This window comes from Caretta caretta, chromosome 7, assembly GCF_965140235.1.
Source record: "Caretta caretta isolate rCarCar2 chromosome 7, rCarCar1.hap1, whole genome shotgun sequence".
Lineage (NCBI taxonomy): Eukaryota > Metazoa > Chordata > Testudines > Cheloniidae > Caretta > Caretta caretta.
The window spans coordinates 122,660,345-122,785,947 of NC_134212.1; the positions used below are offsets into that span (position 1 = coordinate 122,660,345).

General features: G+C 43.9%; 1 protein-coding gene across 3 annotated transcripts; it reads right to left on the reverse strand.

Moving 5' to 3' along the window:
* Nucleotides 1–247: 247 nt before the first annotated feature.
* SUFU (SUFU negative regulator of hedgehog signaling) lies at nt 248–121,595 on the reverse strand. Of its 3 annotated transcripts, none has more exons than XM_048858169.2 (12): nt 121,264–121,595; nt 116,403–116,537; nt 92,560–92,696; nt 64,097–64,239; nt 59,920–60,005; nt 57,601–57,673; nt 50,921–51,074; nt 49,181–49,292; nt 25,989–26,123; nt 23,635–23,773; nt 11,869–11,937; nt 248–8,057 (listed from the first exon to the last, which is right to left on the reverse strand). In XM_048858169.2, exons 1-12 carry the CDS (start codon nt 121,419–121,421, stop codon nt 7,968–7,970), a joined length of 1,431 nt encoding a protein of 476 aa, XP_048714126.1. In that variant the 5' UTR covers nt 121,422–121,595; the 3' UTR covers nt 248–7,967. The 3 variants fall into 3 exon arrangements, with proteins under 3 accessions (XP_048714126.1, XP_048714125.1, XP_048714128.1); XM_048858168.2 differs by having other exon boundaries at nt 50,921–51,077; XM_048858171.2 differs by lacking the exon at nt 121,264–121,595 and adding an exon at nt 117,775–117,859 and having other exon boundaries at nt 50,921–51,077.
* Between the last annotated feature and the right edge of the window lie 4,008 nt (nt 121,596–125,603).

Here is a 125,603-nt window from a genome sequence, read left to right on the forward strand (position 1 = left end):
ACGTACCTGAGGACAGAAATTGGCCCTGAAGTACTTACGTTCTCTATTCCTTTCTAACTTATGGTCTGCCCTAACAGTTTAGAACAGAAGTTACCCCCATAGACAAGACCTATAGTCTAGCTAATTCTAAGACTAAGGAGAGACTGGTTGATAATCAAGGATCTAAGTGCAGCTCTGATAATGAACACGAATCAATCCATCCCATTATCTTTCTTTTGCAACCACCCAGAGAAAAGGACACAACCAATTATGCAAATATGTTTAATGCACTTAGAATACACGGGGGGAGAAACGTTTAGTGAGTCACAAAAATTTTACAAAAAAGTCACGTGCGGGTGGATTGCACCGGCACACCAATAACAAAGTAAGAATTTACATTAGGAACTAATATAAAATATTTAAAAACCTCTGCTAGTTTAGCTTTCCATTTTTAATTTTTTTTTTTTTTGGTTAAAAAAAAAAAAAGTCCAACTACGAAGTACTGACACAGACTGTAGGAACACAGGCTCCTTGCAGACCGATTCAGTAGTGTCCCTAGAATTCTAATAAGAAAAATACACACACACACGCACGCAAAAAAGAAACAGATGAACTACAAAAATGTTCACCTCAGCTGATGGCTGCAAAAAGCAACCACAGTGGTCAGGGTTCTGTCCGTTTTATGTAACCCACAGATAAATGCTCATTTTCTCCTAGGTTATCCAGCTCAACGGCCTCCCAACAGTTAGTGTCGTCAACAACAACAGCAACAAAAGCTCTATCCCTTTACAAAAATATTTATAGGTAAGGAAAAGGACTTGGTACCCAACCTGGGCCCTATCGATATAAAAGAGTCTTGAAAAAGCAAGTAAATCCCTTCGGTGTGAATATGGCTAATCATTCCTTTAAACATCTCCTTCTCTGCTTCTGAGTACAGCTAAATCCAAGCCCACTGGGACTTTAAGGGAGGGCAGGAGCAGGATTTGAATGTATTTGGGCCAGTTAAGAATCCTGCATTTGGAATGGCAGGTTCCTAAGCACAGGAAACAGTCCAATACCATTGAGCTGTAAATGGCTGCTTCAAGGAAAGGCAAAAGGACAAAATTAAAAGGGCAGAATCCTCAGAGTCTGTGATCAGTCGCTGCTTGAAGGACACAGTCGTTTAAACTCAATTCCCCTTTCTTCTGTCCCCAATGGGCTTCACATTCTCTAAGGCAGGTGGTATCTTGAAATTCTGTGTGTTATTGCAGAGGAAACTGGCGAAGGCATCTTGGGCCTAATCTGGACCTACTGGTATCAGGAGACTATTATACCGTGGAATATCCCCTGGATTCTAACCACTCCACTGTCAAGAAACAACCAACAGCTACAACTGTTTATGTAGGACCTAAATTCAGGGCAATGTTTTGCCCCCTCCATTGGCTCCGCAGCAGAAGAGTATTTACAGAGCTGTGCTTACAACACTGTAGTTGGGCCTTGGGGAAGGGAACAAAAACCATTTTGCTTTAACAGCCTCCCTAGCAGAGAATGGAGACATGCAGAAAAGGAAAAATTAGTGTTTGCAAAATAGAACAATCAGCGACAAAGGAAATTTTACTCCTGCTTTTAAGAGGGTGTTGAGAAAAAATATTTTTAAGTCATTTCAAAAATAAAAAAGCACTTGACAGTGTCCTTTTAACATTTACCACACAGTGAGTTCTATATTTGTGTAACACTGTTATCAGGGACCTAAAATTTCAACCGTGAATAATGAGGCACACAAGATTATTTAACACTTTTACCACCTCCCATTATCTCATGGAGGGAAGGAAATAGGCACCTTTATGGCAGACTTGAAATGACATTTCTAAGCTAATACGCCACTTTTTATGATTTTATGGTCTGTGAGCAATTTTAGAAGAAATAGAATGGTACTAGAAATGAATAAGTGGTGACGTGTATTACACGACAAGTTAATTGCCTGAGAGATACAGGTCAATAGGGGGCTCAGTTTAAAACACACCGCCAGCCACAGGCTTATTCTCGGTTTGAAATTTTGGACTGGCACTGAACGGAAGCTTTACAAAAGAAGGAAAGAGCGGGCACACATCATTATGCTATGGAAGTGTCACAAAAACAAGCAGCTGCTACAGATCTCGCTGGAAATTGCCATCGTATCGGAGACCTAAATTAGGCTTAAAATGTTAGGACGTGTTCAAAAATGTTAGATAGATAGATTCCTGTTGAAACATTTGCTCCCCATTCATCCCCCACTTCCCTTGCTTTTATTAAGCAGGGAGAAGATCTTTGCTGCTTAACAATTAATCTGCTCCTGTCGTTTAACTGAAACCAGAAATAAGGTGCATTTTATGTATAAATGAGGGTGATTAGCCATTGGAAAATCTACCAAGGGAACTAGTGGATTCTCCATCTAATGCCATCCGTCTAAAAGACGCTTTCGACAAATTCAGGTCATTGGGCTCAGTGCCTGGGTGAAGTTCTGTGGCCTGGGTTATAGGTGAAGTCAGAGTAGATTTATCTAATAGTCTGTACTGGTTTTAAAAGTCTATTAATCTATTTCCAGCCCCCTGAAGTTACAGCCCCCACCGCAGTTGTGAGAGCAATCCTTGCTAGTAGCTAGTTACAAGGCAACAAAATGGGGGTTATGACTTTGGATGTGAACATGTGAGGCAGGAATAAACAGCAGGTGCAATAAACAGCAGGTGCAAGATGAGCTGTTAAGCAACAAAGATTCCTTTTCCACACAGGCCTTTCGTAGTAATAAAAAGGCCAGAGAAATGTAAGAGAAGACCTCACTTCTGCCCACCACCAGAGAACAATGCGAGCAGCAGCCATGTTTCTAAATGGAGTCTGAAAGAGTTTTCCTTGGGAGGAGCTGCTGACTAGCTTGATGTGGTAAATGCACAGCACATGAGTAATGATAACGAAGCTCATTCAATTAAAGAGCCTGCAGAGTCACACAAGGGGATCGAAAGAGAAGCAGCAGCAACTTCTGTAAACTGTTAATGATTAAAACAGAATAAGAAGCAGCCACGTCATAATTTCACCTTCCATTTCCTAACAAGACAGCCATTTGCGGGCAGTGTCGGGGAAAACAAATAGGACCATTTGCTCTGTATATTAAGTGACACTATTTAGATTTAAAAAATTCTTAATTTGCTTTTTGCTTTTTATGCCAAGTGGTTACGCCTTGCGTTGATAATCAACACAGACCGAGGGCCAGTCTCCATGCGAGTGGATCCGTATGCCTCGCTAATGTCATTAGGACTGAGCATTGGAATGAGGATTTGCTCACATGGATCCCTTTGCGGAATTGGGTCCTAAGTCAGATTCACTTTTGTTTTAGTTAATTTCACTTCCAGGTTTGATTGCAACAGCCCAATTTGCAACACTTGGGTCACTGACACTGCAGGTCAATGTTTTATCTAACAAACCATGCATCAATTCATTATTAAGTTTAAATTCCATCCTCTAAGTATTTCTACTGGTCTCAAGTTTTGTAAACAAATGTTTATTTCCTCAAAGACAATCTTGTGCCCTGTGACCATTCAAGAGCTACAGATTATTTAAAACGTAGGGCTTTAGCATGCCATCTCAAATCATTCTTGGCAAATCTGTGTACAATAAAACCAACCTACCACTGTCCTCAAAGCCATTACACATAGCAGATATTCTATGTCTAAGCCACAGAAAATATTACAACAGGTCACGCCAATTGCAACACTTAAGGGCTCTCTCCGGTCTGCTGAGAGCCTAGTTTCTTTAATACTGTAACTGTATTTTTTTTTTAAACCAAGTGTGTGAGGGGAAGTATGTTTACAGCTCTTGGGATTTCCCTTGTTTGAAGGTAGCTGTCCCCATGCTAGACTTTCAAGGCATCAGAGGTCTGCCATAAAGGAAGTATTCCTATCTATCTGCATTGGGGCAGGGGGAAGAGAAACCTCTACACACTTATTTTAAAATGCAATTTACATCCAGATCACTGCTTCCAGCCAACACAAATTGCATGGCTTGGTTTTTGTATAATCCCTGTTCAAATCTCCACCAGCCTGAACAAATCTAAAAGCAGCCATTCTCAGCAAGACTGGCCTGGAAAACCACCTTGGAATTAACACTTATGTCTTTCCCTTTCCGAGCCATTTACTCATTTAAAAAAAATATATTCAAAAGTTCTCTTTTTTCCCATGTCACTCCTCCCCCTGTTCAAGACAAAAACAACTAGAAAAATATCAAAACGCAAGATCTAGTTTAGCTGCCAATTGATTAGTCTTTGGCATGACTGCAAACTTCAACAACACCCGGGGAAAAGTGTTATGGGTGACGAGGTCTCTAAATATTGATTAATGTGCAACTTTCTTGTTCTAAAAGAATGGAGACAGGAGTGCAACATTAGAGTCAAAAAGTTTCCTTTCAACAGTGAATCCCTTTCAGAGAGGGTGGCAGTAGGCCGTAGATTGCTATTTTAGCAGTGATTTGTTTATTTTATTTTTTTTAAATTTGCTAAACTAATTAGGAAGACCCGACTTCCTTCCCTTGGAACAAAATGTAATCTGGCAGCCAGCGAGGCTTTAAGAATAGGGTTTGTGAGAAAGTGTCTTACAAATAAAAGGTACCTATCTTGCCAACTGGTCATAACTCAGATACTGATGACTATATAAAAAACGTGACATATGAACAAAAAGACATGGATATAGCTGGGATTTCCAAAGCACTCAGGTCATGTCTACATGACAAAATCATGTCAACCTAATTTATTTCGGCATACAGCCACCGGAGCTATTAAATCGCTTGCGCGTGCTCACTTCGCTCCTTGTGTTGGCAGCATGCATCCTCCCCAGGAGTGCTTGTATAGATTGTGTTGTCAGTGTGGGGCATTGTGGGACAGCTCCTGAACGCCAACAACGGTTGAGATAAGCGACACAGCGTCTACGCTGACATTGCATTGACCTAATTACTTTACCTGTGACTCTATCCCACTTGGGGAGGTGACGTTACTAAATCGGTGTGGACAGGCTCTTACATCGTCAGGAGCCAAACTGAAGTGAAGACACTTCCACAGCTAGGTCGGCACAAGGCAGCTTATATCGACCTAGCCGTGTAGCATAGGCCAAGCCTCAAGTGTGGTCTCTTCACATCTCCCTCTGAAGCCAACGAACATCCAACCCACAGCGTCGAAGAGGAGTGAATGCAGAATGGAAGAACAAATCTGAGAGAGGAGATTTGGAGAAAAATCCTGCAGAGAGAAGTTATTTTACCTACAGTCCGGCACTTGCTCATGTGTCTCGTGGAAAGGTTTCAAAGAGTCTCAGTTTGAGTTAGAGCAGAGGGACAGAACTCAGAGATGGCCTCCTGGTCTCTGCCCTTTTGTGACTTCTGTGGGAACAGCAGAAATTGCTGACAGGGACAAATCACCCTAGGAAAGTCCTGTTCTTTCAACTTCTCTTAATGAGACTTCGCAGCTGGAGACAAGGAAGAGGAGCCAGCACCATGGCAATCAGCCAGTTCTCCAAACACCACTGGCAAGTATTTGCCACTCTACAGCGGTCCATGGGCTGCTGTTTGAAATCTGTGGTTTAGGGCAAAGTTTTCATTGCCCACTTTCCCCCTTTTCTGATTGACATGATGCCACTATTCCCTCACAGTGAGGTGGGAAGGAGAGTCATTCTGTGCCTGGGTTGGTAGATTTGCATGCCAATTTTCAGTCTCTCTTTAGTCCACTAGCCCCTGGAAATGCATCTACAACTCCCACCAACGTTAATGAACAGAACAGACCGGCACTGCGTACACATTTCATACTAAATGGGACGCTGAAAGCCAGCCAAAGATTCTCCTGGATAAATGCAGTCTGCCACTACACAAAAGTCACTCCGGCTGGCCCTGAGATTGGAAACTCTGCTCTTTAAAATTATGATTTCAAGTTGATCCTTTGAGTTCAGACAAAATTACAGACTCATTTACATCTAAATTGCTTTCATAGCTTCATTAAAAGGAAGCTGTTAAGCAACGTAGGACCTGGATTTGGCTTGCCTTAAATAATAATAAAAATAATGGTACTCATACCTCTCTCTGAGAATCTTGGTCCACTTCACAGATGCTAATGGACTAGGCATCCCAAACCCCCTGGGAATATTATCCCCATTTGTAGAGGAGGAAGTGAAGTGATTTGCCTACACTCACACAGGATATCCAGAGCAGAGCCAGATCTCTCAGCTCCTAGATACATGCCTCAACCACAGGACTATACATCCAACATCAACCAGCTCCAAAATATATTTTAAAAATCTTGACAAAAATCCCACTTTGTTGGGAAGAAATTAAGACAACAAACAGCTTCTATGAGGTTAGGGCCAGTTTTAGCCATGGCTGTTTGAACAAAGGCAGTCAGTTGTTAAAAGTTCTTGTCCCAGCCATGTTAAGACCACTGTATTGTGTACAACCAGAGATGAAGAAACAGCCATGTTAGCTTGTGAGTGGAAAAGGGTGGGGAGAGAAATTTGCACCCACATAATTAGAAGTGACAGAGTCACATTGGAATACAGTCTTAGAAAGCACTGGAGAATCTGCTTTAGAGAACAATCCAGGATTGGCAGGGGAAGGACTCAAGCATGGGGTTGCCTGCAGCCCATCGGTAATGCATCCACCAATGGCCTGCTCTTCAGTACGAGGCAGGAACCTGCAGAGACAAAAGCTCTCAGCACGCATGCTTCATCTTGGTCTAAGGGAGGCCGCTGGGACCAAGAGGGAGCTGCATGTCGGAAGCAGAGCCTGAAGCTGAGACTACAATACTACCTATGGGACCCGGTTACAGCCTGCTCGTCCCCCAATCCTCAAAGCAAGGTTCAAGGCCTTAGCACATGGTTACGGTCCCAAGTGCACCGAGAAAATGCTGCAGGTTGATGAACACAGAGTCTGGTAAGATGGAACTGTGCTAAGGACAACTGTGTAGTAAGCAGGTCCCCAGCAGGGTTTGTTTTGTAGTGCAGATAAGGCTTTCTTCCAGGACTCGGCTGGTGGCTACTCTCTGTTGATGGGAAGGGTGGATGCGATCTCCCTATTAAACGATTTAGAGCAGCCCTCTGGTTCCTAGAGTGTGGCCCCTCTGAACACACAGGTCCTTTCCCACTTCTAGGATTTGAAGGGATTCTGTACAATAGCAAGGAAAAAGTACTTGACCGTATCCCTTGACAGATAAACATTCTGTAAACAGGAGATCTCCTCCTCTGCTCCGGTAGTCTCCCTTCCTCCTGCTTGTGCAAAAGCAGAGGTCACAACCTTCTCCAGGGCTCATGCATACATTCATACGCTAGGACAGGATGTGCAAGAAGAAAGTTGCCTCTGTTTGCAGCGATACCAGAGCTAATCAGACAGAGCTCAACGCTCAGACCTTTCCTAATTCGAGTGGCAGGGAGGGGGTTTTGTTTTGTTTTTTTGACTAAACTTGAGAGTTCATCTTTAAATGAAGCCTACGAGCTTCTGGCCTCGTTAACACCATTCCATTTCTGAAAAGACAAAACAGCCCCTGGAGGAACAGTTCTGCAGTCGGTAAACGTCTGGCTAATAAAAAGGATTCCAGAGTCACGGAGAGAACATTTAATCCATGTGCTTGCATCTGGCAGAGTGCGTATGTAAATATAGGCGTACAAGGTATCGACACCCTGGGTGAAGACTGCAGGGATATTTGTAGCCAGCTAGAACAGGGAAAGAATTCTTAGCACTACTTTTCATAGTTAAATATTTCTCACTTGCACTCAAACATACGCAGGCTGTTCCCAGAGAGTTCAGCCCAGGAAAGGATGGGGAAGAAAGGGCTCAGCACTGTCCCGTTCTGTCTGGGTTGGTGTTGTGTAACTCCTCTTCTGTTTGCAGTGGTTGTGCAGCAATCTCCTTTATTTGAAGGCACAGTTCTTACTGCATTAGTTATCCGGTGAGTCACTAAGCAACGTACAGTCTCTTGGCTCTCCCCGATGTCAGGGGGGTGTAATTCAGCTCTAATGCAGAGGGTTGTCGAACACAGCGTCTGGTAAGATGGAGACTTTCAGTTTCTTTTCAGGCCAGCTGTACTCTTTTGGAAGTTTAAACTACGAGGCAATAAAGGGAGTCAGTTAATGTATTTCCCTGCAGCCTAACCCACATTAACCCAAAGCTATTCTGAAAGCAGGCAGCCCTCCATTTAAGAGCTAAGGTTTTTTTTTATTATTATTATTTTAAAGCAAAGGGCCACTAAGAAAACGCTCCCCCCTCCCCCATCAGTATATTTTGGACAGCAGTGGACATTAGATAATGCAATTTGTGTCTCTGCTGCCAAAGTAAAGTTACGAGATTCCAGCCCAAGTGTTGTTCATTTCATTCGGTGAATTCTGCCAGGGTTACTGTTCCCACCACCATTTTCCCTCCCCTCCCACATCTTAGTGAAAGTCTGCAACTTGCAAGAGCATCTCCCTTTCCCCTTCACTGTGTTTTCTCAAACTGCCCTGAGGCCCCACGAGCCCCCTTTGTTTGCTTTAAAGCAAGAATCAGACAGCGGCTTTAAGATTCTCTGCGTCATGTGATATACGTGAGGCTATATGGTTCTGTATGTAGCAGGCAGAAAGTGGCACAATGATTCACATGGGTAGCAGCTAGTCATGCTGTCCTGGTGGAGGAGAGCCAGTGTTTCTGAATACCGTCCTTGGGACACTTATTTTATGGCCAAAAAAACCCTCTGGAACAAACCCTTTAACTTTGCAGTGCATGTACCATGGCTTATGTCCACACACACAGCTGCCCTGACTATTAAGTAAGTGTTGGTTGCAATATCCAGCATAGGAACTTGAGCTCAAGTTGGATTTTACACGCCACTGCTTCCAATGGCTACTTCTTCATGTGGAGGGGAAGACACAAATATTACAGCTGCTCTGGTTCATCCAGTCCTAGCTCCACCCCACCACACAGACCCTCCTGTTGGAAAGTAACCCCAAAACCTCCTGCTCCCAGAACCAGCGTTGGGCACTCTTGGACAGCTGTCTGAGGAGTCCTTACAATGCACTGGTCTGACCACTGCTTTAACATGCATGTGCCAGAATTGCTCTGTCAAAAACAGTTTTGCTATGGGATGCACTGAACTGTTGCAAGAAGAAACAAGATGACTGGCCATCTCAGAGAGTCAGTGTTCCTGCATCAGTTTGTTTGAGCAGGAAGCAAATGGAAGGGTGTCTGCACTAAGGGTAAGCCCAGGCAGAGTAGCTGTAAAGCCATGCTGTGGGGAAGCGGGGTTTTGAGCAATCGTGGAGTTACAGGATAAGTGTCTCAGAGGAGGAAAAAGATCCATTTCATTTTTGCTTCCCGCTGCTGATTTCACAGAGGACAGTCCGAGTGGAAAAAGAATGTCAAGAACAGACAGGGGGGGGGGGGGGGGAGTGAAGGGGGGGAAGGAGGAGAGATGCCTCATGTTTTAGGGCTTCTCCAGATTACACATTTGCTCCATTCATAAACATGCAATGAACTGATCTTGAAAGCCGTTTCAGGGAATAGGATTGTCCCAGTCACTCCCAGCCTGTGCAGACAAAGCACGGGAAACTTCTGGAAAATGAATTGCTTTGTTTTTAAAATTTTGCTGCATCCACAGCCTAGCACCAGCTGATGGAAGGATTTTCCTTGATATTTGAACAGGGGCCTCTGCCTGGGGTCCCACCTTGACTAGGGAGGATTGTTTAAACCAGAGATGTTAAATTCAGAACTAGTACAATGGGTTCCTTTCCCATGCAAGTTCTTGGGCCACACTCTGTGATGAAACATGTGCCCATGTAAACTATGGCTATGTCTACACTGCAGCCAGGGGTGTGACCGGCAGCTCACACAGACTTACCCACAGTAGCTGTACTCCAGCTAGCTCGCTAAAACTAGAAGCAAGGACGCCGTGGAGTGGGCTTCAGCAATTGCCTGTCTATGAAAACACGAGCTGCCATTCACCCCCCACCACAGCGTAGACTTGCCTATGTTTGGTACAAGTGTGTTGGAGAGTGGGCATAAGTAGTAAAGGACCCCCAAATTTACCTTTCACCGTTCCAGTAATTGCATTTTTGGGGCTACATCTGCCCCCTCAGTTCCTAAGCTGACATTCAATTTTACTCCTCTAGTGAATAAAAACTGGTGCAAGTTACACGACTTTTCCAACTGTTTTATAAACCTCTGTATAACCTGCACCCTTGTTTTCGGTCACTATCTGATTTGGCCTACAGGCCCCCCTTCCATCTCTAGTGTCTCATGCACATAACAGATAACCATTCTAACATTAATGAAGAGACACAAAGACAGAATGAGTTTTTGAGGTGTTCAGCCAGACCTGTGTGGTGTTGCAGTTGGTATTCATTTCACCTTCCACTGCTGGCTCATTACACCATGAAGGAGGGGTTCTTTTCCTAGAACCCAAAATTGAATTTTTATTCTACTTAGCTGGATACCAGCAACCACCAAAGGAGACTCTCGGGAATGTACAAAGTTGACCCAAAACTCTTTACAAACTAGGATCCTGTAACTTATGAAGTCCTGCAGGATTTTGGGTGATGAAAGATCATAACCATCTAAAGAATCCCCCACCCCTTCTCTTTTAAACTGGGAAGGTTCCAAAATGGTCACGTCAGAGAAGAATATGATCAGAGAACATTTTGAAATGAGTAATGTCAAAGCAAGGTGGAAACCAGTCTTTTATCCTTTGTCTGGCACTACATAATCACCCTACGTACAGCATTTGCTTCCCAATAAAGCTAAGGAACACTAGTCCTGGAAAAAGGGACTCCAAAACGAGCACCTCTGTGCTAGCCAGTCACTGGCACAAATGATCTTTGGCTTAGGTTGAAATGGGTAAGAGCTGGCCTGATATTCACAACATTGCTAGCAAGGTGCTTGATCCACTGCTGCGCTCATTCACAGGGCATATGTAACTGGCATTACGTCAGCTCAGGGTTGAACAATTAGAGCACTGAGGTTTTCCTGGGAGGTGAAGCAGGGAGGGACAGTGGGACAGGAGGGAGGGCTACTTTACAAGCCTAGGAAAGTTTCTTTAGAATCTGCAGGGAGCTATAAAAATGGGATTAAAAATATTACATGTCATTGCTGCCACTGCTCTTTGAAGTGAGGCAGGATATTTATGTGGAGTGCAGGGGAGAGCTGGTGTTAAAATGCTCCTGGCGACTGGGTCACACGATGGGGAAAGTCCGTCACCGTGATGCGTCCCCTGCTGCTGTGGCTCAGCACTGCCAGGCTGGCCCTGTGTGTCTGTGTACCACACATGAGCTTAACAGAGGTTGGGAGGAAAGGGAACTAACTCGGGTATTAAATAGCCCCTCCCTCCCCACCCAAAAGAGGTTCTGAAGTAAAGTGGCAGCAAATTTGCTGGGTGTTCCACATTGCTCTGCAGGTCCCAGCACGAAGTGTGGCTAGCACCGTGGCTGCACAGAGAACGTACAAAGGGGTCATTCAGCCATGCTGCTGTGGGGGGCACAAGCTGCACCCCAGTGCACTGGCGAGGGCTGCTGCACAGCTCTGCTCCGCTGGGGCTTTGGCTGGGGGATGGCAGCACTCAAATTGCTGTCGGGACCCCTGCCAGTGGAGGCTGCCTGGGGAAGCGTGCTGAATCAGTGCATTTCGCAGCAGCACTAACCATGGCCTCTTCGCTAGCCAACACCCCCGACTTTTGGGGCTGTGTTGGATGAGCTGCAGCTCCCCGACTGCCTCTGCAGTCCCTTCGCTTCCAGGTGGCCTGGTTTATGCCAGCAGGCTCAAAGGGTGGCTGAGCCCTGAAGCTGTGGGAAGGGCTGGAAGCTGCCAAACTCAAAAACTAACAAAACAAGCAAACTGTGCTGCTTTTCTCTCAGCCAGTAGATGCCAGATATGGGAGCAACGCAGCCTTACTTCCTCTGGAGAAGTCAGATCTTCTAAGTCTTCCAGCATTCTTTCTACGAACTCTTCAGTCAACAGGATCTGCAAGGGGGAGACACTAGTTTACTCTTTTACACTCCAAGCTTTATGTAATTGCCAAGCAACAGACTCCTTTCTTCTGCACAGAGGGGAGACTGTACATACTTTTCTTTGGCGACACAAAGGTTTGAGGCCTCTAGCTCCTGGCTTTACTCCCCCCCCACAACCCCAACCACTGCAAAAAATGCTAAGATTACAAGGCAATCTTTTGCTACCATCAATTATCTTCCTACGTCTAAAATTAGAGGCTCAGCTTCAGAGAGGAAGGGGGAGGGAGGCAGGGGAGAGCAAAAAGGGGCCAAGCAAACAATTGCAAAGGAAAGCAGTGGGAAACAGAGACACTTTCATCTGGCACATTGAAGTTAAGTCTCTAGTGTAATTGGGCTACAGCTAGTGCAAGGGGACAGGGCGGGACAGCCTGGAACCTGCACAGAGTCTGCATTTTGGGCACCTCGAGGTCTCTGATCTGGAGACCTGGCTTGTTAAATGGTGTATGATTTAGAAAAACCACAGATTCAGCAGGAGAGGCATTCAGAGAGGTGCCCAAGCCAGGAGCAGGAGGTTCTGGGATATGCAGCATGGCTCTCAGACTCGGCTCCGAAAACCAGTCACTGGTCCTTCCCAAATGTGCAACTCCCCCCACTCCCAGTCAGAATGATTCCCCCTCCCCCCAGCCTTGCTAGTCGGTGGGAGAGTTTAGGGGTGGGATAGAAGGGGGAAGGCTCAGGCTTTTTCCAGGGTAGGACTAGCAAACGTGAAGTTCCTTGGACAATAACTTCTGACTATACCCCCCTCAAAAAAAAAGAGGGCCAGACCCCCAGCGGGTGTAAGTCAGCATAGCTCCACTGAAGTCAGATATGCCCACTGACATCAGCTGTATTAAGGGCAGAACCAGTCCTTCGCAGGATCCTCCCTCGCCCTTCTCTTAAAAAGACACAAGCCATATCAGAAGGTGCCTGCACACACAGCTTCTCGTCAGCGTAGTTTTTAGAGGGCCAGAGATAAATGCAAGCCCTGCTGAGGAGGGGTGGCATGCTGGAGACAAGCAGAGAAAGAGTCAAGGACAAGGAAACCACCACCACACATGGGTCCGGTGAGGGGCGCTGGGCGTGGTGTTGCGGGGTTTGGGTAGACAGCAGGCTATTAACTTGGCAAATTGCAGCTCACAGCTCTGTTCTTTCTCTGCTTCTCCTTGTGTTCTTTTTTTCTCCCTTCACTCCACCCTTTCCTTTTACAGTCCATCCCCAGCACCTCTCCATCCTACAGTGGCTGGCATTCCCACTTCTTTGCTCTGCCTGCATTGCATTCTCCCTCCTCCTCACTCATCCTCTCCAAATCCACTCATGGGTCCCCCACTTCCTCCCCTCTGGCCCCTCAGCTCTGCATTCCCATTCTGAGAGCTCAGGCAACTCTCCCCAGCTCCCAGTGCTGAAAGGGAGCGAGGCCAACCCCCAGTTCCACCCCTTTTCTGCTCCCCTCCAGCTCCAAACTGGAGCTTATCTGAGTGCTGGCTTTTTGACAGCCTCCCTTGCAGCACAGAGCTCGCTGTGGGAAGCACAGAACGGCACTGATGCTGCGGATTCCCTAGTAAGTTCTGATCTATTCACTAGGAACCCATGGCCCACAATCTGAGAACCCCTGAATCGGCTAGATGGACAGAAAAGGCACTGGCCACTCCAGCTACTATCATACCTGGCAGTGGCACTGTACACAAAGGAAGACCCTGTCTCTGCCCCCAAAGAGCTTTCAGTCTAACTTAGAGTTTAGACTCAGCACCCAGTTTGTGGTGTGGCACGGAGCCACCCCTGAAGCCCAAGAGGAACTGCCAGTGGAGACAGTGGCATCACATCACAGACCCACACGCTCCATAAGGCTTTTTGGCTCCAATCAGATGATTCCGGGTTTATTATCGTGTAGGTTGGGCCTTAGACTGTCATCTCTTTGGCTGCACACTAAATCCAAACATCTATGAGCACTACAGCAGGCTGGTTTATACTACAGTGGGCAAGTTCTTTGGCAGAGATGGTAGCCCTGGTGCACACTGAACTGGAAATACCTGTTGGTCAATGAAAGGTTTGAAGCACCTAAAGGGTTGCTTACTCACAAATAAAACCAAAGCCATCCATGCTCAGAAACAGAACAGTCACCTGCATGGGTAACTCAGAAGATGGTGCAGCTGGCAAGGGTTGTCTAGGGCGGGCTCTGGGACCCTGTATGTAGGAGATCAGCTTCTGTGGAGGTGTAGCCTGGCAGTGAGTGACAGGGCAGTGCGTGGAGAGTGGAGGACTGAGGATATGGAAGACGTAGCAAACTACACAGCAGCAAATAAGAGGAAGGAACCAGCACCCAAAGCAATCAGATGAGTGGGCAAGGAGGAAATACATATTCAGCAGTAAAATAGATGAGCAAAAACAAGCCAAAGGGTGGGGGGGGGAGGAGCCCAGGGTGTCAGAGGAGAGAGGGGAAGGAGAAATACATGCACAAATGAACCAATCTCATTGCAGGCCAGAGAAGAACAAGGCAGGGAATGAAAAAATTCAATGGGGGTGAGCAGGGAAGGACGTGTACAGAATAAAGGGCAGAAGGTGCAGCCCCTAGGGTAAACCACCACGGTTTGGATCCTGGAACAAACGTATGTGGAGTATCTAGACTAGCATTTGCAATTATGTTCGTTAACTTCAGTTAGCCAGCAATCAACTAACTCCAGTTGAAACAAGAGCACAAAGCCTCTTAGCCAGCACAGTTCTGGTCTTGGGTGAACAGGGCCTCCTTTCCTCTGAAAGGAGCTTTGGAAGCCAGGAGCAGCCAAATGTATAGTGTGTTCTTGTGTCTCAGGAATGCCTGTAAGCCATCTTTTAAAAAATGGTTTGCTAGACCAGGCAGCTGGGGAAAATCTTCACCATCATAGTCTCTGGAGGGTGCTGGGGATAGGTACCATTAACATAGCATTTGGGCATGTCTAACTGCTGAAAAGATTTAGAGGCTAAAAACATAGCTACACTGGACACACGCTGAAACCAGGTTCCTCCCGTAGAATTAGCCCAACCAAAATGTAATAAAGGCATCAAAGCAGGAATGCACAGACCACGCAGATCCTATCCTTGTGATCAGCAAGTAGATCTTCATACAGAAGAGAGCTCCTTTTATTCTGGTACTTACAAAGAGCCTGAAAATAAATAAAAATCAATACCAACTGCTCTCACACACACACTCTCTCTCTCTCTCTCACACACACACACACACACTCCCCCCCGTCCCAGGTTTTTAGTCCTCTTAGCATGCCCAGGCCTGCAGAGTACACCACCACATTAACACACACACACGTTAGATGTGCATGATATTAAAGGTGACATTCCAGCAAATAAACAGGACAGACCATCGTAGCTCTAGGCATCTAATTTAATTTCCTTTGGGATGTAAACCTTAGAAGCTCACACTGAACAAATAGGCCCTGTTCTTTGTGTATTCAGACCTGAACCCAGAGTCTTCCTTTGAGAACGTTACCAGATCTTATCAACAGGATACTGCAGGGAGATCATAAACGATGGAGCAGCTTATTCGCTCTCTGAAGAATAACACAGACACTCTGTTGTGATGCAACTATGGGAAAGTCTGTGCAATCTGGAGGCCAAATTAAATGGTTTTCTGCATATTCAAAGCTGGATGTGCCTCTCCTCAGAGCAGACCTTTCCTACTGTGAAATCTTTTGGCCATGACTGGCAAAGAAAACAAGTTCGTGTTCCCCCTGATGTCAGAGAAGCCCCATAGATACATAACATAGTATTTTCACAGTTCAGCAACTGCGCACAAACATTCCACCCTACGGACCTGCTGCCACCAGCTTCACACCCTGGAGTGTCATTCTGCCTTTGTAATGGCTATTTGCAATATTCACAAGCAACAGCTGAAGAGTCCAGCCAGTGTTTCCAAAACATTTCCTTCAACACCACACAAGCATGGACATGCCAGGAGCTTTCTGGGTCAGATCCTGAGTTCCCGCCCACAACTCACAGCTATGAGGATCAGGCTCCAATTTATACATGTGCTGTGATTCTGCAAATCCCTTGCTACATTGTCACACATATTGCTTGCAAAAACATAGAAGAGAAAGTCCACAATTTTATCAATAAACTAGGGGTGTCAAAAGTGCAACTGAAGGTCCAAAGTTTGGCAACCCCTACTGAAACTTGTGTGCGACCAGCCATGTTAAAAATGCTATGTTATGTAATGATTAAAATCTCTATGGTTATGTAATACACTGGCTTTGTGTGCGATGTCTCCCTCTAGAGGTTAGCCCCAGCAACGATAACATTCTGCGGCTTACTAAACTAATGGAATTACTCCCATAGCTCAGGTGGGGGGGGGAGGGATTGTACTTTTTATACTGAATGTCCAAGGTTCGATCCCCATGGATGACTGAGGCACGTGTAGCCTGATTTTTTGTACTTAGCCAGCAATGGTAGGGCATGAAATGTATATCGCGTGTGTCACTTAGTGCCCAAGATCAAGGTTCAGTCTATTAACCACATCTGACAAGTTGCAGATCAACCTACATACTATGATGACTGGCACCCAAAAAACATTTAAGACAAAATCATAGCCATAGATTAAAGTCTACAGGTGCAACTGCATGACTAATGCACCATCTCTCACTTCTGGGGTTCAAATCCATTGCAAGGGCTTGAACTTCTTAACTTGAAACAGGTTGGCTCTGACCCCAGGCTACAGTAGTACATTTCACACAGCTGTTTATAGTCTGCCACAGTTGGTAAATCTCTGATCAGGAAAGAGCCCCCCAAATTCAGCTGGCAAGCAGACCACAGCACCTTTCATCTTCAGAATGCCTGGCTTGTAAAATGTTGTAATATACCCCAAAGTAAGTTATATAACAAGCCCCTAAGAAATCCTCCATCCATAAAGCTGCTGCCTCTAGACTGGATGAGCCAGCAGCTCCTAAGTTTGTGGCCTACTTCCTTTCATCAACAACATGGCTAATTTCCTGCAACTCTTGGGAGCAGACAGCACTGAAAGTGTTCCTGCTGAATTCCTGCCATTAATACTGTACAGCAGAAGAAGGAATTCCTTTAATTCAAAATGCAACTAATCAAACTCCTTGTAAATAGTGCTGTGTGCCATGAGCAGACCCCCCTGCTCTCTCATCTCCCCTCCCCCTTTCATTGTGCTGTCTCTCATTTAGATTGCAAGCAGTTCAGGACAGAAGCCTTGTCTACTTATTTTCTATAATGCAAGAGCACTATATGAAAAAGGACACAAGTTCTAAACAGACACCCTGCTGTATGATTTCATAATAGTTTCCATCAGAGTGTCACACACATAACTACTGTGAACACACAAGGGGGTTTTCTCTGGGGGGTGGAATCTCATTGCTATACGCCAAGGAAACTAATGGACCTTCCCTGTAAAGGAAAAGATATTTACACGTGCCCCAGGCACCATACTGCTGCATTCACGGATCTTACAATTCTGCTGGAAGAAGTATATGAGGATTTGAAATGCTATCTACCAGGAGGGTCTCTATGAGCACTAAGGAGCTGCCAGGACTCCCCAACTCTGTTTCATCAGCTTTAAAACTCCACCTAGACTTGCCCTGGGGAAGAGTACTCTTTGGAGCCTGTCAACATTGTTCTATCTATCTTCTGGATAGGACCACTGCTGTGTGACTATGTACAGCTTGGCTCAGTGATGACAAGGGTCTGAAGGGAGACAAGAGAACAGTCCATGCATTTTAAGGGGGCAAGTGTTAAGGAGGGAAAGGACTTCTCTAGGGTGCTACCAGTGGCTGGGAGAAAAGCTAGGGAGCAAAGAGCTGAAATTAATGTATAATTTAGACTGATTAGCAGCAAAAGCTTCCTGACAGTAAGGTGCATTAAGCTGAGGGATGGTCAATTTCTCTAGGAAGAGGTAGAAACATTTGAGTCATCCAAAATGAGACTGGATGAAGCATTAGAAAACATACCGCAGGAACAATCCTCCATTGGCCTCTGGGGGAGGATCTAGATGACCCAATAGGTTCTTCTATCTTTAATGTATGATCTTAATAGGGTCTCATTAAACAACGGGAGGTGATAATACAATGTGCTTCATGGTTTGCTTGTACAATTTTATCACGTCTATAGTACTAGCATGATGGATGCCCGAGACACAGTACTATACATATGTTATATTACAGATACAGCTGGTAGCTGTGCCTAGAGTTAAGGTTTCCTAATACTTATAAAAGGTCCTGTTTTCACCTGTTTATAACTTTGCCACTCTAACCATTCAGACTGAAATTTCCCATGTCGGTATCTGTGCCTCACTGGAAAGGTTCTAGCAAGAATGATGCAGTCATTTCAGAGAACAAGTTTAGGAAAAATACTTTTTGACAATGTTAAAAAATTCTTACCCTCGTTATGTTGAGAAGCCCTAGTGACTCATGCTTTGGAGGAAGGACTAGAAATTTAGCAGGTGGTCCCGCTGGGGTCAAGGATGTGCCTTTGCTGACCCCGTGAAGATCTACCCAAATTTGGTGGAGTTATAAGCCTCTGAAAATTGCCATTTGTATGTTTCAAAGAAGCTTATTAGATGCTAGTGACAAAATTCCCTGAAGATTCCATCTTCATTGAGCATGCTCCAGCCCCACAGAGCATGCTCCAGCCCAAGGATACAGGGGCTGAGCAGTACTTTTCTTGCAATTATACCTTCTTGCTGCAGGGGCCATGGTGGCACCAGAGTTGCCCACACAATATTAATTCGGACCTCTTTTGTGTACACATTATGATACAGTCTTCAATTACAGTGGAACCTCAGAGTTATGAGCTTACCGGTCAACCGTAAACTTTATTTGGAACCAGAAATATGCAATCAGGCAGGAGCGCACACACACATACACGCAAATACAGTACAGTACTGTGTTTAATGTAAACTAACAACAAAATAAAGGGAAAGTCTAAAGAAAGATGTGACAAGGAAAGGAAACTGTTTCTGTGCTTGTTCCATTTAAATTAAGATGATTAAAAGCAGCATTTTTCTTCTGCACAGTAAAGTTTCAAAGCTGTATTAAATAAATGCAGCATTCACTACACAGCCCTACTTCATTCCCAGAGCCTGGTCCACACAGTGCAGTGAGTGAGACGGGTCCAGTGGAGAAAACTGGATCATGTAATTAGAGATTGTATCATAATTCACATGCATAAGGGAGTCAAATTATGGTTGTACAGGCAGTCTTACTTGAGGCATTTCCTAACTTCGGAGTGCTTGACTGTGCAACCTAATGGACATTTTTACCATAATGTTTTTCTTAAATGTACTACATAGATTGACTTGTATGTTTAACAGATACTGCAGCAAATGCTGATGGGTAACATTTACATTGTGCATGATCAAAGGCTCCCTTCCTAGAACAATGACCGCCCAGAACAGCAGGGGCAGAAATCATCACCATCACTCACCATCTCTCTAGAGAGAGTAAGTGCTCCAAATAAGCAAGATAGGGGTCAGGAGCAGCGTGCCTTGTGTTAGGCAGGTAGGGAGTGCCACATTAAAGCTGAAATGTTTTGCATAAGCAAGTCCTGACTCCCAGTGTTTGAGAGCTAAGGATAGTAATTCCCAACGGCTGATGCAGGCATGTTGACAAGCTTTGACACAAGCTACCCTAGGATAACATTATGTTATATATTAAAGGTTCGGGCAAACTTTATTGGGACAGATTAATTTCAACAGCAAATTTCCACATATACTCTCTAAACGTATTCAAGTAAAAGGGGGGGGGGGGAGCATACGTCACTCTCACTCACCTTGAGCAGGTTTAAAGATAGACAAGCGAGATTTCCAATGAGAGGTTCAGCACATCCAGATGATTTGTCCCAAGAACCGTTAATACATATTAATACCATCCCAAATTAATTGTGCTGAAGCTGTTGGGAATACCAGCCTTAACTCTCTAACCCTGAGAGTCAGGATGGGCACCTCTTCCTTACCTTTTTTTTTTTGCTCACCTGGAGCATTGACTCTCCCCATAGGGGGAAGAGAGGTTTTGCTCAGCATTATGGTCAGGCTGCTGTTGCTGTTGCCTTGGGGCAGCCAGTGTTCTTGGGAAGGGCTGGAAAGCCTTGTGCAAGTCTTTGGTCATGTGCAATGTTAGCTAACACATAGACAAAATGTACAGTGTTAACAAGTAGGACTTCAGGAATACGTCTGTACCTTTATGAATCAAAGTAATTTTTGTATTCAATAATACGAGAGAGTGGAAAAAGCTAAGAAATAACCCAGCCTGACATGATAGACCTTTACTAGAATTTAGCTTTTATAAATAATTAAAAGTTACTTGCAGGAAAAATATGCCCAGTACTTGGGAAAGGTTCCATTTTGACGGCTTCGGGAGAATGAAATAACCTAATCATCCCCAGAGCGTGGACAGCAGCAGGGCAAGCTTCCCCATGTACTCTTCCACTAATACGCCTTAAACCTGAGCTGGAAGGACTACTTATAGGAATGGGGTGTTCTGTCTACATGGTCTATAGTCAGTCCTTGACCCGTCTTCCCAAAATGATACCAAACAGCGTCAGCTGTGGTGGGGTTTTGGTGGTATGAACACCTGTCTATTAGGACTCATATCCAGGGCTTCTCAGACCCTCATAAACTGTTCCTTCCCCAAGGTATGGAAAAAGTCTACATCAGGAGAGGCTTGCCATTTCCCTTCCTCTATGCAACCCCCCGGTTTATACTCCTTCACAACAAGCAGTCACACCACAGTGATCTGCTTTCAGCCACGGACCGACTCCCTCTGGAGCCCATCAGTGCCTTTGTGTGGCTGAGGTCTTGGCAGAGTGATGCGAGGATTCCTCTCCAGGCTTTACTTTGATAGCACCAGTGCTCTCAGGCCCTGCGACTCCAAAAGCTAAGAGGAGAAACCAGACCTGAGAATTGCCACTATGTCTCTTGTGTACAACAACTTCTCTCGCCCCTCAGGCTGAAGCCAATGGACTTGTCTTTAGGACCTCACATCTTCACTCCCAATCCCTCAGCTGCTGCTCATTCAGAAAGTGATCCCCTCTTCCTTACATTAAGTCAAGTGTCTCAGGCTCCCCACCAGCTCTACACAATGTTGGCATGCCTGTCAGTGTTCCCCGCTGGGCCCTGCCTATCTGCAGTCTGACCTCCTTACCTCTGCTGGCACTAACCTAAGGGACAGGGCAGTGGCCAGCAGCAAGGGGAGCAGGTCAAAGCACAAGTGAAGATCAAAGAAGTTCCCCACTGTAGGAAGCAAGGTGGGGACTTGCTCCTGCAAGGAGCCCCACCCTACCTCCCACCAACCAGAAACCTTCCTTCCTTCCCAGCAACCCCATGTGACCCCAGTAAATCTTCAGATCCAGTAACAGACCTTTGGGAATTAGCTCGTTCCATAAGGGTTAACATTAGTTATATGCTTGAATGATGGCATAATTATTGCCGTTCTCCACCCTTTAGAGGCTGAAAGTCATTCGTACATTCTATACATGAATACATTTCAGGACGTGGTGTAAACTCAAACAAATACTGTTATGTTTGGAGTTAACACAGTCACAAGATCTTGTGTCATGTGTTGGTGAGCACAAGCACCGAACAGTGAATGACCCAAACCGAACATTCCCTGTTAATCATTGTAAGACTGCTGCCCTACCCAATCAGCTCCTTTAGGAGTTACAGATTTGCATGTATGGTTTTCTGCAGATTTGTGAACATATACATTGCGATGCCTCGAATACTAGCCATAGCCAGCCTAATTTTGATACTGGAACAGTAGGATCCTAAATAGTGTTCAACCAGAAGTGCACCTTGAGGGACAGTGTACAATAAACAGAGAGAGTGAGCGCACCAGGCATCTAATTCTTTAGAAATGGAGCTTTCCTCCCAAAGCTATTTTATTTTTGCTTGGCCATAAACAAGACTAGGAAATGGCTATGACATCCCACCACTGGTGGTCTTAAGATAACCAGGGTTGACCCTTGTTAATATGTGGATGGGGAAACTCCAAGGGAAATCCCGGGTGCTGGTGCAGGAAGTTGTGTGGGGATTTGAGGTGGTGAGGGTGCTATAGGATGATGTGCTGCAGTTAGTGCCCTATTTTGGGGACAATGTAAGACCGAGTTCCTGAACACGTCTGATCATAGAATCATAGAATATCAGGGTTGGAAGGGACCTCAGGAGGTTATCAAGTCCAACCCCCTGCTCAATGCAGGACCAATCCCCAACGGAATCATCCCAGCCAGGGCTTTGTCAAGCCTGACCTTAAAAACTTCTAAGGAAGGAGATTCCACCACCTCCCCAGGTAATCCATTCCAGTGTTTTACCACCCTCCTAGTGAAAAAGATTTTCCTAATATCAAACTTAAACCTCCCCCACTGTAACTTGAGACCATTACTCCTTGTTCTGTCATCTGCTACCACTGAGAACAGTCTAGAGCCACCCTCTTTGGAACCCCCTTTCAGGTAGTTGAAAGCAGCTATCAAATCCCCCCTCGTTCTTCTCTTCCGCAGACTAAACAATCCCAGTTCCCTCAGCCACTCCCCATAACTTATGTGTTCCAGTCCCCTAATCATTTTTGTTGCCCTCCGCTGGACTCTTTCCAATTTTTCCACATCCTTCTTGTAGTGTGGGGCCCAAAACGGGACACCGTACTCCAGATGAGGCCTCACCAATGTCAAATAGAGGGGAACGATCACGTCCCTCCATCTGCTGGCAATGCCCCTACTTATACATCCCAAAATGCCATTGGCCTTCTTGGCAACAAGGGCACACTGCTGACTCATATCCAGCTTCTCGTCCACTGTCACCCCTACGTCCTTTTCTGCCGAACTGCTGCCGAGCCATTCGGTCCCTAGTCTGTAGTGGTGCTTGGGATTCTTCCGTCCTAAGTGCAGGACTCTGCACTTGTCCTTGTTGAACCTCATCAGATTTCTTTTGGCCCAATCGTCTAATTTGTCTAGGGCCCTCTGTATCCTATCCCTACCCTCTAGCGTATCTACCTCTCCTCCCAGTTTAGTGTCATCTGCAAACTTGCTAAGGGTGCAATCCACATGATCCTCCAGATCATTTATGAAGATATTGAACAAAACCAGCCCGAGAACCGACCCTTGGGGCACTCCACTTGATACCGGCTGCCAACTAGACATGGAGCCATTGATCACTACCCGCTGAGCCTGACAATCTAGCCAACTTTCTATCCACCTTATAGTCGTTAAAGAGCCCATAACTTTTCCAAAAGATTAAACTGTTAACCCTGATGGCCCTGGCTAACTACTAGTTTAGGTAACTCCATTCTGCCTCCCTGAATTCCCCTATTATCTTTTACCCCTAAGGTATTTGCACTGTAGTGGCAGGAGGAAGTAACCAAAATATGTAGAATTTGTAAAGTGATCTGGGGCTCAGAGATGAAAATTGCTGTATGCATTTAAGATATTAGAAATTGCCAACCAATGTTTTAGATTTCAAATTCCATTCACCTAACTAGGAATAGTTCTACATTTTTAATCATTTCTGGAGCTACTGAGAGTATCATATAATAATCAGGTGTTTATCGTCAGAGAAGCTGCAGCAGTTTGCATAGCTTTGTTGTAAGATTTGTAGGCCAGAGAAACCTGCACACAGGGATTGTTTTTGAAGGAACTGAAAAGGAAGGAGGTAAAAAGAGGAAGAAGGAGGAGGAGAAAAGGCTCTTACTTGTAACCAAGGCCCATGTGCTGCATAAGGATGCTCCTCTGTAGCAAAGGCTCCTTCTACTCCTGTCGATACAAACGTGATTGCTGTATCCCCTGTAATACTTTTATATGTAAAGTGCCGTCCATGTAACAGCCTGCCCCTGGAGAATAGAATACACATACATAAATGGAGAGGTCATAAGCAGGTCAGTACAGACCCATCACAAGATATACACTGGAGTATCTGTGATCACTCTGAGGAATACATCACACCCCAGTAACCACAAATTCTCAGTAAATGTACGAATGACTTTCACAGCCTTGTCCCTTAAGTGCGGGTCACAAGTCTCTTCTGGAACTCTGGAAGAGCACATGTGCCCTCACACCCTCAGTCCCAAGGCTCCACTTCAGCATTACAATTCTTCTAGCCAAGGAAGACTGAATGGGACTTTACTAGCATCCCATTTGCACCAGTCACCCCCACTGATGCATAAGGCACAGAACTCCCAACTCCATCAGCTCAGAGAACACCAGCAGGACTGAGTACAGAATTCACATCTCTTCTGTGGTGGCGCAAAGCAGTCCCACTAGGATAATGAGCTGGTCCTAACTTCTACAAATTAATAGCTCATGTTATATATTAATCTATTACCTAGTAATTTATTAAATTTAGTCTGTGCCAGTGGACTCTTTTTAAATAAAACATTTAGGAGAAGAGAAACATATTTGTTCATCTATAATAAATAATACTTTATTGTGATGGTGCTTTCCATGTAGGAATCTCAAGTCGCACCAAAGGCATTTTTCAGAGTAACAGCCGTGTTAGTCTGTATTCACAAAAAGAAAAGGAGTACTTGTGGCACCTTAGAGACTAACCAATTTATTTGAGCATGAGCTTTCGTGAGCTACAGCTCACTTCATCGGATGCATGCCATGGAAACTGCAGAAGACATTATATACAGTATATGTATATAATGTCTTCTGCAGTTTCCATGGCATGCATCCGATGAAGTGAGCTGTAGCTCACGAAAGCTCATGCTCAAATAAATTGGTTAGTCTCTAAGGTGCCACAAGTACTCCTTTTCTTTTTATCAAAGGCATTGAAGTTCACAGCCTCAGTGAGATGTGAATATGTTATCCCCATTTTACAGCTGGAGCTAATTAAGGCACAGAGAAGTTAAGTGACTTCCCATGTGAGCTGGTGTAAACAACTATGGATAGAATTCATATCCTATTCCCAGCCTTGTGCATTAGCCCCATGTCTATCTTTTCTGGACATCCAGGAAAAATAATCTGAATTAACTAAAGGTGTGAATTTGAAGTGGATTAGTTAAATCCTATTAAATCCCTATGTGAATGCTATTAATTAGAATTAAAGTGGCCTTAATTCTGAATGAGGGTGTTCACACAGGTGTTTAATGTGGTTTAACTAATCCTCTGCAAATTCACACTTTTTGTCATTTGGATTAACCTTCCTGGATGTACCCATGTAGACAAGCCCTTAATTTATGATGCTGCACAATTCAAATCATAAATATCTAGTGATCTCAGCCTGACCAGTACATCTGAGAGAAAAAAGTTTAGAGGCAAGTTACTGCATCCTTTACTGCATTTTTAATTTTAAAGTAGTCAACAAAAATTATAATTGTAAACTCAGTAAGAATTAGTGGCCTTCAGTTTACTCTAAAACTCAAAGACCAGAACTTTCTTACAATTTCTGACAAAAGCATTTAAACAAAAAAATCACTAGCTGAATTTTCTGGAGATTTAGACAGGTCATTAACTGACAAAGCCCTGATCCCCTTCTTAGGTGCAACTTCTCAAGATACAACCTTTACAGTATATGTGCAGTGCAACATGTGCACTTAGGTGTACAAGTGACAGAATTTGCATACACAAAACTGTGTGCATAACTGATATCAAATGTTTGCATAGAACTGCACAAGTTAAAGTTGATGTCTTAAGGGACTTCTGTGACAGGATTGTAGGAGCCATCCCTTGGTTTGATAAGATACTTTAGCAGCATCAGTCTGATCAAAAAAACTCTGCCGATCAACCCCCCAACATAAAACATGGGAAACAAAAAGAGTAAAACAATTTCGGCATGATGAACTTATGTGCACAGTAGAAAGACAAGGTGGATGAAGTAATACTTTCATTGGACCAACTTCTGTTAGGTGAAAGAGACAAGCTTTTGAACTACACAGAGCTCTTCCTCAGGTCTGTGGATGGTGTCATCTGTTTCTTATGTTTTTGGCAAAGTGTCTCAGCTATGGTCTTTTTAAATTTGTACAGGATCATCTGTATGAAGAAACAAGGCCATAAGGCAGAATTGTAGCCATTAAAGCAGAGCTCAAAGAAACCAGCTCCTCTCACCTTAGACAAAGTGGAATCAGTGCGCCAGACTCCTGGTTGAATTTCAGGTGCACGCTCTCAAGCTGCCTTGTGCGGATTAGTTCATGAGGAATGATAGCTGCTGAGCTCTCACTCTCTAAACTATCCTTACGGCTTCTAAGAGAAAAAACAGAGTGTACCTATTTAGAACCTGAGACTCACATTCCAACGATTGTCAGCCTTGTGAAAAGACAGCAGAAAAATTCAATGATTATTTAGAGCAGTTCCATGAAAGCTGTCTAACGCAAGGACACAACAGCCTGCCAGAAGGACATAGCTAATTTGCAAGCCACCCATGTCTCCATTTTACAACTGTGGCCCACAGACTACAGATCCTAGCATGCAATGCTTCATCTTGATCCAGTGACCTTAAAAGTTCTGGAAATAAAGTTTAATAAAGAATGGGAGTAAAATTATACCGTGAAGCCAGAAGCATGACAAAATGTTCTGTAAGGTACAATGCTGAATGGGCAGAGGCAAGGCCTCATAGAACAAATGGGGTGTGGGTGACCTGTTAGGTCCCACAGGCCTTGCCTCTGCCCATGCAGCATTGTACCTTACAGAACATTTTGTCATGCTTCTGGCTTCACGGTATAATTTTACTCCCATTCTTTATTAAACTTTATTTCCAGAACTTTTAAGGTCACTGGATCAAGATGAAGCATTGCATGCTAGGATCTTATTCTTTAAGAAACGGGGCTGTCTGGAAAGCTCTGTGCTGTCCTGACTCACTGCTATAGAAGCTTAGCGTTAGAGAGCTATAGTAAAGAGACATAATCTGAATCAACCCCACCCTTTTCCATCATCAGACCAACCAAAGGCTTTAGATGTTGCATAACCAGTTCTTAAACACTCTAACTTCTGCTAGCATTAAGTACAATATTCAAAGTACAAAAGCCAGACACAATTCACAGACTATTTGTAGACCGTTTTCCCTTTGAAGCAGAGCTGCTTTAAAACAATGCAGTCTTTATATTATATTTTACAAGGGCAGTACATTACACATGGTAATGTTGTTTAACTTAGAGGGTACATTCTGCAATTATGAACTTCACAAGACAGAATCTTCGATATAATCAGCTAGATATCTCAAAATACCAGATCATGAACTAAAATACTTTATATGTTCAAAGAGTAGCATTATAATTCCTTTTGTGTTTGTAGAGAACACAGGAAAAGATGGTGCCTGACCCAACGATCTTACATGCAATAAGAAAACCCCTCTCCCAAAAACACATCAAACAAAAAGCACTGATTGATCAGAAGGACTGGGATCAAGGACAGAAAGGGGTGGAGACAGCGAAGAAGCCAACTGGCTGGAAAGGGAAGGACATATAGAGTGCTATCAACTTACATGATGTCAGAAGAGACAGGGTTTACATTTCTCTTATCTGGTTTAAACCAGGACACAATCCTGGTTTAACAGAGGCAACACATTGCTAGGGTCTCATCTACACTACAGAATCATTGGGTTTGGTTGGGGAGAAGAGAGGAGAGGAGAGAGGAAGGAGACTGGCTGACAACACTCCAAGCACTTGTCCCCTCACAGTTAAAACATGCTTGCAATTCGATCCTGCAGGGCAGACCAAACAAAATGTTACCATGTCACAGTGCAGTTCAGGAACATAATTAAAATATGGCTTGACCCTTTCTATGCTGTAAGATGGAGCCATGTCTCAGATGCAGAATGTGAGAATCATGATGTAACAGCTTGTCCACCAAGGATGTTGATTTGGGTCTGTCTTCACTGTAGAGTTAACTCGGGCTCTTACTCCTCTCACCATCCACATCTACAACTCTCTCACCTGAGTTTGATGATACTTTAAATCTGGGCTAGCTGGCTCATCTAGGGCTATAGGCTAAAACCTAAGGGAGGCTTTCAGGAGGGCTGGTAACCTACTCCCACTATGCAGTGAGGAAACAGGCTAAACAACTTGAGTGCTAACAGTCTTCCAATGCCTTTCCAAAATTCCAACCTGCCCACCGCCCTCTTGTGCCAGAAGAGCAGACATGTTCTCCCAGTTTATTGGGAAAGAAGCAGAGCAGCACAAAAGACCATGGTATGTGTCCCCTGCAGCCCTAGTGACACACATGGGCGAGTGCAGCACTGGTGAGGACACAGTAAGTGGGCTTTGCACTGTGACTACTCCTATCCGGGCTAGGCTAACCCAGGTGCTGATCACCTGAATGCCAGTCATCAGATTAACTCTGCAGCGAAGACACATCCCTTTGTAGTCTAGCTGGCATCTAAACCTGAGAGTTTAAACTGGTTCATTTTTTACAGCTCCATGTAGGTGGGGCCTTAAAACAGTGGAATGGGCCAGACACTGAAGAAAACATTTTACAGTTTGATTACCCAAGAAGTGTATGGTTAATTAATGATCAATTGACCTTAACCTAAGGTTTACCTGAACTTCCTTATCAGATCTTATACACACATTACCCTGTGGGAAAGTTAGGCTTTGTCTACATTGCCAATTGAATGACAAGTTTTGTCGTTCACAGGTGCTTAAAAAAGCCCCCCCAAAGACAAAGGTTTTGCCGAGGCAAGTGGCAGCGTAAACAGCTCGTTGTGCCACAACGCACACCCTGCTCTGGGGAGGTCAAAGTATTTTCTCCGCAAAAGTGCCGACAAACAGCGTTTACACTGCCCAACTTCTAGCGACACAACTGTGCAGTGTAGACAAAGCCTGAGCCTGTCATCTAGAGCAGAGGTGGGCAAACTACGGCCTGCGGGCCACACCTTCCCGGCCCTTGAGCTCCCCTCCCCTGCTATTCCCCCCCCCCACAGTTATGCCGCCAGATGGGCAGCTCAGCTTGCACCCACCCCAGTCCTGCTGCTCTGAGTGGCATGGTAAGGGGGCAGGGAGCGGGGCGGTTGGATAAGGGGCAGGGGGTCCCTGGGAGGCAGTCGGGGACAGGGAGCGGTTGGATGGGGCAGAGAGGCAGTAAGGGGATGAGGAGCAGGTGGCAGTTTGATAGGTGTGGGAGTCCCGGGGGGCAGTCAGGGGACGGGGGGGGAGGGAGGGGTTGGATAGGCATGGGAGTCCCAGGGGACCTGTCAGGGGGCGGGGGTATGGATAGGGGTTGGAGCGGTTGGGGTGGGGGTTGGATGGGGGGGTCCCCAAATGGGGTGGTCGGGGACAGGGAGCAGGAGGGGTTGAATAGGGGGTAGGATCCCAGGAAGGGCCAGTCAGGGGCAGGCAGTGGGAGGGGGCAGATAGGGGGCTCGGGCCAGGCTGTTTGGGGAGGCACAGCCTTCCCTACCCAGCTCTCCATACAGTTTTGCAACCCCGATGTGGCCCTCAGTCCAAAAAGTTTGCCCACCCCGATCCAGAGTTTCCAATTATTCATTACCAAGCCCCCCAACAGAATGTCGGCCACCAGAAACATAAGAGATTTTAGACCTTAAGTTTATTAACTCATGTGCAATTACAGAATTGGTGTACATATGGGCATATCCAGAGTTATTCAGCAATTTTGTTAGTGAAGATGGCAGACTGGGTATCGGCCTTTTTCTACCCAGACGGGTTAATGCTTTGAGTGGCTTCTGTCCGGGAATTTAAGTTTAAAATGGGTAAGCATTTACACAATAGAGCTCCATAGAGTTTATCACAAACCTAAAGCGTGCAAGCTCTCTAGGGTTGGGGAGGTTTTTTGTTTTGTTTTTAATTCACTAGTCTGTACAATGCCTAGCACAATGGGCCTCCGATTCCTGATTAGCCCCCACAGGTGCCAATATAATAATGATAACACTGTGAAGCTGGGCTTTGTAGGTCATATTAAAAACTCTTAAAAAGAAAAGGAGTACCCGTGGCACCTTAGAGACTAACCAATTTATTTGAGCATGAGCTTTAAAAACTCTTGTTTTTAAATGCGAATGCTGCTTATGCATTATGTGCTCACAAGACGACATTTACTAATATATCACTTAGCTGTATTTCAAACAGGTTTTCTCAGACCCTAAATAATTAAGACTTTACATTAATCAGTAACCAGCCACTCTGTTAAAAAGGGTGAATGGGTGAAGCAATGTGGCAGTTAACATTTAAGTAACATCAAATAATTAGCAATCCCTTCAGCTAAAAGCCTTTCCACAATGGTTACAACTGCCGTGTTTGTTGTTTCTTTGAACGGCAGGTTGTTCCTCTGACTGTGGTTGGGGGTGGGATCTGTTTACATTAAAAAGGGTAAAGCTGGGTAGCTGAATCGAGGTTTAGGCCCTGTCTACACTGAAACTTTCTGAACACTTTGTGACACAGATCGTTCTAGACATGTGCGTCCACACATAATGTAGTTAATAAAAGACAGTAGCTACATGGCCTACATCACTGTATTCCTATAATCAGGTTGTAACATGCCTTTTGCTATATAAATGTAAACCCACAACTTTGAATGTGTAGCACAGCTGGCCTATCCCTGTCTCAGTTTTCCCATCTGTGAAGTGGACATACTTCCCTCCTTGCGCAATAAGACACCCTGAGTGCATTTTCCCCCCCATGTGGCTGCTGCTCTTGCTCTGTGCACACATCCCCAGAGCACATGCTCCTCTGTTGAGGTAGTGGGGCAGTTGCCCACATTTTCCCAAAATGCATGGATACGAACACGGGTAGGCAGCATGATGAGTGCAGACATTGCGGGGGCCGGGTGAAAAGACTGCTTTACTGAGGACACCTCTCAATCACTGGTTGTTGTCGCTGGGTCAGTTGAAAGTCACGGCCTGTTTACGACACACTGGGCCTCTACAGCAGGAAGTCCATATGTAATGCTTCTAACGTTGACCTACCCAGCTCTCTCCATGTAAAAACCTAGTGGCTGCACAAGTAGTTTTTACCTCGATGTAGGCAGTAGATATATAAAAACTACCCATGTCTCACCTCTGCTTGGATTTTACCTCGACATAGCCAACTCAAGGTACAAAAACAAAACGCCTCACCATTTTTGCAGTGAAAACAAAGCCTTGGATTTCTTTTTAAAATTGTGTCTCAGTTTTCCCATCTGTGAAGTGGACATACTTCCCTCGATTGCAATAATTAACCGAGTGGTGTTTGTAAAGTGCTTTGAGATGCTCAGATAGAAGGCGCTACAGAAAGGCCAAGAATTAGATCGGACTTTCAGATTATCGAGCGTGCAATGGACACAGAACTCTGCAAGAGACATTAACATTCTTACAGCAGGAATGGAAATCTTTGTTCTGGCCCGTAGAAAGGGTGACAGTCCAGATGAGGGGCTGATGGAATTGCTGGGGCGTTATTAATAAGAAGCTCACGGTGTAGCTTTCCCTGCCATGCATAACTTGTAGTTTCAAATTTTAAAGGAGAGTTGAGAAACACTTTGGTTTCTAGCACCAATATCTCCAATTTTATGATTGTTGTTTACCCATAACCTTCCACTTCCCCACCCCATCACCAAATAAATCAGGAGCAAAGGCTGGTGTAATTTTTATTGTTATGACAGAACAAGCTGACTACTACGTACATTGTTGCAAACTTTGTCTATTCCAGATTTAATACTTCATCCAACCCACATAAATAATTCTTGTTTCTCTGTGTCCAGAAAAAACAAGTCGGCAAAAGCCAGGGCTGGAGTGTTTGGAAAGGCAGTACATTTAAATGTAAGCAGTATCCCGGAAATGCCCCAGTTTGAGGACTGCACATCTAGCATTTTATGAAACTGGAGGGGAGTTGGAGGAGATTAAAGCACATTTCCAAGTGATTGAAGACTTGTGGGAGGTGTAAGTGTGGGCAGTTGTCAGATTAATTCTTTAGATGATTAAATTCTTTTTGTTTCTTTAAAGCTGTTTGTAGCTGGGTTTGATGTCTCCTTGTTCTGGGCAAGCGTATTGCAGCAGTTACCAAGGTGACTTTAGCTGACTTTTAACTATTTTTCCACCCCTCACCCCCCAGCTTCAGTTTCTACCAACAGCCCGAATCTGTTTTTCTCTTTTTAAATCTTGTGAATGAAGATTAACAGCAACAGTTAGCCAAAGCCACATCAGATTTCTAAAACTGGCTTCTGTAGCACGGGTGGGCAAACACAGATTGCAGCCTCCTCCCACTTCAAGCAGGGAGAAGAGGCCTGGGGAGACTACAGGTTCCAGCATGCGATGCTCCATCTTGATCTGAGTGGCCACGCGCTGGGACCTGTAGTCACCCTAGGCTCTCAGCCCATATTAAAAGGCGAGGGTGACTGCAATCTGCTTCAATTTATGCCAATTAGCAGCCGCCCTTCGGGCTCCCAGAAAATTGCCAGTGCAATCATTGGTTGCACAAGTTCGGATGTGCCTTCTTTATGAAGCAAGTCATGTTATAGCAACCTCTATAGCAATACTGTCCCAATAGCTATTTTATAGGTCTGGTTGGGGTAAGGGGACTTTCTTTGTGGAACAGCAATACCTAGTGAATAGGGTGCTGACCTGGGACTCTGGATTCGTTCGTGGCTCTGTCACTGACCTACATTATGACCTTGTGCATGTCCTCTCAGCTCTGGGCTTCCAGTGCCCCTCCAACCCTTTGTATGTCTTGTGTACTTAGACTAAGCTCTTCAGGGCAGGGACTGCCCTAGTATGGCTTTGCACAGTTCCTAGCATCGTGGGGCCCTGAGGACATCAACTGAATGCAGTACAAGCAGCAACAAGCCACCCAACCCCCAAATCCATTTTGAAAGTTGTATGATAATGCTGTTAATGCACTGAGGGATTCTCAGTGGATGTATTGTTTCTTGACTTTAGCAAAGCTTTTGACACGGTCTCCCACAGTATTCTTGTCAGCAAGTTAAGGAAGTATGGGCTGGATGAATGCACTACAAGGTGGGTAGAAAGGTGGCTAGATTGTCGGGCTCAACGGGTAGTGATCAATGGCTCCATATCTAGTTGGCAGCCGGTATCAAGTGGAGTACCCCAAGGGTCGGTCCTGGGGCCGGTTTTGTTCAATATCTTCATAAATGATCTGGAGGATGGTGTGGATTGCACTCTCAGCAAATTTGCGGATGATACTAAACTGGGAGGAGTGGTAGATACGCTGGAGGGGAGGGATAGGATACAGAAAGACCTAGACAAATTGGAGGATTGGGCCAAAAGAAATCTGATGAGGTTCAATAAGGATAAGTGCAGGGTCCTGCACTTAGGACGGAAGAACCCAATGCACAGCTACAGACTAGGGACCGAATGGCTAGGCAGCAGTTCTGCGGAAAAGGACCTAGGGGTGACAGTGGACGAGAAGCTGGATATGAGTCAGCAGTGTGCCCTTGTTGCCAAGAAGGCCAATGGCATTTTGGGATGTATAAGTAAGGGCATAGCGAGCAGATCGAGGGACGTGATCGTTCCCCTCTATTCGACATTGGTGAGGCCTCATCTGGAGTACTGTGTCCAGTTTTGGGCCCCACACTTCAAGAAGGATGTGGATAAATTGGAGAGAGTCCAGCGAAGGGCAACAAAAATGATTAGGGGACTGGAACACATGAGTTATGAGGAGAGGCTGAGGGAGCTGGGATTGTTTAGCCTGCAGAAGAGAAGAATGAGGGGGGATTTGATAGCTGCTTTCAACTACCTGAAAGGGGGTTCCAAAGAGGATGGCTCTAGACTGTTCTCAATGGTAGCAGATGACAGAACAAGGAGTAATGGTCTCAAGTTGCAGTGGGGGAGGTTTAGATTGGATATTAGGAAAAACTTTTTCACTAAGAGGGTGGTGAAACACTGGAATGCGTTACCTAGGGAGGTGGTAGAATCTCCTTCCTTAGAGGTTTTTAAGGTCAGGCTTGACAAAGCCCTGGCTGGGATGATTTAACTGGGAATTGGTCCTGCTTTGAGCAGGGGGTTGGACTAGATGACCTTCTGGGGTCCCTTCCAACCCTGATATTCTATGATTCTATGATTCTATGATTCCCTGTAGCTAAAACTGGACTGGAATCAGGAGATCTGAGTTGTATTCCTGGCTCTGCCACTGACTCCCTGAGGGATCCTGAGCAAACACAACTTCTCTATGCCTCAGTTTCCCCATCTGTAAAACTGAGAAAGTGCTTCCTACATAGGGATGTCATAAGAATTAACCCCTTAATGCTTGTCAAGCACTTTTTGATTCTCAGATGGAGTGAGCTATAGAAGAACAAGCTATTCTATCGGTGACAGCAATATAATACAACAGACAGTGCATTTCCAGGTGCTTGCTACACTCTGTTGCTGACTAGTCACTCAATCTTCGGGCCTATGCCTGGTGATACCCCTGAAATGTATTAACGCCCCAAAATGCACCTGCTTCTGGTCTGCGCTGCATTCGTTACTCAGGCAAGACTCCCACTGAAATTGATAGGAGTTGGCTTAAGTAAGAGTAGTAGATTGAAGTCCTCCATGATCACACAGCTTATTTTCTCAATGTGAGTGACATGCTAGAGCAGTGGTCTCCAAACTGGGGTGCACACACCCCAGGGGATCCACGATCCCAGGGGGTGCACGGCAGCAGGAGCGCCGCCATACGGCACTCCGCCGTTTTTTTCCTTCGGCGGCAGCTCTGCACGTCCACAGCTGGTGTTCCCCTGTGGCGGCACGCCTGCGGCTGGTCTTCCCGTCGTCTTCTGTCGGCGGCGCGCCTGCGGCTGGTCTTCCCGTCTTCATCCTGGGTGTGCGTGAGCCAAAAAGTTTGGAGACCACGGTGCTAGGACTCACGCTGCCAGTACTAAAACATCCTTAGAGTGCCTAAATATCAGAGATGACAATTTCCTAACTCAAAAAGTGTTCCAGCCAACATGGGGGAATCCTGTATTAGATCTCATCTAGACAGTCAAAGAGGAACTGATCACAGCACTAAAACATTAATGGTAGCTTAGGTACAGACGATTATGACTTGATCACATTTATAATGTGCAAACAGAACAGAGTCCAGACCAGTACACACACTTGGTGCTGTAAAAATTCCACAAAGCTGAAAACAATCAGCTGGAGGGACAATTTAAATCAGAAAAATGAGAATGGTAATTGGGAATTGTTCAAGAAGCCCAAAAAGCCTCAATCAAGGAAAAAGGTCATGCTGGTTAAAAGAAAGTGCAGGTTACTTGCTGTAACTGGAGGTTCTTAGAGCTGTTTGGTCCCTACCTGTATTCCACACCTGGGTACGCATGCATGCCATATGCCCAAGTCCAGAAATTCTTCAAAGCAGTGTCCGTGGACCTGCACATGCCCAATAGCTCCCCTTGTGCTCCTGACTGAGGCTATAAGAGGCAGTGTGGGTCAACACCTCTCTAGTTCCTTCAATCACCGCAAATCCAACAGGATAGGAAATATAGGGGATGGAGGGCAGATAGTGGAATACAGATAGGGATGACATCTCAAAGAACCCCCAGTTACAGGAAGTAACCACCACTTCTTGGAGTGCTGGCCCCTAAGTGTATTCCACACATGGGTGATTGGATTGGCAAGTTGTGTTCAGACTGGAAGAGGGTGTGAGGAAGATGGCAGTAAAAGATGCTTACAATACTGCCATTCCTACCACTGCATCCACAGCCAATGCATGAACTAGTGTAGTGTGTAGCGAACGTGTGGACAGAACTCCAAGTTGCTGCCCTGAAAATGTCCTGCGGTGGGATGTCAGATAGGGATACCGTAGAGAAAGCGTGTGCTCATGCAGCGGGAGGGATTCTTGCTATTTTCTAGCTCTATAAGATGCATCCTGAAACCCATTTAGAAATCCTCTGGGAGGATATGGCTTGCCCACCTGACCTTTCTGCTAATGCAATACAAAGTCTCAGATTTCCTAATGGGATTGGTTCTTTGCAGGTAGAATGCTAGGGTGCCAGACGTCAGGGGAGTGAAGTCTCTTGTCTTTGAAGGAAGCATGGGGTTTCAGGAAAAAACACAGGTATGTATAATTTGATTGATGTGGAACTCAAACCATCCTGGGGAGAAATTGGGGGTGTAAACGAAGAGAAAACTTTCTCTTTGTGGAACACTGTATTCATTGGGTCCGCCATGAGGGGTCCTAGCTCACTGACCCTCCTGGATGAAGTGATGGCCACTAAGAATGCAACCTTCATGGACAGTTGGGCCATGGCGCATGTCACCATATGTTCGAAAGATGGACCTATGAGTGTTGACAGAACAAGGGTAAGGACCCATTGAGGCATAGGTACAAGGACTGGCAGGAAGGTCATGATCAAGCCTTTCATAAACCATACAGTAATTAGGTGGATAAAGATGGAACGTCCTTCCACCGGAGGAAGGAAGGCACTAAGTTTGCTATGGGTACACCTAGCAGTAATAAGAACAAGACCTGAAGCCTTCAGGGACAGGAGATAGTTTTGAACAACCAGAATGCCTGGAGAATCTGGAAAATGTTGATGGAGTCGTGCTCAGACCAAAAAGCATCTCTATTTGGCGGGGTAGCAGATTCTAGTAGAATCCTTTATAATTTGGTTAAGGTTTCCTGAATGGGGGTAGAACATGAGTGTTCTGGTTCTGATGCCCATCCAAACACCAGGCCCTGAGGTGGAGTGAGCCCAGGCTGGGATGTTTGATTTTTCCCCAGTCCTGGGTTAGGAGATCCAGAAATGGACAGATCCTGATTGGTGGGTGGGCAGACCTGGTTAGTCATTCCATGAACCAGATCTGTCTGGGTCCATGGAATGTGAGGATACCTATACCTCTGTCTATACCTGAGACAGAGCTCGTTAATTCACTTTAACTACTGAGAACAACAATTTAATGATGAGTAAGTGAATGTACAAAAACAGTTTTTCAAAGTCAAAGATACAGGAGCAGAGTACTTTTTCTGCTGCAGTGAGTACTGCTGCTCTAATTCTTTAGGCTATTTAAGGTCTCTGGATGAAGAGAGCTAAACCCAATACAATATTGACTGACCATACTACTCCTTAGTATTTTGCCAAAGTAATTCAGTCTCAGTAACTGGAGACCTCACTCAGTTGCTCAACCTTTGTTGAGAAATGGGTCAGATCACTGGGGAATTGGGTGAAAGGCACTGGCATAGTGAATTGTAGCCATTAGTAATTTTAACCTTAGTTTGTACACTTCACTAGCTGTAGATTTATATTCTATCCCTTAGTTGATGACTTGAACCATTTTATTGATATAGTGTTTACAAATACTATTGTCCTCTGCGATGAGATGTTCACCCCACACTAGCCCTGGAGGGATTAATAGAGGCAAGAGAGGCCAATTAGCTGTAGGCTGCACCTGGAGGGGAGCTAGGATGCAACGAGGCTTAATCGGGACTGAAGCTCATCTGGGCAGAAACAGATGTGGGCTTCTATCAAGACAGGGAGCTGGCAACAGAGGGTTGCAGTGAGAAACCCTGCAGACACACTCCCTGATATGGGGGGGGGGGGGGGGAGGGAAGGGGTTGGAAGAGTAGGAAGCAGTCCAGGAAAGAAGCAGAAAGGGCTAGGAGATTAGACCTGAACTGCTGGTTCAAGGGTCTGGAAGCTGGGGTAGAGGGAGGCCTGTGGGAATGGCACAGTCAGCGCAGGGGACAGGGAGACTGCTTGAGATTGTATGAAGAGTCCAGTGGCACCTTAAAGGTTAACAGATTTATTTGAGCATAAGCTTTCGTGGGTAAAAACCCCACTTCTTCAGATGCATGGAGTGAAAATTACAGATGCAGACATTATATACTGACATGTGAAGAGAAGGGAGTTACCTAACAAGTGGAAAACCAGTGCTGACAGAACCAATTTGATCAGGGTGGATGTAATCCACTCCCAATAATAGATGAGGAGGCGTCAATTCCAGGAGAGGCAAAGCTGCTTTTGTAATGAGCCAGCCACTCCCAGTCCCTATTCCAGCCCAAATTAATGGTGTTAAATTTGCAAATGAATTTTGCTGTTTCTCTTTGAAGTCTGTTTCTGAAGTTTTTTTTGTTCAAGTATGGCTACTTTTAAATCTGTTATAGAATGTCCAGGAAGATTGAAGTGTTCTCCTACTGGCTTTTGTACGTCACCGTTCCTGATGTCTGATTTGTGTCCATTTATTCTTTTACATAGGGACTGTCCGGTTTGGCCAATGTACATGGCAGAGGGACATTGCTGGCATATATCACATTAGTAGACGTGCAGGTGAATGAGCCCCTGATGGTGTGGCTGATGTGGTTGGGTCCTCTGATGGTGTTGCTAGAGTAGATATGGGGACAGAGTAGGCAATGAGGTTTGCTACAGGGATTGGTCCCTGGGTTAGTGTCTGTGTGGTGTGGTGTGTAGTTGCTGGTGAGTATTTGCTTCAGGTTGGGGGACTGTCTGTAAGCAAGGACTGGCCTGCCTCCCAAGGTCTGGGAGAGTGAGGGATCGTTTTCCAGGATAGGTCCTAGATCATTGATGATGTGCTGGAGAGGTTTTAGCTGGGGCTGTACGTGATGGCCAGTGGCGTTCTATTATTTTCCTTGTTAGGCCTGTCCTGTAGTAGGTGATTTCTGGGTACCCGTCTCGCTCTGTCAATCTGTTTCCTCACTTCCCTAGGTGGGTATTGTAGTTTTAAGAATGCTTGATAAAGATCTTGTAGGTGTTTGTCTCTGTCTGAGGGACTGGAGCAAATTCGGTTCTATCTTAGGGCTTGGCTGTAGACAATGCATCATGTGATGTGTCCTGGATGGAAGTTGGAGGCATGTAGGTAAGTATAGCCGTCAGTAGGTTTCCAGTATGGGGTGGTGTTTATGTGACTATCACTTATTTGCACTGTAGTGTCCAGGAAGTGGATCTCTTGTGTGAACTGGTCCAGGCTGAGGTTGATGGTGGGGTGGAAACTGTTGTAATCTAGGTGGAATTCTTCAAGGGCCTCCTTCCCGTGGGTCCATATGATGAAGATGTCATCAATGTAGCGCAAGTAGAGGAGGGGCGCTAGGGGACGAGAGCTGAGGAAGCGTTGTTCTAAGTCAGCCAAAAAAATGTTGGCATACTGTGGGGCCATGCGGGTACCCACAGCAGTGCCACTGACTTGAAGGTATAAGTTGTCCCCAAATCTGAAATGGTTGTGGGTGAGGACAAAGTCACAAAGCTCAGCCACCAGGTGTGCCGTGGCTTCATCAGGGATACTGTTCTTGACAGCTTGTAGTCCCATCCTCGTGGAATATTGGACTTCTATATCCATGGTGGCCAGGATGGTGTTTTCAGAAAGATCACCAATGCATTGTAGTTTCCTCAGAAAGGCGGTGGTGTCTCGAAGATAGCTAGGAGTGCTGGTAGCGTAGGATCTGAGCAGAGTCCAAATAGCCAGATAATCCTGCTGTAAGAGTGCTGATGCCTGAGATGATGGGGCGTCCAGGTTTCCTGGTTTATGGATCTTGGGTAGCAGATAGAATACCCCTGGTTGGTGCTCTGGGGGTGTGTCCATGTAGATTTGTTCCGGTGCTGTACCAGGGTGTTTCTTGAGCAGCTGGTGTAGTTTCTTTTGGTACTCCTCAGTGGGGTCAGAGGATAGTGGCGTGTAGAATGTGGTGTTGGAGAGTTGCTTGGCAGCCTCCTGCTCATAATCTGACCTGTTCATTATGGCTACAGCACCTCCTTTGTCAGCCCCTTTGATTATAATGTCAGAGTTGTTTCTGAGGCTGTGGATGGCATTGTGTTCTGTATGGCTGAGGTTATGGGGCAAGTGATGCGGTTTGTTCACGATTTCAGCCTGTGCACATCTGCGGAAGCACTCTGTAGAAGTCCAGACTGTCATTTAGACTGTCAGAAGGAGTCCACGCAGAATTCTTCTTGTAGTGTTGGCAGGAGGGTTCCTCTGGGTCAGTGCACACTGTTCAGTGGTGTGCTGAAAATATTCCTTAAGTCAGAGACGACGAAAGTAGGCTTCCAGATCACCGCAGAACTGTATCATGTTTGTGGGGGTTTTGGGGTAGAAAGAGAGTCCCCGAGATAGGACAGACTCTTCTGCCAGGCTAAATGTGTGGTTGGATAGATTAACAATATTGTTAGGTGAGTTGAGGGTACCACTGTTGTAGCCCCCTGTGGCATGTAGGAGTTTAGATAGTTTACTATCCTTTTAACTCTGTAGAGAAGTGAAGTGTGCATTGTAAATGGCTTGTCTCGTTTTAGTAAAGTCCAGCCACGTGGAAGTTTGTGTGGAAGGTTGGTTTTGTATGAAAGTCTCCAGTTTTGACAACTCATTCTTGATCTTCTCCTGTCTGCTGTACAGGATGCTGATCAGGTGGTGTCTCAGTTTCTTCGAGAGTGTGTGGCACAGTCTCTCACCATTGTCACTGTAGTATGTCAATTGCAATGGATTTTTTACCTTCAGTCCATTTGGTATGATGTCCATCTGTTTGCGCTTGGAGAGGAAGATGATGTCTGTCTGAATCTGTGTGAGTTTTTTGTTGAGGTTGATGGATTTCCACTCCATACGGCTAAATTTAGTGCCTTGCATGGTGACAAGTATCGGGGGTAGCCATGTTAGTCTGTATCCACAAAAACAATGTATGAAGAGTGACTCTGGTGAGACCCCGGAAGGGGAAGACAATTGTGGCTTAGAAGAGGAGCCACAGAACGAGTGATTGAGGCAAGGGGCTGAGTGACCAGTGGACAGGGCCTGGACAGCGGCGAGCTAATTCCCCAGACAAGCCACGAGAAGGTGCCGCCAAGAGGTGAGGAGCTGACCCTGTTACACCCTCACAGAGGGAGAGTGACCTAGAGGATTCAGGAAGGGAGCTAAGAATTAACAACTCCCAGGTTCCAATTCTGACTCTGCTTAGAACTTCCGGCCTTGGGCAAGTTAGTTATCCTCTATTTCCTCATCTGTAAAGTGGAGAGAACACTTACCTACCTCACAGCGGTGTTGTGAGGATTAATTGCCGGGGCTGTTAAGGTCTCTGCCCAGGATCTATTATGCTAAGAAATTACACAGAGAACAAAGCTTGACTCTGTGAGTGCCACTGACCTTCTACACCAGGAGTCAGCAGTATCTGGCTCCTGCACAGATTCCTTGCAACTTAGTCTGCGAGCTTCATGGAGCAGGAACCATCCCTTCTTGTCTGTCTAGAAAGCACCTACCATGCTGCAGGTCCGAACCAGCAACTAATGCACACTAATGAGTATAAAGAAAAGGAGTACTTGCGGCACAAGTCCTCCTTTTCTTTTTACAGATACAGACTAACACGGCAGCTACTCTGAAACCTGTCACTAATGAGTATATTTATGCATATAAGCCCCATTTTTCCCAAGCAGTGAAGCAGAGTATTATGTTATCCTGGTCCAAATGACAAATCATTTCCAAAGATTACTAGACATGTTTTTATTTAATTTCTATGAACTGACTAATAGGTGTTTATGAACGGAACGAACAGTCATTTTGAGACACAATTGTCCAATGCACTTTTAAACCTCAGGAGTGTTTTCAGTCATATCTTTAGGAGAAGAGGAACTGAACTGTCTACAGTAATAACTACAAAAGAAAGTCCAATTTTGTGACTCGTGCTACAGCTGTCCTGAAGAGTTTAGACCAAAACCAAATTTTCTCTGAAGGAACTTTTCTTAGGACTTTGGGACAAACTGAACTGGTATTAAAATCAGTGGAATTACTCACATTTTTACAATTAAGCACGTGCTGTGCTGGATTGGGGTCGGAGTGCTGAGCAAACTGCAGGATCGAGCCCTCTCAGCAACTGAAAAGAGAGTTCTCTTTTCCGTAACTGGGGTTCTTCAAGATGTGTTGCTCATGTCCATTCCATATTAGGGGTGTGTGTGTGCGCACTTGCCACATGCACCAGTGCTGGAAGTTTTTCCCTCAGCAGTATCCATAGGGGACCGGCTCTGGCACCCTCTGGAGAGGCCCCTGCATGGCGCAGTATATGGGGCACTGCTGGCTCCCCCCACCCTCAGTTCCTTCTTGCCAGAAACTCCGACAGTGGAGAAGGAGGGCAGGTCATGGAATGGACATGAGCAACACATCTCAAAGAACACCAGTTACGGAAAAGGTAACTTGTCTTTTCTTAGAGTGCTTGCTCAGGTCCATTCCGTATTAGGTGACTCCAAAGCAGTACCCCTAGAGGGGGGTAGGAGTTCACGGACGTGTAGATTGCAACACAGCTCTGCCGAACCCAGCATCGTCCCTGGCCTGACTGATGGCATAATGAGCAATAAATGTGCGAACAGAGGACCACGTTGCGGCTCTACAGATGTGCTGGATAGGGATGTGCGCCAGGAAGGCTGCCGAGGATACCTGAAAGATCGTGTGCTCTTGTCGAGAGGGCTCTGACAATTGGTGGCAGCGGAACCCCCGCCAGGTCGTGACAGGCCCTTATGCACGAGGTGATCCAATTGGAAATCCTCTGCAAGGACACCAGGAGGCCCTTCATCCTATCTGCTGTAGTGATGAAGAGTTGATTTTCTGAAAGGCTTGGTACATTCTAAGTAAAAAGCCAAGGCCCTCTGGATGTCCAGGGCATAAAGATGCCTCTCTTCACTGGTCTTGTGTGGTTTGGGACAGAACACCAGGAGGAAGAGGTCTTGGTTCATGTGGAAGGTGGAGACCACCCTTGGCTGGAAGTCTGGATGGGACTGCAACTGAACCATATCTTTCTATATGGCGGTTCGGAGGTCAAGGCTTTAATTTCCGAGACCTGTCTCACTGACATCGCCACCAGGAACGCGGCCTTCCATGACAGATGGGAAAGGGAGCAGGAACCCAGCGGCTCAAAGGGTGGGCCAGTGAGCCTAGAGAGGACCAAGCTAAAGCAGAAATGCTGAAAAGCAGAGATGGCCGCGAGATGCACTCTAATGGAAGAGTGTGCCAGGCCCTGGTTCCTCAAATGGAGCAGGTAGTCCAGGACAGCCTGTATGGAGGAATGCGAGGGAGAGATGCTCCATTCGGACACACAGTAGGAAAACCTCATCCACTTGGCCAGGTAAGTCAGTCTAGTCAAGGGCTTCCTACTTTCCCTGAGGACCTGTGGGACTCCTTCCGAACAGGTCCGCTCCTCTGAGTTCAGCCACACAGTATCCATGCTGAGAGGTGGAAGAACCCGAGGTTGGGGTGTAAGAGCCAACTGTGGTCCTGAGAAAGCAGGTCTGGTCAGTTGGGTAGGTGCCAGGTAGGGGCTGCTGACAAGCTCATGGGCATGCTGAACCAGTGCTGGTGAGGCCATGCCAGGGTGATTATGATAACTTGTGCCGTGTCTCTCTTGATCTTTGCCAGGGCCCTGCTGATGAGTGGAATCAGAGGGAACGCGTACATCAGGCTCCCTGACCACGATAGGAGGAAGGCATCGGAGAGGGAGTCCTTGCTCAGACCTGGTCGAGAACAAAACCAGTGACATTTCCTGTTCTGTCTTGTAGCAAACAGGTCTTCTGCATAGACTGCTGGGCCTTGGTGGACAACCCAGAGAGGAGCAGCCAGGAGGATCGCCGCGTGGAGATAGCGAAAGCCATGGTGCAGGCAGCAGCAGCAGACGCCGCCTGGAGGGCCGCCCTGGCTGCAGTCGTGCCTTCACCGAGGATCACCCAGAACTCCTTGGAAGTCCCGGGGAGCAACTCCTTTGAACTTGGCATTGGCTTGCCACATATTGAAATCATATCAGCCAAGGAGGGCTTGGTGGTTGGCTACTCTCAGCTGAAGGCTGAAAGAAGAATAAACTTTACATCTGAAAAGATCCAGCCTCCTCAAATCTATTTTTGGGGGTGACCCTGGGTTGTCCCTACCTCTCCTTATGGTTAACCCCCTCGACCACAGGGAATTGGGGGCTGGGTGGGAATATAGGTACTCATGCCTTTTGGTTGGCATGAAATACTTTCGTTCAGCCCTTTTAGAGATAGGGGCCAGGGAAGAGGGGGTCTGCCACAGGGCATTAGAGATCTCGGAAACCCCTTCATGAAGGGGTAGAGCCACCCTGGCGGGAGCCAAGGAACACAGAACATCAGAGAGTCTGAGGGCTCTTCCAGTTCCTCTGCCTGAAGCCCCAGGTTAGAAGCGACCCTCTTAAAAGGTTCCTGGTGCGCCTTGGCGTCATCCTGAGGAACTGGGTGAGGAGGCCCTGTGATAGTCTCATCTGGTGATGACGAGGTTGATGCCAGTGCCGCGGGAACCTCCACATCCATTGGTGGTCCAACAGCCTTCTCCCCTGGGTCCTCCTGGACCTGCGGGGTCTTACTCCCTGAAGCCTCAAGCACCACAGGGTGAGGGATACCAAGGCCACTGGCCTCTCTGTGGCTCCAGACACCGATCTGGCAGCCTGGGAAGGTTGGGTGAACCCCCAGGGGTTTCACGGGTACCATGGCACCAGCCACTGTGCTTGGGGTCATGGGATATGTTTTGGTGCCGATAATGTAGACAGCATTGCTGGTACCAGGGCTTGTCCTGCAGTCAGGGAACCTTGCTCCGAGCAGGAGCTACCAGCAAAGCAATCAGTACCGGGTGACCAGGATCAGGCTGAGCGGTGGCTCTTGTCCGACCAGTGCCGGTCGCTGTAACCCAAAGCTGACCTGTCCAAGCGAGACTGTCTTGGTCAGGCTCTCATGGACTGACGGCGTTCGGTAGATCTGCATCAGACACCGGGCGATCCATGCCTCATGCTACTCGATCAGTACTGGGATGTCGAATGGGACCGGGAGCTACTACGAGTTGGTTGTAGGGTGATCTCCTTCTTGTCCTGAGTAGGACGATCTCCTTCTTGGAGATGGGCGATGACGGCCTGGTGATCAGCAGTCTCTGGTGTCTGATTGGTCCCAAGATCGGTAACAGGACCTTGGAGACGGTCGGGGCTGATCCCAGAGTTCTTGCTGGATGGCGTGTGCCTCAGAGGGTCTGCGCCATTCCACCAGTGAGGTACGCTTCAAGTCCCTCGAGCAGTGCCCCCAGTGCGGGGACCAAAAAGGGCTCCACTGGGCCTGCCTCTCCAGTCCTGAGGCAGGACAGCTTCGGGCGGGCGAGTGCTAGCAGGACATCCCTCTCGATGGGGAACGGTGCCGCTGAGGTGGGGACACACGTATAGGTCCCAACACGGGTTTTCCCCAAGACTGGGGTACCGCTGGAGCCGGCGTGGGTGGCACGGGGAGGGTCAGGATCTTCTGAGCCACTTGAAGTGCTTCAGGCATCGACGGCAACTGAACATAGCCTGGGCCCGCACCACTATCTGGGGTTGCAGGCGAAGTATGGGATGGGCTGTACTGCTCGACTTGAGCTGGGGCCCGAGATCCCAATGGGGGCATTGAGCTGCCCGGCACGGGTCATGGCTCGCCCCCAGCCCTCTCCTTTCCCTTACAGGAGGTAGGAGATCTTTCTTTCACAGTCTTTTTCGGCTTCTTCACCGAAGCCGTGGAAGGGGACCGGTGCCATCGGAGCACTGCTCGATGCGGAGTCAGACCACTGCTCTGGTGCCAGAGTGAGTGCCGATTTCATCAGGAGTGCTTTCAGATGGATATCGTGCTCCTCTTCATCCTAGGTTTGAAGGACTTGCAGATACAGCACTTGTCACTTATGTGCCCTTCGCCTGAGCGCCTTAGGCAGGTGGTATGTGGCTCATTGGTGGGCACAGGCCATTTGCAGTGATCACAGGGCTTAAAGCCTGGGGACCGGGGCATGCCCCATCCCCTGGCTGATTCCCATTCAGGACTAATGAAGAGTTGGAAACTACTACTAAGGGTAACTAAGAACTACTAACTACGTACAACTCTATTACAGGTTTTCACAGTTCTCAAGAACTGAGCACGAAACAACACTAGCCGAAGCAGCAGAAGTTCCAGCACCGTCACTAGTGGCAAGAAGGGACCGAGGGTGTGGGGAGCCGGCAGCGCCCCTTACACTGTGCCATGTGGGCGCCAGAGCCGGCCCCCTACGGATACTGCGGAGGGAAAACTTCCGGCACCGGTGCATGTGGTGAGCACACACACCTAATGTGGAATGGACATGAGCAAGCATCTGAAGAAGCAATATGGGTCTTAGCATACAAGTGCTTCAGTTGTAATGATGCGGGGCTAGCAAATTACACCCAAGTCTGCATCCCCTCCACACAGGTTTATGCATAGAACTATTAGAAAACTAGAATGTTTTGCTGATTTAAACACGGACGCTTTATTGTAAGGAGGAGTAGGAAGGAAAGACAGTGGTCAGCAACTGCAAGCCTTTGGAACAAACAGCACACACTTTACTGAATAAGGCTATTTGAGTTTGCCTGTGTCTCAGATTTTAATATTTTACTGTCAGCTAGGTGCAAATGTTATGGCCTTAAATTCTGTGGACTTCAATATGCAAAGTAGATGAGATACACTTTGCCCTGGCTGAGAGAATACTTCTGTCACATTCCTGAAGAGCCCCCTAAAGCATCAGACTTATTCACATGGCTTTCAAAAAAGCCACAATTTGATGTTTTATGTTCTGGGGTAAACAGTGCAGTGTATGATCACACACTAGTCCTATCAGTGTAGTTTCTGAGGAGCCTCACAATATTCAATATATCTATACTCAACACCCTGTGAAGGAGGGCAGAGCTACTACCCCCATTCTACAGATGTGGAAACTGAGGCACAGAGAGGCTAAGGGTATGTCTACACAGCAAAGAAAAACCTGCAGCTGGCCCAGACCAGCTGACCTGGGCTTGCGGGGCTCTGGCTGTGGGGCTGTTTCATTGCTGTGCAGACTTTAAGCACAGGCTCTCCCACCCTGCAGGATCCTAGAGGCCATACTCCAGCTCAAGCCCAGAAGTCTACACAGCAATGAAACAGCCTCGGAGCCTGAGCCCCACAAGCCCAAAGCAGCTGGCATGGACACAGGTGCCTAGTTGCTGTAAAGACATACCCTAAGTGACCTGCCCAAGGTCACACAGGAAGTCTGCAGAGAACCATGCATCCTGTCTTTCAACCTTGCTGTCACCTAAGAAACTTGCATAAAGACTGGATATTTGATTTTGTCTACACATGCAAAAAAATGGAACTGCTACCAGTTGTAACAGTTTTCATATCAGTGGTGCTGAAGCTCTTCCCACCATCTGATCTAACACTGCTCAGAGTCCAAGGATACCCTGTGATGGTCTCTTAGGGCAGGAAGTTGCCTAATCAGGTTGGTTTCTTTAGCCTTGTCTATACTGGGAAAATGTGTTAACTAATACATTTTAACTAGCACAACAATAAACACAACTGCCCCATGTCTTAAATGAGATTTACCATTGTGCTAGTTAAAATGTATTAACACATTTTCCAACACGAGTCATTTTCCCAGGATAGAGAAGGCCTAGTTGAGATTTCACTATACTTTCTTCCACACACGTAGTGATTTGGTGGGAAAACAGCAGCAGCATGAAGTGTAAAGCTCCTCTTTATAAACCAACATCTAAGGTGACAGCAAGAACGGAAGACATGGGGGGAGCATATGGCTGTTTGATGTGTGGGGGAGGGGAGGGAGGAGCTCTTTTAGCACTGAGGGTGCTAGCTATCATCAAAGTGACTCCAGGAAAAAGACACAGCATTCTAGAAGTGTCTTCCCTTAATGAGATCCACTATTATGGAGAAACAGGGGATAGCTATCTGTTTCCAAAATGGTAACTATAGACTGAGCAAAACAACTTATTGATCTTTCAGCAAGCGAATACTGGGAAGCAGTCATTCCCTATCTTTTTAGCTTCAGGGAATTACTGATAAGATAAGGAAAAAAGATATATTCATTACAGTGGGCACTGTCAAGGTCAGGAGGTTCCATATTTGATTCACCTTCCTCCTTGCCTTGAGCGGTTAAAAAAACATGTCAATATTTATGCAGGTGTTCCACCTCTCACCCTTGCTGAAGTCCCCCTCCAATGCTTCACTGCTCTGTCTTCAGTAGAGCCCTGTTTATCTGATCCCTGAATGCCTGTCTTGTCTGAATTATAGCTGCCGTCCAACATTAGTGCTTGTATGTCAGACACTTTCTCAAACTGACAATGACCTCAAATGTTTTGCTGTCCCTGAAAAGTTGTCAGCATAGGAGTTGTTCTGCCTATTTAATTCCACACCAGTAGCACAGTGCTCAGGAGCAGTCCTATAACAGATGAGCATACATGCATCACGGGGGAAGATTTCTGGTAAATTTCAACCTTCCAAGGAGCAGATGTGATTGCCAAATAGCATCTTATCCCACAAAGTAGTAAAAATAAAATAATAATAATAAAAAAATTAAATTTCCATGGGATCACTCTTCACAGAGCAAGATGTTACTCAATATAAATAAAGATGTCAGAATCTGGCCCCGTAGTATTGTTATACTGAATCTAAGAATGATTTTTTAAATGATGAAAAATCTCAAGTGCCTTTTTAAAAAACAACCACGCCACATGTATTTCATGTTACTTAATATTTATATAGCATCATGAATTAGCACAGTGCTTCACAGAGACCCTGTGACCCAAAAAGATTCGATCAGTCAAACAGGGAACAGAGAGGAAGAAACAGGAAAAAGGACGAGAGGACTAGAATGCAGTATTAAGAATGATATTGCATTGGCTATGATGCTTCAGTTAAGAATGAAATAGCACAGGAATGGCAGCAAACAGTGGGAGGTGAAGGGAAAGGAGCAGTTTGAATGATAGTCAGCATTTCTGACACTATGGAAAAAGGAAGATTTCATGCTGACCTCTACTCTTTGGACAAAGGCACCAAGGCTGAAGTGGGAGAAGGGGCGGGGGGGAAGAAAGTGATACCCTCCAGATACAACCATTCAAGGTAGGTAAACTGTGGTGCTCCTAGGCATGACAGCATTGCTAAACAGTCTTCCTCCACTGCTCTCTCTCAGGGCAAACGGTACCAATGGTAACTGAAAACGAGGTCTCAGGTTCAGTGAGTGGGGAAGCCCCCAAAAGGGAAAAATGCACGGGCTGCAGATGTCTGAGCAAGTAGGCCATTTGCTATGCACTGACCAACTCAGAAGTTACATAGGAAAAAGATCTACAGTGTTATCTAGTCCAGCTAATTCTCTGGATGATACTGCAGCTTTGTTCCCTACAATACATTCTCCAGTGCTTTTTCCAGTCCAACTTCAAACAACTCAAGCTAAGGGGCTTCTTTTGGAACACTACCCCACAGTACAGGATCTCTCTTTATTTACTATGGCATTAAACCACCCTGAAAAATTTGTCTCCCTCTGCGTTTCTAGACAGCAAGTACCCACTGTTACCCTTTCCCCTACTCCCGATGTAATGGTCCCACCAAGCCATAATCTTGTTTTCACTCTCAACTCTTCTACTCTCCCCTTTCCCCACATCTGAAGAGCACGGGATCCTACTTACGGTGCTCGATCATAGTTCAACCCATTCTGTCTTTGTGTGTTTATTGGAGGTAGAACAGGTTTGCTGTTAATCTCAAGCCCCCTCCGCAGAGTCTCCCTGATTTGCTCTGTATCTGCAAAGAGAGTTTGTTTGAACATGATTTAGCGCACACACACATACACCCCCCCCCCCCAAAAACACCTTCTCATGAGAACCTGAGGGAGCCAGCTTCTTTTGGTGTCTGTTTCTATAAAAGGTATTTGACTGCGCTCACCCCCTTTGTCTGGGTGCAGAAAGAGGTGCTCTCCATGACACCTCAGGCTTATGAAGTGATTTCACTGCAGTCAGTTTCAATTCTTCCATTTTTATGCCCCCAACGTATATCCAACCTTCCAGCAACGAAGAATGGAGCCTTTGGTAAGAAGTCATCCAGAGGGGGCAACGTTAAGCAATTAGGTATCTCATCCACCCCTTTTCATAGAGAAAAAGTTCTCCCAGAATCGCCTGAATTCAAGACACATCTAACTCTTAGATGCTAAGAATTTTCCAAACCAGGTGACAATGGAAGTTTATCTCTATCAGATTAATTAAAGATGACTCCCTAAACTTCTACATTTGGCTTTGCAAGCCTGTCAGTTAATTTAAACACACTCGTGAGTGGGCTCCAAGAAAGAAACGAACTGAACTGAATTTTACACGGGGCAAAAGTTCAGCCTGAAACTTAATTTTCACATTTAGCTTCAAATACACATTCAGTGCAATCCTTAACCTTTACATTTTTTCAATAATGTCTGATAGGAAAGCTTGCGTGCAAATTTCCTGTAATGTATTTGTCTAAGAAGCTCCCCCTACTTTTGTGAAAATTTAGAGTGAAATACTCTACATAAAGCATTTCAGAATCATCTGAAGGGCATAACATAAATATGACTTTGTACAGATGTCCCAGATTTTTCATTTGGGAGACTGGGGAGACAGGGGGAGAGTGTCTTATGGTGTCTTATGTACTATGACTTACATACCCCCAAGACTGCATTTTTCAGTTAAAAAAAAGGAAGACAAGAAAAATATTAATTGATTATGTCTACAGAAACCATCATTACTTGCTTTTAATGTCAACTCCTCCTATAAATGAGACTTCCACACATTTTATTGTAATAAATCTATATGGATTTGAAAGATCTCATTTAAACAGGACTTAAATTACACACACTCATGTGTGCACCACATCTACCCCATGTGTAACCCAAAATACCACCTCACTATAAGGAGGATCCACCAAATGTTCTCAGCCTGTTCTCCAGAGCCCCTTATTTACAGGTACCATTTGAGTTATTGTTGCGACAAGCAACGTCAGTCCAAGTTGATAGCTAATACTTGAAAACATTATATTAGAATTAGAGCCAGGCGGGAAACACGACTATTTTGCAGAGGTGTCTGATGAACCTTTCTGGTTTCATGTCACATGGCCTTGCTTCCTGAGTTTTACGCTGGAGTTTCAGATTGGAATTAACCCCAAAACAAAGCTAAAAACTCAGTCACCTGAAACAATAAATTCCCTCCTTCTCTGAAGAGGTTGATGTTGAGCAGGGTTGGGGTTTGCAATGTACCCGAAGATTGGGCACAACATTAATGTGAACTTTCAAGCTCTACAGGAGAATAGTCCTAATGCTATGCAAACCAAATGCTTCAAGTACATGGGGAATGTCCGGGGGGGGACGGGGGGACGATGACATGGGGGGGACGCACACAACTGACTCTTACCTTTCCCAGACAGCCGTCGTGGCTGCGTTCCAATGCAAATGCTTCTACTATCTTCGTCGTCCTCTGGGGGCCGGCTCAGATCATCCCAGGCACATTTGGCGCTCACTCCACTCAGGTTCGAGCCATCTGTCTCAATCCCTTTATCGACTCTCTCCTGCTTGAAAAGATCCAAAGAGCCATGACTTTTTTGGGTGTGGTTTGGATCTAAGCAGGTGTTAGCAGCACAGTCTTGCAGTTCACCTGTTACCAGCTGAGTGCAAAACAGCTTCTTACCAAATCAGCTCCTGGGTGACTAAAGCTATGACCTCTGACAGGCTTCTAAAAGACCCAAAGCACAATAAGAGTGGATATACTATCTCTCTACAAAATGACCAGATTACTTCCACTCTTCATTCAATTCTTAACCTTGTATCAATGTTACAAACTACAGATAAACTCAATGAATGTAGCAATGAGCAATTACTTTTTGTGCAACGTTCTCTGAGGTTTTGCATAACACGCCCTTTAATTACAAACACATGAATGCCCTGCACCTCTGGAGTTAGAATTTCCCAGCACACAAGAGAGTACTCTGGTGAGTATGTCCACACCTGACTTTTTGGATGTCAGATAATAAGTGCTGACTAACACTACTGTACGTTCTTAGACACCAAAAGTTTTCCAGGACACACACATTTGTTGCTAGCAACGTTCAGACTTTGAGCCGCAGCCAAAAATTTAAGTGTAGGCCTACCTAGTGAAGGAACTATTTTTAGTCTGGATTTCCAGCTTTCACCACTAGGGGATGCTGTTAAGCTAAACCACTTTAAGGTTGAAATACAGAGATGAACTCAGCTTCTATTCACTGTATGCATTTGAATGCAAGTGTGGCGCTTTCTTCCTGGTTTCAATTTGTACATAGTAAAAGTGACAGTTTTGTCTGCTCCAGCGACGTTTTAAATAGAGTTCTTGCTTCAGTGTACTGACACAAGCATGCTTGGATTTTAGATGTTCTGAACTTTATTTTTCAGTCATCAGATTTTAATGGAAACTTACATGCAGTATTTGTATCCTCAGAGTTTCCCGATTGTCAGTGCAAGCCTCTGCCATTGCAGTGGTTTAAAAGGCTGACTCCAAGCTAAAGTAAAGCATCAACCACCAGCGTTTCTGTCCAGTTTTACATTGCATTACATATGTACCCCATCCTCAACTTCAGAGGTACCTCAAGTTTAATGTCTGCAATTACCAAAATTCTTGCTTATGTTGTGAGGTCCTTGCATGCTCTGGACTGGTGACACAAGGATCAGGGCTAGGAGCCAGCTCAAGAGGGTGGAGGTCATTCTATTTATAGGCAAAACTGATGCCATCTCTAAGGGTTCCACTAAACCAGTGCAAATTTCTCAGCACTGAATCAAGTCAGGTTCGCCCTTCCGTGGTGCTACCAACGTCTCTGCTACAACAAGTACCTCAAGGACGTGTCAATATGAGCGAGAAGCCTAGCAAACTGTGAAGCAACTTCAGTCATTCAGTGAAAGAACGGTTCTCCAAGTGGTACATACACACTCCAGTATCAGCAAGGACGACTCCTTATCTCTACCTTAGAGCTCAATCCTGCTAGGTGCTTAGCGTACTCAACTCCCACTGACTTCCATGGGAGTCTTGGGAGCACTTCGCATTTTGCAACTCCCATAACAAGAAGCATCTCTGCTAATCCCTGATGTACCTCTGTCACCCACACTCACCTGCATATGCTGTAACCTACAAAGCAGTGTGGACTGCTCTTGTGATTGTGAGATGGATTCAGAGCAGTTCACGATCCACACAGCTCAGCCAGAGGCAACCAAAACTGCTGAGTATATAGCTGTCATCTTAGGGCCAAGTTCAGCCCCGGTTTAATTGAGCACAATTCTCAGTGACTTCAAAACAGGAAGCATGTCTGCTTATGCCCGGGCCACATTTGGTCCCAAGGCTGGCTAACAGACAGTTGTCTGTGTGAAAGTAGAATGAATTATATCGAAATTATAATTCATTAAAGAAATGCTACTTGAAGGGTTTGTTGAAATATAGTTGTCAGGAAGAGAAATATTAAGGCGTGTGAGACAATGGGTCCTCAAACTAATTAACTTAGAGCTCCTACTGAGCTAGGAGATTGGTAAACGTTAGTATGCAAATAAGATATGTATGAATATTTGTCAGTTTCTGCTTCCTTTTGTCTCTTATGTTAAATTGGCTTTGGCTTAGCTGTATAAATAAGTTATCTTTAGCCTCGGGGGGGGCTCACATCTGGGTGCATTGGCAAAGCGCTTTGCTAATAAACAGAGTGGTCTGACAAATTATGAGAGTCCTGAATCTGACTTTGACATCTGGAAGAGGTTGGGAAGACAGACCTCCCCCCCTCCCACACAAGACAATGCAATCTAAACACATGCTAGACCCCTCACTAGTTACTGGGAAGCTGGGCATTACCAGCTCTCAGGGAAGTGGGAAGGTTTTTTCCTGAGAAACATTTCCAATCACTGTCACCACACAGTACAACTTCAGCCTCCACACCCCCATTCTGAGCATGCAGCTCTCCGAGGCCCACCACTCTCTGTATGTGTCCTCGTGCCACACATTAAGCATTGGCCTGGCATGGTACACAACACAGCAGCAGCTGCTTATCCCTGTGCAGCCGTCTGCAGAACCTCTGGTCTGACGCACAGCAGGAAACATACATTCATCTGCTTCTGTATGCACCTGGATGGGACAGGGGCAGGAGAAGCAGAGGACGTGGACTGTTTATACCCAAATAGATCAAGGACATAAACAGATCAGGGAAAGCACAGTCAGAGCCTCAATTTGTCATGGCTGACTTGCATGTCGGGGAGTTTGGTTCCCAACCCCAAACACACACTTTTACTTAGAACCTCTATGAACAAACATGTGGGCACTAGGGGGCACCATTGTGCAAAGAATAGTCTAGCACAAATAAAATTCTTCTTTTAAGAACCTGATTGATTTTCAGTGCCCTAAAAACCCAGGGGTTTGGTCTGTGCTCACTCTGTAACCAGTTGGTTAGTATATTATTCTCAAGTCTCCCCAGAAAAGGGGGTGAAGGAGCTTGGGGGAATATTTTGGGGAAACAGGCCTTTCTCCTGGATTTTTGTCGAAATCACTTGGTGGTGCCAGCAATACAGTCCAAGGACAAGGACAGGATTTGTGCCTTGGGGAAGTTTTAACCTAAGCTGGTAGAAATAAGCTTAGGGGGTCTTTCATGCGGGTCCCCACATCTGTACCCCAGAGTTCAGAGTGGGGAGGGAACCCTGTGGAATGCACAGAGAGGTAGAAACAAAATATGGCAGACAAACTTTTAAAAGTAGTAATCAAATCTTGCTAGCTGGAGTGGAAGAACAAAAACAATACTGAGGTAGAACCATACGCCCATACCTCAGGCTGTGACCTTTTCAGATCTTGTCAGCCCTCATCAGCACTTCATCGGAGGCCAGGATAAAAGGGTGCTAGAAGAAGGGGAGTTAGTGACTCAGTAAAGTGGCATTCTACCCCCTCCCTATCAAGTTAATACTGAACCAACACTCCAGTTTGGGGTTAACCGTGATGAGTGCTGTGGACTATATAAAATGTAAAACTGAAGTCCACTTGGGCTCATTCAACATCCCATTGCATTTCCCGTAAGAGTAGGGGTGTTAATTTATGCCTTGGCCCGATTCCTGTTTGGTTCATTTCATCCTGCCTTTGTTCTCTATAGATTCTAATGAAAAAGGATTCTTTACAATCTGCCATAAGCTTCTGTGTAGTGTTGCTTTCACTGTTAAACATCTATGTTTCAGCCTTGCATTTCCATGGTAGGAGATTATGTATCTTTCAAGGTTTTGTATTAGTGCCCACCACTGTCGAATATGAGCACCAAAAACCACAAGTTTGTTGGATTTATGGAACTATGTTTCTGTCAGATTTTGATTAGGATTTTAAATGTATGTGCCTCTGGGGAGAAAATGAATAGAATTTGGCTTTAATATACAAGCTTTCACATTAAAGATATTGAATAGTTACGTAGGACAATTAGACACAGATGTATGGACCATAAGACAAATGGAATAGCCAGCGTAAAACCTGTTGTATTGGGCCAAATCTTGAATTCTTTTTGAAGGCAAAATTCTTACTGATGTCAGAGAAACACAGAACTGCTCATTTGAATCGGATCTATGGCCCAGCTAGTCCAGTATCATGTCTCTGACAGTGGCCAGTACCAGATGCTTCAGACGAAGGTGCATCAGGGTCTTTTCCTGATCTCTAGTAGTTAGATTGACTTAAACCCTGAAGCCTGAGGTTTAACCCTTCCAGATTTTGTTTTATAACAACTTCCTTGAAATCCATGTATCAGAGGGGTAACTGAGTTAGTCTGTATCCACAAAAACAATGAGAAGTCTGGTGGCACCTTAAAGACTAACAGATTTATTTGGGCATAAGCTTTTGTGGGTAAAACACCCACTTTTTCAGATGCATGGAGTGAAAATTGCAGATTGAGGCATAAATAAATATATATATATATATAGGTATATGAAGAGAAGGGAGTTATCTTACAAGTGGCGGATGTGGTCCACTCCCAATAATTGATGAGGAGGTGTCAATACCAAGAGAGGGAAAACTGCTTTTGTAGTGAGCCAGCCACTCCTAGTCCCTATTCAAGCCCAAATTAATGGTGTTAATTTGCAAATGAATTGTAACTCCACAGTTTCTCTTTGAAGTCTGTTTTTGAAGGTTTTTTTGTTGAAGAATGGCTACTTTTAAATCTGTTATTTAATATCCAGGGCGATTGAAGTGTTCTCCTATGTTACCATTCCTGATGTTTGATTTGTGTCCATTTATCCTTTTACGTAGAGACTGTCCAGTTTGGCCAATGTACATGGCAGAGGGGCATTGCTGGCACATGATGGCATATATCACATTGGTAGATGTAAAGGTGAATGAGCCAATGATGGTGTGGCTGGTGTGGTTGATTCCTATGATGGTGTCGCTAGAGTAGATATGGGGATTGAGAAGGCAACGGGGTTTGTTACAGGGATTGGTTCCTGGGTTAGTGTTTTTGTGGTGTGGTGTGGTATGTAGTTGCTGGTGAGTGTTTGCTTCAGGTTGGGGGGCTGTTTAAGTGAGGATTGGCCTGCCTCCCAAGGCCTGTGAGAGTGGGGGATCATTTTCCAGGATAGGTTATAGATTGTTGATGATGCGCTGGAGAGGTTTTAGCTGGGGGCTGTATGTGATGGCCAGTGGTTTTCTGTTATTTTCCTTGTTGGGCATGTCCTCTAGTAGGTGACTTTCTGGGTACCTCTCTTGCTCTGTCAATCTGTTTCTTCACTTCCCCAGGTGGGTACTGTAGTTTTAAGAATGCATGAAATCCATGTCCAATTTTGTTTTAAATCTTACTAAATTCCTCAGTGCACCTCAATGACTTCCTGCAGCAATGAGTTCCACAACCAATCATATGTGCGAGAGTTTCTTTTATTGGTTTTGAATTCTTACACTGAAATTTAATGGAATGTCCCCTTGTTCTTGTGTTACAAAACTGAGAGATAAGAAGTTCCTGATCCATGTTCTCTATACTGTGTGGATTATATACTTCTATCCCCTCTTATTCATCCCCTTACTAAGATAAAAATCCCCAGTTTTCCAATTTCTTCACATACGAGTTTCTCCACGCCCTTGATCAGTCTTATTTCACTTGCGGGGTAGGAGGGATAGCTCAGTAGGTTGAGCATTGGCCTGCTAAACCCAGGGTTGTGAGTTCAATCCTTGAGGGGGCCATTTAGGGATCTGGGGCAAAAATTGGGGATTGGGGGTCCTGCTTTGAGAAGGGGGTTGGACTAGATGACCTCCTGAGGTCCCTTCCAGGATATTCTGATATTCTATAATTACCTTTCTAGTTCTGCAATACCCTTTCTGAGATGGGATGACAGTACTGTCTACACTATACCAGACAAGTCCACACCATTGATTCACATCAAGGCATTGTAATATTTTCCACGCTTTTCCTTAGGTATCCTAACATCTTGTTTGCTCCCCCCTCCCAAAAAAGCTGCACATTGAGTAGAGGAGCTGTCTACAATGACACTGAGCTGTCTACAATAACACCTTCTCTCTTTCCTGAGCTGACAACTTAATCAGAATCCTGAAAGGTGAGAGAATTTTTTACCAAGACAGTACTTGGACAAACTGAGTAAGGACTTCAAGATTTGGCCCTTCATCAACAACCATAGCACCTTTTATCTTGAAGGATCCTAAAGCAGTGTTTCTCAACAACCGGCCTGTGGACCAGCACTGGTCCCTGAGATCTCCCTGATACACTTTAGGAAGGTAGCAAGCCGGTCCCTGGTATCAAAAAGGTTGAGAAACACTGTCCTAGAGCATTTTACAGCAACACTTAAAGGAATCAATTCATTCATGGCTGAAATGCAGCCATCTCTCGGGAGGAATGCAGCAGTTCAACAATGCACAGCAACACTAAACAGATAAATTCAATTTTGTGCCTGGCAACAATTGATCATAAGAACTACTTTTCATGAGAGGGAACGTTAATGAGGACACAGGAATTATCCCTAACTAAGAAGTGCTGTGGGAAGATCCACTTGAACGAGTAGTTCAACTTCACAGAAAATCGGAGGGACTACCAACAAAAGGGCGGACACATTTACTAACTAAAGACATACTTGCAGATGCGGATCAATCTCAAATATGGTCTCTCCTCTTCGCATATCTGTTATCAGCCATGGGCCTCCAGCTCTACAAAGAAAGAAAGGCAGTGAACCAAAGTTACTCACCCTCACCAGGAGCTGCCCCCCAGTTATGGTGCTAAATCAGGACAGGTGCCTGGACGAAACAGGTAATGGAGGGTTTGTCTTTTAAAAACCAGCTAGAAGCCCCACCTCCATACGGGCTGCTTGTAAGACCCAGAGTGCCCAGTGATCCTTTAAATCCACGATTACATAATGAAAGTTCATTACACTGCATGACCTGGTTACTGCATGGTTGTGCTCAACACTGCTCAGCCTTGAATTGGAGACTCTCTCCTATTCCTGAATCCTGCTGAAGTTTTCCAAAGTTCACAGCTGCTGCACAGCTCAGGAAGACAGTTAATATGGTTTGAGCCCATTTACATTGCAAGACTGAATTAAGTTTTAGCCTTGCTAGGCACTGTAGCCAAGTAAAATTTCAGTGTTTACACAGAGGCTAAATTTAACAAGATCAGTGCCCAGACTGACAAAAATATTTAGGTGCCTATTTGAATCCTTAGGTGACTAAATACCTTTGTCAATCCAGTTCTAGATCAGCAGAGTCACATTCAGTATCAAAACTAGCTTTCTACATGGCCAATGTTCCTACATTTTGCCTGGTTAGTATCCACGGTGCACATAAATGGTTCAGAGCAGCCTTAGCATTTGTTAGCAATGAGGGTCGAAAGGCTCAACACCTCTCTTAGCAGAGGTGACTGGAGACAGTTTATTGCAAAAAGAGGCATCCTGAATTTTCACATTGGGTCACAAGCAGCATAGATGGTCTACGTCAGTTTAGAGCTGTATTTTTGAACTGATTTACTCAAATTGATGCAAAAGCTCATTTGCTCATTGAATAAGTTATGGCAATCAAACATTTCTTCTTGCCTTAGATGTTCACCCTACACTTTCCTTATACACTAGATGTTAAAATGGCAACAATTAGTATTTCATATTTTCTGATATGTATTGGTGATCACTGGTTTATCTTATCACTTTGGGATTGACAGTTGTTAACTGCAAAGATGCTATTCACTGCAATCCCTGAAAATTGGGACAATCAGGAATTGCATCTGCAGTAACTAAAATCAAGGCAGCTTTTGGCTTCAAAACATGTGTATTTCTTGGTTTTTGCCCTACCCTTGGAGATATATTTGAAAAAAATGCCCATTCTAGTAGAGCTGGTCAAAGAATTGCACTCTTTTCTAACACGGCTTCTACTCTGAAACTCTTTGTTTTGTCTTTTTGAGTATTTAACAAGGAGAATGAAACAGCTCCGCACAGACTTTGAGCAGTCAGGGTCAGACACTGTTTCAGTGTCTTGGGGCCATAGGAAAAAGGCTTGCATCCATGCTAAAGTTTTCCTCCCTGGGGCATCCTCAAGGACTGTCTGCACCTGTGCTGAGAGGAAGGGTTCAGAATGAAACAAACAGATATCCGCCTAATTCTGGACTGTCCCACAAATCTAGGCTGGACTTTAGAAAATAAAGTACGTTGCTGGGGCTTTGTCGAGGAGTTTAATGGAGCCCTGGTGTGTGCATGCAAAAACATTTAATATAAAACCTTTTGATCTATTACTGCACCGCAACACCCTCCTCGCCTTTAAAGATACAAGAAAAACATCTGAATAAAATGTCTGGTGATGTGTATACCAGCAAGCAAATAGTTTAACAGTGACCTGCTGCTAATTCTTATATAAGACAACTTTTAAAACCACATCTTTCTTTGCCCAACACTGATTTTGTTTTTTGCAAGAGGGAAATTACACAAAACCAGTCTTACTAGGAAAATAAGTACCATTCCTCGTGTGAATTAGCCCAGCTGATCGGACTCAATAGGTCAATTCTAGAGATGCTGTCCAAACTTTCCCAGTTCTCTAGCAAACTAGGCTCCTTCCCTCGTTTATTTTGAGCTGTATTAAAAGGTCACCTCAGTAAATTATTCTGGCTTAGCACCTGGTTCTTTTAGGAAGAGCTAATGAGAAAATGCCACAGGCGTAAGAGGAAGGAAATTAGAAGTTGAATATCTCATTCTACTCAATTCTGAACAAGTGGATTCTCGCACGCATTAATAGCCATCTCAGTCTCTGCACATAAGAAAAGAGTTGCACTGAGCTCCCACAAAGCACGTTTAAACGAACAATCTGCAGGTTCCAAATAAGAAACAGGGGACAGCACTGCCTCCTGCCAAGCGGCTTGGGGTGATAAGCATTAATGAGCACTTGCTTCAGAAGTCAGGTGGGGGTGCTCTACTTACACAGGCACAGTCCGCAGCAGCTCCAAGATCCCCTGTCCGTTCCACTGCTGTGCTGCATGCAGCTCCTCAGTGCAAACCCCAACGATCTAGAGCAAGAACAAATGGACTAAACACACTGCAACAGGTGCAAACGTACCGAGTGCCAATTGGCTGGGTAAGATACGGGGCCAGGAGGCTGTTCCTTTAAGCTAGCTGGAGCGATAAAACAAGCCTGTGCTTGTGCAGAAGAACTACCATGCAGCCCTTTAAGCTGTCGTCTACATGAGCCCTGCTGGTCCCATCTATCTATACCTTTCTCTGTGCTGTGCACTGAGAACATTACTACATACTTGGATCCTGCCAGCGTAGAGGGGACCAAACTGTGCACGAGCCCAGCGAAGACCAAGGTTTAGTAAGGTTCCACAATATGGTTATAACAATTTGGTCTATGCACTACGGCCCCAACACGGTAAGCGGATGGACAGGAGCAACAGTTCAGGTGCACAAGACACCCTCCTCCCTCGTTTGCTTTAGCAGCTTCAACTAGATTCAAGGAACAACTGCCATGAAGGAAAGTTCGAGCTCTTGCAGACTCAAGGCAGATTCAGTTTGCTGACTGGCTAAATCTCAACTGGCATCATAAAATATAGCTAGTTATCCACTGCATGATGTACTCCTCACTGCAGGGGAAGTGGAAAACTCTCCCCGCCCCCGATTAAAGTGTTTGCCTTCCAGCACAGGAATTGCCACACTGGATCAGACCATAGGTCCATCTCACAGTGGCTGTATCCGTCGCCTCAGACGAAAAAGCGGGAAACCTTTTAGCAGAGAGTTATGGAACAGCCATCTGTGATGAGGTTTACAGACCCCACACAAAGACTAAGGGAGTGACGGAGCAGTTCTGGGCCAACATGGCCCCGTCCAAATGGAGGACCTGCTTAAAAGGGGACGCTGACAGTCAAGCAGGGGGTGAGTGAAGGGGACAAGCCAGTTCACAGCTTCTGGGACAAAGCAATGGACAGGAAAGGGTCTGGACTATGGGTAAGGCCCAACCAGGAAGATACAGGCCTGCCCCTCTTCATAGAATATCAGGGTTGGAAGGGCCCTCAGGAGGTCATCTAGTCCAACCCCCTGCTCAAAGCAGGACTGATCCCTGACTAAATCATCCCAGCCAGGGCTTTGTCAAGCCTGACCTTAAAAACTTCTAGGGAAGGAGATTCCACCACCTCCCTAGGTAACGCATTCCAGTGCTTCACCACCCTCATAGTGAAAAAGTTTTTCCTAATATCCAACCTAAATCTCCCCCACTGCAACTTGAGTCCATTACTCCTTGTTCTGTCATCTGCTACCACTGAGAACAGTCTAGACCCATCCTCTTTGGAACCCCCTTTCAGGTAGTTGAAAGCAGCTATCAAATCCCCCCTCATTCTTCTCTTCTGAAGACTAAACATCCCCAGTTCTCTCAGGCTCTCCGCATAAGTCATGTGTTCCAGTTCCCTAATCATTTTTGTTGCCCTCCGCTGGACTCTTTCCAATTTTTCCACATCCTTCTTGTAGTGTGGGGCCCAAAACTGGACACAGTACTCCAGATGAGGCCTCACCAATGTCGAATAGAGGGGAACGATCACGTCCCTCGATCTGCTGGGATTGCCCCTACTTATACATCCCAAAATGCCACTGGCCTTCTTGGCAACAAGGGCACACTGTTGACTCATATCCAACTTCTTCTCCCCTCCCACCCTGCTCCCTTCTGAGGGAGAATAACTGGACACTAACAAGAGAGCTGGGGAATGCTCAGTTGACTGTCTGAGCTGCTGGGAGCTCTTGCAGGGGGGTGGGGAGGAAGGAGGGAAGATGACTGTGACCACACCCCGAACCAAAGAGAGAGCAGGAAAGTAGAAACAGCTCAGGGAGGCTAGTCAGGTGCACCAGGAAGGGGGTGATGGACAATCCACACCTCCCCACCCCGGGCCCTGGGGTGGGACCTGGTGGAGTGGGGTGAGGGAGGCTTGGGTCCTTCTATCTTTCCCCTCCCCGAGTCTGGCTGGGAGAAACCAGGGAATTACAGACTAACTCGGCTGCCAAGCCTGCAGTCTGCCCGGCAAAGCCATCCAAGGACTTTGGGGACAGCTGAGCCACAGCCTGCTGGCCCCCAACTGAGGCTGCTACACCATCCCATAGGAGTAGTTTCCTCCTGACCCCTGTCATGTAGTGGTTGGCTTATGCCTTCAAAAAGAAAGGTTTATATCCCATCAGTTAAAATTATTTAAGGCTGGACATTCACCTTCTCTGCAAGCATACAATTTATGTTTTTTATGCTATTAAGCTCTTTGCTAAAATATCTTGTGGTGTAGGGTTCCATGGGCTAATTAATAAAAGGAAAAATGGGGCACAATTTTAAATTTGGTGCCTTTCAAACTACTCCTTGCTCTTGTAGAATGAAAATAGACAAATGGGGTGCCTAATTTGCTTTCTGTATAAGTAAATATCAATACCGATAGAGATCCATATGAACAACTACCAGTGCTTGTATGTATTATCGTAGAGCTCAGTCTTCTGTGATTGGCCCATACAGAGCTGCACTCCATCCGTGTCCCCCTGGAGCCCCATTTCCCCTCTCCATGAGCAACCTGAATTACCCCAATGGCCCCCGCCCCTCTGTTTCAACATGCCCCTCCTACATGCCCTATGACAATCAAGCTTTAAAACAGAAAAGTATCTGATTAATTTCTTCATTTTCATGATCATTTTTTCTCCTGGATCAAAATAAAACCACCACAATAAACCATCATACAAATGAAGGGGGGGAAATAAATGTTTTAATAGGGAATAGGATTGGAGGGCTAGGATCCATGAATGTAGGGAACAGGGCTGTGCACTACAGAAGGGATAGGGACTGCAGATCAGTGAAGAGCAAGGAGTTAGCTAGGAGCTCCATTGCTTAGCCTTGCTCCCCTGCCCCCATCTCACCCATGACCTTTTTATTGATTCCCCCATTATCTATCCCTTCCCCAGCCAGTCTTCCTCTTATACAGTAGAGCCCCAAAGTCAAGTCTTAATCTGAGACTTCCTCAGGCCCATCACAGGGGGACTCCCTGCTGATGAACTTAAGAGAGAGCCAGTGCCTTTGCAGCAGAGTTGCAAGGTGTGGGTCTCTGATTACACGGGCTTCAACTCTTGGTCTCATCTGTGACCCCCTCCCCCTGTTACTAGAAGGGGATACGACAGGAAGGAAGAGAGCTCTTCCTACAGGAGAAGCTGCTCCCTGTAGCATGGGAACAATTAAAGCAGCTGGTGGATCTGAGCAGCAGCTAGTTTTACTGGCATAGTTCAGTTAGGATCTCCTGAATAAGGGGAATAACCCTTTCAATTATAAAAAATTCATAAGTGATCTAAGATGTGAGCGAGAGAGATGTTTGGGAAAGGGGAAGATTGTCATTAGCTAGACCCCACAGAAATGAGATTCAGGGCTATGTTTCAAGGAGTCTTTTAAAAAAAAGTTTCTTCTGCACATCAATACTTTTCTTAAACATTAGTTTGTTAGATGGAAAATTTCACTGGCCTCCGAAGAGTGTTTTGTATCAGATTTGCAGACTAGAATTCAACCATTAAGAATGCAATTAAAATTCAACCAATATGAATCTCCTGCTCTAAGTGCAAATCTCAATGCAACCTTAACTATGGTGCCACCTACCGACACTCCCATAATATTTTAGATATAAATTTAGGTCACCAGCATAAGCAAAGCATATTTTGTGGAAGTATTTTTGCTCACTAGGTTTTATTTTCCCATTGAGTTTCCAAGTTTTATTGGACCAAATACATATTATAGTTCATTCAACACCTGGCTGCATTTCAGTGGGTCAGCCTACTTTTCTATCAGCCACAGAAAGGACACAGCTCCACTCCTGATCTGAGAACTAGAGTGCAGGGGATGATACCTTCTGGGTTATAAGCAAAAGAAGAGTGAAAACCCAAGTAAATCCCTATCTAAAAGCCTGCTGTGACTCCTCAGTGACAAAACCTCTTGATCATTAAAGCTGCAGGAAGAAAGGTGGAAATCAGACAAATAATCATTAAGCAGAAAATGCTGCAGAATAGTGCTATTTATCATCAGGGACGAACGTGAGGTCAGCTCTGTACGGTAAGTATTAGTTCCCAGAAAATGATGACCGGAACAGCCATTACTTCTCTATACCTGTAGGAAATTAACAACCCCAAAAGGAGTCTGTACTGGTTGCATTTGAGGATCTTCAGTCAGCAACATATGCTGGATTCTGGATTCACTGTTGTCCAAAGGACTGTGCCATGACACATGGTCGCCACTACAGAAGGTATTTTCTGTGGAGGGGAAAAAAAACAAACAAAGATATTTAGTAATAAAACAGCTGCCAGTATCCACCCATGCTGGGTCTTTGAATTGTCTGCAGGCATCATCCTTAGAGAAGGAAAGTTATCTAGCTAACATTAAGACACTTGAATTTACACTTAAAATTGATCTGGTTTTGATCACAGACCTGCTGCAAGCACAGAGCTCGTGACTGACCCCCACCACCACTGGAAGACAGGCTAAGAGCATTTCTCTTGCTTCCACCTATTATTATAGCCCATTTAATTTCTCTTGGAAGGACATAATAATGAGAATATAGTACATAAAGGCATCTAGCTATATTGTATGATTACTGAATGGCAAATCATGGCCCTAATGAAGAAAAGATGCTAAATGGCACATGAAGTTTATCATCTGCAGAAGTTCATGACTAGGCTGTTACAAGTCTGGCAGGAAAGCTAAAATTATTTTCTCCCGCAACTACGTTTTAACTGCTCTGGTGCTGCAATTTGAAGAGCAGAGTGCCCTCTGACCTCACTCCACAATGGTGGAAAAGTCTCTAGATGGCTATAAACATCACTCTATGCTGGGATAATTGCAACAGATTAGGATCCAGAAATTCCTCCTTACCCTTCCTTGCTATGAGTGTGTGACAATTTCTCTCCTCTCCTGCTCAAACAGAAGAGGAGAAAGAGAGAAGATTAGCTCCATGCACTGTATCTGGTGGCTGTTAGGCAAGGTATTCCAGGGGAGTGGCACAATGGAACCTGTTTATATTGGAGAGAAACTTCACTGTAAAGGTGTGATGCTTGCGACAACCAGAGTGAAGTACCCTGAAATGCAATGACACAACTCAGACATTTTCACTTCAATATAAGCAGGTTCTCCTGTGAATGCCACCAGAGATAATTCTGTACATTTTATAAACTGAGAACCCTGTGTTTGGTTCTCTTCTTCATCCCATGCTTTTTGTTCTTGGTACTTTGACAGTAGGTACCAATTAACATTCCAGAGACCAAATTCTGTCCTCTAACGCAAATATGGGGTTTCCAATCTAGTCAGTGGATATGAGCACTGTGTGCATGCCTCTGAAATCACAGTCTATCACACTGCCTTCCCTTTCTGTAGGAACGTTTTATGAAGCCAGCTGCCTCAAAAGGTGGGGAGTCTGTTGTCCTCACAAGGGAATGGTCTCATGTCACAGTTGTACCAGAGGTGAGAGGAAGCATTTTCCTTTAAAAAATTCACACAGAAAACTAATCCTGCAGAAAGGAAAATGAGAATGGGTTGTGTAAAGTATTCGAGGTATCCCCTCCATACTGCACCCTCCAGCTGCACGACCACCAGTCTGGAACATTTCCTTTTAAATAAATATCTATGTGGCTGACCTCTCAATTCTTATTCACTAAGCAGTCCTGCTGACTTCTATGGCACTCTTTGGGTGGGTATGAATTAATCCTGTTGAGTAAAGGATGTTTGCCTGTAATTGCGTCATCAACTAACATTAGACAAAAAGAAAAGGAGTACTTGTGGCACCTTAGAGACTAACCAATTTATTTGAGCATAAGCTTTCGTGAGCTACAGCTCACTTCATCGGATGCATACTGTGGAAAGTGTAGAAGATCTTTTTATATACACACAAAGCAAGAAAAAAATACCTCCTCCCACCCCACTCTCCTGCTGGTAATAGCTTATCTAAAGTGATCACTCTCCTTACAATATCTATTCAGGGGACACCATCACAGAGCCTAATAACATCAGCCACACTATCAGAGGCTCGTTCATCTGCACATCCACCAATGTGATATATGCCATCATGTGCCAGCAATGCCCCTCTGCCATGTACATTGGTCAAACTGGACAGTCTCTACGTAAAAGAATAAATGGACACAAATCAGATGTCAAGAATTATAACATTCATAAACCAGTCGGAGAACACTTCAATCTCTCTGGTCACGCGATTACAGACATGAAAGTTGTGATATTACAACAAAAAAACTTCAAATCCAGACTCCAGCGAGAAACTGTCAAATTGGAATTCATTTGCAACTTTGATACAATTAACTTAGGCTTGAATAGAGACTGGGAGTGGCTAAGTCATTATGCAAGGTAACCTATTTCCCCTTGTTTTTTCCTACCCCTCCTCAGACGCTCTTGTTAAACCCTGGATTTGTGCTGGAAATGGCCCACCTTGATTATCATACACATTGTAAGGAGAGTGATCACTTTAGATAAGTTATTACCAGCAGGAGAGTGGGGTGGGAGAAGGTATTTTTTTTCATGCTTTGTGTGTATATAAAAAGATCTTCTACACTTTCCACAGTATGCATCCAATGAAGTGAGCTGTAGCTCACGAAAGCTTATACTCAAATAAATTGGTTAGTCTCTAAGGTGCCACAAGTACTTCTTTTCTTTTTGCAAATACAGACTAACACGGCTGTTACTCTGAAACCTAACATTAGACAATGAGAGATTGAAGAGCTCTGGACTAATTTACTGTGGCAATGCTTAGTTTCTCCACCAGATGTCCCCACTGTTTATTCGAAAGTTAGAAGTCATCTTTTACAGCTGCATTTCTTGGAGAGCGCTGATTTGATTAAAAAAAATCAAAATAAACTCCAAGTGCCAAGGGCAACTTGGCCAGAGAGGCTGGGTGTGGAACAAATGTGCTGTAATAAGCAAGGGAAAAGATTTCATACATTAAAACTAGAGAAGAAAAAATGCATCGGATAAGAGCTGCTTAAAAACCGTTGAACATTGCACACAATAAATTAAACGCCTTGAGCTCTTCAACTGAAGGGAATGAGGGGCACATTTTAGTGCATGGCTCTCATACCCCTTTCTTTTAGGGTTACTGAGACAACAAGAAGATTGCAAAATAAAAAGCAAGAAAGATTTCCAAGTATCAAAATTCAGTATGTTTATCCGATGAAGAGAGCTGTAGCTCACGAAAGCTTATGCTCAAATAAATTGGTTAGTCTCTAAGGTGCCACAAGTACTCCTTTCCTTTTTGCGAATACAGACTAACACGGCTGTTACTCTGAAACCTATTTTTAACTATAACTTGAAATAAACAGTGTTTACAATTTCATGAAAGATCCTTCCAATATTTTCCAGTGAGCCAGCCTATTAACTGAGATCCGGCCGATTAACAAATTTTTTTTAATGATAAAAGCCTTTTGGTCACAGTTTTCAGGCATTAAACAAAGCCACAAAAGAGCTCATTCTTGGGCCCTGTCTTTATGCCACAAGATTTTGCACATCAAATGCTCACTCAATTCTATGCTGATCGATCGCTAAGTTTCACTGCTGGTGTTGCTTCTCCTGGGAAATCCCAGTCCATTTAGAGCAGGTTTTCAAATGCAAATGTCTCTGCTGGAAACCCACCTGTTTATGTCTATTCGAACTCTGAACACTTAGAAAATGTTTCTCTCTCTCTCTCCAACACACACACTCACACACCACAAAATTCACGTTGACTGCTCAATTAAACCACAAAAAACCTAATGTGCAAATAATATGATACCCAATTTAAACCCACAAGAGCCAGGAAATTCAGAGTTTAGCCTTGAGATTCTGCTTTTAATTCACTGCACTGTAAATGTAGCCCATGAGAGATGAACTCTTGTACAGAAACCACTGCTATTCCTAGGCAAGTTTGAATTAGAGAAGTTTCAACAGCTTGAGCCAAGAAATTATAGGAACAAAAGAGGGCCAGATACACTATCTAGGTCCACTTCCTCGTGTAGAGGTAACAGCTGACACGACTGACCTTCTCCCCGGGCCCCTTTCAAATTTACCAAACTTCTGAAAAAGTGCAAGAACAATGAAAGTCTTTATTTGTGCGAGTTTAAGATGGACAAAAAACCCTAGGAACCCCAAAGCTTGTTTATAAAAGATTCTCCAATTAAAAGTTAAATTAGATTAAACAAACTAAGTTTTGGCACAGTCACGGTTGCATCAGAGCACTCCCTACCACCCAAAACCTTAAAAGCATAGAAATAAGACGTTAAAGGAAAAGTCCCCTGCATCGTTTGCCCCCCTTCAAATGGCCTATAATCCCATTGATGAGACACTCCAATACTTCATAAGGCTTCTCTCCCTTCTCCCAAGGCATGCCAAAAATGTGATGTGTACGCCAGCTTTGTGAAGTGTGCATACTCACGCAAAACCAAGCGGGAACAGGCCACGGGCACTAGCCCAGGTAAATGGGAAGCACACCTGGTGCCATGGGAGAAATACCTTTCGTGCCCAAATGTGAAGTGTTGTGTGAATTGTGGCATGCTCGAGGGGGGCTGCCTCACAGAATCAGAAACCTTTGGGAAGGGATCTTGGAAAGGTCATCTACTCCAGCCTTCCACCCTGAGACAAGACCAAGTAGAAGAGTAAGGGAGCTGACCGTATACCTGCTCCTTTGGAGCGAACATCATCTTCCGGCTACAGTGCATGTCCATTGTTCCCATACTATGGCAATCAGTGTACAGACGCAGGAATTTATCATCTCCAAACTCATTTTTAGGATCTTTAGTTTGTACTCAACTACATCTCTAAGAACGTTTCCTCAAGCTGGCTCTGACTAGACTCCCTCCCTCTGTCAATTTTTGTGATTTTGCAGCCACCACTTCCTATTCTTTACACATTTCCCTCCATACTAGTGCGTGACAGACTTACACAGCAGGACACCAGCTATATAGGAAATGCTGGCAAATGCACAGAATACTGCAAAAGAAAGATTTTCATAGGTGTTATAAGCTACAGTAGGCAAATTTTCAGAAATAAGTGAGTTGTTTGGTAAATCATTGATACCTCTTAGGCAGGGGTTGTCATGTCCTTGTAGCTTTTCTGGAAGCTTCCATATGGTCATAACGGTCATTATACTGCACCCATTGGCATATCATCTAGCCCCTCTGATGTGCTCTGTCATGGTTCCCTCTTAACCATTGACAGGCTATGCAGATTAGCATTATTTAGATATATTTTTTCCTGTTAGGATTTGTTGTAGTCAGCAGTTGCAAAAAAAACATTTGAAATCACCCTAAGGGGGTTCTTTCTTGCATCAGTTTTGTTTACAAACACTTCCTAACAATGCAAAATGTAAGAAATATTTATTTGGCGCTGGAACCTAAACCTGAATGATAGATGGAGGGGTTTATAATAAAAGTGGGGAGAAGCCATTAGTTACCACAAAGCAAACATCTCCTTAACTACCACCACAAGCGAGAAAGCCATCAATCACAGGACAGTAACATTGGCACCGAAAGCTAGGATCATGGTGGGATTGTAGTTTCTTCTTTGACCTTCCATTTTAACTCTGCCCCTACAGGAAGCTAGCAAGAGCCCTGTTGTGCCCAGAGGAAATAATTTTATATAGCAGGTGAGGAATTTGATCTGCACTTGCAGTAAGAATATTTTACTTAACAGATTGTCCTGTCAGTTGGGAAGAAGCCAGTTGGAGTGTTCACGCCCCAGTAGATTTTCTGGAGGCATTTTTTTTTTTGGGGGGGGGGGGGGGGGTTAAATGGAGGGAAGCATCATTGGTTGGTGCAACAGTGTAAGGTATGCCAATTGTGTAGGGCAGGGGTTCAATGAGCTATGATACCATAAGACACAGATGGGAAGGAGGGCGGGGGGATCGGACTCATAAGACCAAGCTTTAAAGCAAGACTGCTTTTTCTCTCAGTAATTCCAATTGTACATGCAACATACTGGAGATTACCTAAGGTACAAGTCAAGACGGATGGGGATGGAGGAGTGTTCCAAATGCTCTGTTCTCTGCCAGCACTATATGTTTTAAGCATGTTATTCAACTCCACTGACACACCAAACACAGCTAATTTACAAAAGAAATGTATTTAACTTTTTAAAAAAAGCAAAACTAAGTAACCAGAAAAAGTTCAAAAAAAGTCTCTTTAAGGATGTATCAAATCTGCGCACTTAGAACAAAGCACAGAAAGGGTGAAGGGAGTTAGCTAAATGGAAAGCTATGGCAAAGGCCCGAAATACTTTGCCCTGGCAGGTGGATTTGAATAATGAATGGGGACTGGAAAGAAAACATTTATTTAAAACTGGAAACTAACATTTAATGTTCGTATTTTGCGGATCTCGGAAATTCCTGAGAAAGCATTTAACAGAATAATTTAAACCAGGCTGGAATGTGCTCAATTTCTATTAGGTATTTGTATGGACTAGAGCTGATTGAAAGTGTTCGATGCAATGTTTATTCTGACAGAAAACATCGATTCTATGAAATCAAAACACTATCAATTAAAAATTTTTGATGGGAAATTATCAAAACATTTTATTTCAGTAAGGTCAAAACATCTCATTTCAACTTTATAATACAATATAAAAATCAAAACGTTTTGATTATATAATAGTTTGAATGTTTCCATTTTTGTATCATCAATATTGATACGTTTCAATGCGGTAGAAACAAAATATATTTCACAAAAAATTCAGAGAGTTCTACTTTTCATCCCAATTGTGATAAAAGCAAAAGTTTTGAAATCTCTGTTTCCTGTGGGATGGGAATTACCCTTTTTGACCAGCTCAGTGTTGATGTTTTGCAATGTCTTTAAGACAATAATGCCAGATCTACCCCACCTTTCCCTAAATCAGCGGCTTTAAAGGATCAGTACCAACTGGCTTTTACAGACCACATTAAGCAATTGAGCCCCCTTCTTGGAACAGTGGTCATAATTCAGGGGTTTGGTCTGTCCTACAGACACCGTCCAGCAGCTCCACAACTAGAGCTGGGAACATAATTCACAGGGAACTGTTCTACACCTTTGTTTTTTTGCCCTTGTTCATTAATTGTCCTTGAAGAAAATTGTGATTTTTCTCCAATATATGTTATTTGAAATTAGCCACAATTTTACAGGTTATTTTAATGCCAATAGAAACAATTCAAAGTCACAACTGTGGCCTGGCAATATTTTGCCAACAGTTTGTTGAACATATTCAGCATTTAAGAGGTGCCAATTCTAAGTAAGAAACAGATCAGGTCGTTTCAAGTTTGCTTTTCCACACCCATTCTTCAGGATCTGCTTAAAAGTCTGCCATTTCCACAAACCTTCCGGTTAGTAAACCTTTTTCACTAGAATATTCACATAAAAGTACAAAAGGAGAGCAAATTCAGCTGGTGCAAAACAAATGAATAGAAAACTTGTCAGCCTAATCTAACAAAAAGCTTTAGAACAATTAAAAAAAGTGTGGTCAGGTGCTTTACACAGAGAAAGCTTCAGTCCAGGGAAATATTTCTACCCTGCCCTCCCTCCCCTACAATCTCTTCTCAGCCACCTTCTCTTAGGAGTTTTAGATTGAGAGCTGCAACATGATTAGCAGCTAGGCACTAAGCATACACAAAATCTCTCATTGCAATTAGTTGAGCTGTCCATTGCATTCAAATCAGTAACTCCCTCCTGCCAAGTCAATTTAATAATGCCAGCCTTGTAGTACTGCTTGTCATCAGGTGATACTATTGCAAGGAGAATGAAAAGTTCCCTTTACACAAGTGTAATTGGCAGCTAGATCTTGGGAAAGCTGCTGGGATAGTTTATAATGTAGTTCTTTTAAGAAGCTGGTGCTTCGAAGCAAGTCAAATGTTTGTCTGCAACCTGAACATTACTCACATCAATAACTTTTATGGTCAAAGCTACTGCTTATCAGATACAAAACAGAAATGTCACATTCTGCATTTTATTGTTCCTCAACGACAGCCCCCTGTTGTGGGGCTGATACACCCCATCACTCTCTGGGGGTGGGGGAGAGGTGCATTACAGCCCCATGGTTGAGTCTGTAGGGCTGCCCCCGGTCTCTGGCTGCGTGGTCCTGGGGCCTTAGCTCGTAGCCTAGCCCTTGCGGTCAGGGAAGTGTGGCATAGTGGCCAGAGTCAGCAATACAGCTCTTGCGTTCAGGGCAGTGCGGCCCAGCGGCCAGAGTCAATGTAGGGGAGCTGAGCCATCACCCTGGGGTGGGCGGTGGCCAGGATAGTGGGACCTGGGCCAGCCCTCTCCACCAGGTCCCAACCCATGGCCCTGTTGGTGGCGGGGCTGCCCACCACCAGCTCGGCGGGGACCCTACTGAAACATGCCGAGCCTGTCTCTGGTTCTACAACCACTTCCTCACAAAGTTTTCCTGGGTCGCTTCCTACCGATTCTCTGTCGTTTGCCATCTCTGCGGTGTCCCAAGTCTGTAGTTGGGGTCTGTCTCTGGCTGGCTGGCCTCTGCGTCCTGGAGTGCAGACGTTCCTCCCCCAGGAGTCAGCAGCGAATCTCCTTCCTTGCCAGTGGTCAGCCCAGACTGAGCTGCTCTGCTGCCTTTTATATCCTGTCTCCATCTGGAGCATGCCCAGCAGAGTCGAGGGGGCATGGCCTCTTGGCCAAGAGAGAAGGGTTAACCCCTGCTGCACCAGTGTGGGGCTGACGCACCCCATCACACCCCCACATCTGCATGCCCCTCAGTATCACCACTGCCTAATCCCTTCTAATCTCCTGTGCTCATATCCTTCATTCACCATGGGCATGTGTCACAAAAACGTGAAAGGAACAGAGACAGTTCAAGCTAAATTTAACTTTAAAGCTACAAACAAAATGTATAAACACCAAAGCCATCAAGAAGCAAACCAGTCACCCAATTGCACAATCTTACACTGTCCTTTAGCCTCCTTTCCCCTGTTCTATCTCATCATGCTTATTCTAAATTTAGACTAAATTCTGCAGGACAGTATATCTTTCATTAGTCTAGAAAGTCTGGTGCAGTTTTGGTGCTGAAGTGTTGTTCAATTCGTCACTCTTTGCTTTTATTCAAAATTGATGGAAGTTGGTTGAAGGGCAAAAACATTCCCACCCCTTTTCTACAAGCAGCGAGTCACTTCTCCACGTACTTAACAGGGTCAGGAATTATCTAGTCTCCTTCTACTTCCAATTTTCAAACTCTGTTTAGGATTCTGGTCATAGTTGTGATGGATGGCATTTTTTGAAAATAATTAAACCGCACTTAGAGACTGATGGGGACTGCTGCTGAGTTGCACAGAACATGCTCTCTCTTCAGGTCCTGAGAATCTTTGAATTTTCAGCAACACAGGCCAATGATAAATTTGGCTATTATATTTTGATCACTAGATCTAATATTGCTTAGTTAGAGTTTAGCATCTTCCATTTCTTTGTTGTCTTAGTCTGGGTAACAAGACATTTATAATAAATAGATGTGATGGAGTGTGGTAGTGATGGTTACAAGATTACCACATTCCTCCCAGGGGCCAGATAAACACTGTCTGTATCACAGGAAAGTCTGGAATCTCATCTCATCTCTCCAAAGTGAAAACAAAAACAAAAAAAACATGTTTCTAGTTCTGAGTTGGGACATTTCACTGGGACTAGTCAGGCACCTCAGGCCAATGTAACTTTGGGAGAAAGTCCATCTGTAGGGAGTGTGGAGGAGGAAGTATTGTGGCAAGATTTTAAGTAGTCTGAGGCTAAGACATTGTGGAATGTTAGAAGGATCCCTGATGCATTAGAGAGCAGAATGCAGGTGACACAGCCAAAACTTTAAATTAAATGCAGTTTATCATATAGCTGCAGAAATAAAGGAATTTTTTACATTGATCTCACCACCACTACCACCCAGTATGTGTAATTTATCTCCAAATAAATTGCTTTTCTTCAGCATGGTTTTAATATTCAGTTTTGTTTTGGTTTTTTGAAGGTGGCAGTTCTTCATCTATAAATTAGATCTATTGTAGATTTTCAGAAGCGATTTGCCATTTTGAACAGCTACCACCATGTGGGAAGCATTAAGTGCAGATGAAGGGCACAACTCTGTAACATATTAGCCATCATTTAAAAAAACCCTCACTGTATTTCCAAGTATGCTCACTAATAGATTAAAGATAATCTTATGACCATACCTGATATATGAATTAGACACTTAAAATTAAGTCTAAAACACTTCAGCAAACACAGTCATAGCAAATTGTTATTCAAAAAGGTAAATAAAACTGTAGTATAAAGAAGAAAGTATCTTTCCAGTCCATCTGATGGCCACACTAAATTAAAATAACCTAGGGATAATTAAATTAACCCTAATGATGGTACAATGTATACGAGGCTGTCTAATCTACATAGCATTTAACAGATGGGCTGGTAAGAGGGAAAGCAACAATGATGTAATCTGCAGGGTCTGTTGGCAGCACTGGTCTATAATTCCATTTTCAGTTTGAGTTGAATGTATTTTGGGAAAAGCTCCCACAAGGAATTAATAGAATTTAAAAACCATGATGTATATGCATTACGTAAAAAATAATTAGAGCTCTCTCTCCAGTGTTTCTCTTCTGCAGTTTGGTTTTGCACTCACTTACCTTCTGTCTGGAAAATGGAAACAGTAGGGAACAGCCATAGCCTAGGGAATATAAAGTGGTGCAAAACTGCAGAATACGTCACATTGTGCTGCCTGCCAAAGACATGCACCCTAGACAAGATGCCTAAGGAAGAATTAAATCCCAGGAGCACAATTAAACAATGCCTAAGCTGCAGGGATTCAAATTGGGCTCTTAGAAAGAAGGGAGCGTAGACAGAAGGTTCTCTAAGAAAAATGTGTGAAAAAACAGATCAGCAGTACCATAAGTACTGCTGGGCCTTTGTGGTTTGAAAACTTAGTTTCTAAGGACAGAACAGTGACTGATCTTGTATTTTCAACCTGATGGTCAACTTTAAAAAAAAAAAAAAGTTCTTTATTGCACAGCTCAAGCTTAAGGACTTCAAAAGTCCAGTTTGGATGTAAAAACAGACTAATGTTTAATGAGCCTTTCAACAGAGTCCAACCAATTTATACAAGTTAAAGATTATAAAGACCTCCCTGATCATCCAATTTGCCCTGACAGCAGGCTCAGAGGGCAAGGGGTGGGGCCTGTAATGCTCTACCAGCAGAAAGAGGATTCAGGCTTTCCCTCAGCATTAAAAACTGTCATTCAATCCTACTCAGAGTACGGTTAAGCAACATGGGAAAGCGACCAAGGCTGATTTATATTATAGCTTCCACTGGTAGACAATTAAAGATACTAGTTTTTCTAGTGCAGAGTAAGCCCTAGATAATACAACAACTTACACACACCTGGAGTAATAGCAATAAGAGTGCAGCTAATATATTCTAGCATTCACATCTATTTTATTGTAGAATTTTAACCATTTTCTAAATATATTAAAAGTAATTGTCTTTGCCTCTGTGCCTCCTTTAACCCTTCTCCTGCCTGTCAGATAAATTATTTCTTTGTTATGCATCTTGGTCTCTTTGCTGGTTTGTTCATTTTTCCTTCTTCCTCCAACTCTATTCGTCTTTCCCTGGCTTGTGTTTTCCTCCTCCTTTCCATGCGTGGTCCATCTAGATGCCTCTACAACTTACATCACTGTAGCAACTGAGCGCCTCTCATTTCTGGATTTATCCTCACAACACTCGTGTGACGGACGAAAGCATTACCCCGTTTTACAGATGAGGAAACTGAGGCACTGAGAAGAGTAATGGCTTGCCTAAGGTCTCAGAGCACGTGTGACAGAGCCAGAAACTGAAAGACTGATACAGGAATACCAAATGTCTGCTGACTGGAACACTGCAACATCCCTACTAGAGCCACTGAATTTAGCGTGCCTTCAAAGATGGATTGACACAGTGGAAGCTGTGGACTTCACTCACTCACGTACATATTGGCTATTATTGTGACAGCGTGGTGCTGCAAACCCAGTGAAACACTGAAACCCTCAAGTCTCAGCTGATACGACTGCAAAAGCACTTTATATGAACTCAACAGCACCACCCCACTAACCTTCCTTCACCTCCTGCCCTGTTCCCAACCACCACCTCCTCTCTCCATGCTTGGAGTCTTCTACCCCCAGCCTCAAAAGCCACTCAGCTTTACTCCTACAGGTGCCTCTGAGTTGTCCTTTGCTTCCTACCATCTAGGCATGGGGATACTCTCATCACACACCTCTCCCTAAAAATAATCAGTTGGAAGGGGTTGGCAGGAGCACCATCCCCTCTCCTTTCTGTGGACAGAAAATGAGGAGTCTGGCATGGCAGCAGTTAATAGGAGTCCTAATAAAGTCTCATCAGACTGCATGTGGCTCCCCACTCTCAGGCAGTGCTGCAGCAGATCCACAGGATTTCCCACAGGTGAGCCTACAGAAAACAGCTGTGCACTGTACATTTAACAAAGCAATACACTGTGGCAATGTTGTCACTTTTTATACACCACTTTCCTGAACACTCGACCTAGCGCCCACTGATCAGCTGTGTAGCTGCAGGTATTTTGCAACTGCACTATTTGGAGAAAGAATGGAACATGTTTTAGAGAGTTACCCCTACAAGGACAGTATTTTAAATGTACTGATTAAGACGCAATGACTAAACTGCCTCAGCTGGGGTGGGAGAAAAAAGGGTAATCCCACATGAATCCCACTTTAAAAAAAAAAAAAAAAGACAATGACTGTTTGAATTTACTTTTTTTTTTTTTCCTAGTTTTTTAAATAGATTTCTTTGGATCACATGGATCAGTCTCTCATGTCTGCAGCTTAGGTCTGAAGGAACATTCACCCTTTTTTCTGATTTAGGATATCCAATGTTTAAAGTTATAAAGCGATGTTATTCTGCTCCCTTACTGACATTAAGGTCTGAGCGCCCCCAGGAGCGGCGCCAAATGCGTTCAGCCCACTTCTGTTCCCTTTGCACACTCCTGCCTCTTCAGTTTCAGCTTTGCTGTTACAGGTCCAGGGAAGAACACACACAAACTGAGCATGAGACAGGAAGTGTAAGTGACTCAACTAGGGCCGGTTAACAAAATTAGGTTTTCAATTAAAATAAAATATTTTGACCCAAAATCCAAAGTATTTTTGTTTGGAAATGCTTCCCTGGTACATCATAGACGCTGTAGTTTGGTTACCAAATGTCCCTACTCTCCACTGTGTGTCAGGCTCCCCATATCAAGAACATCTTCCATGATGCACCATGGCAAGACGCTCCCATTATATATCAACTCCCCTTTCTAAGGGGGGAAACCATGGTGCATCATGGGAGCGATAGTGCAACCAGGGACTGCAGGGGAACATGATCATGACACCCCAACTACAACTCTTCCGAGGTAACACAGCAGCCTTTCCAAAACAATAAATATTTTTGGTTTTGGCCAAAATGTGCGTGATTTCAAGTTTTCACAGAAAAACTGAAGTCTTCCAAGGGGAAAAAACAAACATTTTTTAACCAGCTCTATCATCAAACCAGGGCGCAACTGTCTTCACACCAAATTCTGTCAAAAAAAATTCCTAAATCTTTGGGATTATAAAAATTTTCTAACTGTTGGTAAGAAATGTTTTTAAAAATGGCACACGGTGAAGGTTCGTTACTGTGGAAATCAAAAGAAATTGCTCTTCAAGGGAGGCTCAAGAATTATCAAGCAGATTTAGGATTTTGCTCATTGTTAAAGTCAATAAAGATGTTTCCAGGCAATTATAAACGTTAAATGAAAATAGACTGAAACAATTCTGTGCATCAATGTTCCACCATTAGGCTTGTGCATAAGAACCTGAAGTTACCAGGAATGAGAAACTATAAACAAAGGTGCAAGCGTAAGAGGAAATGAAAGAAGTTGGCAGATGTGTCAGTGAGATCTAATTTTTTCCTCTTAATCTAGTTGATATGTAAAAATGATTAACCTGACCACAAAAAGAGTCCCTTGAGAGTCTATCCCAAGCATCCTAACATTATGTTCACAAGCCCCCATTAAAAAAGAGAGCAGAAAAGTCCAGTTTTCATTAACTCTGTGGTTACAGCCTCAGAACACAAACTACTGCCGTTTCTCTCTGGATGAGGGGTGTCAATGCAGACGAGCAGCTTTTCAGAGCTGCTGCTGCCACCATTTGCTCATTCCCTCAGGTTCCTGATTTCTTGCTTCCTGATGGAAGGAAAATTCTTCCTTGGATAAAGGCTCTGTCCTTCCTTGCTTTGAAGAGGGACATGGGTTGCAGAAAACAAGCCTCTACAACGTCCCCTGGCATTATCTGCAGCTCAGGCTGTCTGGGCCTTAGCTATTAAAGCTGGCTGCTCCTGCTTCTTGGAGGATATAGCTGGGAAAAGGACGCAGGACCCAGTCAGCCTGAGCTGCAGATAATGCCAGAGCACATTGCAGAGGCCAGTTTCCTGTAACCCATGTCCCTCTTCAAAAGCAAGGAACAGTCTTTATCCAAGGCAGAGTGAGCTTCTGCAAGGTTTTCTTCCACTTCCTTATCCTAACAGAAGGGCTACAGGGGCTCCGAGGTACTCACCCAGCTCGGGGGAGGGGGACATGACTCCTGAAGCCCCTTCTGCCCTAAAGGGGCAGAGACCCCAGGACATTATTTGAAGTATCATAGTGCCAAGGAAACCTAGTCACAGACCAGGACTCCATCATGCTAGGCGCTGTAGAGTCTGAACAAAAAGACAGCATGTGAGAAAGCACAAAGATACCTGTTTGAAAAGTTAACAAGGGAATGATGGAGGCTGGCATCCAGGGCTGATCAGCGGCAGGAGCTGATCTTAATGAGCAATGAAAGGTAGGGTGAGGATAGGCCAGCAAGGGCCTGGAAAGTGAAGACAAATAGCTTATATGGGATGCCATAGAGAACGGGGAGTTAGTGGAAGGATGCAAAAAAGGGTGATGTGGGGATTTCCACCTTGTCAGGATTCCCCAACGAGAGACCCTTCTGAGTCACCCCTGCACTTTGGGCAGAAGGGGTTGGCATTGCTCCGTTGAGCTGGACCCTGGCACTGAACTGGGGCCTGATTCCCCTGCTGGGTTAGTCATGTTGGACACATGCTAAGGGGTAGTGCTCAGCTGTGCCCAAGAATGAGGGCCTGCAGATTGTCAGCATATCATGTGTGCTGCTACAACAACTGTGTCACGGGGGTTCCTTTAGGCCTGCTTCTTTCTTCTCTCTTTTAGCAGAAGTCTGCTAGGGGCAATGTTCTCCACTTGCTGGAGACAAACTACAGGAGACTAAGATGACTATATCTTTATACATGTGGCAGTGTATCATCAAGAGTCTTACGACTGTCTTCACCTGATGGCTCGGAGGAACTGTACCTCAAGCACCTGGACTGATCAGAAGAGCAAAAAAAAGGTGCTGTTAAGACGTCACTTTAACGCACTGCACAGACACCCGAGAAGCAGTCCGTCAAGCTCAGCTCCCAGGCAGCGATAAACTGCTGGAAGGCGAGCGTTCGTTAAAATTTACATCCTCTGCGGTCCTACGACTGCGAGGCTCAGTGCCAGTTTCTGGGGCTTTATAGCCACTTTCCCCTGTTTTAAGAAGTGCATGGATTTCTCACCTACTCACCATGGGATTACTGGGGGTGCCAATGCATGGGGAACGGAGTCCTTACATGCCTCCCCTCAGGGCACAGATGGCCTGCAGCGGTCCTTATGCTTCAGTGTGGAGCCAGACTACAGAAATGGAGAAGGTCGGAGAGAGACTCCTTCCCCCGGAGCCCCGTTCTGGCAGAGTGACGGCCCCTGGGGCTGAAAAACCAAACAGGCCCTGCCCAAGACAGGGCTCTACAGAAATATCAGCTTTTCTGCAGGGTGGGGGAAGGAGCAGAGGATTGAGAGTGCACCCCTGTATTGCAGAAAAGCTCCAAACATTCCCCTAGGGAGTGGAGGAAAGGAGAAAGGGTTTAAAACTAGGGCTGTTGATTAATTGCAGTTAATCATGTCAGTTAACTAAAAAAAATTAATAGCAGTTTTAATCGCACTGTTAAACAAAATACCAATTGACATTTAACAACTCTTTTTGGATGTTTTTCTACATTTTCAAATATATTGATTTAAATTACAACACAGAATATAAAAAGTGTACAGTGCTCACTTTATATTATTTTTATTACAAATAATTGAATGGTAAAAGATAGTTTTTTTCAATTCACCTCATACAAGTACCATGATGCAATCTCTTGATCATGAAAGTGCAACTTACAAATGTAGATTTTTTGTTGTTACATAACTGCACTCAAAAAGAAAACAATGTAAAACTTTAGAGCCTACAAGTCCACTCAGTCCTACTTCTTATTCAGCCAATCACAAAGACAAACAAGTTTGTTTACATTTATAGGAGATAATGCCGCTGGTTTCTTATTTACAATGTCACCTGAAAGTTAGAACAGGCATTCTCATGACACTTTTGTAGCTGCCACTGCAAGGTATTTACGTGCCAGATATGCTAAACATTCATATGCCCCTTTGTGCTTTGGCTTCCATTCCAGAGGACATACTTCCATGCTGAGGATGCTCATTAAAAGAATAATGCATTAATTAAATTCTGACTTAACTCCTTCGGGGAGAATAGTATGTCTCCTGCTCTGTTCTACCTATATTCTGCCATATATTTCATGTTATAGCAGTCTCAGATGATGACCCAGCAGATGATGTTTGTTTTAAGAACGCTTTCAAAGCAGATTTGACAAAAAAAGCAAAGAAGGTACCAATGTGAGATTTCTAAAGATAGCTACAGCACTTGACCCAACGTTTAAGAATCTGAAGTGCCTTCCAAAATCTGAGAGGAGCATGCTTTCAGAAGTCTTAAAAGAGCAACACTCCGATGCGGAAACTACAGAACCCAAACCATCAAAAAAGAAAATCAACCTTCTGCTGGTGGTATCTGACTCAGATGATGAAAGTGAACGTGCACCGGTCCGCACTGCTTTGGATTGTTATCAAGAAGAACTATCATCAGCATGGACACATGTCCTCTAGAATGGTGGCTGAAGATGAAGGGACACATGAATCTTCCGCACATCTGGCTTTTAAATATCTTGCAACGCAATGCCTGTTCTCACTTTCAGGTGACACTGTAAACAAGATGCGGGCAGCATTATCTCCTATAAAAGTAAACAAACTTGTTTGTCTGAGTGACTGGCTGAACAAGTAGAACTGTTTCAGAGTAGCAGCCATGTTGGCCTGTAGCCACAAAAAGAAAAGGAGGACTTGTGGCACCTTAGAGACTAACAAATTTATTTGAGCATAAGCTTTCGTGAGCTACAGCTCACCTTCATCGGATGCATTCAGTGGAAAATACAGTGGGGAGAGAACTGAGTGGATTTGTAGGCTCTAAAGTTTTACATTGTTTTATTTTTGAATGCAGGGTTTTTTTGTACATAATTCTACATTTGTAAGTTCAACTTTCGTGATAAAGAGCTTGCATTACAGTACTTGTACGAGGTGAATTAAAAAACACTTTTTTACAGCACAAATATTTAATCAAAAGAATAAAGTGAGCACTGCAATCAGTACATTTGTGAGCAGTGAAATCAATACATTTGAAAATGCAGAAAACATCCAAAAATATTTAAATAAATGGTATTCTATTAATTTTTTTAATCACACAATTAATTGCGATTAATTTTTTTGATCACTTGACCACTCTAGTTTAAACCCTGTTTTTACACTGCTCACTCATTAACAACATGATCTACACCCTTAAGAAGGGTGGGAAGTGCTTTCTTTTTTTGGATCTGTGGCTTCTGGAGTTTGCTACATTTACCCCAAGCAGGCTTTGAGTGGTTCTCATCTGCTTGGGAACAGTTATGCTCCTAGTCAATCCTTCCCACAGCTGAGTTGTGGATTTGAGTGGAGGGTGAAGCCTCGACACACCAGTTCAACTCAAAGCCATGTACTGGCAGAGCGAAGGTCAGTAGCTTGTGGCAACAATGCACAACTCACTCCGTAACACTCCAAGAGGCAGTAGGAACAGCTTTTCAGGACTTGGCTTTACGTTTGCAGGGCTTCTCTCCTGCTGGGGCAGAGGGAACCCCCTAGAGAGATGTAGCACTGGAGGACCCAGTGGGTCAGAGCTTCAATGCTCAGCTGATTCCTGAGCTGAGAACAGGAGGAGCAGAGCCAGAAGATGAAAGGACATTGCTACTGCACAAAAACAAGTAAAAGTTAAAGCTATAAAACCAAGTGGTCGGGAGAAGCTGAACTGCCAGTTTGTTCCACCAATGGAGGCAGAACTTCCGGTGGTCCGAGCTGAAGGGTGGGTTTAGAGTCCTGGAGCTTCCAGCAAGACCACAGGTGCTTCTGAACTCCCCAGGTGACAGGCATTGCCCACTTACTATGAATGAGGGAAGCTGTGCAGCAGAAAGTGAATTTAACAATCCAAAATCCTTGATAGTTTAATTCAGAGGTCCCCAAACTGTGAGGCGCACCCCTCTAAGGGAGCATGGAGGAGCACTGGGAGGGGCGGGGGGAAGAGACGCACAGCAGGGCCTAGGCCAGCCCCCATGAGGGGTGGGGAGGGAGCATCACCCAGCCCCGCTTTGAGCTCTGCTCTGGCCCCAACCACGGCCTCGGCTCCATCCCCAGCCTCAGCCCCAGATCGTGGCTCTGCACCTGTCCCTGGCGGGGTCCCAGTCCTGCCTCCGGCCTAGGCCATGGCTCTGTTCCCGGCCCAGACCCACCCCCAGTTGTGGCCCCAGCCTTGTCCCCCTTACTCCTGTCTGTGTCCCACCCCCCCGAGCCGTGGCCCCACTCCCGGCGGGGCGTGGACAGGGTAAGGGGGCACGTGAGCCTGAAAAGTTCAGGGGCCACTGGTTTAATTGCATGTATGCTCTCGGGAACAGCAGGAGTGGTAATACTGCATGAACTGCAAAATCCTTTGAAGCAACACTGTGTGTGTAATCGGGCACGGCGTTTAAATCTGCACTTGTTTGTGATTTCCTCATTAGCTTCTGACTAAAGTCTTTGAGATGCATCATCAAAATCAATATGCTGTTGCAAACTAGTCCTGCTAAATGAAACAAGGAGGATGGTCCAGCGGCTAGGGCCCTAACCTAAGACTTGTGGGGCCGCCGTTCTCGTCTCAGCTCCACCACAGTCTGAGACCTCTTTGACAAATTGCTTAGTCTCGCTCTGCCTCAGTACCCCATCTGCAGAATTGGGGATGGGCACTTCTTTACCTCCCAGAAGCATTCAGACGATAATTAAAGATTGTGAGGTGTTCAGAGAGTGAATTGCTTCATATAGCATATCTAGAGATAACTCAGAAGCAGTCCCCGATATTGTATTTGCTGTTCCATTCATGACTGTTACTATTACCTGTATTATGGTAGTGCCTAGAATGTGCTATGTGCTGGCTGCACAAAGAAACAGTCCTTGCCCTGAAGAGTTCACAAACTAGAAGAAAATCTGACAGTTGTCACTGCCATTGCAACTTTTCTACCTCCTCTTCATGGACAGTGAAACCATTTTCATGCCAAAAGAAGCCAGAAGACCACTACTGCATGAGGAGAGGGGGTGAAAAAAGAGCAGAACTGTAATAAAACCCCCTTCAGTGAGCTCTGCCCAGAAAATTCACAATGTCAAAACAGTAGAGAAAAATGTTTGATATCAAAGACTAAACGCAACAGTAATAAGGCTTCATGAGAGCCCTATACTAATTATATCATCAGGGAAGCAGATAGGTGTTTAGCCCCCTCCCCAACTCGGATCTATGTTTAATAAAAAACAAGTGTGCAGAACTGAATCCTGGGACCCAGACAGACACCCTAAGGCTTTACCCACTCTCAACTTTCTTAATTTCCCCACCACTGCTACTGCAGGGCCAGCTCTGCTGGTGGGAATATGAACATAGCTAAGCCTGTGGTGTTTTGACTAACATCTCATCTAGATCTATTTCGAGCAGGGTTAGATGATTAGTTAAAATGCCAACAGGCAGTCTATAGTAATGTTTTCATCCCTGGAACTTCATGGGTAGTTGAACCAGTGGGAAATTAAGAGAAAAAGCTTAGCACAGACATAGCTTAAGTGTATTGCTTGTGTAACTCTCGGAAACCTTTATTTCAAGAGAGTGCACCTATCCATCCCTACAAAATTATGATTCAGAATCATTCTAGATATAGCCAAATAATTTTTCTTTAGTCTTTTTAATGTTGGTTGCCTGATTTCTGCCTCCAGAGTTGTCATTTGTCTTTTCTAGATCACTGGCACCATTTGCACAAGCTTATCCATATACTACCACATAAACCTTCACTCATACATGCAGGGAGTGCGAGGGCAGTTCCATCTGCACACAATCAGTGTTTGGCCATCTCTCCTGTGAGTGTCAAAAATGTCTTCAATACAGGGCTCTCCCCCCATTCCCCCTCGGGTTGGTGGGGGGAGGGCGTATGGGAATGATCCCTCTAACAGGAATTGGGCTTAGACCCAAATGATTTCACATGGACCACTACACAGCTATCAGATTGTGACCATGGGCATGCTCTCCCCAAGCAGCCAAGTACTTGTGGATACATTTATTCAGATGGCTCCATGGCACATGGATTTTCACTGAAATGGTGAGTGTACTGCTGTTTACTTCTATGCACATACGATATGACGTATGTGTGTGTGTTGCTATGGTTTAAAGTGTATACTGTGTGTGTGTTTAACATGCGCATCCAAAAGCGGTCAAATTTAAATTCCTGCGCACGCTCCTGGATAGTGATAGGTTTTGGCCATGCCCAACTTCGGCTAAATTGGAAACAGGGACTTTAACTTACGTTTCCACACCCCTTCACAGAACTGAACCATGCAGTCTACTTTCAGGGCTGAGCTCTACTCACCTAAGGCAAACAACTGGCCCACAGTATATTTTATAAGAACTTCACTGTGCAAAAGAAGTTCCAGTGTTTATGTGCAGCAAAGCTAACTGCATACCTGCTTTGTTAAAACAAATATATAAGTTGATTTATTCTTTGTGGAGTTGAAACACAGGTAATCCCCTCCATTTCTACTCTAAAGTTCTGAAATACTGCAGGGAAGACAGGGCCAGTTCTACACTGGGAACTGCATATATGTTTCAGAACCATAGCAACCAGTAAAAAATGATAAATGAGTCTGGGGTTAAAAAAAGCAGAGTCAGAAAAATAATATGAATAACTAGGCAACTCTTTGGCTTTATTCAGCCTACTGGGAGGAAATAAGCAACATTTTATAAAAGCTAGACAAATCTCATTTGTATTCAGGGAAGCACCCTTTTACAGAAGAATGTGCCTGCATAAAAGAGCATTTAAAACCATGCATGTAAAAACAGTCATTTGGACAAAGCATAGACTTGTAGATATTAGTGACTTTGAGGGGAAGTGTCTAGTGATTAGTGCAGGACTCTAGGAGCCAAGATCTTATGAAGTCTGACTGCTTTGGGTTGTATGACCTTAGTCAAATTACTTAATCCAAGTGAGTCTCTCTTTCTACAGAGAAAATTAACATGCCTGCCACCTTCATGGGGCTATTATGACAGACTTAATTAGTTAACGTTCATAAAGCAGGTTTAGATAGTCAGATGATGTTACTACTCATTGGAATTGGGATGAAGATGAATTTGGGCAATCATTTTAGTTGTGTTTGTTGTTTTTAAAGAGATGCTCAGACAGCTCCCATTGACTTTAACACAGTTGTAGGAGCTCTGCACCTCGTGTGTGTGTGTGTGTGTGTGTGTGTGTGTGTGTGTGGTGGGGAGGAAGAGCGCCTTACATTATGCCTAAGTAGTCACCATATTCAGATCCACATAACAGTGATAACTTCTTAAATCACTTACATGCACAGAAGCAAAATTCTCCACCTTGCTAATATGAAGCAAGTTTTGCCAGGCAGGTAAGTGCCATGAAAGCTCTGTCAGTTCCTCACATCGCAACATTTGTTACCTGCAGCTCAGAGCCACTCAAAGCTGTGAAATTTTTTCCTACAGTAACTTTGGAAAAGGAGAACCCAAAAAGTTATTTCTTCATTTTTTTTTTAAACATACTAAAGATGAAATTCTCACTGATCACTAGAAACAAGGGCCAAGATATGTCAATAGGGTTTTCTGAAGCCTAAATTCCTTTGTTCTAATTTTTATGGGAGTCCAGATGACATTGTTATTGACATGTGTGATTGGTATTGGTAGAATCAATTCTATGTAGTAAATGTTAAGAAATTTAACAGTTTAATACTTATCAATAAAGAATAATTCAGTGACAATAATCTAAGAGACTTGAGATTTGAGCTCTACTTATAAAAGCAACTTCCCTTCATATGGTAAAGTAACAACCAAAATCCACGTTAAATTTTAGCACAGGCTGCCCTGCTTAATCAAGGTCTTCCTTTTTATCATCACTTGCATTACCCAGAGTGCCTAGAAGCCCCATGCATGGACCAGGACTGCACAGTGCTAGCCGTTGTACAAACACAGAAAAGACTGTCCTTGTCCCAAGGAGTTTACAACCTAGTGTTTATTGCAACAAAGAGCTTGTACAAAGAGGCATACTTTGTCAGTCATATGAATAACTAGACACATCATAAGTCTTAAATACTAGTGTTCAGTATTTAAAATAATTATTTTAAAACAGTCATTTACAGATTTTAAACTTTTGAACAATTTGCTAGCAGGAAAACCACAGAGAAAGTTTAAGTGTGCTTAATCTGTAGAGGTCTCCCTTTTAAAAACCTGAATTGCTGCTAATATTTTTTAAGTCAATTTGATTTAAGAAACTGACAAACATTTATTGCAAAAAGCTTCACAGACAACTAATATGATGCGTACTCTGCCTTGCTGTTTTTATGATGTATCATTTACTGGCAGATCTTTCCAAAATCCAACTGCTTGCATGCTGTAGGAATATAACTGATTTGTCTTAGGCCAAGAGACATGGAAACTGTACAAGTTCTCAGATACCCAATAGATTAATCTTTGTGCGACATGAATACAGTACTACTTTCATGTGGCAATTAGGTAGATTATTGAAAACAATTAGACTTGACTTGAGAATGAAGGTATTGCATAGTTTAATTTAAAAAAAAAAAAAACACTTTCAAAACTGGTAAAACTATTTTATTACTGCAGCATAGAGTTAACCACAAACCTAAAAAGCCTTGAACAAATTTTCCATTGGAGCAGTATTCCCTCCCCTACCCCACTCAGTTTGGAATGAGGCATAAATCTGTTCTACCATGAGATATTCCCAATGTAACCATGAACCATGACGAGTTAAGGTCACTGAATCGTGAACAGTTTCATTTTCAAAGTTTCTAGGATTTTTTTTTTTTAAACTAAAAATAACAGAGTTGGAATTTGTGGTCATGGTCAAACAGTGATAAAAATCAAGAACAGATAAAGCCACAAATAGAAGTAAGATTTGCAAACTTGGCTTTGTTGAAGCAGGGGAGCCAGTGCTATTTAATCAAAAGCACAAAGCATCAAGTGTTTGTTACAATGAACAGCAAAGTCAAAGCTTGAAGAATTCTAAAAATTGGTGCAGAAGACCGATTGTCTAAAGTAAAGCAGCAATGCAGAAAAAGTGAAAGAAACACGAGTGCGACACTTGTGTGCTTAAAAGTGTCCATCACAAAATATAATGCGACTTGGGTGAGAGCACAGGTGCCGTCTGTGAGAAGTGTTCTAGAATCATGGGTAATGTTATTTTAAACAGTAGTTGGTTGAATTTTGCCCTTTATCTCCTTCATATGAAACTACTCAGTAACAGTGAGGGTATAATGTCATCCCATGCCCCCATATCCTATAGGATGTGGTAAAGTATACCTATGACAACAAACTGGCTTTTATTCACAGGTACGATCTTACCTCTAATACGGTGCATAGTGAGCACTAGAGGGGTGTAAATTCTAGACCATGCTAGCGTGTTGTGCGCTAACCGGCCCCTGCGGACCCTATTAGGGTCCACAAAGTTCCCCAGTATGCATTTGAAACATGACTACGTCCACAAGGGCCAGTTAGTGTGCACTAAAATTTATGCCCCTCTAGTGCAGACTATAATACTTAGTCCTGCCTTAAGTGCAGGGGACTGGACTAGATGACCTCTCGAGGTCCCTTCCAGTTCTATGATTCTAGTGCACTGTGTAGACGAGCCCTAATTCATTAACTGGCCCTACAGCTTTGGAGCCCATTACCAGATGTGGCTTTGAGACCCCCACCCATACACTGGGCCAGTTTTATCTTTTCTACTTGTGCAGAGAGTGAAGTGCGGAGCATGACTCAAGTTGTTTTGATTCAGCAAATGCTTTAAAGGTCATTTGTAAATATTAAAACCTCCACAGGTTTAAAAAGTACTATTGATTTGATATCCAGGTCCTTACCCAGGCTGATCACGGTGGCATTTGACAGCCACACCACGCAACAGGATGGGCACAGAGTTCTGAGTAGGAAACATCTGAGCATAAGAAAATGCTGTTAGTGCCATAATGTGCCTTGGGCAGATTGTGTTTCAAGGAGAAAGAACCTACTCTGAAACAGGTGCGTTTTAATATTCAGCGTATAGCATTAAAGTTTTGCCCAAGACCAAGGAAGGGAGAAAAGCAGGACAAAGCAGAATTATCCATTTCAGCTTTGCAAAGTGATCAAGACAAGCTGAAAATATTCTCATTACCCAGAAAAAAAGGACTATTAATGTCAGTTTCCGCCTCCCCCACAAGTACAACAGAGGAGGCTAGAGGTAGGCTACATGACACAAGATACAGCTGCTCTGAGCTGTCAGTCATTATTTGTATCATCATAGCGCCTTGGAGTCCCACAGCAGAGGTGGCTGGTGGGACTGAGTGGGAGCGGAGCAAAGTACTAAACTGTATCAGGTGTAAGGGCAAGAGACTGAGCTGTGAGGGGAAGGGGCGGGTGCATTTAGATTCCCCAGGCATTACTTGTGGTGACTGGTGGGAATAAGAAGAAATCCACCACTGAGCATGCCCTATGCCAAATTCATTTCAAATGTGTCCGTCAGTGCTCTGACCCGATGTCGATGATTGAGGGAGATAGGGTCTGAGCTTTTCAGCTACAGTAAGGTAATTCAGAGACTGTTATTTACGCCAGAAAAGCAAGCGATAAGAGTTTGCCGAACAAGCTTTGTAGCAAAATAAACTGTAGTTTGATTACTCATTGAGCAACACACAATTTCCTTCTATTTTGGGAAAGAGATGGCCTCTCTAATGCTTAGTTATAGCCTCACAATTGCAAGCTTAGCTGCTACCATGAGGGACAGTTTACTTTGCAAGTTAATCCTTGATTTACACACTTTTTTTTTTTTTTTTTAAATTGTGTAAGAACCACAAACAGTCTATTAAAAACATTTGAAGCGTGTCTGGAACACAAGTCATGAGGGCTTTAAAGACAGCATCAATCTGAATCAACAGAGGATAATACTGAATGTCACGGACCAATTAAAAGTGAAGTACATAGCAAAGACAAATGCTCTTTCCAGAGAATATTCGAAAGCTGGTTTTATGGGGACGTGATCGTTCCCCTCTATTCGACATTGGTGAGGCCTCATCTGGAGTACTGTGTCCAGTTTTGGGCCCCACACTACAAGAAGGATGTGGATAAATTGGAGAGAGTCCAGCGAAGGGCAACAAAAATTATTAGGGGTCTAGAACACATGACTTATGAGGAGAGGCTGAGGGAGCTGGGATTGTTTAGCCTGCAGAAGAGAAGAATGAGGGGGGATTTGATAGCTGCTTTCAACTACCTGAAAGGTGGTTCCAGAGAGGATGGTTCTAGACTATTCTCAGTGGTAGCAGATGACAGAACGAGGAGTAATGGTCTCAAGTTGCAGTGGGGGAGGTTTAGATTGGATATTAGGAAAAACTTTTTCACTAAGAGGGTGGTGAAACACTGGAATGCGTTACCTAGGGAGGTGGTAGAATCTCCTTCCTTAGAGGTTTTTAAGGTCAGGCTTGACAAAGCCCTGGCTGGGATGATTTAACTGGGAATTGGTCCTGCTTCGAGCAGGGGGTTGGACTAGATGACCTTCAGGGGTCCCTTCCAACCCTGATATTCTATGATTCTATGGTTTCAGGTCTGAAAGATGGAGTTATGTATTTTGAAGAAAGCATGAAAAGTCCTCTTGTAGAGAATCTGTTCTAAATGGCTTAACACCAATTACACGTACACAACCTGTCGTCTGCTGCTCACGCAAAATACACAGAAACAAAAAATGTCACTTTGTCCACACAAAATTCCTATTACTGGATTGCTCCAAGAAATGCAACATGAAGAGATTCAAAAGTTTGTCTCTTCGACTAACATGGTTTACATGGCCACTAAGTATTTTTTTTAAATCCTGTCAAAACACTACTGTGTACACACCTCCTCCTGTGGAGAGAATGAGGACAAACAAGCGACGGATATTAGTCACATAGCTCAATGCACAAGTGGAAGGCGCTCAGACACTATGCTGATAAGCGTGGTATGAGAACTTATACCGAATTTTAGGGATTTGAAATGCTACAAAAATGGCCTTAAATCTTGATTAAATAATATTAACGTCGATAAGTGAGACATTAGAGGCAATTACAAAGTAAGAGGCAAACATCTCAGAAGTGCATGAGAAAAAGCTAGCCTTATTAACACATCCACTGACAGCAAATGCTTTAGAAAGCTAAATAAGAGTTGCATATATCAGATTTAGGTGGGAAATCTTGTATTCCCACCCAGACTCTGAATCTGGGACAGCTGATGGGAATCACATGGAATACAACTGCTTTAGGAGTTGTGAGGAACCAAGGCAAAAAATCTCAAAGAAGAACAACTGAACCTGAATTGCAATGATGCAACAGTGAAAATGGGCCTACACACCACTTCAACAGCCAAATTTAGACAAGATGTCTTCATTCCACCCGGCATCAAGTGACATTCTTAAGATCAAGACAAGTGATTTGTGGGTAGATTGTTCTGTTGAGTCAGCATTTGAAAGAAAGCAACCACGTGAGTATTGCTACTGAGCGCAGGGGGGTTGCACTCGTGATCAGCAATAAGGGAGTTGACGGTGATCATATTTTTTCTGGGCCCCTCCAATTTAAAAGTCACTCATCTGACTGAAAAAACAGCACAGAATCAGAGAAGTTACGGATTTCAGAGGAACAGCCGTGTTAGTCTGTATTCGCAAAAAGAAAAGGAGTACTTGTGGCACCTTAGAGACTAACCAATTTATTTGAGCATGAGCTTTCGTGAGCTACAGCTCACTTCATCAGATGTGATTACGGAGCAATTTATTAGCTGGCAGAGAAACAGTTACAAATCTGTGCGTGCTTAGTAATCACTGATTTAGGAAGCTATTTTAACAGCTAAGAACCCCAAAACTGGATCAAAAAGGCATTCACTATATGCACAATCACTCCACAGAATCCCATGTATAAACACAATGTGAATTGATACTCTACCCAACGGGCCATTTACTGAACCACAGAATCGTAGAACCGGAAGGGACCCCAAGAGGTCATCTAGTCCAGTCCCCTGCACTCACAGCAAGACCAAGTTATCTACATCGGGGTTCTCAACCTGTCTCCCCCCCAACATGCTATAAAAACTCCATGACCCACCTGTGCCACAACTGTGTTTTCTCATATCCAGTAGATTAAAAGCCAGGGCTGGCATTAGGGGGCAGCAAACAGGGAATTGCTGGGGGCCCCATGCCACAGGGAGCCCCACACAGCTAAGTTGCTTGGGCTTTGGCTTTCTGCCCTGGGCACCAGCAAGTCAGATACGAGGCCTGCTCTCTTGTTTATTTTGGCGGACCTCCTGAAACCTGTTTGCAGCTCCACAGGGGCCATGGACCCACAGTTGAGAACCACTAATCTAGACCATCCCTGACAGGTGTTTGTCTAACCTACTCTTAAAAGTCTCCAATGATGGAGATTCCACAACCTCCCAAGGCAATTTATTCCAGTGCTTAACCACCCCAACAGTTAGGAAGTTTTTCCTAATGTGCAACCTAAACTGCCCTTGCTGCAATTTAAGACCACTACTTCTTATCCTATCCTCAGAGGTTAAGGAGAACAATTTTTCTCCCTCCTCCTTGTAACCACTTTTTATGTTAAGTTCAGTTATACTGTACCACATGGGAAAGCTGACATTTCCTAGGAGATCTTCTATATCACTGACACAGCCCTGAGGATTTCCATTTGTCTCATCTTTAACCCCTGCCTCCCTAAGACCTCATATCACAGCCATCTTCTTCCACCATTGAGCAGCTCCTCATTTGTCTAGAGGAATCACTAACAGGTAATCCCAAAGACTCCCTTTCCTATTAAGCCCTAACCATTCTGTACCTTCAAGCAGCTCACGGTAGGGGGACCTAGATCACCTGTACAGTAGCACAGAGATCTACCAGTTGGCTGCTGAAAGCAACACATTTATTTTGACCAAACAGCATTTTCACACAAGACAGATCTCAAGACTAAAATGGAAGAGATTTAATTGAATAAATACAAGATTCAAATCCAGCACTTTGATGTTCATGTAACCCATCAGAGTTAGAGTGATAGAAAACAAGGCAGCAATTGTTTAATGTTACAGTACCTGACTGGAAGACGTATCTGGCTAAGCCTTGCATTAACTCTGCCGGCCATGTAGGTGGTGCCGACTCCCCTGTCTCTCTCTTTAGTCGAAACGTCAACTCGAATCCAAAACCACTTGGCCCATCCGTTCCTGTAAATCTGGAGAGAAGGAAAAGCAAATGGGTCACATATTTCTCCTCAACAAGGGTGGACCTTAGGATTAGGTAGATGGGAGCAGCAGCAGCAATGCTGGGCAATGGTTTTCAAGAGGTTGTGCCTTTTCTTTTCCTCCTAGGACGAATGAGGAGTTGAGAGCTTCTCTAGTGGTGTTTAAATGTACATGCATCCAAATGGCACAGAATCATTAGGTTAGCCAGCTCGTTTCTGCATAAAACTAATACAGTAATTCAGACAGTAAAAAAAAAAAAAAAATCTAAACTCTATTCTGGCATATGGCATGGAATATTCTGTACTGGGGACAGGTCAACAGAAGAAGTGGAAAAAGGTGAAAGTCTTACTAGAAGCACTGATTTAATCCCTTCAGATACTTCAGTGTCCGTTGTGAATGTCAGCAGCCCACTGCAACTAGCACTAGAGGTGCATTTTGTCCGGAGTATCCAGGTAAGGTAGGCAGCACTGAAAACGTTAAACAGGAAACTGACTGCAGAAGAAACCGGGTGAACGCTTGGCCAGTTACTTTGGTAGGAGTTAGGTGGCAGGTTTGTTTGCTTGTATCTAGCAAGCTCCACTCAGGAGAGTAGGGCCACATTGGCAGAGGTAGGTAGATCAAGTCTGAAAAGTAGGCCAGCCTGTCCAGTGGGAAAGTAGTATGGCTTTTGATACGGTCTCCCATGACCTTCTCATAAACAACCTAGGGAAATACAACCTAGATGGAGCTACTATAAGGTGGGTGCAGAACTGGTTGGAAAACTGTTCCATGAGAGTAGTTATCAGTGGCTCTCAGTCAAGCTGGAAGGGCATAACGAGTGGGGTCCCGCAGGGTTCAGTTCTGGGTGCAGTTCTGTTCAATATCTTCATTAATTATTTAGATAATGGCATAGAGAGTACACTTACAAGTTTGTGGACGATGCAAGTGCTTTGGAGAATAGGATTAAAATTCAGAATGATCTGGACAAACTGGAGAAACACTGACATAAACAGGATGAAATTCAATACAGGACAAATGCAAAGTACTCTACTTAGGAAGGAACAATCAGTTGCACACATACAAAATGAGAAATGACTGCCTAGGAAGGAGAACTGCGGAAAGGGATCTGGGGGTCACAGTGAATCACAAGCTAAATATGAATCAACAGTGTAACACTGTTGGCCAAAACCAAAAAAACCCAAACTTTCTGTGATGTATTAGGAGTGTTGTAAGCAAAACACAAGAACTAATTATTCCTCTCCACTCTGCGATGATTAGGCCTCAACTGGAGTACTGTGTCCAGTTCTCGGCACCACATTTCAGGAAGGATGTGGACAAATGGGAGAAAGTCAAGAGAAGAGCAACAAAAATGATTAAAGGTCTAAAAATCATGACCTATGAGGGAAGACTGAAAAAACTGGGTTTGTTTAGTCTGGAAAAGAGAAGACTGAGAGGGGACATGATAACAGTTTTCAGGTATATAAAAGGTTGTTACAAGGAGGAGGGCGAAGAATTGTTCTCCTTAACCTCTGAGGATAGGACAAGCAATGGGCTTAAATTGCAGCAAGGGCGGTTTAGGCTGTAGAATCTCCGTCACTGGTGGTTTTAAAGAGCGGTTATACAAAAACCTGCTAGGGATGGCCTAGATAATACTTAGTCCTGCCTTGAGTGCAGGGGACTGTACTAGAAGACCTCTCCAGGTCCCTTCCAGTCCTATGACTTCTGGCTTTACTATCATTAGTCCTTCACTCAGAGTTCTACATTTTACACTCACACAGAAAGGAAAATGTCTGCCCTCCCAGATGCCGAAGACTGACAAAACATCAGACTTGCTGTGAAATTTCTAAGCCACATGGACAAATATTTAAGTCCACAAAATTTGAGACCAGTTAGTGACGCTAGCCTCCTTCATATTAATGCCATCACATCCCTTACTTGCTTGTTATGGCTGTGCCATGAAGTTTAAAGCAGGCATAAGAAAGATGGATTTACAGACAGCATACAGGCATCACACAGAAACAGGCCTTCATAAGCCAGTACCATTCTGTAAGTTGCATAAATTTGCAAGGAACTTTATGGTAACTGGCAAAGTTCACGGAAAAAGTGAATTTCTTGGATCCAGGTCCCTTGCTGACATCTATGAAAGATATAATGCAGGAGGTGTTAACATTTTATTTATACTAAAAACACCCAAACATGGCGATCAAAAAGCTCACTAAAGTATTTCCCAGTTGTGGTGCAGGGACCACCAGTGATGCTCAGAGCACTTCCAGGTGCCATAATGGCAAAGAATTTGTCTCTTCACGGAGATGCTTTCCAGAAATTCTGGGCTGGACAACAGCTCTCAGGGTTTTGAGACTAACAAGAAAACCCAAACCCAAGTATTACTGTGTACTTACTCTCCAGAGCTGCATCATCATTAGGCTTGGCAGAATTTAATTTTATTTATTTATTTTTTTTGGTAACTGCAACAGATTTTTTTGGTTTTTATCTATTTAAATTTACAGTTGTAGGAAATTACAGGGGAGTCCAACAGTAGAGTATCAGACAATTATTTAATGACAGTAGATATTTAGATTCAAAAAGTTAAAGCTTTATAACCATTAAACACACAAATTGTCAACATCACATCAAAATATACAATGTAAATATCCTTAAATCACACTAAGTTCTTAAGCAGCCTTAAGTTTCTTTCTTTGCCTATGTGTAAATTTTGATTATTAATGGAAATATTTTTCATGGGTTTGTTGCACAGGGAAATTGACATTTACAGATAAAAGTCAAATCATGCCAAGCCTAATCATAACTATCTTTGTTGGGGTTTCTTTGATGCAAGTTTGATCCAATTTGCAGATGATGAAACTGGAGAGGCAGCAAATATACCCAAGGACAGGGCCAAGCTATGAAATAACCTGAAAAGCTTAGAGCCGCTGTAATTGCAGGCAATGAGAGAAGTTACTGAAAGACTAAACACAGGGGAGAAAAACAAACAGAAAAGAAAAGTTAGATATCTAACTAAGCAGCTCTACCCTACACACTCAAGCATGTTCATTTTCATCTTGACTACTTAATACACTCCATAATATGAAGAATTTGACAATCACTGGCATAGAGATATCTGCTGCAAATAGGACAGACCTGCTATTCAAGAATGGCTAGTCAAGGCATGTAAATACATAATTCCAAGAAGCTAATGTAGCTTGCAGTAACAAGCCACAATAAATGCATAATTACAAACTGTACATAAACCATGGAAGTGCTTATTGGTTACACAGAAAGTTTGGGATCATGGAACTGAATTTTGATTAGTGGAGCCTGTCTTAAGTGACCACTTATGAGGACCAACAAAAAAGGCTGCTTTAGGGAGGGAAGGTGGGCAAGGTGATATCTTCTATTGGACCTACTTTTGTTGATGAGAGAGAAACTTTGGAGCCAAAGAAAGCTCTTCTTTGGGTCTGGGAAAGGAACTCACAGGTCACACCAAAATGCAAGGTGGAACAGATTGCTTAGCATAAGTAGTTAACACATACTGTAAGAGACCATTCAAAGCAGAGTGGCCCATTAACACCTCTGCAGTCATAGGACAAAAGGAGGGGGTTAGTGGGTTACAGGTTGTTGTAATAAACCATAAACCCAGTGTCCCTGTTCAGTCTATGATTTTTGGTTGGAGCAGTGTAATGAATTTAAGCTCCTAGGCTTGCCCTTTGAAAGTGTTGTGCAGTAAATCTGCGAATACTGGGAGAGCCAGGGGTTCGACACTCCAGGGAGAAGCTCGCAGATCTTGGGTGTGCTAACTTGTAGAGTGTCAGCAGGGCCGCTGAGGCCCGGAGTGGAGGACTTGTGTTGCCCATGGCTGGTGCCCGTGCTGATGCATGGCAGACACAGACAAAGCTTCCTCACACTAAGGGCAGGGAGTAGTGGGGTGTCTTACAACTCTTAGTATCCCCAGGAAGCGTTACACTGTCCTAGCTATGAAGAATGTTCTCTTCAAGGCCACTTTCAAGCCTTACATCAACTGTCATGTTCAATCACTTGAAGCTACCATATAACGTGATCATCTAAATTACCATATTTATTGTTTTAGGGCAAGATGCACAACCCTCTCTCAAACTGGTGAGCGCTTACACAAGCAGTTCCACTGAAGGTATTGGGACTATTTGTGTGAGTGCTCACCAAAATGTGTAAGGTTTACAAAACTGGGTTCTTCACTAATTCTCAGTCTGTAGATATCTAGTTCTAATGTAAAGAACAGGAATCTTAAAATACAACGATAATTTTTAGTGAAACAAGCACAAAAAGACTTTCTTCCATATTTTAGCATGATGAAAGTTTACTACTTGAGTATTAAAAGGAATCTCTCTGGCAAGCAAGGAGATGGTTTTGGATGCTTAAACATGAAATGGGAGTAGTGCAAAGTTATGAAGAGAATCAACTAGAAAGTCTCATTTTTGCCTGAAAATTTGGTTCCTTCTATGATTAGTTGTAACATCCGAAGTTATAGAAATGCTCACTTAAAAAAAAAAAACAAAAAAAAACAGTTTACCTTACACATTTGACAACACTTTTGTATAAAAAAAAATCAGTGCTTTCATGTATCAGTTAGCAAGGGGGAAATTTACAGAAGAAACCCTTATAATAGGGAAGAGTAGAAAAATTACTTTTTTTTTTTTTTTAATTCCAGGATATGTTACTTTTAAAAGGTGCTATATCAGCAACTTGGAGTTTGCTTTAAAAAAAAATAATAATAAAAAAAAGTTGACTTGGAAATTTCAAACAGATCTTACAAAGTTAAAATTCTTGTAAAGCAAGATAGATCGCTGCAGGATTATGTCCCCAATACGTGAATTCCAAATATATACTTTGAAGTGTGTTATTCAGTTGCTCAGCTTGAAAAAGCTGCTATAAAGCAAAGTGCATGATTCTAGCTACAAATAATTGTTTATCAAAAAAGTCCACACACATGCCATAAATTAATCTGTGAACAAGTTACGCAGTAATGAAAGTAAAAAGAAAAGGAGTACTTGTGGTACCTTAGAGACTAACCAATTTATTTGAGCATAAGCTTTTGAGATCTACAGCTCACTTCATCGGAGGAATGCACCCTATGAAGTGAGCTGTAGCTCACAAAAGCTTATGCTCAAATAAATTGGTTAGTCTCCAAGGTGCCACAAGTCCTCCTTTTCTTTTTGCGAATACAGACTAACACGGCTGCTACTCTGAAACCAGTAATGAAAGTGTTCACGTATGTGACTATGAAGTCTACACAAAAGGGACTGTTTAGACCACCAGTGTAGGCTAGCACCCCAACTGTTACCTTCCAATGGTATATTACTGGCAATCAATTTTACTACCAGCTAATTTTACAGGATAATTATCAACCTTACCAAAAGTTATTTGAAGCTTGTTACTAGGAAATGAAGAAAGAATCAACACCATTCACTTGACCAGGATAGCAAACCCTCTTTTCTCCTCAAGTTTTTATTCTGTACTATAGATTACCCATTTTAGGGTTTTTTTAAAAAGTTAAAACTTTAGATGAAACTTCAGTTATACACACTGAACAGTTACGAGTTATCTACTTTAGGAAACATGCTCTCTTTTTGCAAAAATGTGACAGCTCATAATACTTAACATGGATGGTTCTTAAGTTCTTATTTCTTAACTCAGCATTCAATTCTTTAAATAAAGCATGCAATTACTAAGAAAGATGACTATTTGCATAGGTCTTTATTCCACTAAATAAACTGAGTCAGCGATAACAGAGCTTGTATTTGAAGGCCTGATTCAAATGGTTATATTCTTGACAAGTGGTCACTGAAAAAAGACATTGTACTGAAAGGAAACAGATGTGATTCACCAGTGTTCTATTAACATCCAATGGCAATAACAATTTATGAAGTGTAAGTCGTTAATCTGACGCGTTTTACTTTTAGCTTTGTAATTTGTTAAAAAATTAATCCTGATCAGTGTGTAATTTCAGAAGCCAATCTATGATTGTGATAAAATCCATACATATTTACTGAAGGCCTATTAAGAATTTTGTATAAGTGAAATATCGGGTTAATTTTTTTTTAATTTCCAAAAATAAGCAAGTCTTGTTTTACTTCCAAAATATAAAAATACCCCAGGTATTTTGAACTGAAAACCACACTGAAAAATGGCTAACAATCTCGAATAAAGTCAAAGCTGCTGCTTCTACTCTCCCATGAACAACATTCCCAAATAAAATTCTAAATAAATCTGATGTAGTCACAGTAGTTGCTATAAGAGTCCATAATAAGCGAAAGTGCTTAAATCCTGTAGACACTGAGATCCAGCTACACTATTTAAGAAGTGAATTTTCTCCTCAACCAATGACCGTACCATTGTCATGTCTAATAAGAGTCCAATTCAACCAGAGAGTAACCAGATAAATCCGTAAGTCAGTGAGAATCGGAGACAACATAAGACCAGGAGTTCAGCAGCCTCGCATTTGTTCTCTACTGGTTTATTTTCTCCAGCTCCTCAGTAGTTTCATATCCTATTCCTCCCTGCAAAGTCTCTCCATGGGTATGTCTTGACAGGCAAACACTATGTTTCTCAGCTGAGATAGATTAACATAATAGTACCCCTAGGTTGCGATACAACCAGCTATCATGGCTTCAGACATGTCAGTCTGAGTCTTTCCAGGGCTTTTCAATAACATTAAGCTAACTTGAGTGAGCTAACACATTTGACGAATACACAATTTTTGCCCCTCAAGACAAAGTTCATGAGTGTGACAACAAGGTGAAACTGACAGGATGTTATTCCTTCAGTACAGAAGATTTGAAACTCACCTCACTGTACCAACACTGTAGTTCTATTAATTTCTTTATACTCCATCAGTAGGAGAATCGCTATACATTAGTTTGAAGGTGTTTCAGATTTACAGTAACATTAAAGTTTAGACATTTAGAAATTAACACTGCAGATGGGGGGAGGGGGAAGGAGGAAACAGGGTGGGAACACAGAACTAACATTTTGTATCCATCCATAGACTTCAACTGAGAGCTCCAATACAGCATTAAGTTTCTATACTAACAGAACTGAATACCTCACATAGTTTGGTTTATGCCTTCTTACGGCTGAACTATGCACTACTGAGTGAAAGAGATTTTACCAGAAAATAAAAGTGCTAGGAAGGAGGAATATTTATACTTGTCCCAAATTCCAGAGATACTAGACAGGAGAAAACAAAACCAAAAAACCCAAAAAAACCCAACCCTCTAGGTACATCCCATTATTTTTGCCTCTTCCAATGAAGGAAGTATCCTGATTCCTAAGCATTCAGCTAGCCATATTTTCACAAAACCAGACACTGATGGGGGAATTCTTGGCTTGCTACATGTCCACTGGCTAGCACGAGTGCCATGCATCAAGCAGTTTCATATTTTAACTACAGCAGTAATGGAAGGCTCTTGTATCTGCCAAGTCAAATCCAACCGCATATTTAATAGTAGAACCTTAGTTTGCCATATGAATAAAAATAAACCTTTTGAAAGCCAGAATCATATACTACACATGCCATTCTTTGGTTAAGAAATCCCTTTATCTGTTCAGCAAATCAGACCAACGGAACAGTCCACATTTTGCACACACGCTGCAGAAGTCTGGCTTGCTCTTTTAATGGGGTAAGAGTTTCACTGATCATGACATGTAGTTCTAGCAAAGGAATCCAAAGAAATAGAGGCCCCTTTATTTATAGATCAGCAATAGCCAGCTTCCCTGAGCCCCCTGCCACTCAGTGCTCTGCCAGGACCTCTCCAGAAGCCACACACAGAGAACTGAAAAGCTGCTTCCCTCCTCAGCGGAGTATCCAGGGTGTTTTTCACATCAAATAACCCAGCTTTAAGAGGATCAAAAGCCAAACTAGCACTCTGCATTAAACCAGCGCTAAAAACTGGAGCCTTTTAGTTTAAATCAAAGCTGCTTGCCAAAGCGTGTATGTTCTCACTGTAGCGAGAAACAAGAAAAGCTTTTCATTCCAGTGCAAAGATGGCACTATTTCAGTCTGCTTTTAAAAGCTATGGGAAAAAGAGAGACTCCTGGACAAGTAGCAGAGTGTACTGGGTATTTACTTTTGAGAGTGAGTGTATAAACATATCAGGGTTATGAATCCCTGAAAATGGGCATTCACAACTGGAAACACTGACCCTTAGCTATAGCCACGCCAGTTAGCAAATGAGAAGCACTTCAGAATAATTTTTAGTTTAATTATAGCTTCACTTTGGTAAGTTACAGAACAGCTCTAAACAACCATTTCTGGCCCCAGTAATAGGATCAATCTTTCCCAAGAAAACTGGGCTAGCAGATAGGGCGCTGACCATTGATTCAGAAGCCCTGGGTTCAATTTTCAGCTTGGCCATGTACTTCCTGTCTGACCTTGGGGAAGTCATTTCAGCTATCTTGTGCCTCTGTTTCCCTCTGTAAAATGGTGATAGCACTTCCCTATCTCACAGGGATGTTGCAAGGATTAAATTGTATTAATTGTGAAGCACTTGGATACTATGGCACTGAGGACTATACAAATTACCTAGACAGAGCTCCCAAGACTCTGACATCAGCAACAGCTACTGTTACTTTCTGTGCAAAGTCAAGAGTGTTCCAAACTCTGCTCCACAAGGGAACAGTAATTGCCTATCTACCCTGTTGCCTTTGTAAGTATTAATTACTGTTAGTCTGTAATTTTCAAAGGATTTTAGTTATTCATTCAAGCAGTTAGCTATGGTACAAGGCCACTGACAGTGAGTTCAGGTCACCTCCCACTTAAGTCAATAAAAGCAGAACTGGGCCAACGTATTTTAAACTCCAAATTCTGGTTACCCGGATAAGTTTTACAAAAGATAAACAGGACAGTAAAATGGAGATTTTTCTGACGTGCCAGTGTAGGTCTTAGCTTTGTTAAAACTCTACCGAAAAATCAAAAGCGCTGCACTAGTGCACAGGAATCCAAAAGGGACACTAACCTGTCTCGAGTCACAGTCCCAAACTGCGTGAAGTCCAAAGTTTTAGAGATCTCATTTACATTTCACCATTTCTGCCACGTTAATAGTAATATTAAAAAGCTATTTTAAAAAAATATTTAAGGGACCCCCGTAGGCTATGTACCAGTATCTCAGTTAAATGACCGTCCTACAGTCTTCATTCTCAGCAAAATATTGGGTAAGAGCTGATTTGCTAACACAACTGCTCGGATTCAAAGGGTCACCCTGTTAAAATAAAACCACAGAGGCACTCTATGCTTTTCCACAGGAAGTGATATACACTAAAATAAATATACATTCCAAAGGTAAAAAGCTACCCCATCTTGCTTAAATCAGGAAGTGACTTGAGAAGACACATTAAGTGAGATCCTACAAGCCAGTGCTGCATCAGACCATGAGCAAAGGGGAAGGAGGGTGAATATTGCAGACAGCCTGGGGAAGGAATGAGTGGACAGAAGAAAGGCCCAGGACTCCTAGCAAGACAAGCAGAGGGAAATGCACCAGGACAATAGGGCTTCTCCGCCAGCAAATGCAGATGCTGCAGTCTCTTGGGACCTCCATATTCAACAATCCTGGGCTCGACTCCCATTGCAGTCCCTACGCCTCTCCCCTCAGCATTCCATATGGCCTCAGGGCCCGCACGCCTATCCCTACCATCCCACACCAGAAGAAAGCATGGACAGCCACAGCTTCACATTCAGCAACGATGGCCGTCACAGGTCAGTGTAAGTGTAGGCTAAATGGATGTGAATGTTCTTTCCCCTTGTTAACTTCGCTTGTAAATTGCCCAGATTTTTCTTTGCGCTGGTTTTGTTACCCAAAATTCTATTGTTTGGCAAATAATTCATCTTTATTCGTTCCCAACGTATGCTGCAAAGAGCAACGAAAGCACCCACTTCAGTATTTGTTACTGTGGAGTGTGACAACTCATAGTATTAGTGATACTAACAATCATTAATGTACAGCAAGTACAACAAAATTATTAGGTGCATTCTTAACAGGCCCCAAAACAGCAGCGCCAGGTAGAGGTTGAGCAATAATGCATACATCACAATGCATTACTGTGGCTCACTGTTAAAGTGCTCTTGCAAAGCCACTCCATCTCTGTCCTACCCCCCAGTGGCAAGTTTCCCCCCTTTGCTTCATAGGGATTATGCAAGCAGCTATAATCATTGGGATTTTTTTTCACTGAGATCCAATCTTGTGCGTATCCAACGCCAGTGTCCCTTCGATCTACCAAAAACACATTCAGCAGTCATTCTGCACCTGCTCAGCTGGTAGCTGAATCTTTCCTCGATGCTGTTGAGGTAGCCAGTATGCGGTTCCATGAGCCAGGGGAGAAACGGGTTGTCTGGGTCCCCCAGGACCATTATTGGCATTTCAACATTGCCAATGGTACTCCGCTAGTTGGGAAAGAAGGCCCCTGCTTGTAGCATTCTGAACAGTCCTGCGTTCTTAAAGATGCGAGAGTCAGGCACCTTCCCTGACCAGCCAATGTTCATGTCAGTGAAGCATCCCTGGTGACCCCCCAGCACTTGCACAACCATGGAAAAGTAGCCCTTTCTGTTGATGTACTCTGTGCAAGGTGGGCTGGTGCTAAAATAGGCATGTGAATGCCATCTAATGCTCCACACCAGTTCAGGAATCCCATTGTGGCAAATCCATCCACTATGTCCAACACTTTGCTGAGACTCTCAGTCTGGCATAGCAGGAGGTGATTAATGGCCCCATGTGCTTGCATGACAAGACACCCCACAGTGGATTTTCCAACTCCAAAAGGATTCCCACTGACCAGTAGCAATCCAACGTTGCAAGTTTCCACAGTACAATTGCCCCTCACTTCTCCACTGTCAGTACAGCTCTCATTCCGGTGTCCCTGTGCTGGAAGACTGAAGCGAACTTGGGACACAGATCCAGGAACATGGCCTCCCACATCCAAAAGTTCTGCAGCCACCATTTGTCATTCCAAGCCTACATTACAATGCAATCCCAGTCAGTGCTTGTTTCTCAGGCCTAGAAGTGGTGGTCCACCATGTGCTGCTGATCTGTGAATGCCATCAACAACCTTGAATTGGTTCTCCATCTGTCCCCCAGCAATCATGTTCCCTGCTGATTTCTTTCTTCTTGTGGCTCTGTAAATACCGGAGGATTGTGTAGGAGGGACGACAGACAAATAATCCAAAATGAATAGCTGATATAACTACTAATTAGTTTATTACAATAATGCCTAGAGGTCTCAGCCAGTGATCCGGACTCTATCACACCATGCACTATACAAACATTGGTGTCTGCTATTAGTTCCCCCTCCCCCATCAGCTACATTATGTAGGTAAAATAAATCATATAGGAAGCATCTTTAGTGTATCACTTGGATTCAACCTAAATCCTTAATCATCACAAAGAAAAATTACTCCAAAGCAAGGAAAGAGTCTTGTTAAGACACTGACTGGAACTCAGATTTAGGCTGTAGTCCCAGCCATACCATATACTTCCTGAATCCTGAGTGATTATGGTCAAGTCACTTAATTTGAGAGCCGTTTCCCCATCTGTAAAGGGATGGGTACTGTAAAGGGATGGATAATACTCCTTTACCACCCAGGATGATGGCAAGCTTTGTTCAGAAAATGTAGCAGTGAGCACCAGACAAAAGTCTATACATTAAATAAGGAAAGAAACCCCAGCCTTAGCCCTGATCTCATTAGAGCAGGGAAAGGCAAAGAATTAGACCAACAGCGACAGGAGAATACCAGAAGGGAAATTCAGATAGCTGAGACAGATGAACTACATTTTAGTCTTAAATTTTAGGCTTCTCCTGAAAGTTTATCCTTCTTGTAACCCTTAAGCTTTCAGGGGCATGGATTCTGCAGTGTACTTACTGCTGTCAAAAAGCTGTCCTTAGCGCATTATTTGTGCTGCAACCTTAAGAGACAGTTTTTACACAAAGGGTAAAATCCTGGCCCCTCGAAGTCAACAGAAAAATTTCCAGTGGAGTCAGGATTTCCTCCAAAGATTTTAGTCAAGAGTAAATAGCCTTGTCTCTTTGCCAAGCAGTATTAGTTTTGGAGAGTCAGTTACTTGCTGAAACAGAAATAGAGAAGTTTCATGGAGATGCACATCAAACAGCTACGTATATTTATAGCACATTTCAGTATCACCTTCATCATAATAATATTATAATCACAACTGCACTAATCCAGAGTATTTACACCTGAAGGAGGCATAAACTATACTGCAAAATGTGGAAGCCTAGCATACAGCTTTTCACACCCATTTTGCTAAACAGAACTCCCCATCCATGTTTCAACAGTAAATTCTCCATTACCCATAAAAGAGATTTTAAACAGAGAAGTGAAGCATTGCTGTACATACAGATGTAAGTAACGTAGGAAACATCAATTTAGGGTTGATCCACATGAGGCAATTTACTGGCATTAGTGTCATTATGTCAACGTAAGCTAAACCGAAGAAAGTCCACTGCGATTCCAAATAAGAGTAGCTACATAGGGAGTAGCATCAAGATAGCTAATGACAGGATAGTTATACTGGTACAGTAGCACTGGTAAGTTTTCCTGTGTAGACACACCTTTAGTCAGTGCAAAAAAAATGAAGAGTAACTGGAAAGTTAAACTGACGTTCAATACAGACCTCTTTCAAAGCAAGTTATAAACCAGGTTTATGCCACAGAATAAGCGGTAATAGAACATCTATTATGGCATGGGATTTAGATGGAAAATTGTTTCTACCATACCACTGTGTCAGGGGAAAAAAAAAAAACCCACCACACACAGGTGTGAATCAAGACATGCATATCTTGCATTATTTACTTTGTTAGCATCATTATTTAGGCACTAAAGAAAGAAAGAATATATTCCCCCTTCGATATTGGAGCAGGAGCGTCCACACAACTAGAAAAGCTGAAGTAACAGCAAGGTCTGGGGGTTGTTTAATTATGCCAACAGGAGAGCTCTCTCCCATCAGCTCAGAGCAGCTACATGAGAGCTTACAGAGGCACAGCATCAGTGCAGATGCACCACTGTAAGCCCTCTAGTGTAGATATAGCCTGAAATGGGGCCTTGCATCACATGGACAGTGCCTGCATTCTATTCACCACAATTTATCCTTTTGAGAGGGTTCCGAGAGTGCCTGTGATCAGACATATCCAGAGTCTGATTCTCTGTTACTACACAAAGTATAGGCTCATTTTCACCAGAGCAAAGTGAGCGTAACACAACTAGTCAGAGAGGGTAGACTGTGCATTCACAGGTATAAATTACTTAAGGCAAAGGGTAACAGAAAATCAGGCCTTCAACGTCTAATAGAGTGTGATCTACCTGCACCAGAGTAAATGCAAAAAATTTGACGACGGGGGGGTTCTGTAATTCTTATGGTAATGTCCAGCAAGTATACTGTTGGGAGCAGCAAGTTTTCAAGCCACCAAGCCATCCCAGACTATTTAGGATGGGATTACAAAGAAAGCATTTGAATAGTGAAACTGCTGACATAAGAATAGTCATACTTTGGGGAGCTAGACGAGAAACTATTCCCACCTACGACAAATGCCCTTTCCTTATGAGCAATGGTGGATATTTTCACAAGACCTCTGTTCTTAAAATGTGAACTACAAAGAAAAACTAAGCAGCAGCGATAACCTCAGAAGTTTATGCAAGTTATTGCCACAAACCAGAGAGAGGCATTTAGAAGAGATCTGAGGTTAAGACAGTTTATTTTCCTTTTGCACTTTAATGAAAATTTCTTACTTCCTCCTCTATAAGTAAGGAGACTTTCCTTCCTGTCTGGCATTTGTATATATCAAATCAAGCCCATCCACACAACTGGAGAGTTTAATATGAGCCACTGTCCAGCAATGGAAGCGGAGCATCTTGTTAGGTCCACTTTACCTTTCAAACTCCTATAAACCTCCTTATTTAGTTTGTGTTATTCTTGTTCCCCCATCAACATCCAAGAGTATCCAGGCTTACAAGCCATGGGTATGACTGGTTCTCATTTTCAGAGAGATTACTCATTAATGTGTTCCACCTATTAGTGCTATTTGTCTACTAGTATACCTAGTTCTCCCTCCATCTCCACTCTTCTCCTCCAAAAAAATTTTCCTTCACATCTTTTTATGGAAATCGAGCCATCCTCAAAGTATTCTTTTCTTGAACATGCTCCAAATCCACTAAACTTGTTCTAGTTGACATGGACCTGGGTCCTAAAGCTCCAAGCTGTCATTTGAAGAAGTTGGATTCCCAATCTCTTCCCCTGGGCTGACAGACAGCATGTTGAATGAGGTGGGACAGCTCTGCCTCTCTGCACCAGTGACCCATCAGATAGGTTCTGAAGGAAGCCCTGCCTCTCTCAAAGGGAAAGCATTTTGGATGAACACACACAGGCAGAGGATGTGCTGACAAACATTCAAGTTGAATTTTGAGAGAGAAAAAAAAAAACCTCTTTGGAAATGTGCTGTCTTTCTTTAGCCGCCTTCATTGTGTGTCAGGAAAATGTTTTTGCATCAGAGAGAAGAAGATGTTTATCCTACCAGGATGCACATGCAGATGTGCTGCTGATTGGAAAGCTGGCTTTGCCTCCAGCAATGCAGCGCTATAAACCTAGTTACATTCATTTTATTGAAAACAGACCATCTTATAAATTCAAACGACTGGGCTGTAAATGTTATAATTCCCCTCAACGCTTCAAAAAAAGTCTAATTTCCAAATCCAACACAGTAAGAATGTGCTTTGGTTCCAGCCTCTGCACGCACACATACAACAGCACAAGGCAGACTTCTTGGTAGGTGGCCCAAGCCGTCTGCATTATTAATGGAGCTAGCTACCTCAAACAAATGACATTTTGAAACCAAATACGCTTGGGGGGGAAGGGGGATGTTTCCACATGGTGACCATAGCTTCAAGGGAGGTCTACCTCCAACACAGAATCACAAGTTTTAAACAGCCCTAGTGCATTACCTCAGTGGGGTGAGGTATCTGTGGAGTGCGCAATGGTAGGTGTGATGCTTGGTTTAAATTATTTTTTCAGATGTATCAGATTTGCTTAACTAAGCCAACGTACAAGAATAAAAACGACAATTCATTAGGTACATGGATTCCGCCCTCCCTCACCCCATCCCTCAGGCAAAAGCCTGAATGAAAAGAGGAGCATTACTTTGACGGTCAATATATTTCATCTCTGATCGACAAGCACGGGAGGAAGGCAGAGAGGGGGAGTTCCAGAATAAAATGCCCTCCTCCATAAACTCAAGACTTCTTACCTTCAGTCCAACTAACTTAGATGTAGGACAGTTGACTCAAGCTCCTCCCCCTCAGTTGACCTTAATACTCAGCTCTACATTTCCCCCTCCCCTGTAGCAGGTTGTCGTCTCAGGTGATGATTTTTGGATGTACTGGCTAAAGCTCAATTTGTGACAAGACAAAGTGATGGTGGTAGAAAGTGAGAAGCATTTGAAAATGAGTAGAAGTCTGTCAGAGCAATACTGGGCCTCCAGAATTTTACTGGACTTACTGGTGCTCTGTAACACACATCTCAACACACTGGTCAGAAACACCTTTCATTTTTGCCAGCCAAGCGACTGCAGCTTCCTCAGATATGGACCCAGATGTGATGACTCATACTCTAGTCATCTCAAGGCTGACTACCGCAAAGTGGTCTACCTTGGTCTGGCTGTGATCTTCACAGGGTAACTGGAGTCTTGACAATTTAAGCACAACGAAAGACTCTTCATTATTATAGCAAGGCCTGGATAAGAGGAGGCCACCAACCACCCTACTTTAAAAAAAAAAATCCTTGATATTAATGGGAAAGAACAGAGAATTTGGTTCCACAATGGATACGAAAGCTACTATTGTTTTAATTGGTGCCCAGAAGTTCCAGCAGTGAGCACATTATGAAGCCATAGATCAGGAGCATCAAATCCATTAACTGGAAAGTGCAGAATTTAAGGTTTTCATTATGGGGTGAGCTGGAACAGAAGTTCAGGTCTCCATGCCACCTTCAATCCCTAATGGATTTCCCACTGATGTCAACAGCACATTTGCACAAAGACCAAGGATAAAGATATGGCAAGGACTTCATTTAGTAACTACAATTTTTTATTTTTTTCAGTACTTTATGCTTTACAGTTCTGGGCAACTGCACTTATATTGCCCTCCATAGTTTCTCCAGGGCACCCATTCTAGGCTCCCAGCTCCTCAGATGTCACCTCCCTTGGGCAGGGACCTGCTGCACAGCTCTCCACCTATACTGCGATATCTTCAGCAAGCCAGACTGCCTAAAATACCAGCCAGTATCTGTGCTTTTCTCTCTCTCCGTAGAGGTTAGACACAGTATAATGCCTACAGTTGCAAGTTACCACAGCTCTTCATCAGCAAGCACATTTATCCTTAAGGGAAAAGGATTTCAGAGAAAAACATTAAAAACAATACAAGAACCTACACACATGCTGAAAAGCTTGCCTTAGATCTCACAAACTCAGACTCCAGGCTCTGGTAGGTGTCAACCCCGTGGGGGGGGGGGGTTCACCTTCCGCTGTGGCATGGAACACGGGTCACTTACAGGTTTAAACCAGGGCTATCAAGCTGTTAAAAAATTAATATTAAATATTAAATATTTTTGGATGTTTTCTACATTTTCAAATATTTTGATTTCAATTACAACACAATATGAAGCGTACAGTGCTCACTTCATATTTATTACAAATACTTGCATTGTAAAAAAAAAAATAGTATTTTTCAATTCACCTAATCCAAGTACTGTAGTGAAATCTCTACCATGAAAGAGAAACATAAAAAATGTAGAATTATGTACAAAAAATAACTGCATTCAAAAATAAAACAATGTAAAAACTTTAGAGCCTAGAAAGTCCACTCAGTCCTACTTCTTGTTCAGCCAATTGCTCAGACAAACAATTTGCATTTGCAGGAGATAATGCTGCCCACTTCTTGTTTACAATGTTACCTATATGGCACTGTTATAGCCAGTGTCAAGATATTTACGTGCCAGATATGTTAAAGATTCATATGTCACTTCATGCTTCAACCACCATTCAAGAGGACAGGCGTCCATACTGATGACGGATTCTGCTAGATAACAATCCAAAGCAATGTGGACCGACACATGTTCATTTTCATCATCTGAATCAGATACAAGCAGAAGGTTGATTTTCCTTTTTGGTGTTTGGATTCTGTAGTTACTGCATCGGAGTGTTGCGCATTTAAGACTTTTGAAAGCATGCTCCACACTTCGTCCCTCTCAGATTTTGGAAAGCACTTCAGATTCTTAAACCTTAGGTTGAGTGCTGTAGCTGTCTTTAGAAATTTCACATTGGTACCTTCTTTGCATTGTGTCAAATCTGCAATGAAAAAGCATTCTTAAAATGAACAACATGTGCTGGGTCACCAGCTGAGACTGCTATAACATGAAATATATGGCAGAATGTGGGTAAAAACAGCAGGAAACATACAATTATCCCCCAAGGAGTTCAGTCATAAATTTAATTAAGACTTTTTTTTTTTTTTAAAAACAAGCATCGTCAGCTTGGAAGCATGTCCTCTGGAATGGTGGCCAAAGCATGAAGAGGCATACGAATGTTTAGCATAGCTAGCATGTAAATACCTTGCAGTGCCAGCTACAAAAGCACCATGAGAATGCCTGTTCTCACTTTCAAGTGACATTGTAAATAAGAAGCAGACAGCATTATCTCTCGTAAATGTAAACAAACTTGTTCAGCCATTGGCTGAACAAGACATAGGACTGAGTGGACTTCTAGGCGCTAAAGTTTTGCATTGTTTTATTTTTGAGTGTAGTTATGTAACAAAAAAAATCTAGATTTGTAAGTTGCACTTTCACAATAAAGAGATTGCACTACAGTACTTGTATGAGGTGAATTGAAAACTACTATTTATCATTTTTACAGTGCAAATATTTGTAATCAAAAATATAAAGTGAGCACTGTACACTTTGTATTCCGTGTTGTAACCGAAATATATATTTGAAAATGTAGAAAAACATCCAAAAATATTGAATACATTTCAATTGGTATTCTGTTGTTTAGCAGTGCAATTAAAATGGTAATTAATCGTGATTTCAAGTTCATAACTGTCTCTTATTCAGAACCAGAACAACTGAGAATAATTCCATCTTTCCTTCATACAACTTGGGCCTTTGATTTTGGCCTCATGCAGCAGATGATCAGCAGACAATGGCCCAAGCCTCAGGGCATAGCTTCAAAAGGCTGGGGTTTTACATAACCAGAGGTGGCACATTTGCATTCACCTGCCCGTAGATATCCCCTAGAAAACCACTCAACACTCAAAGTCTATTCTTGGCTGGCACGTTGTTCAATTTATAGCCCTTGGAACCTCGAGGTCTCATTGTCATATCTTCCCTCTCAAAAGGTTACATACAAGCCCAGCCCACAACAAAACACAAAGCATTCACTTAATACAATGGACTCTAAAGATACTTAAAATTCAATAAGGTCCCAAAGATATTGCTGGCAATTACCATATCTGTCACACTTTATTGTTGCATTCAGCAAGGGAAGTGCACCAAACTGTAGAACCACCACCATTTCTATCCTTCCACCCACCCCATCCTCCTTTCTGTTTCTCTCTTCCCCCCACATCTCTCTCCTCTGTCTGACAAGCTGTATTTCCTTCCCTAGAAACACCTGGCTCTTCACTCAAAACACCTTCCCTATTCAATCCACTAAAATGGTTACCAAAGAGTCTAATGCTTAAGTGTCAGTTGACTTGAGAGCTAATACCCTAGTGAAATGAGTCGAAGGCAGAAGGAAGGTTGCATCTCTGGATTATTGTTTTAAGGCAAACTGAGACACACGTGTCTGCAGCAGTTAAGCTCAGTTCACACATTCGCACATCTTCGCAGCCATGGAAGATAGAAATTTACTGTTTATACAAATTTTCCTGGAATCCCAGGCTTGAATCCAAACCAGACCGACTTCATTTTTCATGATTTCAAGGCAACGTTTCAAGGTAATACAATGAATTTCATGAAGTTTGTGGGCAGATCTTTCCAATGTCAAACTCAAAAAACAAATTCTAGTGTCTTATCTGCTCTAAATGGACATTTCTAACACCACTTTTCATGGAATAAAGAGGCTTACCCCAGAGTCCCTATCTCCACTACCTTTCAGTGTGCTAGCTGTCAGATTCCGAATGGCACAGTGTAGCCAGAACACAATGGAACAGTATTCTGGTTCCACTACACCACTATGTCCTACCCCCTGAAGCATGGGGTAGGAGTGCCAGGCTAGTGGGTTGACACTGCAGTTTAGGACTACACCACTGCACATTCTCAGTTTACAGTTATAGCTCAGTGGTGCTTTATGTAGTTTGTAAAGCACTTGGGGACTCTTTAGGATCTAAATTTCAGACTCTGGGCTGCCAAATTGAGGGAAGAGGAGTTATATGAGGGGTTACAGAACTAAGAGGCTCACTAAAGTGACACCTGTCAGTACTACCAATCTACATTAAGGCAAACTCATAAGGGGAAGACAGTTCTCACTGAGGGGAGAGTGTACTGATTGCAACTTTCAAAATATCAAAATTCCAACTTTAAGATACAAAAACAAAAGCCCCACCAAATTCAGTAAGAGCTTTAAAGAAAAAATTATTCTCCTCCTCAAACCCATATGTGTTACTGCTTCCCGTTTTTGCACTTTTAATAGCCATAACAAATACCCTATCAATTCGCCTAGTCTGTATGAGCAACTAGTGCATGTCATGAAATTCTTAGAAGATTTGCACATACCCTTACCTTTAGTAGGGAGGTGCCACCCACAGAGACAACATGTTGTCCCAGCATGCAATGCTCCTTCTTGATAAGAGTGGAGAGCAGCTCAAAGCAAAAGGAGCACTGCAAACTGGGACCTGTTGTCTCAGCAGGTGGTGCTGTGCAGCTGTATTAGAGCTGATTGCAGCTGCCTTCATCTCTGTTTTATGCAAATTTGCTGCAGCAATTAGGCTTCTGCCAAGCTGCCAGAACAGTCCCCCATCTGTGTGTAGATCAGGACACAAACTTCATAGTTTTAGGAACTTGTATTAAAAAACACCTGAACATGAGAGCAGTACTGGAGTTTTCTCCTCTGGAGACAGCAAACGTTAAATTTAAAAAACCACACCCCCACAATTCAGTCCTGATATAAATTGTGTTTTCTGCTGTGACTCTATACTATTTCTTCGTAGATTTCATACCACTGAAGTTATTCAAACCCTTCACAGTTTTTACAGCGTGCAGGTCTCTTGAGGGAATAGCGACGTACCCTCTTTTCAAGTGCTTGTTAAACTACTGGGGGTGAGGGGAATCTTGTGCTGAACTGCAGGCCTGGGAAATGAGAGATATGGCTCCGCAACAGACTCACTGTGTGACCTTGGGCACGTCACCTCCCCCTTTGTAAAATGCGGGTCATCTTTTCTTTTTTCCACCCTTTGTCTATTTAGATTATAAACTCTTTGAGGGCAGGGCCTCTCTCTTACTGTGTATATACAGCACCTAGCACCAACAGGGCCCTAAACTCAGCTAGGCCTTTAGGTGCTACTATAATAAAACAAAAATAACCCAGGTGAAAAGACGGCAGTGTATTACAAAAAGGTGGATGAATTCTTGGATTAGAGGTTATTCCTCTTTGAGCAGGATGTAGATGTGTGTGACCTTGCAGTAGACGTAGCAGAATAGGATTTTAAAAAATACCAATGCCTATTTTTAAGCATTTTTTTATTTTATTGATTTAAATTTTCACAGTTGCAGGAAATTATGGAGGGAATCAGACAACGGGCGACAGTCAGACAATTTAATGACAGTAGATACTGAGATTCAGAAAGTTAAAGCTTTATAACTGCTAAAACACAAGTGTCAGCATCACATCAATATACAAAATAAATATCCTTAAATCAAAAATCTCAGAAGTCCTCCCGCAGCATTTTTCTTTCTTTGCCTTTGTAAATTTCAATTATTATTGATGAGGAAATGTCCACTGCAGCATACACACACAAATCAATGAAAAAACATTTATCAGCATTTACCAACACAAGTCTAATCCTTCCAAGGCTATCTTTAAGAGTGTTTCAGATACCTTTGACAGGCTGAATCTTACACATTTATAAATACAGTACCACTATGCCATATATAGACTTCAAAAAGTAACACATCCAAAAGGATTATACTCTTCAACACTATGGATTCGCTGCTTTCTAGAGCAGTGGGGTCCTCCCCTGAATCAAGCTACAAACAAGTCTGAATTTTAAAGGTAGAGAAGTTAAAGAAGGTGGAGAAACCTTTTCAAAGGGTTAGGAAGGGGATCTCTGCTACCACTCAGGTAGTGCTGCACAGCTATTTAGAAATACCTATTTCCATAAATATAGTTTTGTGTGAAGTCCCAATCAAAGACCTCTGGTTCCGTAACACTGTCATGATGCAATGATTTAGGATGCAGAGGGCAATCAAGCCAACACAGCTGGTGTCATGGTTGCCATTATACTATGAAACATTGAGTGCTTTTTAAATAAAAAAGTTCTCCCACTTGAAATTCTTAAATTTCTTCCATGTTATTCTGTAGCTCCTAAAAACAGACCTGTTTTCTAAGCAGAGCATAACCGATATTTAAGCAGTGCAGGAAATAGTGCTATTTTAACTGAAAATAAATCTGTCAGCAAGGAGTCACAGGGAGAGCTACACTTCAGACTTTTCAGGTTCTTATTAAAAAATATAAATTAAAGTCAACATGTTCACTTCATTTGCAACATCTGTTTGCTATTTCATTATTAATATACATACAGGGGGCCCCCCAATTCAGGCTGGGTTCACTCCTAAAAAACCTTTCAGCTATATTGGATTATAATTGGTCTAAATTGTACAGAATAACAAAAGTATTACCAAAAAAGTCTGTTTGAGAGAGAGGTTGTGTGCTACACTAGGTCACAAGGAAATAGATTTAAAGGCTTGCACAGCTTTTGGATCAGGGCAGGTTTTGTTTAGGAAGACAGTGTATTTTGTATCAGATTAAGCAGGGAGGAGTTATGAAAATGCACACTTCTTAAAAATCTTACAGAATGCTGTGATCTGGTCAGGTCCAGTAGTCTCTGCAATCTATGGAAAAATTCCATTTGATTTCAGTGGGCTTTGGATTTGATCTATAGTGTATTACTGCAGGCTCCACCTTAAAAAAGGTCTAAGGTTGTAATGACAACAGTGAAAGTCATCCAAACAACTTTAGTTCTACTTTATACCACTGCCAACAGCTCCCATGTGACCATTTTACCCTCTTGAAGGACTCTGAACAGAATTCTGTTAAAGATATTTTCATAAGGACTTTAATAAGTTTACTCCCAAAGAATGAGAGGCTCTTTAAGGCGGGGAAGCCACTATATTTGTACAGATTGGACATAGAGTTAACTACAGCACACCAAGTTTATATGTTTGTCAAGACACTAAAAAGAGATTTTCAACACCTAGCAGCACCCACTGAAAGCGACTTGATGCTGATCTCTTTTTAAAATCGGCCATACATGCAGTCTTTTGCTCTTAACTCTACTGTGCTCTTACCATGTAAATCTCATAATTTAAGGACCTGAAAGTATCTGGCTGTGGATCCTTAGTCACTTTGCCTGCTGCCTTGTGGATGTGGGGGAAGTTAAAGGAACTGGCTGTGTGCCTGCTTTTGCGAGACAAAGCGAAAGACATGAGTGAAAAACAGCTGGCTGAAGCTTAACCCAGGCAAGAAAGAGGAGGTAAAGTTTAGATGAGCTAGTTTAGACCCCCCCAACCATACCAACAATCAAGGTTATTTGTCCTTGAACTGTAAAACACTATAATTCACAGATTCACTAGATCAACTCTCTCTGCTCCATAAAAGCCAGGTAACAACAACAACCAGAAGGTCTCTCCTCCCCTGGCTAGAAGACTAGATACACACTCTGAGAAGACTTAGAAACCACAGCCCCTACGTTTATCAGCTACTGTTGCTTGCTCTACCTATAACTAATGGTCAAGACCAGTAGGAAAAGACCAGAATGAGATCTAGTCTGACCTTTCTTAGCCTGATGCAACATACCTGACAAAAGCCTAGCCACCATATCAGAAGCTAAAAAAAGACGAGGGAGAAGTAGCAGGGAGAGAGGAACCATCTCCATGTGTGAGCAGCCCAACAGTAGGGGAGCGAGAACAGAGACCAAATGATTATTTTCTTATGTTTCTATTACTGTATCTTTGCACCTTTATATTGATTGGGATGGGGGCCCAACATCTACAAATGCCTCCCTGTGGCCACACACTGATATTAACATTGCCTTCCCAGCTCAAGGAAAGGTGCTCCAACAGCATTTTAAGGACGAGGTTCTTAACAGGTGATTGGTGAGGGTTTCAGAGGACCACAGTGGAACAGTTTAAATATCAAAGTATCAAGCAGAAGAAAAATAAGAATTTTATCAAAAGTTAAAATCACTAAACAAGTTAACCAATCACATTCTAAAGTAGGCCCTGGTCCTGCAAGGAGAACTACATGGTAGACTCCTGCACCCATGAGGAGCTGCAGTTCCCTTTGAACGGTCTTAGTCTACAACGCAAAAAATATGTATGTTTGACCCACAAAGAAGATGCTGTTTTACTGCCCCTTGCTCCTCCTCATCCACAACATATACAAAGCACAACATGCAGCAATAGAATCCAGAAGGCACTCACTCGTGAACTCTGTTGTCTCCATACAAGTCACTTAACCCAAAGCTGACATAATGCCAGTGCTCAGGAACATTCAACGCTGGGTTTCCCAAGTTCCTGTACATGCTAACGTAGTCCAGAGGATCTGGTCCCCCCAACCTGTAAAAAACAAAAGGAAGTTCTAGTATAATACTGGAGAAAGACTGTTTTAACTGTTTTACATGCTGAGATAAAGGGAATAATCTCACTGTAGTTAGTCCTTTTTTTTTTTTTTTTTAAAAGAAAGCTATGAAGACAAAGGTGAACTTTTCTATGTATTATCACAACTGTCTTGTTATGACACTTTCAAGACTCCCATGAAAATAAAAAGCACAGCTGAAAGACTGAGTCTTACGCTAAATTAATATGAAGTCTGCACAGATGCTGGTATGGGCCTTTTAGACAAAGCCTTGCTTCAAATCACTGCAAGTGACAAAAATTAAATTAGCATATTCGAATCCCTCTAGAAAAGCTAATAAGGCCAAGTTAAATCCAGAGTTTTAAGCATAGGAAGACAGGGTGCACGTGTCCCATATGTTGAGTGTTTTCAAAGTTAAAGAATGAAACTGTCTGGAGGACCATTACTAAAGTTTCCACAAAACACCCAAAGATGATTGAAAAAGTATACTAGAAAAACGGTGATATCAATACTCTCACTGCAAACCTTTAACTCAGTTCAGAGATGTATATTCCTACTTTTTCTAAATCATTCTATTTCTTAAAGTAGAATTAGAAAAGATTGAGTTTTAAGAGAATACTGTATATTTTTGAAAGCAAACAAAATGTGAATACTGGAGACAAAAGTCATTCTCTCTGCAAAGTTATATTATTATTGTCGTCTTAGTACACTGAGAATGTCAATTTAGAATGACTTAAAAACATATCCCAGAGCATCAAGTTAAATATTAGAATTGGTTGCATAGTGGAACACTACTTACAGTCAGGATATAGCAATTAGCAGACTACTTAATGGAATAATCCATTTTATATAAAAATGGAATTTGCAGAGTGTTTTACTGCTGTAAGACAAAAAAAGAAATTTGGTTGACACTGTAACAAGGTTAGTGGACTCATTAGCAATTTGTAGTCACATCTGGCTGTACAGAGAGAAAGGTAACATCAATATGAGAAAATATGCCAAACTGTTTTCCTTGCTATTTGTACTATCATAAAACAGAAAGGACAGATGAAAACAAAGGACAGACAAGATGTCAGCCACGTTTATGGAACACAAAAAGTAGCTGTTTAACCGTTTCCTGTCTGACCTACTTTCTGGTCAAAACAAAAATACAAAACAAATGTAACACGAGCCAAACAAAAAAAGCCATGGAACTAAAACAGCTGCATACAATCATACCTCTTATTACATGCTAGCCCCCATCCCTTTGTATGTTGTCTGGTCAGGCCCCGATCCTATAGTTTGTTGCTCACGGCACATCAGGGCCCTAGATTGTAATTTCATCAAGGCAGAGGCTTGTCTGTAAGACACTTAAGTACACTCTTCATGCTATATAAACAATCCACCAGAACAATCCATATATTGCACAAATATCTGGATCGTCATTACTTTTGGCCTTCCAAATACCTCTTCATATACTGTCCTCTGCAGGAGTTTGCTATAATGCACACTTTGCAATTGTACTGTAATCTTCATTTTTCTGTGTAAAGGTTCAGACACAAAGTTGTGATAAATGGAAGTGTTTAGAATTTTTTTGGAAAATTAGAACTGCATAAAGTTAAAGTGCTAGCATGGGAAATAAATGTGTTACACCACATTCAGTTGGATAGGAGATGTGAGCAGTAAGGTTAGCCTGAGGGAGAAACTGTACTTCCATGAAGAATTCCCTGTTGACCAATGTTAAAACTTCCTGGGCTTCTGTCATGGAGAAAGACCTGACCAAGTATTCAGCTAGAGCATTGGTTCTCAACCTATTTACCATTGTAGGCCCCAATGTGTTATGTGGGCAGCTTCCAATACTACCTATATGGCCCTGAGGATGTCAGGGAGGCCGCAGCTCTGTGATGATTGGGCTGCAAGTGGCCTGCTAGTGGCCGTTGAGAACCACGGAGCTAGAGCCTCCTACGGGATGATTAGTGAAAGGAGGTAACATGATACAGTCATTAGAAAAGGAACTACCGAGTAACACAGCACCACTAGAAAAATGCCTTGAAACTATAAAATATGGCAGGAAACAGACTGGTGAAAGAGTGAAGATGAAACAGTCACCCTCGATTCTACAAACTTCGAACACTTTTCTATTAAAGCAAGGAACACAACTAACAATGCTGCTCTATTGCTTTCAATTTTATGTCCTGGAGGCATTTTACTTCAGATGATTACTCTTATTAAGAGAAGTGGTTAAATACTTCTGAAGATTACATAGAAGAAATTTCCACTCACATAGGCACAGGAGTGCTTCCAAAAGCTATCTGAATTAATTCCCAAAAATACACAAATGAAACGGGTTAAAAGGACATGCCTGTTGCATGAAGTATTTTTCATCCCTCAGTTTTTTCCCCTCAAGGAGGTATGCATGTCACTTGGTTTTGCTGCGTGTTTACATAGATACTTCCCTTGCAAGCCAGAAAACTTTTTAAACACTGCAATACCATTCAAAAATTGTAATTTTTTTTTAAAGAGACTGATTAGGTATAATTAGAAACTGATTAACTTTGCAATATTATTCCTGAGTCACTGAGCTATTTCCTCTTTTAATCGAAAACAGTGATACTCAGACCTCAGTGGTTCAGGAGCTAAGTTAGTGATCAACATTACCCAAAAGAACCACAGTACTTTGAATTCATTGTTCCATTTACTATTAAATTTTATTTTTATATAGTAAATGAAAATTATTCTCACAGAAAAACTGACCAATATTTTATCCAACTACAATTGGTTAATAACATAGCAAAAGCATCCTGATTTATTAATATTTTAGGCTGCTTAATAATTAAATCACATAGTGTTTTAATATCATGTGCACATTAAAGAGCCACTTGCAGCTCATGAGCCTCTGTCTGACTATCACTGACCTAGCTTGCAGCCCAGAGGGATGAGGGTAGAAGACAACATAGGCATGAGTGAACAACAGAAGTGAATTCAGCCAAGTTTTCACAAATGTTTAAAGACTCCGACAGGCAGGTCACATCTCCCCTTAATCACGTTATCTCTACACTAGCCTTTGTGCTAAAATCTCCTCTGGGAGGCAACTCTGGCGTGTGTACATTGCACCACTGGTGCTCTGTTGGTGCTAGAGGAACTCCCACTGTTATGATGACCACCGATTACACTGCACTGGTAAAAAGAAAAGGAGCACTTGTGGCACCTTACCGACGAACAATGGTGATAAACGTTACCTTGAAACGTCCAAGGCCTCAGATCTGACAACAGAAAAGCAACAGCATCATCCCTGCCTCTAGCTCCTTTCCCAGGATCTAGGAGGTGAGTGCACACAGATCTCAACCAATCAGCACCTTGGGAAACGTTCAGTGCTATTTATTCCTAAAAACCGAAGAGGGCTTCATCATCATCACCACCACAAACCAAAATCTACCTTTGTCTCACACAAATCTTGTGTCATTCCAGTTGACACTGGCATAACAGAAGAGAAACGCTGACTCCTAAACAGAAAAAACTGGAAATTCTTGTTGCACTTAACACTTAAAGGAAGGCATCTAAATCTATACTGCTGTAACTGTGGCGACTGGATCTGCCCAGTTAGGTACCAAACTTGGAAAGTGTTAGCCTGCACTCAGACTGAAATGAAAAAAAAAACCAACCAACCACTTTTATTTCAAGCTTCCTCAGATATTCAGCAACAATTTATTTTAAATCTACATCCCAGATTTGGATTAGCAGCCGATAAACCTAAGAGAATCAGACTCCCTCCTCCAAAAAGCACTAGTCTGGATTCTAACAAGAGCAATGCATCTTTGCAAGGATACCAATTACTTCCTGGTTTGGTCAGAGATGGGTACAGGAAGAACCGCTTTTCTATTTCTGCCTAACCAGAAGCAGCCCTGACAAAATTAAAGGGAAAAATGCCAGAATGAAAAAGTTTAGTTAAGGCTTGCTGCAAAGCACCAGAAAAAATTCTGTAGGGAAAAATCCTAATCCTGCACTGGCCAGGATGACCCACTACAGAGCTCCAAAATAGGGTCTGTGGACCTCCAGCTGTCCACAGAGAGGGGACAGGTTTCAGAGTAGCAGCTGTGTTAGTCTGTATTCGCAAATAGAAAAGGAGGACTTGTGACACCTTAGAGACTAACCAATTTATTTGAGCATAAAGCTTTCGTGAGCTACAGCTCACTTCATCGGGTGCATGCTGTGGGGAAATTTATATACATCGAGAACATGAAACAAGGGGTGTTACCAGACACACTGTAACGAGAGAGTGCCTGGCTCTCCTTGATGCCAAGTGAGCGCAGATTGAAATGAAGAGCAAGAGTGGATCACAAAATTAACTCCCCTCAGAACAATGCACCCCCCCCCACGACCCACCCCCGCATCCTCTCTCACAGACCCAGCCAACTCTCCCCACTCAGGGAGCCTCCCCCGGCCGAACATCTCCCTTTCCCACTCAGGGAGCCCCCCATTCAAGGCCCCTAGATGGCCCAGGCCCCCCACTCACCCAGGGCCCCTCCATCCCACCCCCCCCCGGGCCCCTCCATCCCACCCCCCCCACAGGATCCCCCCCGTCCCAGCCCCCCAACCAGGATCCCCCCTTCAGGGATCCCAGCCCCCCCCACTGAAAATCCTCCCCCATCCCAGCCCCCCAACCAGGACATTCCCCCCCGCGCTCAGGGAGCCCCCCCCTTGCGCTCAGGGAGCCCCCCCGGCTCTCACCAGTACTTGAGGATGGCGGTGACCTGCAGCGGGTTGGGCTGCTCGGGGTAGAGGCGGCGGCACTCGCCGTAGATGCCGTGCAGCCCCGGGGGGAAGAGCGGGGGGAAGGAGCCGGGCCCGGCCCCCGGGGGGGCCCCACCAGGCCGCGCGCTCTCCATGGGGCCGCCGCTCCGAGCGGGACAGGCGGGGGGGGGGGGAGGAGAGGGGCGGGCCCTGCGCCGCGCTCGGGGATACGGGGGTGGGCACCGGCCCAGGCGGCTGCTCCCGGCTCCGGCTCGCCACACGCCCGGCCCAGGCGGCTCCGTCCACCGGCGACTCCCGAGGAGGAGGCGGCTTCCAGGCGGGCCCAGTCCTCCGCACGTTGACTGGCGGGCGGCTCCGCCAATCGCAGCGCCGGAGGCCAGGCCTCCTGGCCCAGCCCGGCCCCACCCGCTGCTGCGGCGGAGGGAGGCGCGTGCGCGACCCCTAGCGGCGGCGGCCTGCGGCTGCAGCAGCGGGAGCGGGAGAGTGAGGCCCTCTGGGGAGGCGGGGCTATGGGGCAAACAAGGGGAGGTGGGGAACTATGGGGCTTGTGGGGAGGTGGGAGCTATAGGGGCCGCTCTAGGGGCCCTGTGGCTGGGGAGGGGAGGTCCTATGGGGGGTCCTATGGAGACGAATAGTGGAGGAGAGACGTTATGAAGGCCCTATGGGGGGAGGAGACTGGGGGCCCTATAGGGCAGAATAGGAGCCATGGGGACCCTGGGGCCCTATAGAGGAGGAGGAGAGGTGTGAGTGCCCTCTGGGGGTGATTAGGAAGGAGGGGAAGAATGCACCCTATAGGGAAGAATAGGGCAGGAGTGGGAATTATAGGGGCCACATGATGGCAGAATGGGGCCCTATAGGGTGTGAGTAGAGGAGGGGGGAAGCTATAGGGACCATTTGGGAAGAGGAATGGACCCTAAGATTGGAAAACGCCCTAAGGCTGGTAATAGGGCCCCTGGGAGGCTAGTGAGGTTCTAGGCAATACTGGTGCCTACTAGACTCCGAGCACAACTAAGAGGCTGTATTAAGGCTATGGGAGACCAACTCATGGTTTTCAGTGGTGGCCCATTCTTCCCGCTAATCCCACATGATGGCCTACACTAGCTACAGCTGGGCAGTTTGTGACACACACCCTGTTCTTTTGCCATGGACATTCAGAGTGGGAGGAAGATACCCTCTGATCCCTGATCAGGTGTTAATCTGGGTGTCTGCTATAGAGTAGCATAGGCAAAAGCTTCATCTCTGCTACCCATAGTCCAAGGGTCCTAAGTGAAGCTACATGGCATCCTACACATCCTCCTCCTCCCCTATTCTCCCTCATAGAACCCCATTCTTTCCCCAAAGGGCCCAGATAGCTCCCCTCCTCCCCTCTTGGGGTCCCATTGCATTCTGAGATCAGAGGCTGCATCTCTGTATTAAAGTTGAGGGCAGTTACAAACTGCTTCTGGAACACTGCCCAGTGTGTAACAAGTTGGTAACTCTTGCCATAGATGACCTGAGGCAGGGTCTCTCTGAGAACCTCCCTCCCTGCTGTCAGAACTCACTTGCTCATTGACACATCCATAGAAATTATTGCCCCTCAGAGAAGTTGAAGACTCCCAGACTGCTGCACTAGGCAGCACAGTTTGGGGAGGAGGTGAGCGGCCCTCAGTGGTGAAAGAACAGGTTAAGGTCTATTTAGAAAAGCTGGACATGCACAAGTCCATGGGTCCAGATCTAATGCATCCAAGGGTGCTGAGGGAGTTAGCTGATGTGATTGCAGAGGCATTGGCCATTATCTTTAAAAATTCGTGGCGATTGGGGGAGGTCCCAGATGAATGGAAAAAGGCAAATATAGTGCCCATATTTTAAAAAGGGAAGAAAGAGAACCCAGGGAACTACAGACCAGTCAGCCTCACTTTAGTCCCCAGCAAAATCATGGAGCAGATCCTCAAGGAATTTGAAGCACTTGGAGGAGAGGAAGGTGGTCAGGAACAGTCAACATGGATTCACCAAGGGCAAGTTATGCCTGACCAACCTATCTATGATGAGATAACTGGCTCTGTGGATATGGGGAAAGTGGTGGATGTGATATATCTTGACTTTAGCAAAGCTTTTGATACGGTCCCCCACAGTATTCTTGCCAGCAAGTTAAAGAAGTATGTATTGGATGAATGGACTATAAAGTGGATAGAAAGCTGGCTAGCTTGTTGGGCTCAAGGGGTAGTGATCAACAGCTCGATGTCTAGTTGGCAGCACGTATCAAGCAGAATGCCCCAGGGGTCGGTCCTGGGGCCGATTTTGTTCAATATCTTTATTAATGATCTGGATGATGGGATGAATTGCACCCTCAGCAAGTTCGCAGATGACACTAAGCTGGGGGGAGACGTAGATATGCTGGAAGATATGGATAGGTCCAGAGTGACCTAGACAAATTGGAGTATTGTGCCAAAAGGAATCTGATGAGGTTCAACAAGGACAAGTGCAAAGTCCTGCACTTAGGAAGGAAGAATCCCATGCACCGCTACAGGCTGGGGACTGACTGGCTAAGAGGTAGTTCTGCAGAAAAGGACCTGGGGATTACAGTGGATGAGAAGCTGGATATGAGTCAGCAGTGTGCCCTTGTTGCCAAGAAGGCTAACAGCATATTGGGCTGTATTAGTAGAAGCATTGCCAGCAGATTGAGGGAAGTGATTATTCCCCTCTATTCAGCACTGGTGAGGCCACATCTGGCATATTCCGTCTAGTTTTGGTCTCCCCACTACAGAAGGGATGTGGACAAATTAGAGAGAGTCCAGTGGAGGGCAATGAAAAGTATTAGGGGGCTGGGGCACATGACTTACAAGGAGAGGCTGAGGAAACTGGGGTTATTTAGTCTGCAGAAGAGAAGAGTCGGGGGGGATTTGATAGCAGCCTTCAGCTACCTGAAGGGGGGTTCCAAAGGGGATGGAGCTTGGTTGTTCTCAGTGGTGACAGATAACAGAAGAAGAAACAATGGTCTCAAGTTGCAGTGGGGGAGATCTAGGTTGGATATTAGGAAACACTATTTCACTAGGAGGGTGGTGAAGCACAGGATTGCGTTCCCTAGGGAGGATTTGGATTGATTTGGAATCTCCATCCTTAGAGGTTTTTAAGGCCCAGCTTGACAAAGCCCTGGCTGGGATGATTTAGTTGGGCTTGAACCTGCTTTGAGCAGGGAGTGGGACTAGATGACCACCTGAGGTCCCTTCCAACCCTGATCTTCTGTGATTCTAAGAACAGCTCAGTCAGGGTGAATAGTATTAGAACACCAGCAGCCTTGGCAGCAGAGGATTTTTTCTTAAACCCCTGCCTGTACCCCCAACTTTTCCCATGTCTCGTTCTTATGCCGAGCAAATACAAACAGGTTGTAGGTGTTCAAGATTGGGAACAGAACCCAGGAATCTTATTGTCACTTAGCAACCTTTATGTTTTTTGTTGTTTTAGAATTTCCCACCTTTAATTACATTGCTCCTCTTTTTCCTTTGTATAATTAAATCAGACGCATTTTAAACCATGATTTATCGACAGTCTAACCAAGACTTTTGCCTGCATACAACACACAGTGAAGGACCGGTCTACACTAGAAATTGGAACCAGGGCCCCGATCCTGCAAAGTCTTGTGCATGTGCTTAAGTTTATACACTGTGAATGGTCCCAAAAGTAGGGCCCTACCAAATTCATGGCCATGAAAAACGCATCACGGACTCTGAAATCTGGTCTTTTGTGTGCTTTTACCCTACACGACACAGGTTTCACAGGGGAGACCAGGGTTTCCAAAACTGGGGTCCTGACCCAAAAGGGAGTTGCGGGGGATGGGGAGGGTCACCAGGTTGTTTTAGGGGGAGTTGCAGTGTTGCCACCCTTCAGAGCTGGGTGCCGGGCCAACAGCCATCACTTTTCGGCCGCCCAGCTCTGAAGACAGCGCTCTGCCAGCAGCAGTGCAGAAGTAAGGGTGGCAATACCAGACCAGGCCATGCTTACTTCTGCACTGCTGCTGGAGGTGGCTCTGCCTTCAGAGCTGGGCTTCTGGCCTGCAACTGCCGCTCTCCAAGCAGTTAATTTTTTTGAGTTAATCATGTGAGTTAACTGCCATTAATCAACCGCTGTAATTATTAGCAAATAAAAACAGTTGCTAAGAGATTAGAAGATGATCCTATCAAGCCCTGACTAAGGCTATGTCTACACTAACACTTTTGTCGGCAAAACTTTTGTCATCAGGGTGTGAAGAAAACACACCCCGACTGGCAAAAGTTTCATCGCCAAAAGCACCGGTGTGGACAGCACTGTGTCGGCGGGAGACGCTCTTAGTTTTGCCTACA

Bases quoted from the DNA above. Each gene is read 5' to 3' on its own strand.
- SUFU (XM_048858168.2), bottom strand. From the start codon at position 121,421: ATGGAGAGCGCGCGGCCTGGTGGGGCCCCCCCGGGGGCCGGGCCCGGC. The intron at 92,697-116,402 runs GTGAGTGCCTTC...CCTTCTCTCCAG, and splicing joins GGAGACAACAGAGTTCACGA to ATTTACAGGAACGGATGGGC. The intron at 60,006-64,096 runs GTATAGAGAAGT...TTCTTGCTCTAG, and splicing joins GGGTTGTTAATTTCCTACAG to ATCGTTGGGGTTTGCACTGA.